Raw genomic sequence first — 144,179 nt, 5'->3', positions numbered from 1 at the left:
GGTGTCATGACGTTGCCCTCTTTGGGTAAAGCAAGCCCGTCCCCCCTCTCCCTGCCTCCCCCTTTCCTCCTTCAACTAGGCTGCTGTGGTCGGAGAGAGTGTAACGGCTTCTGTGGACGAAGGAGAGGACCAAAGAGCAGCGTGTTCATCATGTTTAATAAAGACGGTAAACGTGAACAAAATACAAAACAACAAATGTGAAAAAAAACTGAAACAGTTCTGTCTGGTGCAGACACACAAAGACAGAAAACAACCACCCACAAAACCCAACAGAAAAACAGGCTACCTAAATATGGTTCCCAATCAGAGACAATGACTAACACCTGCCTCTGATTGAGAACCATATCAGGCCAAACATAGAAACGGGAAAACTAGACACACAACATAGAATGCCCACTCAGCTCACGTCCTGACCAACACTAAAACAAAGAAAACACAAAAGAACTCTGGTCAGAACGTGACAGAGAGGTCGTAAATTCCTGAGGAGAAGAGCCTGCCACATGTCCACACAGTATAGAGATAGAGTGAAGTTTCATAGAGAACAAAGGAATTTCTTCCACCTCACAGAACTCGAGGTCCGAACAAATTCCATGTTCCCGGAAAAAGTATAAAAGATCGGTGAAGAATGCAGCTACGAACTGGTCCATTTCTTACAACTTGGGGAAGCTCATGGGAGACGGTGTGGCCACATTACCATAACGCTGTTTATATAATAGCCTCAGATATGAGGTTTACATCTAATTGTTGTATAAGAGGAATGAGTCAGTATGATACTGTTTAAACAATTTTACAATGTGATTTTGGACTGTTTAATGAAGGAAAACTTAGAAAGGGAATTGGAGTTAACTAAATCATCGGACCGCCCCTGAGCCCAGTTAGGGTCAGGCGTCCTGGGACAGCCCTTTTCTACAATTCCGAATAAAACTCAACTTTGAGAAATTTTCACCAGAACATGTTTTTCTCCATTAGGAGAGGACGAAGGTTGTAGACCATTACTGAATCTTTTAACCATACCACGTGGTTAAAGTCTAAAGACTATCGATACCGTCAGAATAAGAACAAGTCTTTGATGCTAATTACTAGTCTGCAGCTAGGAATTTGGTATCATTGAACGCGAAGAACGACAACCGCCGAAACATTCATTCTATAACAAGTGAATGAATGTCACTCTGAACTATCCCCTCTAACCAAGAGGGAGAGAGAGAGAGAGCGAGAGGACGAAACTCTGCAACAGAAACTAACTTTTCAACAGCAATCAAGACGACACACTGAGCGTAAATATATATATATATTGATTGCAATTGTTCCTGAATGAGTGAGCGTTCATGTGCAAAGGATTAGCATTTCAATTGTTATAATTATCAACTTTGCAGTGTCTCATCTCAGTTGCCCCCCACTTCCCCTTTTGTCTTACAAGCCGCGATGCCGGTTTAGCCCACTAGGGCACATTCCCCTATCATTTTCCTAGTTTATTTGTTTATGCATTTCTGTGAAATACTTAGTTAGTAATAAATAAATTATTTAAAGACAATTGATGTATGGATGACTCATAGTGAAGACTGGGTTTGGAATGAGACTAACGTGAGGTAAAGTAAATCATCAGATATGAAAATATCTGAAAGGTTATATTAGGAAATTATAACCTTGTAATCTGAATATTTTTCCTTGGTGCCCCAACTTCCTAGTTAATTACAGTTACATGATTAATCAGTTGATCGCGTAATACTAATTACAGAGAATCTTTGATAAACACTTTCAGTCTTCAATTTAATGATATTAAAGACACGACATCGCATTGTCACTTTATCCATATCTACATGTACATACTACCTCAATCAGCCCGACTAACCGGTGTCTGTATGTAGCCTCGCTACTTTTGTAGCCTCGCTGCTGTATATAGCCTCACTACTGTATATAGCCTTGCGACTGTTATTCTTCACTGTCTTTTTACTGTTGTTTTAATTTCTTTACCTACCTATTGTTCACCTAATAGCCTTTTTGCACTATTGGTTAAAGCCAGTAAGTAAGCATTTCACTTTAAGTTCTACACCTGTTGTATTCGACACACGTGACAAATAAACTTTGATTTGATTTGATATGAAATACTAGTGATAGTGTGATCAATGTGTAATAACTACGTTAAAAAATTAATGAACGTGTTATATTATTAGGTCACATGTAGGGGGGTCCTGATTGGTCAACAAGCTTATTTGACACGTCAAACAGTGTTATTTGACACGTATCTTTTTTTAAACGCAAAGACCCAAACGGCACTCCATATGGCTTAAGTCGGTACAGCTGATCTGCCAACTTCGGTCTGTAGCATCAGAAGAGTTTTGGCTACGTACTAATATGACCCCTCTGTGCAAAAGTGAGATTCTCATGAACATGTACGTGTCAGTTGTTTTGCTCCCACATGCCTCCCAAGACTCCCCTTGTACCAGTTGAAAAAATGTACGCGTCTATGGAGACTGTTTAATGCCTAAAAAGGGGTTAAATACATCTCAGAAAAACAAACAAATGTTTCCTAATCTTTCTTATGTCTCTCAGATATAGGAGAGACACTTCAGAACAAATTCCCTTTAATATATGAGCCTCGAAATTGAGTTCAGGTACACCCTGTTTCCATTGATCATCCTTGATTGGAGTCCACCTAGGGTAAATTGAATTGGGTTTGGACATGATTTGGAAAGATACACACCTGTCTATATATGGTCCCAGAGTTGACAGTGCATGTCAGAGCAAAAACCAAGCCATAAGGTCGAAGGAATTGTCCGTAGAGCTTAGAGAGAGGGTTGTGTCCAGGCACAGATCTGGGGAAGGGTACCAAAACATTTCTGCAGCATTGAAGGTCCCCAAGAACACAGTGGCCTCTATCATTCTTAAATGGAAGAAGTTTGGAACCACCAAGACTCTTCCTAGAGCTGGCCGCCAGGCCAAACTGAGCAATCGAGGGAGAAGGACCTTGGTCAGGGAGGTGACAAAGAACCCAATGGTCACTCTAACAGAGCTCTATAGTTCTGAGCACTCCACCAATCAGGCCTTTACGATGGAGTGACCAGACCGAAACCACTCCTCAGTAAAAGGCACATGACAAGAGTCACATATGGCAGAAACCTGGCACCATCCCTATGGTGAAGCATGGTGGTGGCAGCATCATGTGTGAGGATGTTTTTCAGCAGCAGGGACTGGGAGACTTGTCAGGATTGAGGGAAAGATTAATGGAGACAAGTACAGAGAGATCCTTGAAGAACAACTATTCTAGCTCAGGACCTAAGATTGCTGCGATGGTACACCTTCCAACAGGACAACAACCCTAAGCACATCGCCAAGACAACGCAGGAGTGGCTTCGGGACAAGTCTCTGAATGTCTTTGAGTTGCCCAGCCAGAGCCCGGACTTGAACGCAATCGAACATCTCTGGAGAAACCTGAATAGCTGTCTAGCAACGCTCCCCATCCAGCCTGACAGAGTTTGAGAGGATCAGCAGAGAAGAATGGGAGAAACACAGAAATACAGGTGTGCCAAGCTTGTAGCGTCATAGAGAATGTAATCGCTGCCAAAGGTGCTTCAACAAAGTAAGTAAAGAGGTCTGAATACTTATGTAAATGTTCGTTTTTATTTTATTTTAATAAATTAGCCCCCCCCAAAAATGTATTTGTCATTATGGGTATTGTGTGTAGTTTGATGAGGGATTTTTTTGTGTTGTGTGTTGTGTGATACCTACACTCTTACTTTCTATCTTTATTTCTCTACCTCTTCCATGAGCCATGGACAAGTCTCTCTCTCTCTCTCTCTCTCTCTCTCTCTCTCTCTCTCTCTCTCTCTCTCTCTGACCATGCTTGGGATGATGCCTTGTAATGCTTTGTAACTCAAGCGTTATGAATGTGAATACATTCATTTCACAAAGTAATTAAAAACGTATTCAGGATCGGTGGGTCCCCTGCGGGACGTTGAGCTAAGGTAGGCTAATGCGATTAGCATGAGGTTGTAAGTAACACGAACATTTCCAAGGACATAGACATATCTGATATTGGCAGAAAGTTTAAATTCTTGTAAATCTAACTGCACTGTCCAATGTACAGTAGTTATTACAGTGAATACTATGCTATTCTTTGAGGAGAGTGCACAGTTTTGAACATGAGAAATGAGTAATAAACCAATTGGGCAGTCTTGATACAAAATTTGGAACCGAAATACAATGATTCATTGGATCAGTCTATAGCACACTGCTGCCATCTAGTGGACAAAATCTAAATTGCAGCTGGGCTGGGCTACAGGAAGTTAGATTTGGGTATGACATTTTATCAATATGCATGTGTGTGTCAGCGTATGTAGTGTGTGTGTGTGTGTGTGTTGGAGTGTCAGTGTATGTGTGAGTGTGTAGGTATAGTTTAGTGAGTGTACATAGAGCAGGTGCAAGAGAGTGCAAATACATCAAGATACAAAAATATATAATAAAAGGAGGTCAATGTAAATAGTCTGGGAGACATTTGATTACCTGTTCTGCCGTCTTATGGCTTGGAGGTAAAAGCTGTTCTCGAGCCTTTTTGTCCCATGTTCGATGCATTCGTAACTCTTGCTGTGCAGAGCAGAGAGAACAGTCTTGGGTGACTGGAGTCTTTAGGGCCTTCCTCTGACACCTCCTGTTATAGAGGTCGTGGATGGCAGGGAGTTTGGCCCCAGGGATGAACTGGGCCGTACGCACTACCCTCTGTAGTGCCTTGCGGTCGGAGGCCAAGCAGTTGTCATACCAGGCGGTGCTGCAACCTGTCAAGATATTCTCAATGGTGTAGCTGTAGAACTTTTTGAGGATCTGAGGACACATGCCAAACCCCACCTCAAAAAAAAATTGTAACAACGGATGGCAGAGATACCATGAAGAGACAATTGGTAGTGAATTATAAAACAAAATCATCAGAATATTACCAGAATTACACAGCTTCTCTGGTCTAAATGGTATGTTGGTGGAGGAAGGAGTTTGATATCTAAAAAAAGCAAGTCTGAGGAGTCACTCTGTGTAACCCTTCGTGAAGTTACAAAAACCACAAATCATTTGACTCGGTTCTCAATTGGAAAATGCGACCTGACTATAGACCTCGCTGTAGGCCTATTGACGTCAATAATGTTTCCATGTATACAGAGAAACCTGACCGGCAAATATGGATAACCAAATCAACACAGGTTACAACCTTTGCTAATTTGCTAAAACTGACACAGATCATTTGGCGTCTGGCCCTCTTTTTCATGTTTTTACAAAAACAAGTCCCATGTGTCACAAATTTCTGAATCCTATTAGAGATTTTAATTAAATGTTTGTGCTAATAGATATATAACACTGATAGAAAAAAAACATGGCAAAGTTGTCACACAGCCAGCTATGTTCCAGGAATACATTTAAAACCATTAAGACGTGTTACCCCTTCTTCCTCTTCCTGGAAGGAAATGTGAAAAATAATTCCACGGGCTCATCTGCCTCAATGTCCCTGTGGTGTCCCTGTGGTGTCCCTGTGGTGTCCCTGTGGTGTCCCCGTGGTGTCCCTGTGGTAACACGATTGTTATTGCTGTCACGTGAACGTCAATGTCTTTTTCTTTTGTTCTTCTCTTGTTTTCCCGTTACTTTCCCATCCTCTGTCAATGTCCATCATAGCTTTTGGAAAACAGTAATTGAGCCCTTTGGTCATTTTTTCACAACACTCTTTCCCTGAGGGCACTAAGGTAACACGCTGAGAAATGGAAATCCCTGGTAAACATATCCGACCCCTGTCCCTCATCTCTCTGCTCATCCTTGAAATACAATACTTAGATTCCTTGTCTGTGTCATACATAAAGAACCACTTTCCACCCCCATCTCCCAGAGATGTATCCCCCATTAATGTGGTTTGTGCTGCTAAATAATTGAGTGGAGAGGATGAGTGAAATGTGTTGGGTTAAAAATACCAACTTAAGAGAAGCCTATGCAGCCATAACTGAAAAAGGCACTGGTAATGCAGCCCCATGTTAATGCTTCCCCATATTAATGTAGCCCCACGGTAATGCAGCCCCATGGTAACACAAAATCAGCCTCACAGGAAATCAGTCTCCATTTTGGGATCAATAGATAGAATATTATTGGTTACCGAGACCAATAGGAAAACAGAATAGCTTAGTGCTTTAAGACCATTCAAGTGTTTCCGAGTGTATTCTGGAACGTCCGGTCACACTTTACATTACGCTTATTCATATACCTGTGTGGTAATTCACTATGGTAACAGAAGTGTGGACACATTCCAATTGCCCACCACGCCAACAGATCCATAGAAGACGCCATCCCTATTCACACGGCCATAACACACCTGAATAACACCTACAGTGTGTCAGAATACTGGTTGATCGGCTAGGAAAAGCCGACTGACATTTACTCCTGAGATGCTGACCTGTTGCACCCCTCTACAAGCACTGTGATTATAATTATTTGACCCTGCTGGTCATCTATGAACGTTTAAACATCTTAGCCATGTACTGTTATAATTTCCACCCGGCACAGCCAGAATAGGACTGGCCACCCCTCAGAGCCTGGTTCCTCTCTAGGTTTCTTCCTAGGTTCTGGCCTTTCTAGGGAGTTTTTCCTAGCCACCATGCTTCTACACCTGCATTGCTTGCTGTTTGTGGTTTTAGGCTGGGTTTCTGTATTGCACTTTGTGACATCGGCTGATGTCAAAAGGGCTTTATAAATTAATCTGATTGATTGATTGATTGTTCAGCATTCAACACCATTGTTCCCTCCAAGCCCGACACCAAGCTCAGAGCCCTGGGTCTGGACAAGACCCTCTGCAACTGGACTTCCTGATGGGCAGAACACAGGCTGTCAGGATTGGCAATCGTGTTACCACAGGGACACCACAGGGACATTGAGGCAGATGAGCCCGTGGAATTGTTTTTCACATTTCCTTCCAGGAAGAGGAAGAAGGTTTAATGGTTTTAAATGTATTCCTGGAACATAGCTGGCTGTGTGACAACTTTGCCATGACTCAGCCAGGGGTCTGTCCTCAGCCCTCTGCAGTACTCCCTGTTCACCCACAACTGCATGGTTTTGCTGGACACCAACTCCATCATCAAGCTTGCTAATGACACCATGGTTGTACAGCAACCTTCATTTAACTAGGCAAGTCAGTTAAGAACAAATTCTTATTTTCAATTACGGCCAAGGAACAGCTAAGCTATTCTGTTTTCCTATTGCCTGTTCAGGGGCAGAACGACAGATTTGTACCTTGTCAGCTCAGGGGTTTGAACTTGCAACCTTCCGGTTACTAGTCCAACGCTCTAACCACTAGGCTACCCTGCCGCCCCCTACAACAACAAGTCACCCTGTAAGGGCGGCAGGTAGCCTCGTAGTTAGAGCGTTGGGCCAGTAACCGAAAGGTTGTCGGTTCGACTATGGGAGCTGACAAGGTGAAAAACATAAATAATAATCTGTCGTCGTGCCCTTGAGCAAGGCACTTAACCATAATTGCTCCAGGGGCGCTGTACAATGGCGACCCTGGCCGTGACCCCACTCCCTGCGGGTTACTCAGTGGGAGTTGGTATATATAAAAAATATAAATAACATTTCCATTACACAAGTGTGTAACAGGACAAATATAAGCACCCACACAAAAACAAATCCCAAAGTGAACAGGCATTGTGGTGCCAGGACAACAACCTCCCCCTCAATGTCAGCAAAACAAAAGAGTTTATTGTTGATTTCAGGAAGCAAAGGATGGAACATGCCCTGATCCACATCAATGGGATTGCAGTAAAGAGAGTCAGCAGTTTTAAGTTATTCTGAGTCTACATCAAGGAGGACTTGACATGGAAAAGCAACACCACCACTCTTGTCAAGAGGGCACCACAGCCTCTCAACATCTTAAGCCTATAGGGAGGAGGTCAGAGACCTTGCACTATAGTGCCAGGAAAACAACCTCTCCCTCAACGTGAGCAATACAAAGGAGATGAATGTGAACTAAAGGAAAAGGAAGGCCAAACACACTCCCATTCACATCGACAGGGCTGTAGTGGAGCGGATCGAGAGTTTCAGGTTCCCTGGTGTCCAAATCACAAACAAACTATCATGGTCCAAACACACTCCCATTCACATCGACAGGGCTGTAGTGGAGCGGATCGAGAGTTTCAGGTTCCCTGGTGTCCAAATCACAAACAAACTATCATGGTCCAAACACACTCCCATTCACATCGACAGGGCTGTAGTGGAGCGGATCGAGAGTTTCAGGTTCCCTGGTGTCCAAATCACAAACAAACTATCATGGTCCAAACACACTCTCATTCACATCGACAGGGCTGTAGTGGAGCGGATCGAGAGTTTCAGGTTCCCTGGTGTCCAAATCACAAACAAACTATCATGGTCCAAACACACTCCCATTCACATTGACAGGGCTGTAGTGGAGCGGATCGAGAGTTTCAGGTTCCCTGGTGTCCAAATCACAAACAAACTATCATGGTCCAAATACACTCCCATTCACATCGACAAGGCTGTAGTGGAGCGGATCGAGAGTTTCAGGTTCCCTGGTGTCCAAATCACAAACAAACTATCATGGTCCAAACACACTCCCATTCACATCGACAGGGCTGTAGTGGAGCGGATCGAGAGTTTCAGGTTCCCTGGTGTCCAAATCACAAACAAACTATCATGGTCCAAACACACTCCCATTCACATCGACAGGGCTGTAGTGGAGCGGATCGAGAGTTTCACAAACAAACTATCATGGTCCAAACACACCAAACACACCATTACCATATGGTATCTGCTCGGCATCTGACAGTAAGGTGCTACAGAGGGTAGTGCGTACAGCCCAATACATCACCGGGGCCAAGCTTCCTGCCATCCAGGACCTATATACTAGACATGTCAGAGGAAGGCCTCAAAATATGTCAAAGACTCCAGTCACCCACGTAATAGACTGTTCTCTCTGCTACTGCATGGCAAGCGGTACCGAGTCTAGGTCCAAAAGGCTCCTTAACAGCTTCTACCCCCAAGCAATAAGACTGCAGAACAATTAATCAAATGGACACCGGAATATCTATGTATAGTCACTTTACCCCTACCTACATGTACAAATTACCTCGACTAACCTGAACCACCGCACATTGACTTGGTACCGGTACCCCTTGTAATATAGCCTAATTACTGTTATTTATTGTGTTCATAATTTTGTAAAATATTATTTATTAAATATTTTCTTAACAATATTTTCTTGAAACTGAGTTGTTGGTTAAGGGATTGTAAGGAAACATGTCACTGTTGTATTCGGCATGCCACCCCGGGTCCTCTCCAAATACTACCACTGTACCATCAAGAGCGTCATGACCGGTTGCATCACAGCCTGGTACGGGAATTTCTCCGTTCACCACCGCAGGACGTGCTCCAACCCATCCAGGACATCTACTGAGCCATTTACTTATCTTTTATAGTTTCTTATTGTTGTTGTATTGTCGAGAAGGAACCTGAAAGTAAGCATTTCATTGGACGGTGTATACCATGTGTATCCCGTACATACGACTAATGAAACGTCAAAGTGTCACGTAATGTTCTCCTGTTGCGCATGCAGTGAGAAACATAGCCAATGCACTCCATCAATCTGATGCATCAAAATGGCAACCTCAGGAAAGTACAAGTGGGCACATCATCACAGCATATACCAGGGTCTGAAAGGACAAGAAACATTCTGAAAGGAAGAAGAATGTTTAGATAAATTTTGAAATCGAGGCAAAATGCTCTTAATCTTCAGATAACCATTAGAGTTTGAGATATTCCTGCTTACAAGCTAAAATTTAAGCAGGAAGCTCCAGTGACCTGGTCTATAAAAAAGTGGTCAGACGAAGCAGATGCTAAACTACACTACCATTTTTCTAGCACAGACTGGAATATGTTCTGGGATTCTTCCGATGGTGTTGAGGAGTACACCACATCAGTCAATACCTTTATCAATAAGTGCATCGAGAATATCATCCCCACAGTGACTGTACGTACATACCCTAACCAGAAGCCATGGATCACAGGCAATATTACACAGAGCTAAAGGGTAGAGCTGCAGCTTTCAAGGAGCAGGACTCTAATCCGGAAGCTCATAAGAAATCCCACTAGGCCCTCCAACAAACCATCAAACATTGACTACAGCTCAGCGTTCACACCACAGTGCCCTCAAAGCTAATCACTGAGCTAAGGACCCTGGGACTAAACACATCCCTCTGCAGCTGGATCCTAGACTTCCTGACGGGCCGCCCCCAGGTGGTAAGGGTAGGTAACAACACATCCACCATGCTGATCCTCGAAACGGGGGCCCATCAGGTGCATGTGCTGAGTACCCTCCTATATTTCCTAACCCTATACTCACATTAAGTATCTCCAATCCAAAATCTAGAATCGGCTTCCTATATCGCAACAAAGCATCCTTCTGTCATGCTGCCAAACATACCCTCGTAAAACTGACCATCCTACCGATCCTCGACTTCGGTGATGTCATCTATAAAATAGCCTCCAACACTCTACTCGACAAACTGGCCATCCGTTTTGTCACCAAAGCCCCATACACTACCCACCAATACGACCTGTACGCTCTCGTTGGTTGGCCCTCGCTTCATACTCGTCGCCAAACCCAAAGCCAATTCCTTCTTTGGTCGTCTTTCCTTCCAGTTCTCTGCTGCCAATGACTGGAACGAACTGCAAAAATCTCTGAAGCTGGAGACTCATATCTCCCTCACTAGCTTTAAGCACCAGCTGTCAGAGCAGCTCACAGATCACTGCACCTGTATATAGCTCATCTATAAACAGCCCATCTATCTACCTACCTCATCCCCATACTGTACTTCTTTATTTATCTTGCTCCTTTGCACCCCAGTATCTCTACCTGCACATTCCTCTTCTGCACATCTACCATTCCAGTGTTTAATTGCTATATTGTAATTACTTCGCCACCATGGCCTATTTATTTCCTTAACTTACCTCATTTGCACTCACTGTACATAGTCTTTTTGTTTTCTTTTTGCTACTGTATTATTGACTGTATGTTTTGTTCATTCCATGTGTAACTCTGTGTTGTTGTATGTGTCGAATTGCTATGCTTTATCTTGGCCAGGTCGCAGTTGCAAATGAGAAGCTGTTCTCAACTAGCCTAACTGGTTAAATAAAAGTGAAACACAATCACCGGAGCCATCCAGGACCTCTAGGTCCAAGAGGCTTCTAAACAGCTTCCACCCCCAAGCCATAAGACTCCTGAAGAGCTAATCAAATGGCTACCTAGACTATTTGTACCCCGTCCCCCCATAGCTGCTGCTAATCTCTGTTATTATCTATGCATATCACTTTAATAACCCTACCTGCATGTACATAATTACCTGAATTACATCGACACCGGTGTATCCGCACATTGACACATTGACTCAGTACCGGTACCCCCTGTATATAGCCTCCACATTGACTCAGTACCGGTACCCCCTGTATATAGCCTCCACATTGACTCTGTACCAGTACCCCCTGTATATAGCCTCCACATTGACTCTGTACCATAACACCCTGTATATAGCCTCCACATTGACTCTGTACCATAACACCCTGTATATAGCCTCCACATTGACTCTGTACCAGTACCCCCTGTATATAGCCTCCACATTGACTCTGTACCGGTACCCCCTGTATATAGCCTCCACATTGACTCTGTACCATAACACCCTGTATATAGCCTCCACATTGACTCTGTACCGGTACCCCCTGTATATAGCCTCCACATTGACTCTGTACCAGTACCCCCTGTATATAGCCTCCACATTGACTCTGTACCGGTACCCCCTGTATATAGCCTCCACATTGACTCTGTACCGGTACCCCCTGTATATAGCCTCCACATTGACTCTGTACCGGTACCCCCTGTATATAGCCTCCACATTGACTCTGTACCAAAACACCCTGTATATAGCCTCCACATTGACTCTGTACCAGTACCCCCTGTATATAGCCTCCACATTGACTCTGTACCATAACACCCTGTATATAGCCTCCACATTGACTCTGTACCATAACACCCTGTATATAGCCTCCACATTGACTCTGTACCAGTACCCCCTGTATATAGCCTCCACATTGACTCTGTACCGGTACCCCCTGTATATAGCCTCCACATTGACTCTGTACCGGTACCCCGTATATAGCCTCCACATTGACTCTGTACCGGTACCCCCTGTATATAGCCTCCACATTGACTCTGTACCGGTACTCCCTGTATATAACCTCCACATTGACTCTGTACCAGTACCCCCTGTATATAGCCTCCACATTGACTCTGTACCGGTACCCCCTGTATATAGCCTCCACATTGACTCTGTACCGGTACCCCCTGTATATAGCCTCCACATTGACTCTGTACCGGTACCCCCTGTATATAGCCTCCACATTGACTCTGTACCAGTACCCCATGTATATAGCCTCCACATTGACTCTGTACCATAACACCCTGTATATAGCCTCCACATTGACTCTGTACCATAACACCCTGTATATAGCCTCCACATTGACTCTGTACCATAACACCCTGTATATAGCCTCCACATTGACTCTGTACCGGTACCCCCTGTATATAGCCTCCACATTGACTCTGTACCGGTACCCCCTGTATATAGCCTCCACATTGACTCTGTACCGGTACCCCCTGTATGTAGCCTCCACATTGACTCTGTACCGGTACCCCCTGTATATAGCCTCCACATTGACTCTGTACCGGTACCCCCTGTATATAGCCTCCACATTGACTCTGTACCATAACACCCTGTATATAGCCTCCACATTGACTCTGTACCATAACACCCTGTATATAGCTTCCACATTGACTCTGTACCATAACACCCTTTATATAGCCTCGACATTGACTCTGTACCATAACACCCTGTATATAGCCTCCACATTGACTCTGTACCAGTACCCCCTGTATATAGCCTCCACATTGACTCTGTACCGGTACCCCCTGTATATAACCTCCACATTGACTCTGTACCAGTACCCCCTGTATATAGCCTCCACATTGACTCTGTACCGGTACCCCCTGTATATAGCCTCCACATTGACTCTGTACCATAACACCCTGTATATAGCCTCCACATTGACTCTGTACCAGTCCCCCCTGTATATAGCCTCCACATTGACTCTGTACCATAACACCCTGTATATAGCCTCCACATTGACTCTGTACCAGTACCCCCTGTATATAGCCTCCACATTGACTCTGTACCGGTACCCCGTATATAGCCTCCACATTGACTCTGTACCGGTACCCCCTGTATATAGCCTCCACATTGACTCTGTACCGTAATACCCTGTATATAGCCTCCACATTGACTCTGTACCAGGACTCCCTGTATATAGCCTCCACATTGACTCTGTACCGTAATACCCTGTATATAGCCTCCACATTGGCTCTGTACCGGTACCCCCTGTATATAGTCTCCACATTGACTCTGTACCGGTACCCCCTGTATATAGCCTCCACATTGACTCTGTACCAGTACCCCCTGTATATAGCCTCCACATTGACTCTGTACCGTAATACCCTGTATATAGCCTCCACATTGACTCTGTACCAGTACCCCCTGTATATAGCCTCCACATTGACTCTGTACCGTAATACCCTGTATATAGCCTCCACATTGACTCTGTACCGTAATACCCTGTATATAGCCTCCACATTGACGCTTTGTTATCTCTTACTTTTTTCTTTGGGTATTTTCTTAAAACTGCATTGTTGGTTAAGGGCTTGTAACTAATCATTTCACTGTAAGGTCTACAGCTGTTGTGTTCGGGGCATGTGACAAATACAATTTGATTTGATTTTAAAAATACCCAACCGAGACCAAACCAAGGCCCAGAAAACCTCTTATCACTATGAAAATAAGGTCTAGCATAATTTAGCTGCATTAATGCTGTTGTTCCATTAATGAATGAATTCTCTGTGTGATGTCTGGCTAAAAAATACACTATACCTCCTGGGAAATAAGAACCTTATTTAAAGCAATAGTCACACCTTGCAACCTGCCTGCGGATACGCACTGTGTAGTTTTGTCCTGTTTGCTGAAATATTATGTTTGTCACAAGGAAGAATGATCATTTCCAAAGGGACACAATTGGTAGAATCATCACAGACAAGTTTGCTGATTGGTAGAATCATCACTGACACGATTGCTGATTGTTAGAATCATCACAGACACGATTGCTGATTGTTAGAATCATCACAGACAAGTTTGCTAATTGGTAGAATCATCAAAGACACATTTGCTGATTGCTAGAATCATCACAGACAAGTTTTCTGATTGGTAGAATCATCACAAGTTTGCTTTGTTTTGATTTCCCCACCCTCCATTGATTTAGGGAACATATTTATTTTGTGCAAACTAATTTAACTCAAATGAACGACTATGGGATATAAACAGTCTGTTGTGCTTGCAGGTCATTTAGCAACGCTTGTAGCAGCAGCTGACAGTCAGCACTTTACAGCAGTCAGCACCAGCACCATGTCCTAACACCAGCTTCTCTACTCACAGCCAGTGACCCCTTCTCTAGTCCCATACCGCATCTTAATTGAGTGGAAAATGATCATCTGTAGTCAAAAAAGTGGCTAAAAAAGAAGCCAAAGCTGTGGATCTGTGAAATCATTTTTTTGGTCTGATTAAATCCTCCTATCTTGGTCCACCATCCACCCCTGCCAAAATAGAATGTGCAGAGCAAGGGTGAACAGGACCAGTAATTAGACAGACCCTGAGTCGAATGGAACCTGGGGCTACCCCATGGCAACTTAACCAGGAGCTACATTAAAACACCAATGCAATTACCTACCCGGCACAGTTTCCTAGCTTTTTAATAAATTCAATGTAGCTCTTTTTAATAATGAAGAGGTATTCTCCAGTGACATATATCTGACTCGTTAGGCTTCTGTAGTCAGGTAAAGGTCAACTTCAGTGAAACTTGGTCTGCCAATGAAATGAAGTTTAAAATGTGTATCAAAACCTCTGCAGGAGTTACCGATGTAGGCATACTTTCGTCAGTACTTGACGATGAAGTCAGAATCTAGACAGTTGTTATTAATTCATTGTCAATGATATTTCTGGTTACATTTGATTGCTCTATTATCTATCTATCGATTATCTGACTTAGCTATTTATCCACATTGTGCAAGACACAAAGACACAAACACATTACTTAAATGTGGTTATGTTCACAAGACACATTGGATACAGAATTAAACCGATGCAGCCCATATGCCTCGGGAGCCATGAGTCATGGTTCACCACGAGCATTGCGCTACGTCATTATGTTATCATGACTCAAACCAATATCCGGATCCTACCAAATTGACAGTGAAGATGTCAGTAATCTCAATGCTCATGTGGCTTGATGTGAAATTAACCTTAATGTAAGGATATCAAAACATTGTTTCAGGACTTAATGCCACTGTATTACATTAAGAGAAATGTAATTGTGATATTGGCGTAGCAATCAGTCCAAACTGCCAAGTTTATCAGCTCCTGATTCAAGCCAAGGATGCCTCCTGCATCGTAGAATTATACAAATGTGTTTAATTGTCACTCTAAAATGATAAAATAATACAAAATATATGTACTTTTTTAATATAACTTCTTACCTATTTTTTCTCCCAAATTCTGTGATATACAGTCATGTCCCATCGCTGCAACTCCCGTACTGACTCGGTAGAGGCGAAGGTCGTGAGCCATGCGTCTTCCAAAACACAAAGCTGTCAAGCCGCTCTGCTTCTTGACACAGTGCCCGCTTAACCCGGAAGCCAGTCGCACCAATGTGTCGGAGGAAACACTGTACACCTGGGGACTCTGTCAGCCACAAGCTAGTGCGCAATAGGACAAGGACATCCCGGCCAGCCAAACCCACCCCCCTAACCCAGACGACGCAGGGCCAATTGTGCGCCGCCTCATGGGTCTACCGGGATCGAACCAGGTTCTGTTGTGACGCCTCAAGCACTGTGATCCAGTGCCTTAGATCGCCACAAATTACTTTTTAAAACAAATAATGGACCACTCAAAACCATCATGGTCAAACATGGCACAGGCGTCATCAAAAACACATGACATCATCTCAACACCTTTATGTATAAACAAAACAACATACAGTGTATAAAAGGGCAATTAGGCACTTAACTAGAAACGTAGACGATTGTGTCAGAAGACGTCAGAAGATTGCATTTCATTCACCATTACATCAAGACGGGATCTTGGGGTTAATTTGAAGAGATTAACTCCAAGCTAGTCCTGAGAAACAGAGAGACAGGAGTATATGTCAGGTCAGATCAGGATTCCTCTTTAATCTATGCCCTGTGTCTCTGCTCACCCTCAGGTTAAGTGTTTCAGAGGTTAAGCCCTTGACACACTTTTAGAAGTCCAGCCAGTGCTATACACTAATTATGCCCAGGATATGGGATGTAATGTGAAGTCTGAATTACTCAACATCTCAGTGCTATACACTAATTATGCCCAGGATATGGGATGTAATGTGAAGTCTGAATTACTCAACATCTCAGTGCTATACACTAATTATGCCCAGGATATGGGATGTAATGTGAAGTCTGAATTACTCAACATCTCAGAGCTATACAGTAATTATGCCCAGGATATAAGATGTAATGTGAAGTCTGAATTACCCAACATCTCAGAGCTATACAGTAATTATGCCCAGGATATGGGATGTAATGTGAAGTCTGAATTACCCAACATCTCACCCACAACACACAATTCTGCTACAGCCCGAGTGCATTCGAACTTCCAATTTCTCACAAAAAGGTTGGCATTGTTTTGTGGAGCAAGAGCTAAGCTAACACACACCATGTCCATACAGATCATTCATCAGCGCTGGGACGGAAGAACGAATTGTGTCATTGAGCGATTGTTGTGCTTCAGCTGGGCTGACCATTGGACTGCAGTCAGGCAAGAATAATGAAGAAGGAGTAGAAATCCAAACTTACTTCGCTCAGCACTTTACTCACACACTTACTCCCAAATGCAAATAGAGATCCTCGTTCTCCAGGTCGCCCAATGATTTACTAATTTCTGATGTGTCATTAAGATATGCAACGTGTGTACTGCAAACTAAACAGAGGTGGGTTCGTTGATGGATGCACTGGGTTATGTCGAGCATCAGTTGCCCTGTTCTAGCGTTTTGTTGTATTTAATAACATTGAAGTGCAGTTGGGCGTGATTTATGATGCTGAGAAATAAAATGCAGGTCTTGCTGGTCTGCGTGGCTCCGTAACAGGATAAACAGTAGTGGGCGGTGATGTCTCTGGTAAAGATCACAGGAGGGATGGCCTTGTGATCTGGAGGTGACAGCTCAAGGACTGTCTGACCATGTTGAGTTCTCCAGAGCATGACATTAACCCCTGCTGCTGTTACCTGTTCTGCTGCTGCTTCCTCTGCTGCTTCCACTGCAGCTGCTACCCCTGATGCTGCTACCACTGCTGCTGTTACCCCTGATGCTGCTACCACTGCTGCTGTTACCTGGTTTGCTGCTGCTACCTGTGCTGCTACCCCTGCAGCTGATACCCCTGATGCTGCTACCCCTGCTGCTGCTACCTCTGCTGCTAAATGTTCTGCTGCCGCTTCCTCTGCTGCTGCTACCCCTGCTGCTGCTACCCCTGCTGCTACCTCTGCTGCTACCTGTGCTGCTACCCCTGCTGCTGCTACCCCTGCTGCTGCTACCCCTGCTGCTGCTACCTCTGCTGCTAGCGCTGCTGCTGCTACCCCTGCTGCTGCTACCCCTGCTGCTGCTACCTCTGCTGCTACCCCTGCTGCTAGCGCTGCTGCTGCTACCCCTGCTGCTATCTCTGCTGCTACCTGTGCTGCTACCCCTGCTGCTGCTACCCCTGCTGCTACCCCTGCTGCTAGCGCTGCTGCTGCTACCCCTGCTGCTACCTCTGCTGCTACCTGTGCTGCTACCCCTGCTGCTGTTACCCCAGATGCTGCTACCCCTGCTGCTAGCGCTGCTGCTGCTACCCCTGCTGCTATCTCTGCTGCTACCTGTGCTGCTACCCCTGCTGCTGCTACCCCTGCTGCTACCCCTGCTGCTAGCGCTGCTGCTGCTACCCCTGCTGCTACCTCTGCTGCTACCTGTGCTGCTACCCCTGCTGCTGCTACCCCTGATGCTGCTACCCTTGCTGCTTTCACTGCTCCTGATACCCCTGCTGCTACCCCTGCTGCTGCTACCTCTGCTGCTATCTCTGCTGCTACCTGTGCTGCTACCCCTGCTGCTGCTACCCCTGCTGCTACCCCTGCTGCTAGCGCTGCTGCTGCTACCCCTGCTGCTACCTCTGCTGCTAAATGTTCTGCTGCCGCTTCCTCTGCTGCTGCTACCCCTGATGCTGCTACCCTTGCTGCTTTCACTGCTCCTGATACCCCTGCTGCTACCCCTGCTGCTGCTACCCCTGCTGCTGCTACCCCTGCTGCTGCTACCTCTGCTGCTAGCGCTGCTGCTGCTACCCCTGCTGCTGCTACCCCTGCTGCTGCTACCTCTGCTGCTACCCCTGCTGCTATCTCTGCTGCTACCTGTGCTGCTACCCCTGCTGCTGCTACCCCTGCTGCTACCCCTGCTGCTAGCGCTGCTGCTGCTACCCCTGCTGCTACCTCTGCTGCTACCTGTGCTGCTACCCCTGCTGCTGCTACCCCTGATGCTGCTACCCTTGCTGCTTTCACTGCTCCTGATACCCCTGCTGCTACCCCTGCTGCTGCTACCTCTGCTGCTGCTACCTCTGCTGCTACCTCTGCTGCTACCTGTGCTGATACCCCTGCTGCTGCTACCTCTGCTGCTACCCCTGCTGCTGCTACATCTGCTGCTGCTTGTGCTGCTACCTCTGCTTCTAACTCTGCTGCTAATTGTGCTGCTACCCCTGCAGCTGCTACCTCTGCTGCTCCCTGTGCTGCTACCCCTGCTGATGCTACATCTGCTGCTACCTCTGCTGCTACCCCTGCTGCTTCTACCTCTGCTGCTGCTACTTCTGCTGCTGCTACCTCTGCTGCAACCCCTGCTGCTGCTTGTGCTGCTACCTCTGCTGCTACCTGTGCTGCTACCCCTGCTGCTGCTACCTCTACTGCTACCTGCTGCTGCTTCCCCTGCTGCTGCTACCTCTGCAGCTACCTGTGCTGCTACCCCTGCTGCTGCTACCTCTGCTGCTACCTGTGCTGCTACCCCTGCTGCTGCTACCTCTGCTGCTGATTGTGCTGCTACCCCTGCTGCTGCTACCCCTGCTGCTGCTACCCCTGCTGCTTCCACTGCTGCTGCTACCCCTGCTGCTGCTACCTCTGCTGCTACCTGTGCTGCTACAACTGCTCCTGATACCCCTGCTCCTGATACCCCTGCTGCTACCTCTGCCGCTGCTACCTCTGCCGCTGCTACCTCTGCTGCTACCCGTGCTGCTACCCGTGCTGCTGCTACCACTGCTGATGCTACACCTGCTTCTGCTACCTGTGCTGCTACCCCTGCTGCTGCTACCTCTGCTGCTGCTTGTGCTGCTACCTCTGCTGCTGCTACCCCTGCTGCTACCCCTGCTGCTGCTATCCCTGCTGCTTCCACTGCTGCTGCTACCTGTGCTGCTACCCTTGCTGCTGCTACCCCTGCTGCTGCTACCCCTGATACCCCTGCTGCTACCCCTGCTGCTGCTACCTCTGCTGGTGCTTCCTTTGCTGCTACCCCTGCTGCTGCTACCCCTGCTGCTGCTACCCCTGCTGCTGCTACCCCTGCTGCTTCCACTGCTGCTGATACCCCTGCTGCTACCCCTGCTGCTACTTCCCCTGCTGCTGCTACCTCTGCTGCTGCTACCCCTGCTGCTGCTACCCCTGCTGCTTCCACTGCTGCTGCTACCTCTGCTGCTGCTTCCACTGCTGCTGCTATCCCTGCTGCTGCTGCCCCTGCTGCTGCTACCTCTGCTGCATCCTCTGCTGCTACCCCTGCCTGCTGCTACCTCTGCTGCTTCCTCTGCTGCTTCCACTGCTGCTTTCACTGCTGCTGATACCCCTGCCGCTACCCCTGCTGCTGCTACCTCTGCTGCTTCCACTGCTGCTGCTACCCGTGCTGCTGCTTCTTCTGCTTCTTCCACTGCTGCTGATACCACTGATGCTACCCCTGCTGCTACCTGTGCTGCTGCTACCCCTGCTGCTGCTTCCCTTGCAGCTTCCACTGCTGCTGCTACCCCTGCCTGCTTCTACCTCTGCTGCTACCTGTGCTGTTGCTACCCCTGCTGCTGCTGCCCCTGCTGCTTCCACTGCTCCTGCTACCCCTGCCTGCTGCTACCCCTGCTGCTGCTTCCCCTGCTGCTTCCACTGCTACTGCTACCCATGCTGCTGCTACCCATGCTGCTGCTTCCACTGCTGCTGCTGCTACCCCTGCTGATGCTTCCTCTGCTGCTGCCCCTGCTGCTGCTACCCCTGCTGCTGCTTCCTCTGCTGCTACCCCTGCTGCTACCATTGCTGCTGCTTCCTCTGCTGCTGCTTCCTCTGCTGCTACCCCTGCTGCTGCTACCCCTGCTGCTGCTACCCCTGCTGCTTCCACTGCTGCTGATACCCCTGCTGCTACCCCTGCTGCTACTTCCCCTGCTGCTGCTACCTCTGCTGCTGCTACCCCTGCTGCTGCTACCCCTGCTGCTTCCACTGCTGCTGCTACCTCTGCTGCTGCTTCCACTGCTGCTGCTATCCCTGCTGCTGCTGCCCCTGCTGCTGCTACCTCTGCTGCTTCCTCTGCTGCTACCCCTGCCTGCTGCTACCTCTGCTGCTTCCTCTGCTGCTTCCACTGCTGTTGCTACCTCTGCTGCTGCTTCTTCTGCTGCTTCCACTGCTGCTGATACCCCTGCCGCTACCCCTGCTGCTGCTACCTCTGCTGCTACCTGTGCTGCTGCTACCCCTGCTGCTGCTTCCCCTGCAGCTTCCACTGCTGCTGCTACCCCTGCCTGCTTCTACCTCTGCTGCTACCTGTGCTGTTGCTACCCCTGCTGCTGCTTCCCCTGCTGCTTCCACTGCTGCTGCTACCCATGCTGCTGCTACCCATGCTGCTGCTTCCACTGCTGCTGCTGCTACCCCTGCTGATGCTTCCTCTGCTGCTGCCCCTGCTGCTGCTACCCCTGCTGCTGCTTCCTCTGCTGCTACCTCTGCTGCTGCTACCCCAGCTGCTGCTTCCTCTGCTGCTTCCACTGCTGCTGCTACCGCTGCTTCTGCTACCTCTGCTGCTGCTTCCACTGCTGCTGCTACCTCTGCTGCTTCTACCTCTGCTGCTGCGACCTCTGCTGCTGCTACCTCTGCTACTACCTCTGCTGTTGCTTCCTCTGCTACTACCTGTGCTGCTACTTCCTCTACAACTTATACCTCCACTGCTGATACCTGTGCTGCTACCTGTGCTGCTGCTACCTCTGCTGTTGCTACCTCTGATGCTAACTCTACTGCAGCTACCTCTACTGCTACCTGTGCTGCTGCTACCTCTGCTGCTGCTACCTCTGCTGCTGCTACCTCTGCTGCTGCTACCTCTGCTGCTGCTACCTCTACTGCTGCTACCTCTACTGCTGCTACCTCTACTGCTGCAACCTCTACTGCTGCAACCTCTACTGCTGCAACCTCTACTGCTGCAACCTCTACTGCTGATACCCCAGCTGCTACCCTACTGTTGCTACCTCTGCTGCTACTACCTCTGCTGCTGCTACCTCTACTGCTGCTACCTCTACTTCTGATACCCCAGCTGCTACCCCGCTGTTTCTACCTCTGCTGCTACTACCTCTGCTGCTGCTTCCTCTGCTACTGCATGTGCTGCTACTTCCTCTACAACTGATACCTCCACTGCTGATACCTGTGCTGCTACCTGTGCTGCTGCTACCTCTGCTGTTGCTACCTCTGCTGCTGCTTCTTCTGCTGCTTCCACTGCTGCTGATACCCCTGCCGCTACCCCTGCTGCTGCTACCTCTGCTGCTTCCACTACTGCTGCTACCCCTGCTGCTGCTTCTTCTGCTGCTCCCACTGCTGCTGATACCCCTGCTGCTACCCCTGCTGCTACCTGTGCTGCTGCTACCCCTGCTGCTGCTTCCCCTGCTGCTTCCACTGCTGCTGCTACCCCTGCCTGCTGCTATCCCTGCTGCTGCTTCCTCTGCTTCTCCCACTGCTACTGCTACCCCTGCCTGCTGCTACCTCTGCTGCTACCTGTGCTGCTGCTACCCCTGCTGCTGCTTCCCCTGCTGCTTCCACTGCTGCTGCTACCCCTGCCTGCTGCTATCCCTGCTGCTGCTTCCTCTGCTGCTCCAACTGCTGCTGCTACCCATGCTGCTGCTTCTCTGCTGCTTCCACTGCTGCTGCTACCCCTGCTGATGCTTCCTCTGCTGCTGCCCCTGCTGCTGCTACCCCTGCTGCTGCTTCCTCTGCTGCTACCATTGCTGCTGCTTCCTCTGCTGCTGCTTCCTCTGCTGCTACCCCTGCTGCTGCTACCCCTGCTTCTGCAACCTCTGTTGCTTCCTCTGCTGCTGGTACCCCAGCTGCTGCATCCTCTGCTGCTTCCACTGCTGCTGCTACCGCTGCTTCTGCTACCTCTGCTGCTGCTTCCACTGCTGCTGCTACCTCTGCTGCTTCTACCTCTGCTGCTGCTACCTCTGCTACTACCTCTGCTGTTGCTTCCTCTGCTACTACCTGTGCTGCTACTTCCTCTACAACTTATACCTCCACTGCTGATACCTGTGCTGCTACCTGTGCTGCTGCTACCTCTGCTGTTGCTACCTCTGATGCTACCTCTACTGCAGCTACCTCTACTGCTACCTCTGCTGCTGCTACCTCTGCTGCTGCTACCTCTGCTGCTGCTACCTCTACTGCTGCTACCTCTACTGCTGCAACCTCTACTGCTGCAACCTCTACTGCTGCAACCTCTACTGCTGATACCCCAGCTGCTACCCTGCTGTTGCTACCTCTGCTGCTACTACCTCTGCTGCTGCTACCTCAACTGCTGCTACCTCTACTGCTGATACCCCAGCTGCTACCCCGCTGTTTCTACCTCTGCTGCTACTACCTCTGCTGCTGCTACCTCTGCTACTACATGTGCTGCTACTTCCTCTACAACTGATACCTCCACTGCTGATACCTGTGCTGCTACCTGTGCTGCTGCTACCTCTGCTGTTGCTACCTCTGCTGCTGCTTCTTCTGCTGCTTCCACTGCTGCTGATACCCCTGCCGCTACCCCTGCTGCTGCTACCTCTGCTGCTTCCACTACTGCTGCTACCCCTGCTGCTGCTTCTTCTGCTGCTCCCACTGCTGCTGATACCCCTGCTGCTACCCATGCTGCTACCTGTGCTGCTGCTACCCCTGCTGCTGCTTCCCCTGCTGCTTCCACTACTGCTGCTACCCCTGCCTGCTGCTATCCCTGCTGCTGCTTCCTCTGCTGCTCCCACTGCTGCTGCTACCCCTGCCTGCTGCTACCTCTGCTGCTACCTGTGCTGCTGCTACCCCTGCTGCTGCTTCCCCTGCTGCTTCCACTGCTGCTGCTACCCCTGCCTGCTGCTATCCCTGCTGCTGCTTCCTCTGCTGCTCCAACTGCTGCAGCTACACGTGCTGCTACTTCTGTGCTGCTTCCACTGCTGCTGCTACCCCTGCTGATGCTTCCTCTGCTGCTGCCCCTGCTGCTGCTACCCCTGCTGCTGCTTCCTCTGCTGCTACCATTGCTGCTGCTTCCTCTGCTGCTGCTTCCTCTGCTGCTACCCCTGCTGCTGCTACCCCTGCTTCTGCAACCTCTGTTGCTTCCTCTGCTGCTGCTACCCCAGCTGCTGCTTCCTCTGCTGCTTCCACTGCTGCTGCTACCTCTGCTGCTTCTACCTCTGCTGCTGCGACCTCTGCTGCTGCTACCTCTGCTACTACCTCTGCTGTTGCTTCCTCTGCTACTACCTGTGCTGCTACTTCCTCTACAACTTATACCTCCACTGCTGATACCTGTGCTGCTACCTGTGCTGCTGCTACCTCTGCTGTTGCTACCTCTGCTGCTACCTCTACTGCTGCTACCTGTGCTGCTGATACCTCTGCTGTTGCTACCTCTGCTGCTACCTGTGCTGCTGCTACCTCTGCTGCTGCAACCTCTGCTGCTGCTACCTCTGCTGCGGCTACCTCTGCTGCTGCTAACTCTACTGCTGCAACCTCTACTGCTGCAAGCTCTACTGCTGATACCCCAGCTGCTACCCTGCTGTTGCTACCTCTGCTGCTACTACCTCTGCTGCTGCTACCTCTACTGCTGCTACCTCTACTGCTGATACCCCAGCTGCTACCCTGCTGTTTCTACCTCTGCTGCTACTACCTCTGCTGCTGCTACCTGTGCTTCTACCTGTGCTACCCTGCTACCTGTGCTGCTGCTACTTGTGCTGCTGTTGCAGTAAACTTGAAATGGTGGCTCTGCAATGTGAGTTTATTATTCACGAGACGTGAAAAGGATCGGGTTTAGAAGAGTAAAGGGCCATGGAACTGTGCGTGTGTGTGCGTGTGTGTGTGTGCTTGAGTGCGTGCGTGCGTGCGTGTGCGTTTGCGTGTGCGTGCGTGTGCGTGTGTGCGTGCGTGTGTGTGTGTGCGTGAGTGCGTGCGTGCGTGCGTGCGTGTGTGTATGTGTGTGTGCGTGTGTGTGTGTGCGTGCGTGCGTGTGTGTGCGTGTGTGTGTGTGCCGGTCTGTGCATTTCTAAGAATGTATCCACTAATGCCATGTAGCAGTCTTCAAAGAGGATTTGAGACAAAGCCCAAGTTTGCCAGTGTGAGGAATGACTTGATAAACTCCCCCAACATCACCCCTGTAGGTTCCCTAAACACTCAATGACAATAACAATCGACCTGAGGTTTGATTCTGGGAGCCGATTGCAGGTTCGGCTCTATAGATCTGGTGGCAAATAGCTTTTAAATGTTTTGCACAATGGCACAAAATAAAGAGGATTGTTGTCCTTAATCCACTGTAGGCCATTTAATTAAGAGCGTGTGCTACGTGACTCACAATGGACTGCAGGTGTCAATGTCACAATGACAAAGAGAGAGTGAGAGAGAGGGAGGAAGAGAGGAGTAGGGGAAAGAGAAAGAGTGAGAGGATAGAAATGCGGACCTATGCTGAGTCCTTTGATTCATTTTCGGGTTGCTTGTGCTGAATCTGCAGGGGTTAAAATCAGAGTGGTGGAGGATAGAAACCTCAGCTCCTGCTGAAACAAGAATGAAGCAAAGGGATATTTACATGCAATAGCACCACTGACCCATACTTGGAGCCAAACCATTCATAATTAAGTCACTGAGCTTAACGATGCAATGGCAGCTGTGACAGGTAGCGTATATTACTGTTTGATTCTGTTTCACCTAAAACCACATGGACGTCTGTCACCACAACCACACATACACACTGAAGTCATGACTAATGTGGTGATATACTTAGATCCAAACAAGTTTTCAAAACCACATACCCACGTAGGAACAGGGATTTAGCAGCATCGGCAGAATTACAATCCTTTATACTTGAGGAGAGGGAGGAGAGGTGGTAGGGGTTAAACTCTCCATTTGATCAGTGAACAACATTTACATTTCGAGCAGATACTTCCGAATTAGCCCGAAGGGGATATTTCCTCTATTCTGATCCAGCCTCACCCTCTAGGCTCTTGCTACATACGACAACCAATCACCTTCGAGCTCTCCGCACGGAACATCTGCTGCACGGATACGGCACGGCAACGATAGAAACCACAGGAAGCCGGTAAAACAGGACCTCATCGGAATAATATTAATTAAACCCCAGAACTAATTGTGTGTTACTTTTGCTGTCAACCAATTATGTTTTACATTCTTCAGGGAACACCGATCCTCTGCTCACTGTGAAATTCCAGCTGTCATCGAATTTAAATAAGCATGTATTTAATTAACACACTGGAGCGTGAACTAGTATTTATTTTATATAGACAGACAGCAGTGCATCAGACTATTCTGGAGTTGTCTCATGAGTTGATGACAAAATGATCCAGATTCCTTAATGATGCTATATCCAAAATGATGCTACTAGCATCCCTGCTTTGATAGTGGGCCGAGTAAAGTGAAATCAACCGCTAATAGTCAAGGCTAGTCCTCATAGATTCACTTTAAAAGGTTCAACGCAGCTTTTTTTAAAATCAAATCAACTTTTATTTATCACGTGCGTCGAACACAATTGAAGGAAAATACCCCCCCCAAAAAAAGTTTTTTAAATAACAAATATTTCAAGAGCAGCAGTAAAATAACAATAGCGATATAGGGGGTACCGGTACAGAGTCTATGTGCGGGGGCACCGGTTAGTCGAGGTAATTGAGGTAATATGGACATGTAGGTAGAATTATTAAAGTGACTATGCATAGATAATAACAGAGAGTAGCCGCGGTGTAAAAGAGGTGGGGGGGGGCAATACAAATAGTCTGGGTAGCCATTTGATTAGATTTTCAGGAGTCTTATGGCTTGGGGGTAGAATCTATTTAGAATCCTCTTGGACCTAGAATTGGCGCCACACTTGCCGTGTGGTAGCAGAAAGAACAGTCCATGACTGGAGTGGCTGGTGTCTTTGACAATTTGTAGGGCCTTCAACTGACACGGCCTGGTATAGAGGTCCTGGATGGCAGGACGCTTGGACCCGGTGATGCACTGGGCCATACGCACTAACCTCTGTAGTGCCTTGCGGTCGGAGGACGAGCAGTTACCATACCAGGCAGTGATGCAACCTGTCAGGAAGCTCTCGTTGGTGCAGCTGTATAATTATCCTTTTGAGGATCTGAGGACCCATGACAAATCTTTTCAGTGTCCTGAAAGGGAATAGGTTTTGTCGTGCCCTCTACTCTATTGTCTTGGTGTGTTGGAACATGTTAGTTGTTGGTGATGTGGACGGCAAGGAACTTGCAGGTCTCAACCTGCTCCACGACAGCCATGTCGATGAGAATAGGCATGTGCTCGGTCCTCCTTTTCCTGTAGTCCACAATCATCTCCTTTGTCTTGATCACGTTGCGGGAGAGGTTGTTGTCCTTGCACCACCCGAGCCAGGTCTCTGACCTCCTCCCGATATGCTGTCTCATTGTTGTCGGTGATCAGGTCTAACACTATTGTGTCATCGGCAAACTTAATGATGGTGTTGTAGTTGTGCCTGCCCATGCAGTCAATAGTGAACAGGGAGTACAGGAGGGGTCTGAGCACGCACACCTGAGGGGCCCCCGTGTTGAGAATCAGCATAGCGGATGTGTTGTTACCTAACCTTATCACCCGGGGCAGCCCATCAGGAAGTTTAGCATCCAGTTGCAGAGGGAGGTGTTTAGTCCCAGGGTCCTTTGCTTGGTGATGAGCTTTGAGGGAACTAGGGTGTTGAACGCTGAGCTGTAGTCAATGAATAACATTCCCACACAGGTGTTCCTTTTGTGCAGGTGGGAAAGGGCAGTGTGGAGTGCAAGAGACATTGCATCATCTGTGGACCTGTTGGAGCGGTATGCAAATTGGAGTGGGTCTAGGGTTCTTGGGATAAGGCCGTTGATGTGAGCCATGACCAGCCTTTCAAAGCATTTCATGGCTACAGACGTGAGTGCTACGGGTCAGTAGACATTTAGACACGTTACCTTACTGTTCTTGGTCACAGGGGCTATGGTGGTCCGCTTGAAACGTGTTGGTATTGCAGACAGGAAGAGGTTTAAAATGTCAGTGAAGACACTTGCCAGTTGGTCAGTGCATGCTCAGAGTACATGTCCTGGTAATCTGTCTGTCCCTGCAGCCTTGTAAATGTTGACGTGTTTAAAGGTCTACCCACACCGGCTGCGGAGAGCGTGATCACACAGTCATCCGGAACAGCTGGTGCTCTCATGCACGTTTCAGTGGTACTTGCCTCAATGCGAGCATAGAAGTTATTTAGCTCGTCTGGTAGGCTCGTGTCACTGGGCAGCTCTCGGCAGTGCTTCCCTTTGTAATCTATAACAGTTTGCAAGCCCTGCCACATCCGACGAGCATCGGAGCAGGCATAGTACGAGTCGATCTTAGTCCTTTTGAAGCTTTGCCTGTTTGATGGTTCGTCGGAAGGCATAGCGGGATTTCTTATAAGCTTCCGGGTTAGGGTCCCACTCCTCGAAATTGGCAGCTCTACCCTTTATCTCAGTGCTGATGTCGCCTGTAATCCATGGCTTCTAGATAGGGTACGTACGGTCACTGTGGGGACAACGTCATCGATGCACTTATTGATGAATCCATTGAGTAACAATGAAATACCTTACTGTGATTATTTTTAATTAAAATTGTTTAAAAATGAACAAAAATAGCACTAAACAAAGAGCAATTTCTCAAGGAATAATTTTGCTAGGACTCTCTTGGATTGGGGAGGAGAAAACTGAAAGGAAATTAAAACTGAAAACTAGCTGTTATTGGCAGAGATGTTTGGAACTTTCCTTCTTATTGGTCAAATAACTAATTTACAGTCTGAAATGCATTTTCAAAATGCTCTCTAAAACTAAAAGGAAATGTTCATGAGTTTCACAATTTCACAGTATTATTCCCACCTAATAGAGTGAAAAAATATAAAACACAGGCAAATCACATTTTTGACTGTACTAGGCCTTTAAGTTATACATCCAAGTTGCCCACATCTTAGATGATACAACCACCCGGTATGAAATATTGATGTGGGTTTACGTTTCGCCTTCATCGTTGTCTGTTTATCTTCTGTATTTGTCTCATGTTGTTCTTGTTCTGCTGGTTTTGACAGCCCAACAGAGATCATCCATCTTCCAGATTTACCTCCGACCCTAATATCAACGAAGCAGTTCAATGCCATAACTCCACTGGGGACAAATACCTTTTGGGAAGAGGGCGGGTGTGGGTGTGTATTAGTGACAGAGCGAATGGATTCAAACTGCATCAGCTGTGCCGGGGGCTGGACACTTCCGCTGGGTCAGCATAAAAACTGCACATAACGCTGCCAATTGATTTATACATGATATCAGGTGGAGAGACCCATCTCCCTACAGCCTTGATGCTTCTTCCCTGCCTGTCTGCTTTCTTCCCTGGCTCTCTCTCTTCTTGTGCACTGTCACACATAATGAACCCTGGGCTGGAGACAGTGAAAAGAGAGCGACAGCCACAAACAGCAGCAGCAGCAGCAGTAGGAACAGAAACCGTACAGAACCCCAGCAACACACCACACCACACTCCTCAATGAAAAATGTTGCATATTTTAGCATAGTTCTCCATCCACAGTGTCCCAAAAGTCCCAATGTTTGACACAGCAAAAGAGCTGTGCCAGTATATTCCTATTCTATTACAACCTACCACACTATCTCATAGGGGCCACACTCAGGTAATGTCACAAATGTGTCCCTGCTAATGAGTCCCCATAGGTAGATGGCGATGGCACTGCTCAGAGTGATCAGGTGTCCGAAGCAGGACACACCAGAGCTGAGAATGGCTAACGATGCTAAAACTATTTTTATGAATGGATGCGTAACCTTCCCCTGCCCTTACCGGACCAACTACTACTCTTCATCTATGTCCTTACTGGTTGCCACGGTTGTTCACCTCTATAATTCCATAATGGGTACATGTGCATTGTGCCATAAGGCACATGAGGTTGGTGGCACCTCATTTGGGGAGGATGCGTGCGTGGTAATGGCTGGAGTGGAATCAGTGGAATGGTATCAAATACATGGTTTGATGCCATTCCATTAGCTCCGATCCACACATTATTATGAGCCGTCCTCCAATCAGCAGTATCTACTGCTGTAAAGGTATGATTGAATTGTTCTCGTTGTTTCATCTTTGGACCCAAAACAAAGCATGAGCACCTTCAGATGGTTTATCTCTCAATGTGTAGAGAAAATTGGAAATCAATTTAAAATCAGGAAGTGCCTACAGTCAACTCAGAGCTGTAAAGTCAGTATTGACAACAGTATGCAATCGTTGGGGAATAGATATTTCTCTCTCTACACTCTTACTTTCTATCTTTATTTCTCTACCTCTTCCATGAGCCATGGACAAGTCTCTCTCTCTCTCTCTCTCTCTCTCTCTCTCTCTCTCTCTCTCTCTCTCTCTCTCTCTCTCTCTCTCTCTCTCTCTCTCTCTCTCTCTCTCTCTCTCTCTCTCTCTCTCTTCTCTCTCTCTCTCTCTCTCTCTCTCTCTCTCTCTCTCTCTCTCTCTCTCTCTCTCTCTCTCTCTCTCTCTCTCTCTCTCTCTCTCTCTCTCTCTCTCTCTCTCTCTCTCTCTCTCTCTCTCTCTCTCTCTCTCTCTCTCTCTCTCTCTCTCTCTCTCTCTCTCTCTCTCTCTCTCTCTCTCTCTCTCTCTCTCTCTCTCTCTCTCTCTCTCTCTCTCTCTCTCTCTCTCTCTCTCTCTCTCTCTCTCCTCTCTCTCTCTCTCTCTCTCTCTCTCTCTCTCTCTCTCTCTCTCTCTCTCTCTCTCTCTCTCTCTCTCTCTCTCTCTCTCTCTCTCTCTCTCTCTCTCTCTCTCTCTCTCTCTCTCTCTCTGTAAGGACAGTTCTAGTGGCCAGACTGCCTGTACAATAAAACAAAATAATAAGTTTTACAATCTAATCAACAAGTCTGGTGATTCACAGGCAGCATTCGGCAGAATGATAAAACAAAATAGATTCCCCCTGGAGTTTAGGCCCCACAGGAAAGAAGGGCTGCCCTACGCATTGCCAGTCTAAAACTGAAATACCTAACAAGATAGTATATACTTATATACGCAGTCATAAGTGGTGATTCAATTTGCCAAGCTCACATTCTATGAAAATGAAGCACGCTCGAAACCTTATGTCCAAGAACCATGTTTTCAGGCTTACTCACTGTTTAATAATAGTCATTTTTAATTTCACATGTAACCAGCTCAGTTGGTCTTAGCTTTGCAAGATACCTCAACCAAAGCCTGTGAGTAAGGTGTGGGAACAGATTGTTGTTAGACCCACTAGAGCGCCACTCACTGATATTCATAGTAAACACACCAAACACTGCTCAATTTTATGCACTGGAGAGGTCGAGAGGAGAACTCCCTATAAAAAACGGTGCCATTTTCAGATTAGGATGCCTGAGGGCCTGAAAGTGGAAGACTGAGGCAGTCCCCTCCTCCCCTTTCCTTCCACCAGCATCCTTCCTTTCTCCCTTCAAGCGAGCAAGCTCAAGATGTATTTTAAGAGCCTCATTTTGATGGCAAGAGCTATCGTGTCAAACTGAGGAGCTACCGCGTCACACTGAAATATAGAAAGAAATCTTTAAAACTGGAGTCATTACTCCATGCACGTGATAAGCATGTAATTTTGAGTGACACAGGCTAATTAGCCACGTCCCTTCTCGTCAGTGGCGCTCCATGAAAAGCCTGTAATGGTTGGAGAGCGACTTGTCTTGGCCTCAGATCCTGTCATAAACTGAGCCTAGGATGGGGAATTAAGAGGAAGTGGGCCTCTTAATCATTTGTGTCGCTTTGGCCGTCTTAAGTTTCAACAGCCTTATGTAGCAGAACCAGCACCGTGGATCACTGGTTTCTTGACCTTCACTCTCTTTGTCTGTCTCACTTCATGGAAATTGGGCACGGAGTTTGACCGGAGTCGTCACTTTGTCTGTCTGCCCGAGGACACGGAAAGTTTTCCTTTCACAACGCGAGTTCCCGCCAACAAAAGAGCAGAGACTCAATTGTCTCTGGATGACAAGGTTCAAAATGAAGAAACAATAAAGCACTGACTATGCACTAAATATGCCTGATGTACATGGCGACAAAAAAGTCTTTAGGGTTAGTGAGATCGACTCACGGTGACACATTTTTTTGCTAATGGATTAGTCACGGAGCCTTAGAATCCCTTGAGGAAAATAACAGCATCGGTGGTGCCCAAAACTTTTTACACCAACAATGTTTAATGTCCGCTATGAACTGATGTTATTGTTTTCACTCTCTATTGCTCTGTATGTATTGCAGGCTTTCTGGCACAGCTTTTGGAAGCATATATATTTTGTTTGAGCCTTTGTAAAGACGTCCTTTCATATTTTTTGCCTGCTGCCACATATTTTATTTCTTCTTGACAGTTTCCAAGGCTTTTATCCCTGCTTTGATATTTTATTATTTGACTCCTCTATCACTTCTTTGAATGATTTTGCTTATCTGTCAGTTTGTTGCTTATACTTTCCAGCCATACAGTAATTTGTTTCATGGAGGCAGTATGAATTAAATAAGGGCTATTATTTCTTTCATTTTGATAAGAAACTCAAATGAAGTCAGAATGCAATTTGTTGTAGAAACTCAATTTACTATAACCGCAGTACTGTAGTGCAGTGTACATCATTGTGCTCTCAATGAAAGTAGAAATCTCACCAATGTGTTCCTGTATTCACATGGTTGTGTTAAAGGAAACATGGTCCGGCTTCTCAATGGCATCTTAATGCTGCAATTAGATTCAACAGCTGCAGAAGTGTCTGTGATGCATATCCTCCTAAGAGGAAAAGGACCAGACAGTAGCACATGATGTAGCTACATACACACATCTCTGGCACTGTCAAATCTTTAAACAAATATGTTATTTCATGATCTGTGGGTTTGTTCAAACAACAGGATGGGTGTAGAGCTTTCACTTTTTAATTACATCAGTGACTATCTCATGTACAGTTGACGTCGGAAGTTTACATGCACTTAGGTAGGAGCCAATAAAACTATACAAATTTCTAGCTAACAACCTATAGTTTTGGCAAGTCGGTTAGGTCATCTACTTTGCGCATGACACAAGTCATTTTTCCAACAATTGTTTACAGACAGATTACTTCACTTATAATTCACTGTATCACAATTCCAGTGGGTCAGAAGTTTACATACACTAAGTTGACTGTGCCTTTAAAAAGCTTGGAAAATGATTTCATGGCTTTAGAAGCTTCTGATAGGCTAATTGACATCATTTTATTCAATTGAAGGTGTACCTTTAGATGTATTTCAAGGCCTACCTTCAAACTCAGTGCCTCTTTGCTTGACATCATGGGAAACTCAAAAGAAATCAGCCAAGACCTCAGAAAATTGTCTCCTAGAGATGAACGTACTTTGGTGTGAAAAGTGTAAATCAATCCCAGAACAACAGCAAAGGACCTTGTGAAGATGCTGGAGGAAACAGGTACAAAAGTATCTATAGCCACAGTAAAACTACTATATCGACATAACCTGAAAGGCCGCTCAGCAAGGAAGAAGCCACTGCTCCAAAACCGCCATAGAAAAAGCCAGACTAGGGTTTGCAACTGCACATGGAGACAAAGATCGAACTTTTTGGAGAAATGTCCTCTGGTCTGATGAAACAAAAATACAACTGTTTGTCCATAATGACCATCGTTATGTTTGGAGGAAAAAGGGGGAGGCTTGCAAGCCGAAGAACACCATCCCAACCGTGAAGCACGGGGGTTGCAGCATCATGTTGTGGGGGAGCTTTGCTGCAGGAGGGACTGGTGCACTTCACAAAATAGATGGCATCATGAGGAGGGAAAATGATGTGGATGTATTAAAGCAACATCTCAAGACATCAGTCAGGAAATAAAAGCTTGGTTGCAAATGTGTCTTCCAAATGGACAATGACCACAAGCATACTTTCAAAGTTGCTTAAGGACAACAAAGTCAAGGTATTGGAGTGGCCATCACAAAGCCCTGATCTCAATCCTATAGAAAATTTGTGGGCAGAACTGAAAAAGCTTCTGCGAGCAAGAAGGCCTAAAAACCTGACTCAGTTACACCAGCTCTGTCAGGAGGAATGGGCCAAAATTCACCCAACATTTTGGGAAGCTTGTGGAAGGCTACCCGAAAGGTTTACGCTCCTTAAACAATTTAAAGGCAATGCTAACAAATACTAATTGAGTATATGTAAACTTCTGACCCACTGGGAATGTGATGAAGAAATAAAAGCTTAAATAATTCATTCCCTCTACTATTATTCAGACATTTCACATTCTTAAAATTAAGTGGTGATCCTAACTGAACTAGGACAGGGAATTTTTACTAGGATTAAATATCAGGAATTGTGAAATACTGATTTTAAATGTATTTGGATAAGGTGTATGTAAACTGTAAATTAAGTAAGAATGTGTGGAAGAATATGGTCTCTTTCACATTATAACAGCCCCCCCCCCCCCCCCCCTCTTTGTGGAGACATACACGATGTGTCAGACTCAGAAATCTGCCTGCAGTTCCTACAGCATTTCAGCACCCTCACTCCCTCTGTCACACACACACAGACAGACAGACAGACAGACAGACAGACAGACAGACAGACAGACAGACAGACAGACAGACAGACAGACAGACAGACAGACAGACAGACAGACAGACAGACAGACAGACAGACAGACAGACAGACAGACAGACTGACAGACAGTACCCTGGAACTCCATGTTCACATAATGGAGTCACTGAACTATCATCCATCGAACAACAGCGCAATTAATTACAGCCGCCGCAATGCAACATTTAAATGAAATACATTTCCCATAGAATGATCAAGTGGGATATGAAGTGCAGAGAAGAGTGCTCACATTCAGTAAGGGGAAGAAGTTGATGTTTTAAGTAATTACCCCAAACATGAACTGTATCACATTCACACACAGTGAAATGAAGCGACTGTGTGACACGCAGCTTTGCTACCAATCAACACTGTTCATTGTACCTAGGTAACCCATAATGAGGTATCGAACAATTAAACATGTATCTTTAATTCCTTTCCATAGAGATGAATTCATAATAACCATCTCTACCCAGTGGGATGAGTACAAATTGAACTACACTTCTTTAAGGTATATATCTTTCTCTTCTTCTTCTTCTTCTTCTTCTTCTCAAAGGTCTCAGCACTCGGGATTGACGCACATACACATTTATAATGCATAGCTCTGTTCAAATACAAATCATTTGTTACATATATATCCCTGGGTATATGTGTTTGTATTAGTCTTTCCCTCACTCGTGATGAGTGTTGTTTTCAGAGAAATTACAAGGTGTTTTCATGTATTTTCTGGTCTTTGTTCAACCCGTCTCTTTCACTGTCAATATACACATGTGACATGGAGAGATCAGACAGGTGAACTATAGGTTAGGTAATCAAAGTCAAAATAACTCAAACTTAGAAACTGTGTACTGTTCTCACTTGAGAATTGGGCAGGTTAAAATGGGAACATGTTATTCTTAGAACACTGAAGACTGACTAATTAAACCCAAAGGACAATGTTCTCTAAAACCTCATGGATCTGGATTCAAACGCTCACAGTGAAGTGTGTCCTCTAGGACTACTGGCAAACACTCCCTCAAATGTGACATTTATCCAGAAATAAACACTTTAAGTGCACCAAGTCAATCATCACTAGCATCCTGTAGGTCAAACTACACTTATTTTACAAACCACACTTATTTTACAAACCACACTTATTTTACAAACTATAGTTATTTTACAAACTATAGTTATTTTACAAACTATAGTTATTTTACAAACTATAGTTATTTTACAAACCACACATATTTTACAAACCACACTTTGTTTTCAAACTACACTTCGTTTTCAAACTACACTTCGTTTTCAAACTACACTTACCTTTTCCCCCGTTACATTCAATAAAAACGTAGAGGCACCTATTAAAACATGCAATTATCAAACATCAACATGCTAGCGTGAGTGTTCTTACCATAGTTTTACTTGTCATGTTTTTGTCTTGAAGCCGCAGGAAACCAGGAAGCGGGTGTTTCTTCCAGCCTGCGGTGTTCTTGGCGGCTGGCGTCCCGTGGGGGCCCTGCATGTGTTTGTAGCGATTTGAGACGGTCACACAGGGAGGCTCCCCAGGGACCAACCGGAGCTGGCAGCGGGGAACATTCACACAGAACCTGGCTTCTTCTGTGGAAGAACGAGGTAGGCTACAGTGCTGTTACCGTGCAACAGGGAAGTCCCCTGGAAACACAGTCCCTATTGTACATCCTTGATTCCTCGCGTCGTCTTTCCTTGCCTTCATCTCAAAACGCCTTGGAGAAAACGGATCAAGAAGTTGGACATTACATATTCTTATGATGCCATTCCCTTTGTCTGTAGTGTCTGTGTTTTGAGTATGGTTGCTTCAAAACACTTCAATGGACTCATATGGATTGGGCGGATTCATTTATTGAACTATAGCGAGATGGAAATAACCAACTAAATTCAAAACTGCACAAAAGTTAATGCAAATGTGAATGTCATAGGGTAAAAAAAAAATTATGCCAAAACGGAGTCAATGAATCAGCCCTAAGCAATAAGCAGTCCCATAACCAGGGACTGACTGGCCATCTGGCATTTCGTGAAAATGCCAGATGGGCTGGTCCATTTTTAGCCTAGTGGGCCTGTCCAACTTGTTAGTTATTTTGTGCAAAATTATAATTATCTGGCTAATAATGGGGCCTCAAGGGGGAAAAAAAATGGGCAGGTGTGTTAAAAATTCGAGGGCCGATTTCAAATCCCAGTCCGCCCCTTCCCACAACTCTAAACTGTAATCCTTGGTATTAGATGGCAGAGATTGAATCCTAAAAGTGTGAAAACAAGAGAATTGGGGTCACAGTCTTCTGATGCTTTACCAGTTACAGCACCAGTTATTTATGTAATACAATCAATTATGATTTATTATAAACCACTGCATCACACTTTGAAAAGGAGACATACTGTATTTGTGATAACTGTACTGGTACGGAACCAGAGAGATCTCTACTGATTTAACCCTAATCCCTTTTATATTCCTTGGGTTTTTGCAGTTTCGGGAACCATAAATGTAAAATATGAAGCAAGTTAAGGTCTTGATTAAATGTAAGTCTTCGCACACCTGTAATGTCAGAAGAAACCATTGGGGATATTGTTGTCCCTTTCTCTTATAAAGCTCAGTAATTTGTGAGCAGGAAGATAAAAGTTTTGATGTAGTTTTTCCAACTGATTTGCCAAGAAGCTCAACCAGACATTATTCATTTTACATCACAGATCTGTTGTCCTTCTCAGCAACGGTGCACTCTTCAACTTCAAGGTACAACATTAATGGATGTGAAAGTAAACATACATTTTTAAAGAAAATAGTTTACTTTCACATTAACATTTTTTTAAGGGTCTGACCTTATCAGTAAGCACAGAACACAACCACGGCGCTACAAGTTATTCATCAGAACACTGTTATTTTCCTATGGTGAAATTAGGGACATGAATAACAGGATAGAGGTAGTAATGAACTTACATAGAATTAGGGTTTGTTTCTCATTATATATGAATGTTCCCAGTCCACAGTGTTCCCTGGTCATTTAACAGGGCATGTGTCATAAATGTTATCCACCTGGCAATATATGGTGTATATCACCTAAGTTACTTATCATAGATAAGGCTTGGAGTTGTTTCCTTGAAGCAGCCACTAACATACTGTACCAACTCCATTTCCTCAGTGTCATACCACCTCCATTACTATACATGTCTTCACTCTTACAGACAGTTGCACTACTGCATCTTGTGGTGAAGAGCATTGGTTGGCAGCCAGAAAGCCCCAAGTAGTTCATGAACAGTGATGAGCTGCTGATTCTCCGAGCAGAGCAGACAACGAGTCAGCCCCTGAGGCTATACTCTATGCAAACAAACCACTGACAAGGCCGCTCCACCAGGTGCCACAGGGGATTCCCCCCCCAGCTACAACAGCAGGAACCCTCGTAGTGTTGCTCTTACCTGCGACTTCAAAAATACGTTCAGACAGATACGCCTGAGTCTACCCCTTACAAAATGACTTCCCTACAGGCCTGTCACTGTAGGCTACAACATGGTGGAAAAACAGAGAATTGTGGAGGGAAATAGGACATTGAGAGACATCTGATTTGTTTGTTTTGCACCAACCTTCAAGAATTGGAGAGAGAGAGAGGAGAGATAATTCTAAATGATGTGTGCTGCCGCCTGACGCTGCCTGCGCTAGTCTGTCTGTCATTGATAAAGTTTGGACTTGAGACATTCAAAATGTAACACACGCATGTTGACTCCTATCGGGGATAACTGTCTGATCTGGATTTGCCGGTTGGAGTCACATGAAAACAAATCGGATTGCCTTGGGGAAATGTAAAATGGTCCGTTCTCTCTGGCACCTTCTTTTGTCGACGTTAGATTCAGAGGACGTCCTAATCCGTCTCTGGGAAATGGTTTCAACACCAGCGTGTTGGATTTACATATTCACCAAATATGACAATGCCATGCTAGATGAAACATTCACAATGACAGCTTGTGAGAGAAGGTAGAGTAGGGTTCAGTGATTATGATAACAAATATGATTTGTGGAATGTGTACAAACTTGATGGAGACTGGGGTAAAAATTATTATTCCAGTATTTGTCTGCGATTGTCACCAATGTGACACAGACAAAGAGAATCAAATAATATTGATATGGAACTCAGATTTTATCCAAGGCATTATGTGAATGCTTTGAATGAACATCAGATGACGTTGAATGGACTCCCTTTCTTCTTGTTTTGTCTGAACGGACATGGGGCTCTCGTGTTGTATGCGCCAACAGTGACTCAGAGAGGACTCTTGGATTGATACAGCTGAATAGCGTGGGTGTGAGGAGGACTCAGAAACTCTGGCCTTTTCAGTAAATTGGAGTGAATTACTCTAATAAACGCCTTTCATCCCTCAATGTCGCTGGTTTTTAGATTGCCCAATGCACTTTGGCCCATACTCATGGGCTTGTGTTTGATCTGAAGATGAAATCCAAGCCAAAAATGTGTTGAATAGGCAATCATCTAATTCAAGCACATAAATCTAGCAGTGACAATGAAATGCTGGTTGCATGGACAGCTATTCCATGCAGTTTGGACTTGCACTGAACGAGTTCTTATGTTAAATATGTTGTATTCCTAATGCCATAATAACGCTCTGATATACTTTAGACTAAAATGCCCATCCAATATATTGCAATAATAAAAATGCCACAGTATTCAAGTAAAACATGACGGCTACATTTTATTTTCATATCAGGGCTTACTAAGATATGTACAATGTGAACCTGCATCCAAGTTTGAAATGGGGGGAAAAGGGAAATACATTGTAAAATCATATTCTTCCTCTTCTGAGGTTCAACGATAAAGGGAAAGATAAATCCTACAGGAATACACGTGGAAGAAGTAAAAACAGACACTGGTGTTAATTTTCTCTCTGGAGTCTCAAGTCTCGGCTTTCAAGCCGTATCCAATACCACTCCACTTTGAAATCGCTCACTCAAGTCATATCCAATACCAAGCAAATTCACGATGATGCTTTGAATGAAACCTGAGTTCCATGTCTATATTATTCCATTCCTTCTGTCTACATCATATTGGTGACAATCACAGTCAAATAATGATAATTTTACTCCATGTCTCCATCAAGTTTGTATACAGTCCACAAATCATTGAACCTTACTCTACATTTCCTCACAAGCTATCATTGTGAGTGTGTCATTGAGAACGGCGTGTGTCCTATTTGATGAATATGTCAATACAACACAGGTGTATGCATAGATAATGTCAACGTTGTTTTCCCAAGGGATAATGTAATTGCCATCTTTCACCCATTCTGATTGGTTTCACAGCTAACCCTTTCCAGATGTCACTTACATGTGAAGCCAGAGGAGGAGATATTATACGCTAATAGACCTACGTGTTATTTGTCAAAAGCCTAGGACAAAGATAATTGTCGTGATTCTCCGCCCAGATGTGGAATAGATTTACATTCTGAACCAGGAAGTGAGATAGGAGGGACAGTATATGCAAGGGATTTTTATTTTATTTTTTATTTTACCTTTATTTAACTAGGCAAGTCAGTTAAGAACAAATTCTTATTTTCAATGACGGCCTAGGAACAGTGGGTTAACTGCCTGTTCAGGGGCAGAACTAAAGATTTGTACCTTGTCAGCTTGATGAAGCCATTTACTAATGTCATATAGTAAAGAAGTGTGATTAGTTTCCAAGGTAACATCACCAGTTCCACTTAACAATGCATTCCAGGTTTACTTTAAAATGAGTCAAATTTACCAGTTCAGGATTCACACAGGTGGTTAAAGTCATCCTGTTCTCTGTTCTGGCCAGGTGGTTACAGTCATCCTGTTCTGGCCAGGTAGTTACAGTCATCCTGTTCTCTGTTCTGGCCAGGTAGTTACAGTCATCCTGTTCTGGCCAGGTAGTTACAGTCATCCTGTTCTGGCCAGGTGGTTACAGTCATCCTGTTCTGGCCAGGTAGTTACAGTCATCCTGTTCTGGCCAGGTAGTTACAGTCATCCTGTTCTGGCCAGGTGGTTACAGTCATCCTGTTCTGGCCAGATGGTTACAGTCATCCTGTTCTGGTCAGGTGGTTACAGTCATCCTGTTCTGGCCAGGTGTTTACAGTCATCCTGTTCTGCCCAGGTGGTTACAGTCATCCTGTTCTGCCCAGGTGGTTACAGTCATCCTGTTCTGGTCAAGGGGTTCCTTGGAAAGAGTCTTCAGCTCCGTTCAGATTTTTTTCTCATCCAAGTGAAGTGTCCCTGAAATTGGATTTGTAGAAAAAAAGTAAAAACATGTAAATGTATCATTCTTGTGACCAATAGTTTACCCGGTTAAGCAAAATTGTGCCAGCTAGAGTTTCAATATTGCATTTGTAAACCCTCGCAGTCCCCACTAAACACATAGTGCAAACATAATTTTAAAACTTTTAACCTCAGTTTGATGACAGCAATATCATTCAACATATTCGGATGATGACAGAGAAGCCGTGAAGTTTAAAATTGAATGGAAAAACTAGGATTTTAGATCACCAGATAACTGTAAGTGCAAATGTAAAGGGTTTCCATTCCCCTTTAAGGGGAGAAAACTCTGATTGTATAATGATATTTTACAGCAGAGTCAAGACTCTAACCAAGCATAAACAATGCCGTTGTTGCGTGAGGAAAAGGTACTCCGATCGGTCAGGCACCGCTCTGCTTCAGTGAGCACCGGTCTTGACTTTCAGATATTTGCAGTGAGACAAATACCAGAAAAGTCAGTGGGATCTCTGACAAAAGTGGAAAAGTGGAAGAAGAAGAAGAAAATAAGCAAGTTTGACATGCTGGGTACAGACAGCGGAAGGTAAGCGAAGGCATAAGGTCTAGAACAAGAAATCAAACAATTCTAACTTAATCTTCTTTGTTCATAAGGACTGTGTTCGTTCCAAGTCTTCCCACTCTGCTCCCTCCTCACTTATATTTGGAATAGAGACAAGTCTCAGCTCCCACCTCACTTATCTCTGGGATAGAGACAGGTCTCATCTCCCTCTCCCTGCATCAGCCCCTTAAGTGAAGGGATAAGTGATACCTCCACCAGGAAAGCTCCCTACTACTAGTATACAATGTATTCCGAACATATTCAGACCCCTTCACTCTTTCCACATTTTGTTACGTTACAGCCTCATTCTAAAATCTATTAAATAGTTTCCCCCCCCTCATTAATCTACACACAATAACCCATAATGACAAAAGCAAAAACTGTTTTTTTTTGTTGCAAAAGTAAAAAAATAAATAACAGACATACCTTATTTACATAAGTATTCAGACCCTTTGCTACAAGTCTCGGGAATTGGGTTCAGGTACATCCTGCTCTGTCATTATGGGGTATTGTGTGTAGATTGATGTGAAAAATATATAATTTAATCCATTTTAGAATAAGGCTGTAATGGAAAAAAATGTGGAAAAGGAGAAGGGGTCTGAATACTTTATATGTACTGTCAAATCTGGCCTCATCCCCACAGGCACCCTGATACACCCCTCTGCTGTCACTCGTGCATATTAATTCCTATACTACTACCTAGCGTTCTCATAGAAACTATCTGGTTTGAAACATTCTAATGGTGTGTACTGTAGAAGTGGGTTATTTGTGGTTTCTCCAACGCCTGCTCATTTCCATAGTCCCGATACGTACCCTCACTCAGCTGTGCAGAGAAAGAATAGAATCTCACCTCACAAGGATAGATTATGACTATAGACAAATTGTGCTCGCTCCACAGAGTGATTCTTTGGCTCGGATAGCAAACATTTCTTCAAATCTGAAGCATGTTGGGAATAAAATCCTGTTTCACTCCATGCCTCTTCTGTGGCTCCATGTATCTGTTACTGCTGTTTATTTGTTTTGAAATGTAGGTAAATCCAACCATTCACAATCATCTTGCTTCCAGGCTCAGCCCAATCAATCACTGTCTTCTCTTCCCTTTCTCTTCTTATTAACTTTTTCCCTCTCTCATATATTCACACAAGTGGAAGCTCCTCAAAGGAGGAAGGGGAGGACCATACTCCTCAGTGAATTTCTTTTCGTAATTTTTTTAAAGGTGAAACATTAAAAAAGTGACCCTTTTTATAATTAAACTATACTAAATATATTCACGTGTCAGCAAAAAATAGATTAAAACACACTGTTTTACAACGAAGGTCTACAGTAGCCTCAACAACACTCTGTAGGGTAGCACCATGGTGTAGCCGGAGGACAGCTAGTTTCCATTCTCCTCTGGGTACATTGACCTCAATACAACACCTAGAGTCTTGTCCTGGCTGGGTTAGAGTCTTGTCCTGGCTGGGTTAGAGTCTTATCCAGGATGGGCGAGTCTTGTCCAGGCTGGGTTAGAGTCTTGTCCTGGCTGGGTTAGAGTCTTGTCCAGTCTGGGTTAGAGTCTTGTCCAGTCTGGGTTAGAGTCTTGTCCTGGCTGGGTTAGAGTCTTATCCAGGATGGGCGAGTCTTGTCCAGGCTGGGTTAGAGTATTGTCCTGGCTGGGTTAGAGTCTTGTCCTGGCTGGGTTAGAGTCTTGTCCTGGCTGGGTTAGAGTCTTGTCCAGTCATGGTTAGAGTCTTGTCCAGTCTGGGTTAGAGTCTTGTCCTGGCTGGGTTAGAGTCTTGTCCTGGCTGGGTTAGAGTCTTATCCAGGATGGGCGAGTCTTGTCCAGGCTGGGTTAGAGTATTGTCCTGGCTGGGTTAGAGTCTTGTCCTGGCTGGGTTAGAGTCTTGTCCTGGCTGGGTTAGAGTCTTGTCCAGTCTGGGTTAGAGTCTTGTCCAGTCATGGTTAGAGTCTTGTCCAGTCTGGGTTAGAGTCTTGTCCTGGTTGGGTTAGAGTCTTGTCCAGTCTGGGTTAGAGTCTTATCCAGGATGGGCAAGTCTTGTCCAGGCTGGGTTAGAGTATTGTCCAGGCTGGGTTAGAGTATTGTCCTGGCTGGGTTAGAGTCTTGGCTGGGTTAGAGTCTTGTCCTGGCTGGGTTAGAGTCCTGGCTGGGTTAGAGTCTTGGCTGTGTTAGAGTCTTGGAGCTGTGTAGAGGAAAGCATTGTTATTTTGGCTTCTTTCTTTTTACAGTACACCCAAAAAAGGAATGGAGGCAATTAACGTCTTATCCATGCAACTGTAGCTACTGCAGGCCTAAGAAGTCTCATGACATTATCATGAAAGTCCTCTTTGTGTTATCAGACGGATAGACCATATGTTTGATATCAATTAATGATTAATGACAGGTAATGGTTAATGACAACGGAGAAAGCAACAAGTGATTGTATCTTATTGATTCGGATGAATACATCAACTAAATGTCTTCGGGATGGAATGTGGGTAGATATTCTCAATGAAGAGAGGGATGGAAAATGAAAGGATTGGGTTATTTCCATTAATTCTACAGCCTATTGAAAGAGAATGCTATTGCAAGCTGGATAGAAACCAGGCTTAAGACCAAAAGAAAATTCTCCAAGTCTAATACTGTATTTGGTCCGAAACTGCTGAATAGGAGAGCGATTCATTTGTGAGGACTTACGTCCACCACAGCCACATCTCCTATATACACCCCCCCCCCCCTCCCTCGCTTTCCAATTTTATGATTTTCAAAACTGTCAGCAGTTTCCTTTATGTACGCCTAACGTGAATGAAGACATTAATGCCCTTTCAAAAGCGGACTTTCATTCCAAAGGGACTGTCACTGCTTAAATGGCTTGTTAGGCGCCAGGGGTATTTCTCACAGGATAACTACCATCGCCCACCAGCCTGGGCTTGGCTGAGAGCATCAGTGAGATTTATAACAGCCCACACTTGTCCATGGTGCTTGTAATAAAGTCACAGATAATGCCCATAACACCGATTGGGTACTTTGTAACCAAGGAAACAGCAAAGGGACATTCATTTGTTGAGGAATAGTTCCAGATAATGCTCGACCAAAACAAGATAAGAAAAAATAAACATGCTCAAATTGAAGTATGGACTGTGCACCTCAATTTAACTCTTCAAACCTCTATTTAACTCTATAATGTACCTCTATTTAACTCTATACCTCGACCTAACTCTGTTTACCTCTAAAACTCTATTTAGTATGCACCTCTATCCTTTGTTTCAGTGGACCCGGCCATAACGTTGTGTCATTCGATGTAGAGCATCATAAAATTGGTGTGGAATTTGGAAACATATTTATTGACCAACTTTTCAAGACATTCTATTTGTTTCAAGGGCCTTACCCTCTTAAGATGCATACAGCTGTGTGAACGTTTCAGGACGTTGAGGCCACGCTCTCTTAGTTTTAACAAATAAAGGTCCGGTACCATTCCTTCAAATGTATTCATAACGGGGAAAAAAAAGAACTATTGCTCTTTAGAAGCATGTGATTGGTTCTGATTGGACACTGTCCGTTAATGCCAGATCACGGTTCGTGGTGGTAAACACCCCACTTATCATCTCATCTCCTCCATAATATAACATGATGAATGAGAACATTTAAAACATCCCTTTTGGAAATTAAGTTCCATCACAGTGTAGTTATTCATGCAAAATCAACTCATCCAGTGTTCTGTGAAGTGTTATTTTTGTTGACGTACAGGACATACATTTCACAGTGGCTAAATAATTCCTCTGTGTACTTTAGTCCTGCACCAACGCAAGACATTTTTATATCAATATCAAATCATTTATTGGTGCCTTTCTGTGACTGTTTTCAATTAAAAATGTCAAAAATATATATAAATAGCTTTTTAGCAAAGGGCAATTTCTCAAGAAAGAATTTAGCTAGGACTGTCTGGGAACGGTCTGAGTGGGAAGGGGGAAACTGAAAATGTGCTGTTATTGGCAAAGATGTTTGAAACTCTTTTTCATTGGTCGATTAACTCATTTATTGCATGGTGATGGGAAGTCACCATGGAAGGCCATAACTCAATCCCACCGAAACACGCTGATATTCCATGCTGTCTTTCAGCTCTTACACTGAAAGTGCATTATAATAATTTTCCCAATTGATTGGGCCTTTAATTAACCACCAAGCGCCAAAGATTAGAAAAACAAAATGGTGAGAAGACAAAGAAGAGAAAGAAAGAGGGAAGGATGAAGAAGAGGCTTGGGAGATTGAGAGTTTTAAAGAAAGGAATCCTGAGTGAAGATCAGCCAGTGATTCTTTGAAGGGCGAGCGAAGGGCGGCGAGGCGAGCTGAGCGCCAGCGGTGAGGGCGATCCTCAAACAAACGCCTCGCCGGTGGAGAGATTAAGCCTTGGGATTTGTGAGTGGAGCGGGATTGAACTCTGCAGTCCCCGCTGAAAGTACAGCTGCTGCACCTTTCTCCAGAGCCCGGTTGCTTTAGATGGGGCCTCTCTGCCATTTGTTACAGAGTTATTGTGAAGCAACTTGCAGATCCCTGTTGGGTTGCAAATGTTTTGCATTTCATGTCTGGTTGGCTTCTGTTAAAAGAGTCTGTCTCACTTGTCCATAAGCTTGTAGGGGATCAGGTTTCCTCAGTAATAAAATGGAAACACACATAGGCACTCACACAATAACAACAGCCATCTTCAAATCTATTAATACGACTCTCCATGACCTGTGAACAGTGGGAGCACAATCTAAAATGCACACAAACACCTCTCCACGCACAGATCATGCAGGTTTCACAGACTTCTAGGCAGGATATACACCTTCACACCTCATAATAATAACATTCTGGAATGGCTGGAATGGAGTGCATGGAATGTTATCAAACACATGGAAACCATGGAAACTATGTTCTTGATACCATTCCATTTATTCCTTTTCATCCATTAAATATGAACTAATTTATATAACCCCAGGCTACAATATTCTGCCCATATGAAGGAATGTATATGCAATATTTGTAGCCATACATGATTTAAGACTCACAAACACAATCAGGCAATATTTAACATTCGCAACATTGTTTCATGTTCTTTAACACCCGTCTCATAAACACAATGATGCAATAGTGTTCAGCTGGCTTCACAGCTTCCCCAGCGCTTCACAGCTTCCCCAGGGATTCACAGCTTCCCCAGCGCTTCACAACTTCCCCACCTGGCGTCACAGCTTCCCCAGCGCTTCACAGCTTCCCCAGGGATTCACAACTTCCCCACCTGGCTTCACAGCTTCCATAGGGTTTCACAGCTTCTCTAGCTGGCTTCACAGCTTCCCCAGCGCTTCACAACTTCCCCAGCGCTCCACAGCTTCCCCAGCGCTTCACAAATTCCCGGGGAAACTTGACTTATTGTAGCCTCACGTGGATGATAGAGTAGCAGAGGAAGGAAGCTTCTGCTGTAGTGTTCTCTGTAAAATAGTATTGGTTGTGGTGGTGCATCGATTACTATGAGCCGTCCTCCCCTCAGAAGCCTCCACTGCTGTAAACTCTCTTTGTTTTCTACCACTGAAGGGGATGCAGTACAGGACAATGTTGAAGGGAACATTGAACGAACAAGCCAATGGGAGACTAACAAAACCATGGATCCTGAGTGCTGGCTCTGTGTGGTGATGTCGAACGTCGGCCCTCGACAGGAGAGGGAAATGATGTGTTGTTGTCCGTTGGGACAACTCCTCCTGGACCCCCCAGAAGTTTGCAGCTGGGATATGAAGTGTACATATACCACAGGTTGTTAGGAAAATATGAAATGTGTAATGTAACTGAGAACAGTGACAGCGCAGCGCTACGCGGATGGAGTGAAACATGTGTACATGTACTGTACCAGTACATATAGTATGCACTATGGCACTTCCATACACAAAGAGCTGCAAACAGACATGCTCACTTGCAAGAACTCGGGAGTCGAAAAACACACTTTAAATGTAATCTATAATAAAAAAAATACGTTTGAAATGCCAAACAAACTGGGAGAAAAAAAAAACTGAAACAGCAAACAGGTTGCAAACACAAAGAGAAGTTAACTGGCACTCATCCTAAAAACACATTTGTGTCCTTTGATCATGACGTTGTTTTTCCATCTTCTGTTATGATATATTTGGGGATGAAAAGAGCCAAGATCAAGTCAGCAGAAACCTGAGGCGTTCTCTCATCTCCATCTCTAAGTGCTCCAACGCAGTAAATTAGGAGACATTTTCAGACCCTTGGCATTACATTAGACCAAGGCTGGGAGAGAGAGAGAGTCCTATCGATTTGACCTGCGTGGGCCTAACAAGGATGAACCATTAGTTCGCTTCTCTGATGCTGCTGCCTGTAGATTTGTTTGTGTAAATTATGTCCCAAGTTGATTGCACGTGGGCAAAGAGACACGGGATAGCAGATACATCAGCAAGATGTCAGGGACATAATAACCCATCCTTGGGCATTCACTTGGTTGTTTTAGTTGGTTGTTTCCACATGCACCATATTATTGGCTGTATTTTGGACTATTTCTGGGTACGCACGTATGTAATATTCATACATCTATATATACCCATTGTCCTATAGGAAAAGATCCCATTGAAACACACCTGCCTCATTAAATGAGTCTGCTTGACCAGCTTCAGAAGATATTTCTATTGATACACTATAACAATTCAAGTTATCACTATCATTAAATTCTACTGGTGAAGTCGTACGATAGGCCGGCTGGCTCTGTAGACTAGCCTCATTGGAGAATAAAAATCTACTGGTTCCTTCTCACTGGTTCTGAGTTGAGATTCTGACTAATGTATTCACATCATTTGACTTTTGTTGATACATCAGGTATGCTTGACATTCGCTTCTCACCCGGGCAGAAACCCAACATAAAGAATTTCTAGCTTCTGTTTTTATCAGCAGGCAGCCAGGTACTTGGTTTTATGCGCTCATGCTGGGGTAATAACACTAGAGGGGATAAAGCCGGTTGATGTGCGCCATGCCAATATCTTGTCAAGCTGACATCATACTGTACATGTTCTTTAAATCAGTGGCCATAGAGAAGGCTATAACCACTGGTACTAAAGAAGGCTATAACCACTGGTACTAGAGAAGGCTATAACCACTGGTAATAGAGAAGGCTATAACCACTGGTAATAGAGAAGGCTATAACCACTGGTCATAGAGAACGCTATAACCACTGGTAATAGAGAAGGCTATAACCACTGGTAATAAAGAAGGCTATAACCACTGGTCATAGAGAACGCTATAATAATTTGTCTAATACATAGAGAAGGATGTAACCAGCGGTCATAGAGAATGCTATAACCACTGGTCATAGAGAATGCTACAACCAGTGGCCATAGAGAAGGCTATAACCAGTGGTATCGTACACAGAGTAGGCTATAAACAGTGGTATCATACACCGAGTAGGCTATAACCAGATGTATAATACACAGAGTAGGCTAAAACCAGTGGTATCAAACACAGAGTAGGCTATAACCAGTGGTCACAGAGTAGGCTATTACCAGTGGTATCATACACAGAGTAGGCTATAACCAATAGTATCATACACAGAGTAGGCTAAAACCAGTGGTATCATACACAGAGTAGGCTATAACCAGTGGTCACAGAGTAGTCTATAACCAGAGGTATCATACACAGAGTAGGCTATAACCAATGGTATCATACACAGAGTAGGCTATAACCAGTGGTATCATACACAGAGTAGGCTATAACCAGTGGTATCATACACAGAGTAGGCTATAACCAGAGGTCACAGAGTAGTCTATAACCAGAGGTATCATACACAGAGTAGGCTATAACCAGTGGTCACAGAGTAGTCTATAACCAGAGGTATCATACACAGAGTAGTCTATAACCAGAGGTATCATACATAGAGAAGGCTATAACCAGTGGTATCATACACAGAGTAGGCTATAACCAATGGTATCATACACAGAGTAGGCTAAAACCAGTGGTATCATACACAGAGTAGGCTATAACCAGTGGTCACAGAGTAGTCTATAACCAGAGGTATCATACATAGAGAAGACTATAACCAGTGGTATCATACACAGAGTAGGCTATAACCAGAGGTATCATACACAGAGTAGGCTATAACCAGTGGTATCATACACAGAGTAGGCTATAACCAGATGTATAATACACAGAGTAGGCTATTACCAGTTGTCATACAGAAGACTATAACCAGTGGTCACAAAGAAGGCTGTACTCACCAAAAATGGTCAAAACAATACATAAGGAATAGTGTGCAGTGATGTTTTGAAAAATACTTGCAAATAAGAAGATATTGCCCAGAAACAGAAAGCCTGAACAGCTTTCTGGAGGGGTAAAGAGGTTTAAAAGATGGGTCTGGGGCAGTAGAGAGGTACAAGAGATGAGTCTGGGGTAGTAGAGATGTGTAAGAGATGGGTCTGGGGCAGTGGAGAGGTATACAAGATGGGTCTGGGGTAGTAGAGAGGTGTAAGAGTTGGGTCTGAGGCAGTGGAGAGGTATAAGAGATCGGTCTGGGGCAGTGGAGAGGTGTAAGAGTTGGGTCTGGGGCAGTAGAGAGGTGTAAGAGATGGGTCTGAGGTAGTAGAGAGGTATAAGAGGTGGGTCTGGGCAGTAGAGAGGTATAAGAGGTGGGTCTGGGGTAGTAGAGAGGTATAAGAGATGGTCTGGGAAGTAGAGAGGTAAACGAGATGGTTCTGGGGTAGTAGAGAGGTAAAAGAGATGGGTCTGGGGTAGTAGAGAGGTAAAAGAGATGGGTCTGGGGTTGTAGAGGTAAAAGAGATGGGTCTGGGAAGTAGAGAGGTGTAAGAGATTGGTCTGGGGCAGTAGAGAGGTGTAAGATATGGGTCTGGGGTAGTAGAGAGGTGTAAGAAATGGGTCTGGGGCAGTAGAGAGGTGTAAGAGATGGGTCGGGGGTAGTAGAGAGGTGTAAGAGATGGGTCTGGGGTAGTAGAGAGATGTAAGAAATGGGTCTGGGGCAGTGGAGAGATGTAAGAGAGAGGTCTGGGGTGGTAGAGAGGTGTAAGAGATGGGTCTGGGGTAGTAGAGAGGTGTAAGAGATCGGTCTGGGGTAGTAGAGAGGTGTAAGAGATGGGTCTGGGGCAGTAGAGCGGTGTAAGAGATGGGTCTGGGGCAGAAGAGAGGTATAAGAGATGGGTCTGGGGTAGTAGAGAGGTGTAAGAGATGGGTCTGGGGTAGTGGAGAGGTGTAAGAGATGGGTCTGGGGTAGTAGAGAGGTGTAAGGTGGGTCTGGGGTAGTAGAGAGGTGTAAGAGATGGGTCTGGGGTAGTAGAGAGGTGTAAGAGATGGGTCTGGGGTAGTAGAGAGGTTTAAGAGATGGGTTTGGGGTAGTAGAGAGGTGTAAGAGATGGGTCTGGGGTAGTAGAGAGGTATAAGAGATGGGTCTGGTGTAGTAGAGAGGTGTAAGAGATGGGTCTGGGATAGTATAGAGGTGTAAGAGATGGGTCTGGGGTAGTAGAGAGGTAAAAGAGATGGGTCTGGGGTAGTAGAGAGGTAAAAGAGATGGGTCTGGGGTAGTATAGAGGTATAAGAGATGGGTCTGGGGTAGTAGAGAGGTGTAAGAGATGGGTCTGGGGTAGTATAGAGGTGTAAGAGATGGGTCTGGGGTAGTAGAGAGGTGTAAGAGATGGGTCTGGGAAGTAGAGAGGTGTAAGAGATGGGTCTGGGGCGGTAGAGAGGTATAAGAGATGGGTCTGGGGAAGTAGAGAGGTGTAAGAGATAGGTCTGGGGCGGTAGAGAGGTATAAGAGATGGGTCTGGGGAAGTAGAGAGGTGTAAGAGATGGGTCTGGGGCGGTAGAGAGGTATAAGAGATGGGTCTGGGGCAGGGCTGCAGAAGAAGACACCCGATGAGAGATGAAGATTTCAGCAGTAGGTGGATAGATAGTACCAGCGGGTCTCGGTGTGGGCCTCAGGTGGCTGGTTCTGTTTTGTTCTCATTATCTTCCTCACTCTGACTAAACACACGTTGCCATCCGATCGAAAAGGTCAATACTCAGTCCCTGGTGACAATGACATGACTGTTTGGAGTTTGATTTTATTGTTAACTTTGGAAAACTACAGTGTAGTTCAGGAGAAATTGGTACCATACTGTATGTTTCTTAAACCTAAAAGCGCCAACATATTTTCTATCTTTAAAGTACCAACTGGAGTATTCATTTGAACACCAAATTGGCAATAGTTTCAAAGAGATACTGAATGTCAGGCAGTAAAACGTTCAATTGTATTAAGATTTTGTACCGTAAGTAACTGATATTAAATCCCTAACCTAAGATGGCCGATATGTCGAATATGTCCAATAGGGGTGCCGGTGCCATAGGACTTTTAGCTCTAACTCTGGAATGCTATGGGCTATCAACTCAGCTCATGTGCATCTGAGAGATGATACTCTAAACTTGGTAGAAAAATACTGACTGGAAGCATTTTAGTTTTTTTTTAGTTGTAGTTGCCCAGGGGCCAAATCTGGTTAGGCCCTTATTCTGAGTTGAATTTCAAATCGCTATATATATATATATGTATATATATATATGTATATATATTTTTTTTTTCTCTGAAATGTTCAGAAATGTTAGTAGATCACCTTTTTTTGTGTGTGCTTTTCCCCAATCTGATCATTGCACGGGGTCCTTTAATTACATACACTTACTTCTTTAATTTAAGAGACAAATTATCATGTTTTGATGCAAAATGCTCTCTCTCTCAGATGAAAACGTAACACTTTTAGGTTCTACTCAGTCAAATGTGTCAACTAATTAGAACTGTACATTTGATAAATGCACGACATCAATATTAAAAATATAAACAGTATATGAAAAATGAATTCATTTTTTAATACACTAATATAAGATTTGTATGTAAAATATACAGCATACGAACATTCCATGGCAGATAAACAATTGATATACAGTTGAAATTGGAAGCCAAATACATTTAAACTCAGTTTTTCAATATTCCTGACATTTAATCCTGGTAAAAATTCCCTGTCTTAGGTCAGTTAAGATCACCACTTAATTTTAAGAATATGAAATGTCAGAATAATAGTAGAGAGAATCATTTATTTCAGCTTTCATTGCTTTCATCACATTCCCAGTAGGTCAGAAGTTTACATACACTCAATTAGTATTTGGTATCAATAAATAAATTGTTAACTTGGGTCAAACATTTGGGCTAGGCTTCCACAAGCTTTCCACAATAAGTTGGGTGAATTTTGGCTCATTCCTCCTGACAGAGCTGGTGTAACTGAGTAAAATTTGTAAACCTTCTTGATCGCACACTCTTTTTAAGTTCTGCCCACAAATCTTCTATGGGATTGAGGTCAGGGCTTTGTAATGTTCACTCCAAATACCTTTACTTTGTTGTCCTTAAGCCATTTTGCTACAACTTTCGAAGTATGCTTGGAGTCATTTTCAATTTGGAAGACCCATTTGCGACCAAGTTCCTGACTGATGTCTTGAGATGTTGCTTCAATATATCCACATAATTTTCCTACCTCATGATGCTATCTATTTTGTGAAGTGTACCAGTCCCTCCTGCAGCAAAGCACCCCACAACATGATGCTGCCACCCCCGTGCTTCACAGTTGGGATGGTGTTTTTCGGCTTGCAAGCATCCCCCTTTTTCCTCCAAACATAAAGATGGTACTTATGGCCAAACAGTTCTATTTTTGTTTAATCGGACCAGAGGACATTTTTCCAAAAAGTACGATCTTTGTCCCCATGTGCAGTTGCAAACCGTAGTCTGGCTTTTTTATGGCGGTTTTGGAGCAGTGGCTTCTTCCTTCCTGAGTGCCTTTCAGGTTATGTCGATATAGGACTCATTTTACTGTGGATGTAGATACTTTTTTCCTCCAGCATCTTCACAAGGTCCTTTGCTGTTGTTCTGGGAGTGATTTGCACTTTTCGCACCAAAGTACGTTCATCTCTATGAGACACAACATGTCTCCATCCTGAGCGGTATAACGACTGTGTGGTCCCATGGTGTTTATACTTGCGTACTATTGTTTGTACAGATGAACGTGGTACCTTCAGGCTTTCAGAAATTCCCCCCAAAATTCTGAGGTCGTGGCTGATTTCTTTCCAATTGACTCAAATGTTGTCAATTAGCCTATCAGAAGCTTCTATAGCCATGACATAATTTTCTGGAATTTTAAAGGCACAGTCAACTTAGTGTATGTAAACTTCTGACTCACTGTAATTGTGATACAGTAAATTATAAGTGAAATAATCTGTCTGTAAAGATTTGTTGTAAAAATGACTTGTGTCATGCACAAAGCAGATGTCCTAACCGACTTGCCAAAACTATAGTTTGTTTACAAGAAATTTGTGGAGAGGTTGAAAAACAAGTTTTAATGACTAAGTGTATGTAAACTTCCGACTTCAACTGTATAGCGTTTTGCAAAAAAACTAATTGTATTACACATCTAAAATATATTAATAAAAAAGTTTAACAGTATATTATATATACCAAGGCCATAAATTGATATTTTTTTTTGAAAAAACACAAATGTGAAAAATACGTGTTTAGTGTTTTGGAAATCAACTCTTCATCTGTCTTTTCAGGCCACATCTACATATGTTCCACATTTGCTGCTTTTATCACAAAATGCACATATGAGTCACATTTTTCAGTTAAGTCAGCTCACTAGTATACAAAAGACATCTTATTTTTTCATTCACGTTTCAGAAAGATAAAAAAAAAAAATGATTTCGTAACGATGACGTTTTTGACTACTTGACCACTGTTGGTGCTTTAAACCCTAATAACTATTGCAGCTAATTAGTAAAGAAGGTGCAAGTGGTTTTGAATGAGCTTGAATTCCACAAATGAAATAAATTAAGAGTAAAACATGAACCCATGGAGAATAGCTAGGTGGGGTCATGTCACTAGTTTAACATTTAATGGCTGTGAACATCAATTGCACAACCCTAAAAACAGTAAGACTGTGAGTAACACAATATTGGCTGAGATTGTGAATTTAATTATGCATTTCTTCTTCATTATGTTCTTTGGGAACACAAATAAAGCCATTACAGACACTGCATCAGATGGTTGTCTTAGGCCTTTGCTGGCCAATTTCTAAAGCAGTTGGCATGCATCAGCTTTATAACAATGCGGCTTGGCACCAGAAAACTAATTGCAACTATTTCAGAGCAGGGAAAACAAGCCACTCGTGATTTGAGTTTCATTTTGATTTCAAAACTAAGCATCTGGAGGAGATGTTTTGAAAAGATGCAAAACAAATGGACTATAAGAGTTCCAACATTTGAACAACCTTTTCCAAGAAAGAGACAGAAAGAGTGAGGGAGAGAGAGTGTGAGAGAGTGTGAGAGAGTGAGAGAGAGTGAGAGTGTGAGAGTGTGTGTGAGAGCGTGAGAGAGTGTGAGAGAGAGAGAGAGAGATTGTGAGAGAGATAGAGAGAGAGAGAGAGAAAGAGAGAGAGAGAGAGAGAGAGAGATAAAAAAAAAGGCCTGGACTCCCTCCTGAATATGATAGTCACCTGCCTTTGGGCTTGTAAAAGTTTAATAAGCACAGTTATGGGATTGACATGTTTTTGGATAGCAGTGAACTGCCGATGACTTTGCTTCTTTGCATCATTAAGATGTAGCAGACTAGCTCCCTCCTCCCCTGATACCGTCACCAGCAATACTAATACAACCTGAAGTGATATAACTGAAGTGATGTCATCCCACCTAGCCCTGCCAAATTCCCTCAAATTACTTCTTAATGCTGGAACACCCTCCTTAAAACACGTTGTCTTGATCACTCAAGAAGATTATCAGGGAAGGTGATTGGCATGAAAGGAGAGCAAAGTCAACAGATAGAGTTTAAGGAAGAGGAAGCTGGCTGGGGTTCTGACAGACGGCCATCTGGAAGTCTGTCCCAAAAATATTTGCCACTTTTAATAAAAGAACAAAAGTCAAAAAAGTACAAAGTGGAGCTGGGCCCTGGCACACGATCTCACCCGCTTCCCCTTGTCACCTTGTGAGGATGCTCACGTAGCACGTTTCAAATTCGTTTAATAAAAAACAGCCAGGCTCCGGCTCCGAAAGTACCTTCCATTTCTTTCCCTGCTGTGATAACAAAAAGGCATTTTTTTTCCCCTCCAATTGAGAATATTCTGATTGCCTGGCCATTTTTTCCCTCTTCTCTCATCTAGTTATCAGTTAAAACCAATCAAACCAGGGCCTGATTAAGAGTTATAATTAGAAAGTGCGAAATAACACATCTGCTTGGAGTGGGACTAACTGCAGAAGGAGAGGGAGGAAGATGTCATCTGTGAATGACATCCATGTAATCTACCCATGTTGAAAGACTATCATTGAGAATCATTATACAAATAACGTCCACTATCCCTGAAATCCGTTAATTTCTCGATACAAAGAAAGTTATGTAAAGTTCTGTAATTTCATATTCCAGACCACATGACCATGACAGAAGGCAAACCTTAAAGGCCCAGGATGTTAATGATTTAGAGTGGATGTTGCAATGAGATGTGGCCCTCAAATCCCTGGAGGCCACCTGAACTGCAGTGAACGTCCCTTAACACCGCAGCATTAAGAACAAGTCACACCTCCAGATGTATGTAAATGTTCCCTAGGAAAGCGAGGGACATCCGGTGGCTGGGCAAACTGCCCAGTGAAATGGGCTGAACCTTCTGGTACTTAACCATGATGGATGGGCAGAGCTGAAGCTATCATAATGGCACTGCAGTGGACTGAACTGCCCACTTCCTCCTCCTCCCTGTCCAGAGAGCATGCTTAGACATCATGATACTTTAGACACCGGGCTAACACTGCTGCCCCCACACACTGCTAAGGCACCAGCTCCACTTCCAGTAAGCAGCTGATGGATTGAGACAAACATGTTATTTATAGAGTAAGCCAAGGCCTTGGGAGGTTGTTTCTGCACCCGGCTGGCCCACACATACATTTTCAGAGGGAGGGATGGAGTCAGGGCTCTGGGACTTCTGAATGCTTGCATTTCCCACTGAGACGCCAGTCTTCCGAGGTAAAGGTCGAAACCCATTGGTTTCTGTCACATGAAACAAAAAGTTATCTCAAAAACGACAGTATTGGGCGAGACATATTGTTACGAAGCAAGAACACTTACTATTTCACCTGTTTCAATTGAAATACTGTAACGCTCGCTCAAACTAAAATGGTGCCGACAGACATGGCCAACTCGCTTCTAGTCCTTAGGAGATTTTGCAGTATTTAGTTTTTTTAATGTTTTATTTCTTACATTGTTAGCCCAGAAAATCTTAAGTGTTATTACATACAGCCGGGAAGAACTATTGGAAATCAGAACGGCGTCAACTCACCAGCACTATGACCAGGAATTTTCACCTGACCTATAATTCCTCACAATCAAATGCCGAACGTTATCTCCCAACAGAATTCTCTTGGGTTATTGTCACCCTCTCAAGCCAATACCACAACGGCCTTCAAGAAACTTCACTGGACTTAATGTAAACTCGGAACCATATATCCTGATGCTGCATTTGTTGTAGCTGAGGATTTTGACAAAGGAAATTTGAGAAAATGGCTACCAAAATTCTATCAGCATTTTGGCTGTAGCACTTGTGCTGTAAAGACAATGAACCATTGTTACTCTAACTTCTGCTATGCATACAAGGCCCTCCCCCGCCCTCCTTTCAGCAAATCTGACCACGACTCCATTTTGCTCCTCCAATCCTATCGGCAGAAACTCAAACAGGAAGTACCTGTGCTAAGGATATTCGATGCTGGTCTGACCAATCAGAATCCATGCTTCAAGATTGTTTTGATCACCCAGACCGGGAAACCTCAGAGAATAATATCGACATATACCCTGATTCGGGAAGTGAATTTATAGGGAAGTGTATAGGAAATGTTGTACACACTGTGACTATTAAAACCTACCCTAACCAGAAACCGTGGATAGATGGCAGCATCCTCGCAAAATTGAAAACTTGTAAAACTGCATTTAACCATGGCAAGGCAACTAGGAATATGGCAGAATATAGCAGAGTAGTCATTCCCTCCGCAAAGCAATCAAACAAGCAAAATGGCAGTATAGAGACAAAGTAGAGTCGCAATTCAACGGCTCAGACACAAGACGTATATAGCAGGGTCTACAGACAATCACAGACTACAAAAGGAAAACCAGCAACGCCGCTTCCAGACAAACTAAACACCTTCTTTGCCCACATTGAGGATAATACAGTGTCACCGACGCAGCCTGCTACCAAAGACTGTGGGCTCTCCTTCTGACGTGAGTAAGACATTTAAACGCGTTAACTCTCGCAAAGCTGCTGGCCCTGACAAAATCCCTAGCCGCATCATTAGAGCATGCGCAGACCAGCTGTGTCACGATCTGACCTTAGTCCCTTTGTTTTGTCTTTTGTTTTAGTATGGTCAGGGCGTGAGTTGGGTGGGTTGTCTATGTTAGTTTGTCTATGATTTTCTATTTCTGTGTTTGGCCTGGTTATGGTTCTCAATCAGAGGCAGCTGTCAATCGTTGTCCCTGATTGAGAACCATTTTTAGGTAGCCTGTTTTCCATTGTGTTTTGTGGGTGGTTATTTTCTGTTTAGTGTTGTGTTGCACCTTACAGGACTGTTCGTTGGTTGTTTATTGTTTTGTTGTCAGGGTTCATTAAAATATGTAAAATATGAACACTTACCATGCTGCACCTTGGTCCTCCTCTCCTTCCCCAGACGACAAGTGTTTACGGACATATTCAATACACACCTCTAACTCAATCATCCAGTTTGCAGACGACACAACAGTAGTATGGTTGATTACAAACAACGACGAGACAGCCTACAGGGAGGAGGTGAGAGCCAGGTAAAGTGTGGTGTCAGGTAAATAACCTCTCACTCAAGGTCAACAAAACAAAGGAGATGATTGTAGACTTCAGGAAACAGCAGAGGGAGCACCCCCCCTATCCAAATTGACGGGACAGCAATGGAGGTGGCCTTTTAAAACCTCTTAAGTTCCTCGGCGTACATATCACTGACAAACTGAAATCATCCACCCATGGACAGTATGGTGAAAAAGGCACAACAGCGCCATTTCAAACTCAGGAGGCTGCAGAAATGTGTCTTGTCACCTAAAACCCTCAAACTTTTACAGATGCACAATTGAGAGCATCACCGCCTGGTATTGCAACTGCACCGCAGGGCTCTCCAGAGGGTGGTGCGGTCTGCACAACTCATCACAGGGGGCAAACGACCTGCCCTCCAGGACACCTACAACACCCGATGTCACAGGAAGGCCAAAAAGATTATCTAGGACAACAAGCACCCGAGCCACTGCCTGTTTACCCCGCTATCATCCAGAAGGCAAGGTCTGTACAGGTGCATCAAAGCTGGGACTGAGAGACCGACTCAAGCCCATCAGACTGTTAAAACCTCTCTAGGGTATGTGGGACGGTAGCATTCCACCTGACCAAGATCTAGTGAAATTGCAGAGCGCCAAATTCAACAACAGAAATACTGTTTATAAAAATTCAGAAAACATACAAGTGTTATACATATGTTTAAAGATGAACTTCTTTTGAATCCACCCACAATGTCAGATTTCAAAAAGGCTTTACGGCGAAAGTATACCATGCAATTATTTGAGAACATCACCCAGCAGACAAATCATTACAAACAGTAACCAGCCAAGTAGAAGAGTTACACAAGTCAGAAATAGAGATAAATTAATCACTTACCTTTGATGATCTTCATATGGTTGCACTCAGAATACATGCATTTACTCAATAAATGTTTGTTTTGTTCGATAAAGTCTCTCTTTATATCCAAAAACCTCAGTTTTGTTTGCGCGTTTTCTTCAGTAATCCACAGGCCCAAACGCAGTCACAACAGGCAGACAAAAAAATCAAAATTGTATCTGTAAAGTTCATAGAAACATGTCAAACGATGTTTATATTCAATCCTCAGGTTGTTTTTAGCCTAAATAATCAATAATATTTAAACCGGACAATAACATCGTCAATATAAAAGGTAAACAAGAAAGGTGCGCTCTCGGGATAACGCATGAAAAAGTTCTGTGACACCTTTGGGTCCAGTCAATCAGACTGGTCTCACTCCCTCATTTTTCAGAATACAAGCCTGAAACAATTTCTAAAGACTGTTGACATCTAGTGGAAGGCATAGGAACTCCAATTTGAGTCCTAAGTCAATGGATACTGTAAAGACATTAAATAGAAAACTACAAAAATAAACTAAATCCTACTTCCTGGATGGATTGTTTTCAGGTTTTCGGCTGCCAATTCAGTTCTGTTATACTCATAGACATTATTTTAACCGTTTTGGAAACTTTAGAGTGTTTTCTATCCAACTGTACTAGTTATATGCATATCCTATCTTCTGTGCTTGAGTAGCAGGCAGTTTACTTTGGGCATGCTTTTCATACGGAGGTGAAAATAGTGCCCCCTACCCTAGAGAAGTTAAACAGCCATCACTAGCACAGAGCGGCTGCTGCCACATACAGGCTTGAAATCATTGGCCACTAATAGAACACTAGTCACTTTAATAATAATGCCACATTAATAATGTTGACATATCTTGCGTTAGCTCTTATTTATATACTGTATTCTATACTATCTATTGCATCTTAGCCTATGCCGCTCTGACATTGCTCATCCATATGTTAATATTTATATATATATTTATATTGTATTCCTTTACATAGATTTGTGTGTATTAGGTATTTGTTGTGGAATTGTTAGATGTTACTTGCTAGATATTAATGCACTGTCGGAACTAGAAGCAGAAGTATTTCGCTATACTCGCAATAACATCTGCTCACCATGTGTATGTGACCAATACAATTTGATTTGATAACTGAAGTGCTTATATCAAAAAGCACCGTCTTAGTCCTCTGTCTGACTGTCGAGGAAGATTTGCATGACAGTCAAAGTATCATTACTAATTAAAATTACAGACGTCTCAGTGGTAGACTCCAGAAGCTATTATTATTTGATGTTTGTTTTAAAAGCAGCTTCTGTTTCAAACATCGTTTGCTCATCTGCGACCTCTATACCGAAGGGACTTGTTAAATATTCTGAGTGTATAATCCCTGTACCGCTCTGTAAACTAATGCTTCGAGTTAATACAAGCACAATCATTTTTGTTCCAATGCAATGTTCTTTTTGACGCTGCTAATTCAAGTGTGATCGTTATTCTGTTTGGAGTGGGAGGGGGGGGCATCAAAAAGTTTCTGATTGAAGAACTCGAATGAGAGATGCATTTTGATTGGCTTGAAATATTCAACAAACTTTGAGGGGGAAATGCATGCTAGTCATCTGTCATTCTTCCCTTTTAAATGTCGTATTACTAGTACTTGAAACATTTTGCAAATCTTTACTATCTTCAGTAAGAAATGAAACATCAGTGTCTCTCTGCCAAAGACAGTGTTGTGTTTGTCGCCTTCTCCACAGTCCACAGTGACATTCAGAAGCTCTCTCAGTTTATGTGGGGATTACTGAATTGACACAGGGCCAAAAGAGCAGAGATATTAAAGAAGTTGCAAGTCAGGCCTGGTTGACAGTGGACAGACAGTTTATTACCTTAGTGTAAGAAGCATCTGCCGATGGATCAACGACTTGGTCGGGAACTTCACGTCTGTTGGTGTAGCTTTGCGATTTGCAGCTCAATTCTGTATTCGATCATTCCTATGTTATATCACGTTCTGGTTAGGTGTTGGTCCTAGTTATAGTTGTTATAGATCATAGTTGTGTCTCACATTATTTCTAGATTACTTTTTCTTCAATAGATCAAAAGTATTGCCATTGACGGGTAGCCATCTTCTTTATAAACGTGCTGAAAATTGACAAGTAATAATTAACTTTCAGATATCAGCGTCCGTGTGCGTCATTTTGTTTTATTCTAGTACAAAACCTGACATTACCATAACATTCAATGTCCATATTATTATAATTTTTTTTATGTATCACCCACAAAACCTGATCCACCTACCTCTGTAGAATTTAGAATGTGCTTCAACCTCACTCTCTGAGTCACACATTTGATTACATCTGAAATTGCATTATTTTTGCCAATGCATCCAATTTCAGCTGCGTTATGTTTCAAGTGAGGAGGAAAATCTCCAGTTCAGCTCAAATCTCCTCGCTGCACTAACCTTTTGTTTTGAATAATTTCTGCACCAGAGAAGGTATGTTAAATAGCCTCCTCTCATAAACAGCTTAATGCAGACGGTGTGACTTTGTAAACCATTCTACTGAAAATCCGTGTTGCCGGGGGTGACTGAAGGAAAAGGAGCGTGCGTAAGACCTTCCCAGAATGCTTTGTTTTTAAACAATAGCATCCCTAGCAGACAGGGGATAGCAACATGCTCCTGGGGGCTCCAGGTATATTAAAAGTTTGACCAGGTTCTCTAATAAAAACCTTTGGCTCCAACACCGCAATTAGAGGAAGGGTAAAAGTATTGATTTAATTCGTTGCTTTGTCCTTCTCTCCACCTGTTGCACGCCAGGGATCCATACCCAATACCAGAAGCACAGCGAGACTCAGATAGTGTCTATTTCTTATTTATTTTTTTATTTACCTTTCAAAGTAATTTTACCCACCTAGGCTGAGCCTCGACAGGTCTCCCTATATCTGGAATGATTATCCAGCCCCACAGGAAAAGGAAATATTTGGCCTTTGACTTTTCAATGAATGTGTTATTATGCTTTGCAATGTACAGTGCAATATGAAAGTATTCAGACCCCTTGACTTTTTCCACAGTTTGATACTTTACAGCCTTGTTCTAAAATGTATTTTTTTAAAAACTAAAGAATCTTCATCAATCTACACACGATACAACAAAACTGAAATATCACATTCACATAATTATTCAGACCCTTTACTCAGTACTTTGTTGAAGCACATTTGGCAGCGATTACAGCCTTGAGTATTCTTGGCCATGAAACTACAAGCTTGGCACATCTGTATTTGGTGAGTTTCTCCCATTCTTCTCTGCAGACCCTCTCAAGCTCTTGTCAGGTTGGTTGGGTAGCGTTGCTACACAGCTTTTTTCAGGTGTCTACAGAGATGTTCGATCGGGTTCAAGTCCTGGCTCTGGCAGGGCCACTAAAGGACATTCCGAGACTTGTCCCGAAGCCACTCCTGCATTGTCTTGGATGTTCACTATCTCTCTCCCAGTCCCTGCCTCTGAAAAAATCCCCGCAGCATCATGCTGCCACCACCATGCTTCACCATAGAGATGGTGCCAGGTTTCCTCCAGATGTGATACTTGGCATTCAGGCCAAAGAGTTCGATTTTAGTTTCATCAGACCAGAGCATCTTGTTTCTCATGGTCTCAGAGTCCTTCAGGTGCCTTTTAGCAAACTCCTATTGGGCTGTTGAGCCTTTTACTGAGGAATGGCTTCAGTCGGGGCACTCTACCATAACGGCCTGATTGGTGGAGTGCTGCAGAGATGGTTGTCCTTCTGGAAGGTTCTTCCATCTCTACAGAGGAACTCTAGAGTTATGTGAGAGTGACCATCGAGTTCATGGTCATCTTCCTGACCAAGGCCCTTCTCCCACTATTGCTCAGTTTGGCCAGGTGGCCAGCTCTAAGAAGAGTATTGGTGGTTCCAAACTTCTTCCTTAGACAGGTACACTGTATGTGCCTTTCCAAATTATGGCCAATCAATTGAAAATTAACACAGGTGGGCTCCAATCAAGTTGAAGAAACATCTCAATGATGATCAAATGGAAACAGGATGCACCTTATCTCAATTTCGAGTATCATAGCAAAGTGTCTGAATACTTCTGTAAATAAGGTATTTCTATTTTCGATTTGTCATTATGGGGTATTGTGATGTCGTTATGGGGTATTGTGATGTCTTTATGGGGTATTGTGATGTCGTTATGGGGTATTGTGTGTAGATTGATGAGGAACATTTTTTGTTTTACACATTTTAGAATATGGCTGTAACGTAACAAAATGTGAAAAAAGTCAAGGGGTCTGAATACTTTCCGACTGCACTGCATGTTGCCTACTTCAATCATTTGTTATATGTAGGCAGAGGTCTCTGTATGTCTCTATATATTGACTTGCTGGCATCATCAAGGCCTATTGTAAAGTTTACTTCATTTGCATCAAAGTGGCCTAAGGTAAAGTAAAACATGTTTACATGCTTAGTAAAGTTTATAGCAATGTTCACTCTGAGACTAAGATGCATCGCTGAGCTCACAGTCATTCTGGCTTTCCCCAGTGTTAAAAATAGGTCGACACCATCCCTCTAAGCACCTAGCGTTGAAATGTACGTCAATATCACAAATAATCTTTTTTTTTCCACATTTTATTGATGAAGGAATAAATGGAACGACATTAAGCAGTATTTCATCCCAGTAGACCTTGACATCACACTTTTACACATGAAGGCTCTTCACCACGGTGCCAGGCTAAGTCATACGCGGGTTTGACGGAAATGCTAATAAATTGTAGAATGAATTAGCTTGCTGCTGGTCCCGTAAGTGGTCTCGTTGGACTCTTTGAGCCAAAATGGGGGAGTAGTGGGAGTTTGGAATTATATGAATCCGTACAGAAACATGGAAAGTTAAAGCACTTTGCAGTTAAATAGTTGAAATAAATTCAAGATATAAAATATCTACACTGTGAAATACTAAGTTGCTCTTATACCTGCGTTATCACAATGTTATTGAATTGCTACCCTTGTGTATGGAAAACCTTGTCCAAAGGATAAAACAGTTAAAGTTGTCTCAATCAGTACACTAAACAATCAGCTGGAAAAACCAATTGCATATAACTATGAGGGTAAAATATGAAAGGTACCACAGTGCAAGAGTGTCTGCCGAGCAACCAAACAATCGTAAGGCAGTCTCAGACCAGCTGTGCTTGACAACAACAGCTGCTTGTGACAGGTTGTGAATGGCTGGCGTACGGTTTCAAGTTCAAGTTTCAAGTTTGCCCCCGCCATGCATTTTGATTAACTTTAAATATGCGATCCGGCTCGCGCCAAAATCATTATGACAACCCTGCCGTTGTCCTCATGAAAGAGTAAATCGACTAATTTCATCCGATCCCTTGACTTTAACTCACACTGACAGAAATCTTCTCATGTACACAAATTTATAAAACCCGCAGCTGCCTTCTGATGTTCATCTCTCCCTGCTTTGCCATTACACACCGAGGTCCCTGAAATACACAGATGAAAATGCTGTAATCTGGAGACACTTAAAAAGATACGGGCTTCTAAAACATGATCTGAGGAGATTCCAGGATGCATAATTGAACAGTTTGAGCCCAGCTTGATAGCTGGAAATCCTCTCCATTAATCAACTCCCACAGAGCGCTGGTGGCTCCAGGAGGAGGCTTTAGCTGGTGCATTATGGGACGCCGATGAATAGAGATGGATGGCGATGGATGCCTCGAAAGCTCATATGGCTCACTCAGAAATGTAGATTTCTTGCCAGGGAAGACTACCACTGATCTGTCCCTCAAGGTACCTAAATCTGTCCCCAACTTATATTAATTGTGGTACAGTTAGCTGCCAAAATAATGGAAACACTTGTAAATGAAGAATACAAAGTATATTGAAAGCAGGAGCTTCCACCCAGGTGTGGTTCCTGAGTTAATTAAGCAATTAACATCCCATCATGCTTACGACCCTGCTATACTACAGCCATCGGGCATCCGGCATTGCCATCAGCCATCAGCCATTGAGGGAATGCTTATTTTGAAATCAATGAAAGCTGTTATACTGTCCGTGTTGCGCTCGGACACATTCGAGCGCAACATGTTGATGCACACTCTAATGTTGATGCACACTCTAATGTTGATGCACACTCTAATGTTGATGCACACTCTAATGTTGATGCACACGTTCATTCTAACTTTTGAAATTAAATAATGAGAAAAAAAGTTGCTTTTGGTTACATATAGTCTCAACTATACACCACTGGTTATTTAACTAAGATTTATGAAGTCAAGATGCTACTAGCTAACATAAACTCTAGTTAGCTAGCATTGACTATGTTCACAATGTACACTAAAGCAACTTGCGTAATTAGATGAATAAATGTGTACAACCACTAGCAAGATTTGAATTGGTATGCCTACTTGTGAAAGACTGTACCTATGCTATTGAACTGACGCATGATGGATGAATATGGTGCAGTACAGTAGGGTAAAATAGAACAAAGACCATCTTCCCCTCTGTCCCCTTCCACTCTCAAAACAATGCGCAGGTAGAATGTCACATTGACGCGACACCGATGGCAAATCAACGTAACTTGTATAGTGAAGCTGAAGTGTTAGGGTCATGTAGAAAAATGCTGGGAAGGCCAGTATTTTGGCTACCATGGCTATGCCCCCATAGGATGACAGTGTCCCCATCCAGAGGGCACGAGTGGTCACTGAATGGTTTGATGGGCATGAAAATGATGTAAACCATATACCATGGCCATCACAGCCACCAGATCTCAAAGCAAATGTGGAAGAATTCATTGAATCTTTCCGATAGAGTTCCAGACACTGAAATCTATGCCAAGGTGCGTTGAAGCTGCACACCAATCAAATGTCTGGCTCAGCGTTCTATTAACGCAATTTATGTTGGTGTTTCCTTTTATTTTGGATACCTAGTCAGTTGCTTCATGCTTGCTTCATGCAACTTCATGCATTCAACCGAAATGTGTCTTCCGCATTTAACCCAACCCCTCCGAAGCACTGGTTTGTAATGCTTTCTCGTAGTATCTCCTCTGGTCATTCAGGCACACCGAGATCTTGTGCCGAGGTTTAGGATCTTAGACCTGCTGTGCATAAAAATAACTTGTTACCGACCAGAACAATTTGTTGGATCCTACAGGAAGTGATGACGTGTTGCTCCAGCAATAGATCTAGGAATATCGAAGGAGCGGCGGCCAACTGTCCAGCCGGCATTGACATTACACCCAATCAACCAGAGAGTGAAAAGTAAAAGGCTTTCCAAACCGAACAAGCAACGAGACTTTTGTAATGAGTTTGAGACACTGTACTGTGAATGTATCTCCTGGACGCTAGTTGTTTGCCAACTCGGAGCTAATTAAACTAGCCCGTCTGCTGTTACAACACTCTGGCCTGCCAGGAAATCAGCAAAGGGCCTTTATTTTAAGATATGGCTCGATCTACAGGCTGCTTGATACCATAACTCTGTCTTTTCTCTTATACATTTTCCTTCCTCTCTCGCCTCCTTACTCAAACAGCTTGTTGTGCTTCGTTTGGCCGAGTCAAGCCAACAGTGTGTGCTAGTTGGCTGGTTGAAGTCAGTCAGTGGCTCTGACAGACGTTATGAAAGCCTGGATGCCTGTTGCCAAGTGTTAATGGAGGTCAAGAAAGAAACAAACACCAGTAAACACATTCATAAACAAGAGGGGAATGGCGGCACTGAGGGGAAAACCAACATGGGGCTACCGCTAGCCAAGTGGTGCAACACAGCTGACCCTCTAACCATGTAGATCGGGCTGATAATATTGAATGAAATGGAGTAAATGGAATGGTATCAAACACATGGAATACCAGGTGTTTGATGTGTTTGATTCCCTTCAATTTATTCCGTTCCAGTCATTACTATGAGCCAGTCCTCCACATTTAAAGTGCCACCAGCCACCACTGGTGTAGCTAGGTATAGAGGGAGAGTGGGGGTTCATTATCGGAATCTCAGGGCTAACAAACCTGGCAGAAGCCCATGGCATTTGTCCAAACCCAGAGTCTACACTGAGATAAACAACCAATTATGGGATTGTTTATACAGAACCATGGAAATGATCAAAAACAAGTGCTTTATCTGATTTGATGGTACTGTATCAGAATAGGACTAGTGGACAACAGATTCCTGAATCTTGGATCAGTATTGATATATGTCTATCTGTGTAACATATGTCCTTATTGTTTGTTTAGAACAGTTGTGGCCAAGAATATGGATGCTACAGTATCTATAACAAAATATAAGCAATTCTACACTCAACCTCAACACAACACACGTTCAATTCTGTACACCAAAGCCTGTTGCTTATTGACCTGACTGTGTATCTAGATTGAATATATGTGATTTGTGTAATCTGATAATCAGGTATACGTGCCTTCTCTGCTCACTGGCGAAGTACACAGGCCCGTAAGGGTGAGAAATGTGAGCAGAACAGAGTGCAGAAAGCTGTTGCTATGGAAGCAGAGCTGTGTCTGCTGTATCCACCTCATTTTCGAAAGCTTTTAAAACAAGGAAGCCAAACGTGTAAACTATGGATACAAATTCATATGCGTGTTGCGCGCCACTAGTTTCTGTTAGCTGATATATCATGACAAAATGCACCATATTACTGTCCTGCTAATGTGCATGGATCATGCAGGCTAAACTGCCGAGGAAAAACCCTAGAACAGATTCTAATAGTTGCCCAATCAGGATGCAATTATTTCTAAACAAATCTGCATTCAAATTGCCAGGCTTTTGAGTGCTTATTCAAATGACATAGGTTAGTCACTGTAGTTTACAGCCTAGACTAGAGTTTTGTACTCACTTAACAATAATAACATCATTCTATACATTGTGTTTTTGTAGCATAGGTAGGATACATTTATTGTACCTAAAAAACTTAAACAATAGGGTATCTTTTCAAGCTGCATATTCCAGGACTGGGAGGGAGAGCACTCAGCGCAGCCTCGGGAGAGCTGATAGTGTAGACTACAATTTCGTTATGTGATAAAACTGTTTTTTTTCTTTCGCGCCTGCAAGTAAATTAAATAATATTGACTCACCCTACTTGTAGGCTAGTTGAAAGCCAATGCCATCCTCCTGTCTTTCATGTTGACTAAAGGGTCTATGGCTCTGTCATACAGTGACACTTGTAGATCAGAATCGCCGTCATAATCCTTGGCCTGTACAGAGAATTAAGTCAAAATCACAAGTTTAAATCCCCATCTCCTGCATGGTTTAGGAAAGGGACAATTTAAAAAGCTAGCTACTGAAGAACATCAACATAAGCAGACCAGAAACAGACACGTTTTTCTGAATGTTGTGTTTTGCTTTGGAAGTGATTTGATTGGTGTGAAGCCAAATCCAAACTGGCTTCCCTTGGGGGGCGTTTTTCTGCACCGAAACAACACGCAATTGAGCTCAGCTCAACGCTGCTCAATCAATCAATCAAATGCTGCTGCTGCAACATGTTATACTCTATTTTTCCAAACAGCATCAGATACATGGGCTACACCAGGGGAGGCTCTTTAGAGCCTCTTTAGAGGCTCTTTAGAGGAGAAAGGGGAGGACCATCCAAAAATGTACATTGTAAAACGTTTAAAAAGTTTTCCTCTTTAGATGAAACTATACTAAATATTATCACGTCACCAAATAACAGAGTAAAACACACTATTTTGCAAAGAAGGTCTACAGTAGCCTCAACAGCACTCTAGGGTAGCACCACGGTGTAGTCGGAAGACGGCTAGCTTCTGTTCTCCTCTTGCTACGTTGACTTCAATACAAAACCTAGGAGGCTCATGGTTCTCACCTCCTTCCATGGACTTACAAAGTAATTATGACAAATTCCAGAGGATGTCCTCCAGTCAATTAGAGCTCTTGCAGCATGAACTGAAATGTTATCCATTCAATCAAAGGATCAGAGAATGAATCTAGTACTGCAAGCATAAACTACAGCTAACTACAGTACATAAAATGTGGTGAGTTGTTGACTCAAAGAGAGAGAAGACTATAGTTGAACAGTTTGAACAAATTAAAATAAGGGAGATGCAAGACAAAAATAGAGAGAGAGAGAAAGTTCTAAATTTTTTCAATTTCAGTTTCACTCACTTAGCTAGCAAATGCTGCTAGCTAGTTTAGCCAACTGAAACACCCTGCTCAATCAGAGGGATGCTATGCTAGCTAGCTGGCTATGACTTTCCAGCACAACACTGGAACTCTTCCAAGTCAAGGTAAGGTTTTGGTATTACTAATGCATTGTCACTGGGCCCCTCCGGTGTAACTGCTTACGGACTGTACACTAATATTACTGCATGATTGTAGCGGGTTTACAAATGCATTAGCAGTGGTGGAAAAAGTACCCAATTGTCATACTTGAGCAAAAGTAAAGATACCTTCATAGAAAATGACTCAAGTAAAAGTAAAATTCACCCAGTAAAATATGACTTGAGTAAAAGTCTAAAAGTATTTGCTTTTAAATATACTTAAGTATCAAAAGTATATATAATTGCAAAAATATACTTAAGTATCAAAAGTAAAAGTATAAATAATTTCAAATTCCTTATATTAAGCAAAACAGACGGCATGCTATTCTTGATTTGTTTCTTTACGGATAGCCAGGGGAGCACTCCAACACTTAGACATAATTTAAAAAATGTATGTTCTGCTAAGCATTACGACTACTTTTGGGTGTCAGGGAAAATGGATGGTGTAAGAAGTACATCATTTTCTTTATGAATGTAGGGAAGTAAAAAGTAAAAATTGTCAAAAATATAAATAGTAAAGTGAAGTACAGATTCCCCCAAAAAATGACTTATTTTTACTTAAGTACTCTAAACTATTGTGCATTAGTTATTTTAGCTATACTAACTATGACGTTACTTCAGCTAATATGATGACAATGATGTAGGCTGTTTGTAGAGGTTTGGCTTGGAAAGTTTTTTTTTTTTGCCTGGTTGTTGTGCATTGAAGTCCACAAGCGAGGGAAGAGAAGGAATACAATGTGGCTGTTATGAGAGTGAACTCTGTTTACACGTGATCAGGGGTGTTTTCATTCTGCAGTTTCTGTTGAAAACGTTGCCTAAATGGAAGCAAACAGAACAAAACGGGGATAAACACACCTGAATTTGTCCAACGATTCTCTCGTTTGCAACTGTTGGACTAATGATTACACCCTATATCAGCTAGATGCAGGCAAGAGTGTACAATGTGGTATTAAATGTCACTGTCTGTCACCTCAAATTTGGCTCTCGACCTACGTTGTAAACTTTCATTCATAGGCAACCTCATGATGGGTATAGGGAAAATTAGACTGTCACGTAGTAGCCTGAACCTACTGCTGTTACATTGAACTGGGTGAACAGACCTCTCAACAATAGACCATTACTCTTCTCATGAAATCCCAGGAAAAGCTATTAGCAACAAAAGCTATAGGACATTTATTTGTATCTTTTTATACTCAGCCTAATAGCCTATTCTGGGGAAAGAAGCAGACTTACTCTTGCTAATTGCTGAATGCAAAACAGGCCTGCAGCATTAGAAAATGCATGTCGGGGGAAGTTGAGGACAAGAAGTGCATTGGTGTGATCACTTTTGGCAGGTGATGATAAGACTGTTGCACTGATGCATTGTAAATAGTTGCACAAGACCCAAAGGAATTGACAAGCATTCGCAAAACTTACAAACCACTTACAAACCACTTGAAGAGCAAGGCAATGACATGCTATAAAAGTTCTGCAGGCTAAACATTGCTTGTAGTTGAATTGCTACATTTAAATATGAGTTTCTATATTATGTTTTAATTAGGCCTATATATACATTGACATATTATTGGCAATTGTCACTATGACAATCAATATTCTGAACCAGTATCTGTGCAGTATCTGTCTCTAGCCTAACGTTATTATCACAACAGAACTAGCCTACTAGTAGGTCTAGCTATTGTTATTATCACAACAGAACTAGCCTACTAGTAGGTCTAGCTATTGTTATTATCACAACAGAACTAGCCTACTAGTAGGTCTAGCTATTGTTATTATCACAACACAACTTCTAGCAGGTCTAGCTAACATTATTTTCACAATATAACTACTAGTAGGTCTAGCCTAACGTTATTATCACAACAGAACTAGCCTACTAGTAGGTCTAGCTATTGTTATTATCACAACAGAAATAGCCTACTAGTAGGTCTAGCTATAGTTATTATCACAACAGAACTAGCCTACTAGTAGGTCTAGCTATTGTTATTATCACAACAGAACTAGCCTACTAGTAGGTCTAGCTATTGTTATTATCACAACAGAACTAGCCTACTAGTAGGTCTAGCTATTGTTATTATCACAACAGAACTAGCCTACTAGTATGTCTAGATAACGTTATTATCACAACATAACTTCTAGCAGGTCTAGCTAACATTTTCACAATATAACTACTAGTAGGTCTAGCTAACGTTATTATCACAACAGAACTAGCCTACTAGTAGGTCTATCTAACGTTATTATCACAACAGAACTAGCCTACTAGTAGGTCTATCTAACGTTATTATCACAACAGAACTAGCCTACTAGTAGATCTATCTAATGTTATTATCACAACAGAACTAGCCTACTAGTAGATCTATCTAACGTTATTATCACAACATAACTAGGCTACTAGTAGGTCTATCTAACGTTATTATCACAACAGAACTAGCCTACTAGTAGATTGAGCTAACATTATTACCACAACAGAACTAGCCTAGTAGTAGGCATATCTCATGTTATTTTCACAATATAACTACTAGTAGGTCTAGCTAACGTTATTATCACAACAGAACTAGCCTACTAGTAGGTATATCTCATGTTACTTTCACAATATAACTACTAGTAGGTCTAGCTAACGTTATTACCACAACAGAACTAGCCTTCTAGTAGGTATTTCTCATGTTATTTTCACAATATAACTACTAGTAGGTCTAGCTAACGTTATTACCACAACAGAACTAGTCTACTAGTAGGTATATCTAACGTTATTATCACAACAGAACTAGCCTACTAGTAGGTCTATCTAACGTTATTATCACAACAGAACTAGCCTACTAGTAGATCTATCTAATGTTATTATCACAACAGAACTAGCCTACTAGTAGATCTATCTAACGTTATTATCACAACAGAACTAGCCTACTAGTAGGTCTATCTAACGTTATTATCACAACAGAACTAGCCTACTAGTAGATTGAGCTAACATTATTACCACAACAGAACTAGCCTAGTAGTAGGCATATCTCATGTTATTTTCACAATATAACTACTAGTAGGTCTAGCTAACGTTATTATCACAACAGAACTAGCCTACTAGTAGGTATATCTCATGTTACTTTCACAATATAACTACTAGTAGGTCTAGCTAACGTTATTACCACAACAGAACTAGCCTACTAGTAGGTATTTCTCATGTTATTTTCACAATATAACTACTAGTAGGTCTAGCTAACGTTATTACCACAACAGAACTAGCCTACTAGTAGGTATATCTCATGCTATTTTCACAATATAACTACTAGTAGGTATATCTAATGTTATTATCACAACAGAACTAGCCTACAAGTAGATCTATCTAACGTTATTACCACAACAGAACTAGCCTACTAGTAGATCGAGCTAACGTTATTACCACAACAGAACTAGCCTACTAGTAGGTATATCTCATGTTATTTTCACAACAGAACTACTGGTAGGTCTAGCTAAGGTTACTATCAAACAGAACTATCCTACTAGTAGATCTAGCTAACGTTATTATCACAACAGAACTAGCCTACTAGTAGGTCGAGCTAACGTTATTACCACAACAGAACTAGCCTAGTAGTAGGTATATCTCGTGTTATTTTCACAACATAACTACTGGTAGGTCTAGCTAACGTTATTATCACAACAGAACGAGCCTACTAGTAGGTCTAACTAACTTTATTAACACAACAGAACTAGCCTATTGGAAGGTCTGGCTAACGTAATTATCACAACAGAAGTAGCCTATTAGTAGGTAAAGCTAACGTTAGCGAACTTAAAATAAATAAATATAAAATTACACTCATACACGTACTCTATTTTAATTGAGTTTTATACACTTAGAAATGTACTCTTTAAAATAATTTACTCTGGCAAGTTTGCCATTTGCACGCTGCAGTGGTGAAGTAAAGCAGAGGTCAAATTTGTTACTTCCATTGTTTGGCTGTGCCCATAGCAACGTTCAAAAATGAGGTGGATAATCATTAGGTAAACCATGTCATTAGTTAGAGCAGAAGAATGGTGAGATATAAAAGGGGGGGTTTGTAATAACAATAATTTGTAATATTTACCTGACGCACAACTGTTCTGGAACAATTAACAAAAAAGGCTCTGGAAATACAATGACAGAAAATGGGTTTTATTTTTGTAGCATGATGAAAACACAGATAGATTAAATACATTTTTGGGGGGGAAAACACAATGGCTTGAATAGTTGGCAATGGTTAACCTTTGTGAAAGTGTTCATCATCATTTCCTTTCCATCAACTAGACCTGATTAATCAAACCATGAGTGGCAAGAAATACATGAGTGATTCTTCACTCTTCACAATCTTGAAGGTCATTTTCCTTTTACAAATACCACCTTGTTTACTCTCTACAGTGGTAATCTGAGTCAGGAGTTCATGCAGAACCAAATAAATAAAAGATATCCCACAATGCATTATACATGATGAGTCACATTGACGGCTTACACGTGACAAAACAAAGGCCCATTATTCAAATGAGCAAACACCAAGATGACTGCCGATATGAAAATAATATCATGCTATAGCAGTGTGTCGTTTCAAACCCCATTAAAAAGTCTAATAAGATTGTTTCCTTCAGTGATGTATGTTGTTAAACTGGAACAGACTATCAATAGGCTACCACCCTACATTTCTGGATGGTTTGGAGTAGTCTATACGATAACAGAGAGGGAGGGTAGATAAATCCTAATGTTTGACAGCAGTGCAGAAAAAGAATCCAGGAGATTCACACAGAAATGGGAGACATCGGAGGCAAGACATGTTACATGCTGAGCAGGAAAACACACACATGCTTGACACACAAACGTGCACACACACAATTGAGGTGAGACCCAGTACAAAACCTTAGTTGTTTCTTTTTCTGAAGGTACAGTATAACCTGTTGAAAGAAAGCGAGACAGAGATAGCGAGAGAGGATAAGAAAGAGAAAGCGAGAAAGAGAATGAGAGAGAGAGAGAGAGAGAAATCCTCTGCATTATCGTTAACAGCAGACTTGTACATTTCCTCAGTGAAAACAATGTACTGAGAAAATGTCAAATTGGCTTTCTACCAAATTACCGTACGACACACCACGTATTCACCCTGCACACCCTAATTGACAAACAAACAAACCAAAGGCAAAGTCTTCTCATGCTTTGTTGGTTTAAAAAAAGCCTTTGACTCAATTTGGCATGAAGGTCTTCTATAGAAATTGATGGAAAGTGGTGTTGGGGGGAAAAACATACGACGTTATAGAATCCATGTGCACAAACAACAAGTATGCAGTTAAAATTGGCAAAAAACACAAATTTTTTTCCACAGGGCTGTGGCTTGAGACAGGGATGCAGCTTAAGCTCCACCCTCTTCAACATGAATTGGCAAGGACACTAGAACAGTCTGCATCACCCGGCCTCACCCTACTAGAATCTGAAGTCAAATGTCTACTGTTTGATGATGATCTGGTGCTTCTGTCCCCAAACAAGGAGGGCCTACAGCAGCACCTAGATCTTCTGCACAGATTCAGCCAGATCTGGGCCTTGACAGTAAATCTCAGGAAGACCAAAATAATGGTGTCTGTTAAAGTTCCAGTCGCCAGGACCACAAATACAAAATTCAATCCAGACAACGTTGCCCTTGAACAAGAAATATATATATACTTACTTAAACATCTGCACCACATGTAACTTCCACAAAGCTGTGAACGAGCTGAGAGACAAGGCAAAAAGGGCCTTCTATGCCATCAAAAGGAACATATAATTCAACATACAGTGATACTTCCTTTAAAAGTTTTGAGCTCATGCTGCGACCATTTGTGGTAGATGGTGGCAGATTGTGGTAAATTGCGTCATTCTGGCAACAATGGCTGACTCTTAAATAACCATAGATTTATGCGGCACCCCGCAAGCTGTGTTGCAGTACGCCGCAACTTTTAAAGGAAGAACCACTGACACTAATTAGGATCTGGCTAAAAATACTTGAATCAGTTATACTGTAGAACACATTGCCCTTTATGGTTGTGAGGTCCGGGGTCCGCTCACAAAATGGGACAAAAAAACAAAATTGAGACTCTGCATGCAGAATTCTGCAAAAACTCAGTGTGCAACGTAAAACACCAAATAATGCATGCAGAGCAGAATTATTCAGATACCCGCTAATGACCTAAATCCTTTAAAGAGACGTTAAATTCTACAACCACCTAAAAGGAAGCGATTCCCAAACCTTCCATAACAAAGCCATCACCTACAGAGAGATGAACCTGGAGAAGAGTCCCCTAAGCAAGCTGGTCCTGGTGCTCTGTTCACAAACACAAACAGACCCCACAGAGCCCCAGGACAGCAACCAAAATTAGACCCAAACAAATAATTTGAAAACAAATAGATAATTACTTAACCCATTTGAAAGAATTAACTAAATTTGACCCTAAACAAAGTGTACACAGAGGCAGAATACCTGACCACTGTGACTGACCCAAACTTAAGGAAAGCTTTGACAGATTCAGTGAACATTGGCTGGCTTTCTCAATAGCAAGGCTTAGGAAGACCAGGCTCTCAAGAGAAAAAAGGCTATGTGCACACTGGCCACATAATTAGGTGCAAACTGAGCTGCACTTCCTAACCTCCAGCCAAATTCATGACCATATTAGAGACACATATATCCCTCAGATTACACAGTTCCAAATAATTCAAAAACAAACCCACTTTTGATAAATTCCCATATCTCCTGGGTGAAATACCACAGTGTGCCATCACAGCAGCAAGATTTGTGACCTGTTGCCACAAGAAAAGGGCAACCAGTGAAGAACAAACACCATTGTAAATACAACATATATTTATGTTTATTTATTTTCCCTTTTGTACTTAATCTATTTGTACATTGTTACAACACTGTATATAGACATAATATGCCATTTGTAATGCCTTTATTCTTTAGGAACTTCTGTGAGTGTAATGTTTACACTAAATTCTGTTCTTTATTTCACTTTTGTTTATTATGTATTTCACTTGATTTGGCAATGTTAACATATGTTTCCCATGCCAATAAGGCCATTGAATAGAATAGAATAGAAAAGAGAGAGAGAGAGAGAGAGACAGAGACAGAGACAGAGACAGAGACAGAGAGAGAGAGAGAGAGAGAGAGAGAGAGAGAGAGAGAGAGATAACCCACCAAGACCACTGGGAGATTCACCTAGAGATCTTCAGGTCCTTGGGTACCTGATACTACCCAATCAAAACCCATCTGTGTCAGTAGGTCGGTTTCCAAACCATTGCGACTTGTTTAATGGAAACGGCAGCTGCAGGAAAAATTGTCTAAAGATCAAATACTTTTTTATCCGTTCAATAGAGGAGCATTTTTATTTTGTCAAACTTTCCTTATTACCACAAATGATGACGGAAACTGTGTCTTTCAAATAGATAATGCAGGGCCGGTGATGTTATCAACGAGGCCACAAAGCCCCGCTCCACATGTCATTCTAAATGAGTAACCGCTTGCCAAATTCATTTATTGAACAATGAAAACTGTGTTTCTTTTCAGGACAAGGATTCCCTTGACTTTCAAGAAGGACTGAATTGCTTTAAATTGCAATTTGAAGTTTCATCATAACACTGTTTCAGGTCATTTAGGCCTGGTACACCATAACATTGTTTCAGGTCATTTAGGCCTGGTACACCATAACACTGACCATGTCAAAAGATAGGAATTATTAAAATATGGCAAATATAAGTATATTCCAATGTATTAATACACCATTTCTAATAGGGTAATAAAAACACTTGTACATTATTTTATTTTTTTAAGGCGTGAAGTCATTACATCCAGCTGTTTTTATTGACACAAGACGGTTGAATGGCAGGCTACTGTCGTATGTAATTTCTATGCGAATCACTGGACAAGTTAATGGAAAAAATCCCTACTGTCATTTCCACCAGAGGCCTAGAGGAAGAACAGATAAAGGGGTGTGACTTTTTTCAACAACAACAACAACAAAAAACTTGTGAGTGTCTTTTTAAAAATTGATTATCTGTCACGCACAAACACACACACACTTTGTTCTCTCCCCCTCTCTAGCACTCGCTCAGTGATTCTAACTGTACATCTCAACTAGAAGGTGAAAGTTAAAAGTCCCTGTAGGAACACGCTCTGAGTTAAGATTTACTGTTGTCTGAGACAAGAGGTATACAGAGCTGTAAATATTGAGTTGAGTTCCTTTACCCACAAACCCTTTCACCCTATACACTAAACACTCACATCTATTTCTGCCCGGGTGGTTTTCTTTTTTGTGATTTGACGTTTTTCACATGACTGACTTGATTGACAGCGAGTAGACTTCCTAGTGTTTGGAAAACCATACCGATCAAATGACCTTTGAAGAATATTTACATCTCTGAAAAATAAATGGTCAGCAAGCCACAGATAGTAGATTTGCACAATACTATGGAACCTGAAGGCCTAATATCATAACATCACTATTTTGAGTGACAAATAACCGAGGCTGCTCATGACCATCAAAATTAATTAATGAGTCCCTGTGGTCATCATTACAAGTACAAGGGACAAGGGGCACCTGTGTCTGTGAGAGAGCATGGAGGGGGTGAGGGAGATTAACTTCCATTGTCAGCAAAAGCCAAGCTTCCTGAGGGCCTGTCCAACATGTTTTATCCACTTTCAATATCGTCGGAGTTCAGTAATTGCGAAAAGACAATGGATCGTTTTGACAGTTCCATTCCAGCCGATCAATAATCATTAATAGCGTGCCAAAGTGACAATCAGGATCTCTACATGTCAATAATAATTTTACTCCACAGAATGAATATCTTTCTCAATTGAAAAATAATTATCTTCTCTTTCTGCTTAGTTGTGACCTTTTGAAAGCCCCCTTTCAATGACCTACTGTATCATATCTGTCTGATAACCTTATGGAACCTTGTGTCTTACAATACTGACTGTTTTTTTCTGGTAGAATATTTGTCAATTCCAGATCAAAAGCTATGAAATATTCATTATCAGTAGTACATTCAATTAAATTGAATGTAATGTGTTTTGATGTGTTTTGACAGTATTTTATTTGGTATTATAGTATGAATATGATTAGATTCAAAACATGTAAGGAGATTTCATCTTGAAGTGGCTTTAATGAAGTGGGGTTTGAAGAGGCTAAGTGTCTAATAGAGAGTTGCCATGGTCGCTGGTTCTGTTGTTTCACAGTTTTTCCTTAATTAGCTAAAAAAAACATTAAGCGTTCTCAGTTAAACCCGTCTCCTCCTCTTTTGATTTGAAATCCAATGAGGCTTGATGAATCAATACCAATGATCTCATTTTGTAATTTTTTACATTTATTATCCGACCATGTGACTTTAGAATTCAGAAGGATTAACATTTTATGTTGATTTAAGGTAGGCCACCACCAAACAGCCATACCTCCTCATTTAGGTTGATACAAGAGGAGGCTGGTGGGAGGAGCTATAGGAGGACGGGCTCATTGAAATGGCTGGAATGGAATCAATGGAACGGAGTCAAACACATCGAACATACGGAAACAGCACGTTTGACATTGTTTCGTTTATAGCAACTATCTCTGACATCACAACATCCCTTTTCGCCCCCAAGGTTGGTGGTGCATATACAAGACGACCAATCAGGTGACAGCAGCAAGGTCAGGAGCAGGTGAACGCAGGAGAAATGAAGAGGACACTAGTAGCCTTTACCTCTAGAGCTGTCAGAAAACCCCAGCGGAGATTCTCTTCTTCATAAGCCTCACAAGATCAAGATATACATTTTCGGCAAAGGACCTTGAGCTGCTGAATTAGGTGTTTTGTCTCAAATGTGCGTTTTCTGAAATTGCAGTCATTTTTATCGTCTAAACACGGCCCTCAAGCCAAAAGAACACTCTCCAAAAAGTGGCCCTGTGGACAGATTGACAAGAAAGACACAGTGATGGGAGAGATCCACTGTACACAGAGATGGCCTGTTATATCGACACTAGCACAGCCCTGATAGGCCGTGGGTCTAATGAAAGAGCGTGTAAAATCAAGAGAGAAACTTGTAACATTAACACTAGCTCAGTCTTGATTGGCTGTGTGTTTAAATGAAATGAATGGATTGGCTGTGTGTTTTTTTATGAATGTAATTAACACGTATTCTTCCGAGGCCAGGCGCATCATACAGCTAAAATAAGACTCATGAGATACCACTGGAGAAGTCCCATCATGACCGCCTGGGCTGGAAAATATGAGGTCAATTACAAGGAACTGTAAGGGGCAGCGGGGTGGAACCGTATGAGAGACTAATGGATATGTCATTGTAGTTAAAGGGGTACTGACTAATGACAGGTAAAGACTGGTTTGAAATTAGAGATAATTCATACAATATGACGGGCCATTTTACCCAAGTCCACAGCACATTCTGGTAGCCTTTATAAAGGAGATCAGGGTATATAAAGCATTATAGATGACATTTTTTTTGTGAGATAAATCCACAAAATATTATGTTTAAGTAAATGAAATGTACTCGTGCTAATTAATGTTTTTTAAATCAAATCAAAAAAAATTGGGTCACATACACAGATTTGCAGATGTTATCGACGGTGCAGACGAAATGCTATGATCCCTTATTGATGTCACTTGTTAAATCCACTTCAATCAGTGTAGATAAAGGGGAGGAGACAGGTTAAATACGATTTTTTAAGCCTTGAGACAATTGAGACATGGATTGTGTATGTGGGCAAGACAAAATATTGAAGTGCTTTTAAACAGGATATGCTAGTAGTTGACAGGCTCACCAGTTTGAGTGTGTCAAGAACTGCAACGCTGCTGGGTTTTTCACGCCCAACAGTTTCCTTTGTGTATCAAGAACGGTGCAACACCCAAAGAACATCAAGCCAACGAAAACGGGTCATTGATGAAAGAGGATAAAGGAGTCTGACACGAATTGTGCAGCGCAACAGACAGGCTAAACTTAGTCAACTGACAGTCCAGTACAACATTTGTGCCCAAAGAACCATAATAGAATGCCTAACTCGTCGTACCGACGACACAAAGGGGATATGGCAGCCAACGACGTTACAGAGTTTCACTTTTTTAGGCTAAAAACAAGAAACTGCGGTCGCAGTGGGCTAAGGAACGAAAACTCTGGACACTGGAGAATTGGAAAAACATTGTCTGGTCTGATGAATCCTGGTTCTTGCTGTTTCACGCTGATGGGAGGACTGAGGTATGGAGAATGCATCCATCATGCCACGTGTCAACATTGCAGGCTGGTGGTGGTGGTGTGATGGTGTGGGGTGTGTTTTCAAGGCACACATTGGGCCCCTTGATAAAAGTGAAGCAAAGTTTGAATGCCACAAGATATCTGAACATCATTGCTGATCAGGTGCATCCCTTCATGGCAGCAGTGTATCCATCTGCAAATGATTTGTTTCTACTGGATAATGCCCCAATGCCGCAAGGCTAGAATTGTCCAGGAATGGTTCCACAAACATGACAGTGAATCCAGCTTACTGCAGTGGCCTGCCAGTCACCAGAGCTCAATCCAATAGAGCATCTGTGGGAAGAGATGGAACAAAATATTTGGAATAGAGATCCACTACCGGCCAGTTTGACACCAAGCATTGGAGTCAACATGGGCCAGCATCCCTGCGGAATGCTTTTCGACATTTTTGTAAAGTCCATACCGGGACTAATTGAGGCTGTTCTGAGGGCAAAGGGAGGTGCAACTCAATGTTAAGAAGGTGTTCCTAATGTTTTGTACACTCAGTGTATAAAGTGGATTAAATAGTTTGTAAATGAACCCGACAGGATGCTCTCAATGTTGCATCTGTAGACGTTTGAGCTATTGAGCCTTCTACACCACTGTGTGAAGGGACCATTTCAGGAACTTGAAGCTTTTGACCATCTCCACTGCGGCCCCTCTCTGTTGTCTCCTGTTGCCCACGATCAGCTCCTTAGTGTTGTTGACGTTGAGGGAGAGGTTATTTCTCTGGCACCACACCTCCTCCCTGTAGGCTGACTCATCATTGTTGGTAATCAGGCCTAGCACTGTGTCATCAGCAAACTTGATGATTGAGTCGGAGATGTGCTTGGCATACAGTCAAGGGTGAACAGGGAGAAAAAAAGAGTGGGCTGAAAATGCACCCTATGGGGGCCCCCATGCTGAGGTGGCGTTGTTGACTACCTTCACCACTTGGGGTCGGCACATCAGGAACTTCAGGGCCCAGTTACACAGGGAGGGGTTCAGACCCAGGGACATGAGCTTAGTGATGAGCTTGGAGGGCACTATGGTGTTGAAGGCTAAGCTGTAGTTGATGGACAGCATTTGTTCATACAATACCAGTCAAAAGTTTGGACACACCTACTCATTCCAGGTTTTTATTTTTTATTTTTTTACTTAAAAAAAAAAAAAAAAAATCTACATTGTAGAAAATAGTGAAGATATCAAAACTATGAAATAACACATATGGAATGATGTAGTAACCAAAAAAGTGTTAAACAAATATACTGTATATTATATTATTAACAAATATATGTTATATTTGAGATTCCTCAAAGTAGTCACCCTTTGCCTTGATGACAACTTTGTATTGGCATTCTCTCAACCAGCTTCACGAGGTAGTCACCTGGAATGTATTTAAATTAACAGGTGTGCCTTGTTAAAAGTTAGTTTGTGTAATTTATTTCCTTCTTAATGCGTTTGAGCCAATCAGTTGTGTTGTGAGAATGTAGGGGTGGTATACAGAAGACAGCCCTTTTGGTAAAAGACCAAGTCCATATTATGGCAAGTACTGCTCAAATGACAGTTCATCGTTACTTTAAGACATGAAGGTCAGTCAATACGGAACATCTCAAGAACTGTGAAAGTTTCTTCAAGTGCAGTCACAAAAACCACCAAGCGCTATGATGAAACTGGCTCTCATAAGGACCGCCACAGGACAGGAAGACCCAGAGTTAACACTGCTGCAAGGGATAGGTTTATTAGCGTTACCAGCCTCATAAATTGCAGCCTAAATAAATGCTTTGCAGAGTTCAAGTAACAGACACATCTCAACATCAGCTGTTCAGAGGAGACTGCGTGAATCAGGGCTTTATGATCAAATTGCTGCAAACAAACCACTACTAAAGTACACCAATAAGAAGAAGAGACTTGCTTGGGCCAAGAAACACGAGCAATGGACATTAGACCGGTGGAAATCTGTCCTTATGTCTGATGAGTCCAAATTTGAGATTTTGGATTCCAACCGCCACATCTTTATGAGACACGGAGTAGGTCATCGGATGATCGCTGCATGTGTGGTTCCCAACGTGAAGCGTGCAGGAGAATGCGTGATGGTGTGGGGGTGCTTTGCTGGTTACACTGTGTAACAACGTTCGTCTGTAGGAGGAGAAGCGGACCAAAAAGCAGCGTGGTGGTTATTCATGTTCTTTAATGGAAAACTGAACGATACATGAAATAACCCAAATCTACAAAACAACAAACGGACCGTGAAAACCTATACAGCCTATCCTGTGACAACAAACACAGTGACAGGAACAATCACCCACAAACACACAGTGACACCCAGGCTACCTAAGTATGATTCTCAATCAGAGACAACTAACGACACCTGCCTCTGATTGAGAACCATACTAGGCCGAAACATAGAAATACCCAAATCATAGAAAAACAAACATAGACTGCCCACCCAACTCACGCCCTGACCATACTAACTACATACAAAACAAAGGAAATAGAGGTCAGAACGTGACAGTACCCCCCCCCCCAAAGGTGCGGACTCCGGCCGCAAAACCTTGACCTATAGGGGAGGGTCTGGGTGGGCGTCTGTCCGCGGTGGCGGCTCTGGCGCGGGACGCGGACCCCACTTCACCATTGTCTTAGTCCGCCTTATTGTCCGCCTCCGTGGCTTTCTCACCATGGCCACCGTTCTCAATGACCCCACTGGACAGAGGGGCTGCTTGGGACAGAGGGGCAGCTCGGGACAGAGGTGAAGCAGCTGCTCGGGACAGAGGGACAACTGCTCGGGACAGAGGAGCAGCTGCTTGGGACAGAGGGGCGGCAGCTGCTCGGGACAGAGGGGCGGCAGCAGCTCGGGACAGAGGGGCGGCAGCTGCTCGGGACAGAGGGGCGGCAGCTGCTCGGGACAGAGGGGCGGCAGCTGCTCGGGACAGAGGGGCGGCAGCAGCTCGGGACAGAGGGGCGGCAGCAGCTCGGGACAGAGGGGCGATAGCAGCTCGGGACAGAGGGGCAGCTGCTCGGGCGGCCCCTGGCTGACTGGCGGCACTGGCGGCCCCTGGCTTACTGGCGGCCCCTGGCTGACTGGTGGCACTGGCGGCCCCTGGCTTACTGGCGGCACTGGCGGCCCCTGGCTTACTGGCGGCACTGGCGGCCCCTGGCTGACTGGCGGCACTGGCGGCCCCTGGCTGACTGGCGGCACTGGCGGCCCCTGGCTGACTGGCGGCACTGGCGGCCCCTGGCTGACTGGCGGCACTGGTGGCCCCTGGCTGACGGGCGGCACTGGCGGCCCCTGGCTGACGGGTGGCACTGGCGGCCCCTGGCAGACGGGCGGCACTGGCGGCTCCTGGCAGACGGGCGGCACTGGCGGCTCCTGGCAGACGGGCGGCACTGGCGGCGCTGGGCAGACGGGCAGCACTGGCGGCGCTGGGCAGACGGGCGGCACTGGCGGCGCTGGGCAGACGGGCGGCACTGGGCAGACGGGCGGCACTGGCGGCGCTGGGCAGACGGGCAGCACTGGCGGCGCTGGAGAGGAGGAAGGCTCTGGAAGCGCCGGACTGAGTAGCTCTCGTAGCGCCGAACAGGCGGGAGACTCCGGCAGCGCTGGACAGGAGGAAGGCTCTGGTAGCGCCGGAGAGGCGGCAGACTCCGGCAGCGCTGGAGAGGAGGGAGCCCCTGTAAGGATGGGCCGGAGAGACAGCCTGGTACGGGGAGCTGTCACCGGAGGGCTGGTGCGTGGAGGTGGTGACGGATAGACCGGGCCGTGCAGGCGCACTGGAGCTCTTGAGCACCGAGCCTGCCCAACCTTACCCGGTTGAATGGTCCCGGTAGCCCTGCCAGTGCGGCGAGGTGGAATAGCCCGCACTGGGCTATGCAGGCGAACCGGGGACACCGTGCGCAAGGCTGGTGCCATGTAAGCCGGCCCAAGGAGACGCACTGGAGACCAGATGCGTAGAGCCGGCCTCATGGCACTTGGCTCGATGCCCACTCTAGCCCGGCCGATATGCGGAGCTGGAATGTACCGCACCGGGCTGTGCACCCGCACTGGGGACACCGTGCGCTCCACAGCATAACACGGTGCCTGCCCGGTCTCTCTAGCCCCCCGGTAACCACAGGAAGTTGGCTCAGGTCTCCTACCTGGCGAAGCCATACTCCCTGTTAGCCCCCCCCCAAGACATTTTTGGGGCTGACTCCCGGGCTTCCTTGCCAACCGTGTTCCCTCATATCGCCGGCTCCTCTCTCCGGCTGCCTCTGCTCTCCTCGCTGCCTCCACCTGTTCCCATGGAAGGCGATCCTTTCCCGCCAGGATCTCCTCCCATGTGTAGCAACCCTTGCCGTCCAACACATCGTCCCAAGTCCATTCCTCCTTGTGCCGCTGTTGCTTCTCCTGCTGCTGCTTTTGCCGTTGCCCGTTACCACGCCGCTTGGTCCTGTTGCGGTGGGTGATTCTGTAACGACGTTCGTCTGTAGGAGGAGAAGCGGACCAAAAAGCAGCGTGGTGGTTATTCATGTTCTTTAATGGAAAACTGAACGATACATGAAATAACCCAAATCTACAAAACAACAAACGGACCGTGAAAACCTATACAGCCTATCCTGTGACAACAAACACAGTGACAGGAACAATCACCCACAAACACACAGTGACACCCAGGCTACCTAAGTATGATTCTCAATCAGAGACAACTAACGACACCTGCCTCTGATTGAGAACCATACTAGGCCGAAACATAGAAATACCCAAATCATAGAAAAACAAACATAGACTGCCCACCCAACTCACGCCCTGACCATACTAACTACATACAAAACAAAGGAAATAGAGGTCAGAACGTGACACACTGGCTGTGATTTATTTCGAATTCAAGGCACACTTAACCAGCATGGCTACCACAGCATTCTGCAGCGATACGCCATCCCATCTGGTTTGCGCTTAGTGGGACTATAATTTGTTTTTCAACAGGACAATAACCCAACTCACCTCCAAGCTGTGTAAGGGCTATTTGACCAAGAATAAGTGTGATGGAGTGCTGTATCAGATGACTTGGCCTCCACAATCTCCCGACCTCAACCCAATTGATATGGTATGGGATGAGTTGGACTGCAGAGTGAAGGAAAAGCTGCCAACAAATGCTCAGCATATGTGGGAACTCCTTCAAGACTGTTGGAAAAGCATTCCAGGTGAAGCTGGTAGAGCAAATACCAAGAGTGTGCAAAGCTGTCATCAAGGCTACTTTGAAGTATCTAAAATGTATTTTGATTTGTTTAACACTTTTTTGATTACTCCATGATTCCATATTGGTTATTTAATATGTTTTATGTCTTGACTATTATTCTACCATGTGGAAAAATCCTTGAATGAGTAGGTGTGTCCAAACTTTTGACTGGTAATATGTGTATATCTCTTGCTCAAGTGAGATAGGGCAGTTTGCAATACAATGCCGATGGCGTTGTCCATGGACCTGTTGGGGCGATGTGCGAATTGTAGTGGGTCTAGGGTGTCGGGTACGGTGGAGGTGATACGGTCCTTAATGTGTATTGATCATCAAGAAAAGTTTCCTTTCTGAGAACTATTGACTTCCAAAGACCAAAGTGTGGAAGACTATTTCCAATGATAGCTCTAATTAGATCCATGTTATCTAATTGGCTTTCCAGTTAAAGGTCGAACTCCGATAACAAGGAAATATTCAGAAAGATATTAAATCCACTATTTGTACCGACTGACAAATGCCTCTCGCATATGTGCAGATCTTTGTTTGGGTCTCCCTGTGTAACACGCTGTCACCTTCTTCTACACGTGGCCACAGCCGTATTGCTTAGAAATGACTGTTTCCTGCAAAGTGGTTGGGAAATGCCAGATGTCCAGCAGCTAAAATGGCGAGGAAACTTCTAACTTGGTGCAGAAAATATTCTCTGGTTTTTGGAGTTCCAACTGCAACTAGAAACAAGAGTTTTTAAGACACCGGACCCTTCCAAATCGTGAAAGAAGAAGGAAATATCCCCAAGTAAAGGTTGGTTGGATGTTGTTCTACTGTTGCACTGTATTGTCTATAAGAACAAGACAAAATCATAAAGTAAAGATTGGTTGAATGTCGTTGTACTGTTGTACTGTATTATCAATCTGCTTGAACTCAGAAGCAAGCTGAAGATTTAGATTTGCCTCTGAGTTTGGAGCCTGCTTGGCTATTTCCAAGGCCTGCTTATACATTTTTGGCGGTTTTCTCATGTGGACTGCTTTACTTTTGATGATTACAGGTAAAATCAAACCTTATTTCAATTCTAAACAGGTACAAAACTAACTTCTCATAAACACAGGATGGATTCAGATGAAAGGTTGCAATTCAATAATAATGATTACAGTCAAAAGTGATGCCTGTATTTATTGTATTCCAGAGTAGAAAATCATCTCAAACTGAGATTAATATTTCTCATGCCGGTTATTTTTCTCATTGACACTCAGAAACGTTCATTCAAACCTAAAAAGTGAGTTCAAACTTTGGGCCATCTTCCATCCGAATTTTTATTTTCTTTTACATTCAGGCATTCTTGCTGGCCGCACAGCCCTAAACAGCCTCTCTACCTTGTCCCTAATGAAAATGAAACATTTGTCCTCAGGCAGCTCTGAGGCCGCCCGTTAGCTTTAGCTAAAGACTGAACACCCCGTGATAGATAGGTAGGAAGGTGGGAGCTAACTTTAGCCCTTAATGGGTTGAAATATGCTAGCGCTGCTGCTTTCTCATGGCGGGGCCAAATTATCTCCCTCATGGCGATTTATCAAACACATTCAGAGCGCTGGTTGTCAGGGATAAATTGGCTCCTGCCTTGTAATGCCCTTGATAGATATTCTTCTAATGTTTCTTGATTATCCTCGTTTTATATGGGCTGTCGCCTTAAATCAAAATGACTATCGCAAAACATTACAATATTGGTATTTATAGCTTACCCTATCTCACGTACATTATATTATGTCATCAAATCATATTAGAGTGATCATTATTATTTTTAGAAACCATTTTATGGTGATTTTAGGGGTGACAACAGTATCTTTATTCCAATTTGAACTCTAACCCCTCATACGGACATCTTCTGGTAAGACCAAATAGTCATCAGCCACGCAAATGAGAGAACATTTTAAAATCCAACTGAGGAACAAATCCATGGAAACATTTTAATTTCTGGATTATTGAGCAGAAGTTGAGCTTGCCGTAGACTGGACGATTAATGGTTGTCTCGTTACGCAAGACCCAAATATTTTTTTGACCCCTTGACCTTTGGTTGAGGTCTACAGAATGCTTTTTGACTAGCCTAATCAAACATGATTAACCCTCCCAGCACTGTCTATCACCTTTCTAGTGTCAAATATTCATAATGCACTTGGTTTTTATAAATGTCAGGTTCCCATAAACATTGAGTGTAACAAAACATCAGGACCATGTCCTCTTTCCATGACATAGACTGACCAGGTGAATCCAGGTTGAAAGCTATGATCCTTTATTTATGTACCTTGTTAAATCCACTTCAATCAGTGTAGATGAAGGGGAGGTGAAAGGTTAAAAAATGATTTTTTAAGCCTTGAGACAATGGATTGTGTAGGTGTGCCATTCAGAGGGTGAATGGGCAAGACAACATTTTTCAAAGTGCCTTTGAACTGGGTATTGTAGTAGATGCCAGGTGCACCGTTTTGAGTGTGTCAAGAACTGCAACGGTGCTGGGTTTTTTCACGTTCAACAGTTTCCTGTGTGTATCAAGAATGGTCCACCAGCCAAAGGACATCCAGCCATTTTGACAAAACTGTGGGAATCATTGGAGTCAACATGGGCCAGCATCCCTGTGGAATGTTTTTGACACCTTGTAGAGTCCATTGAGGATGTTCTGAGGGTAAAAGGAGGTGTAACTCAATATTAGGAAGGTATTATTAATGTTTGTGCACTCAGTGTACATAATTGACCGTAGCTGTCAGTTAGGAACTGCCATTATGGTTGGTAGTAGCCTCATAAAAGCAACAGGAAAGTAATGCTCCCTCTATCTTTATAAAGTAAAGAAAGGTGGCGGTCAATGGAATCACCTTTATTTATACATAATGCAATGTCTTCCAAAAACCACATTTATTATCTAATTCCATACTCATCCTTTCTGCTCCAAGGAATTACTAATGTTAATAATATTGTATTATTTTCTCATATTTTCTCGCTGTTTGTTCTCTGTATATTTTCCTATTTAAAGTAGGCAATCTTATTTTGACAGCTATTTCTATGTAAAGTGAGTTAGCCGGGACCGGTGACTGGCATGGCTCCAGTTTTTTTGCTATGTGCTGAGGTAAGCTTTTCTCTTCCAGAACAGTCCGAGACATACTTCCAATGGATTAGCCTAGCCCCTTATTCCTATACCTTCTCCAGATTGAAATATTGTAAATAAGGAAGAAATGTCATTTTAATGCAGGGGATCACTCTTCATTTTACTTATTTTTTTCTTCTTAATATAATTCCTGGTTTTTAAGTATTCAATTCCACAAAGAAAAATGAAATTGCTCTCTCTCTCCCTCTCTCCTTTCCCCTCTCCCTCTCCCTCTCCCTCTCCCTCTCTCTCTCTCTCTCTCTCTCTCTCTCTCTCTCTCTCTCCCTCCCTCTCCCTCTCCCTCTCTCTCTCTCTCTCTCTCTCTCTCTCTCTCTCTCTCTCTCTCTCTCTCTCTCTCTCTCTCTCTCTCTCATATATCCTGGTTATTTGTGGCTGTATTATCCCAAATGCTTAAGATGCATTACTTTTCGAAACAAAACCCTTCTGAACATCAATTAACGCAGCACAGCCCACAGTCTGAATCTATCAGCACAGGAGACATAAGGCAATGGAAATTATAGGATTTTCCATTCTATGTTTCTAGCCTCAATGTAATAGGAAGAGACAGGTTGATGATGCTTGTGTAGCTTGTGTTATCATGATGGGATCTGTTTTTGTTTCAAATGGTTTAGATTGTTCCCCGTTGCCTAAACCTCAACCACCTTCATATCTCAACCATCTTCATATCTCAACCATCTTCATATCTCAACCATCTTCATATCTCAACCATCTTCATATCTCAACCATCTTCATATCTCAACCATCTTCATATCTCAACCATCTTCATATCTCAACCATCTTCATATCTCAACCATCTTCATATCTCAACCATCTTCATATCTCAACCATCTTCATATCTCAACCATCTTTATATCTCAACCATCTTCATATCTCAACCATCTTCATATCTCAACCACCTTCATATCTCAACCATCTTCATATCTCAACCATCTTCATATCTCAACCATCTTCATATCTCAACCATCTTCATATCTCAACCATCTTCATATCTCAACCATCTTCATATCTCAACCTATGCACTGATCATTCTCCACCCTTCTTCTCATATGGCCTCATGGTGAAATCCCTGAGTGGTTTCCTTCTTCTTTGGCAACTGAATTATGAACGACGCCTGTATCTTTGTAGTGGCTGGGTGTATTAATACAACAACCAAGTGTAATTATCAGTAGGTTTCTTTCTGTGTGAAGCATTGGAAAACCTCCATGGTCTTTGTGGTTGAATCTGTGTTTGAAATTCCCTGCTCGACTGAGGGACCTTACAGCTATCTTCATGTGTGGTGTACAGAGATGAGGTAGTCATTAAAAAATCATGTTAAACACTAGTATTGCACACAGAGCGAGTCCAATGAAGTCGCTATGTGACTTGTTAAGTACATTTTTACTCCTGAACTTATTTAGAAATTATTTAAATCATTTCCGCTTAAATGTTATATTAATTTGGAAAATTTTTGAAAAACGTAATTCCCCTTCTGACCTTATGAGTTATTGTGTGTAGGCCAGTGACAAAAACATCTAAAGGTGATCTATTTTAAATTCAGGCTGTAACTCAACAAAATGTGCAAAAAGTCAAAGGGTGTGAATACTTTCTGAAGGCACTGTATGTTGTGCCTACATTTTTATTCCACTTTGTCACATACTAGTACTGAAATGAATGACTGATGATTGGAAAAGATACATTGAGCATAAGAGGATTGTGGGGACTGTTTGATTGAACTTCAGTGCAGCTTTTGACATTATCGATATCCTCATACAAAATTTGGAACATAAGTTAAATGGTTCATTGGATCAGCCTAAAACTTTGCGCATACACTGCTGACATCTAGTGGCCAAAATCTAAATTGCACCTGTGCTGGAATAATAAATCATGGCCTTTCTCTTGCATTTCAAAGATGATGGTACAAATTTTTTTTTTTAAATGTAGATTTTTTCTTTGTATTATCTTTTACCAGATCTATTGTGTTATTTTCCTACATTTCTTTCACATTTCCACAAACTTCAAAGTGTTTCCTTTCCAATGGTACCAATAAATGCATATCCTTGCTTCAGTGCCTGAGCTACAGGCAGTTAGATTTGGGTACGTTATTTTAGACAAACATTTATAAAAATGTTCCGATACTTAAAATGTTAACAAAGCTAATCTGAAAACAAGGCTACCTAAATTCTATCAGCATATTGATTGCAGTACTCGAGTGAGTAACACACTCGACCACTGATACTCTAACTTCCGTGATGCATACAAGGCCCTCCCTTTGCCCTCCTTTTGGCAAATCTGACCATGACTCCATCTTGCTGCTCCCGTCCTATAGGCAGAAACTAAAACAGGAAGTGCTCCCAGATAAATTAAACAAATAAAAATGTGCGTGCTTTGAGGACAATACAGTGGAAAGTTTTAAGTTCCTCGGTGTACATATCACCTACAAACTGAAATGGTCCATGCACACAGACAGTGTGGTGAAGAAGGGCATCTTCAACAGCGCATCTTCAACCTCAGGAGGCTGAAGCAAATGTGGCTTGTCACCGAAAATCCTCACTAACTTTTACAGGTGCACAATTGAGAGCATTCTGAAGGGCTGTATCACTGCCCGGTACTGCAACTGCACCGCCCATAATCGCAGGGCTCTCCAGAGGGTGGTGCGGTCTGCACAACGCATCACCGGGGGCAAACTACCTGCCCTCCAGGACACCTACCACACATGATGTCACAGGAAGGCAAAAAAGATCATCAAGGACAATAACCACCCGAGCCACTACCTGTTCACCCGGCTTCCTTCCTGAAGGCGAGGTCAGTCCAGGTGCATCAGTGCTGGGACTGAGAGATTGAAAAACAGCTTCTATCTTAAAGCTAGGGGGCAGAATATAAGACATGCATATTATTCATAGATTTGCATAGAAAACATTCTGAAGTTTCTAAAACTGTTTGAATCATGTCTGTGAGTATAACATAACTTATGTAGCAGGCAAAACCCCAAGGACTAACTGTTCAGAATTTTTATTTTTTTCCCCCTCTCTGTTCACTATATATTTATATTGTCTTTGTCTTTTTCAGTTCTTACCGCTTCCACACGATGTCGCCAGTCTTTGGAATATGGTTGAGGTTATTCCTTTGTGCTATGAAGAAGTATGCCAACTCGGAACTGGGGACACTTTTGTGAGTTGCGCAAACATAAAAAGCAGTGCTGGTTTCTTTTTGTTCTTGTATTGAATACAGATTGCCGCGTCTACAATTTGATCGATTATTAACGTTTAAAAATACCTAACGTTGAATTACAAAAGTAGTTTGAAATATTTTGGCAAAGTTTATAGGCAACTTTTGAAATATTTTGTAGTGACGTTGGGTTTTTGTAAGCAGTTTTATCTGGATCAAACGTGCTTTATAAATGGATATTTTTGATAGATATGGATGGAATCAATCGAAAAAAAGGACCAATTGTGATGTTTATGGGACATATTGGAGTGCCAACAAAAGAAGCTCGTCAAAGGTAAGGCATGTTTTATATTTTATTTCAGCGTTTTGTGTAGCGCCTGCTATGCTAGCTGCTTTGTTTACTCCTAGTGCAGATGTTTCAGGCTAACAGATAATAGCTTCTTATTCTTTCACCGAAAAGCATTTTTAAAATCTGACATGTTGGCTGGATTCACAACGAGGGTAGCTTTAATTGAGTATCTTACATGTGTGATTTAATGAAAGTTTTAATTTTATAGCATTTTATTTGAACCTGGCAATTGGCCAGTTGAGACGCTGGCGTCTCCCCTATCCATAAGAGGGCCAACAGATTGTTAAACAGCCACAACTAGCACATAGAGGTGGCTGCCTACCTACATATATCATATCCTTGATATCATTGGCCACTTTAATAAACGGAACAATAGTTGCTTTAATAATGCCACTTTAAGAAAGTTTACATATCTCACATTACTCATCTCATAAGTTTATACTGTATACTGTATACTTCACTATCTATTATTTACTATCTTTTGCATGGTAGCCGCTCTGTCACTGCTCATCTATATATTTTATACTTATATATTCTCATCCCATTCCTTTACCAGATTGTGTGTATTAGGTTTTGTTATGGAATTTGTTAGATGTTAGGTTTTGTTGTGGAATTGTTAGATATTATTTTCTGACTTAAATGCTAGTTTTGAGGTGTTTGCTTATGTGTGTATGTAGTGCGAGCTACTATTTTCTCCTTCATAGTCAGGTTGATCTAATTTCCTTCCTTGGCTGCCCTTTGGGAAGCCAAAGATTAGATCCATCTGTGAACATTGAACACATTAAGTGGTGAGAAACAGATGGGAATTATTCTCAAGTTCAAAAAGCCTGCTAGAGTGGAGAGGAAAGTCAAAACAAGAAACGAGAAAAAAAAGATAGTCCGGAAACTATCAGCTAAGATCATGTGATCTCCACACCTTCAATTTCATCAAGACCCATTCCTATTCCCCTGACACAAACAAGAAACGGAGTCTTTCCTATTAGATCAGGAGGTTAAAATGAAATTTAGCAGCACTAATAACCGCATGAGGTTTCTTCAGTGTCTGACTGTCTATCAATTATTCAGGGTTGAAAAATAGTGCATTAAATGAATTCCAGGGATACAGTATGTACTGTACTGTATAATGCATCTTGAGAAATATAAGATATCTGAATAGGCCTAGACCTGGAAACATATCACTCGTGATCCAGCTTCTGTAGATGCTCTACATTCTGTAGATGCTCTACATCTAAAGATGATTGGTATAATTTCAACTATTTACTAAGCCTAACCCTTACTCTAACCCTAACTATAACCTTAGCCAGCAGCTGCTTATCAACCGATAGTTTGTTTATAGTATGACCATTTGTCAAGCATCTACAGATAGACTATCCAAATAAATGATATTCAGTGATTCCTTAAAGGGAGTTTTAACTAGTTAACAACTAATGACCATTTATCAAACGTGTTCATCAAGACACCTTGTTTCATCAAGAGGTTTGTCTTCCCTTGATAGCGTGCACAGTTGTCCTTCAGGTCTTGTCATGTGCTCTAGTGTTCATCTTGATCCATAACATTAGGTCTTTGCCCGTATCTGTTTTGTATATGCAGTTTTGTAGTAGCTGGTTTACACAAACAGTCCACAGAAGCAGGAGGATATATTTTATGCTCAAACACAGAAACCCTGTAAAAACACTGCTCACATGCCCTGAACAGGCCCCTACCCCCAGAAAAACACTGCTCACATGCCCTGAACAGGCCCCTACCCCCAGAAAAACACTGCTCACATGCCCTGAACAGGCCCCTACCCCCAGAAAAACACTGCTCAAACGCCCTGAACAGGCCCCTACCCCCAGAAAAACACTGCTCACATGCCCTGAACAGGCCCCTACCCCCAGAAAAACACTGCTCACATGCCCTGAACAGGCCCCTACCCCCATAAAAACACTGAATGCGCCACAGTCATCCTGCAAACCACATCACAATAATAGTCCTTCATTAAAATTTCATAGGGTTTTTCTCAAAGCCTTTTTATTCATTTTCCTATTTATTTTAGGGACCAGTGAAAACATAGCGAACAACGCTGTATTATTCCCCTAACATGCATTCAGTGTGTCGTATCAATAATACATGTGATTCATGTCTATTAATGCATGGAGTTTGGTTGTCCTGAAAGTACTCTGAGTGTTTAAGTTTGGGACATGGATGGGAGTTAAAGGACATAGTGGAGCTGTTATAGAAGCTAGGATATTAAGGACTAGGTGCTGGTCATGGTGTACTAATCCATATAGAGCCTCTCTCCAGCCTCTCTCCAGGCAATCTCCATCCTCTCTCCAGGCAATCTCCATCCTCTCTCCAGCCTCTCTCCAGCCTCTCTCCAGCCTCTCTCCAGCCAAGCTCCAGCCAAGCTCCAGCCTCTCTCCAGGCAATCTCCATCCTCTCTCCAACCTCTCTCCAGCCAATCTACAGCCTCTCTCCAGCCAATCTCCATCCTCTCTCCAGCCTCTCTCCAGTCCTAATGCCCTGATATTGCCCTCTCTGTCCTGGAGGTCACGTAGATGATCAGAGAGACAGGATAAACAGTTTTTCTTCCCAGTCATTTATAATATAGGAAATGTTTCTGAATGTAAAATTAATGAGAGATGCTGAAATAAGGCTATTGCAGGAAGTGAGAGAATAATTATAGCAGGTGTGTGTATACCATGTGGTTGGAGGGAGAGACCTGGAGGGTAGGGGGAAGGAGTGAGAGAGCTCCCCCAGGGTAAGAGCCTGAACATGGTGGGGAAAGCATGCAGGAACCCAGGGGCTGGTCCTCAATTCTCTGCTGCTGAGGAAGCGTTCTGCTGTGATGCTGTTCACGCTCCAATGTTTTATTTATTAGGGTACAGAGCAAATTATGTGTTTAATTCGACAACAACAGCAGAAATCTCAGAGCTCAGATGAAGCCACAGCAAGGGTAACTTTTTGTTTTGAAAATGATGTGGCGGAAAAATATCTCATAGTTATGTATTTTCCTCAATTAGCAGGAAATAGCACGGTGACAATGCCCTGACATAACCTCTGACAGTGAAATGAGAAAATAAAATGACTTTCCAGGAAATACAATGGCCTCAATGTGTCACTCACGGCAATAACCAACACATCGAATTAGATTTGTGTGTGATTTGTGTGTAATTAAATATTAAGATTGAATTTGCATCAGAATTTTTTTCTCCTTTCATAGCAATTATTCACACGGAGAGTAATTCTATTTGAATGTGAATAGAGACCTAATTAAAATATGCAGCATTTATTTTCTACCCTATCAGCTGTTTTATCAACTTCCTGTTTGATTGTGACAGAATATATAATCCACCTCGTGACACAGAGGCATTCTTTTTATTTTTTAGATGAAACACAATAAGTCAATCCATTATCCCACTATCAAACATTATGGAGGGGAAAACCAGATGATCCGAAGAAAGGCACGATTATCCTTCCATTGATCATGTACATATATACGAAGACAAAAGACGCCTGACTGCTACGCCATCTTGGATTTGATAATTGGACCTAGGAGTTAAAAGAAAGAAATCAATTTATAATCAGAGATTTTTCAGACCTCATTCATTGCGTTTCGCAGGTCGTTTAGCGTCATGCAGTGAACCCAAAAAATTGTCAGTTTGTCACATCTAAATCTTTCCTAAGTTTTATACATTACCAACAAGCATCTCTCTCTCTCTCTCTCTCCCTCCCTATCCCTCTCCCCCTCTCCCTCTCCCTCTCCCCCTCTCTCTCCCCCTCTCTCTCCCTCTGATAATACCTTTCCATTCTTTCAAGGTGTTTCATCCCCCCTTCCTTCCTTCCTTCCTTCCTGCCTTCCTTCCTTCCTTCCTTTCTTCCATTCATTTTATCTATTCAAATCAGAGCCATTGTATGATTAAATTAATTCTGCTCCAATCTTCCCCTTGTTCATATTGCAATGCCCATTTAAAGCACGTTTATTCATCTACTAAAATATCCCTTCATGATAATATTCATCTAATTAAAAAAGACAAAGGATGGCCTCTAATTATTGCTTTATGATCAAACAAGACAATTTGACTAAATAGGATATTCTGTTTCAATGGTCCCTTTTCATATGGGAATCATTTTCACTATGGGAGAGAAGAGGAGAAGTTTGATGAATTGATTAATCATCAATGTTCCCTTAATCTATGTATCTCTCTCACACACACACACACACACACACACACACACACACACACACACACACACACACTACACTTTTGAATTGTAATCTTTACACACATGTCAATGTTGATATTTCTCTATAGGACCTGTGGATAATGTGTGGATTGAATGTTACAGCCAGAACTGTACTGAGCAAGAAGCAACAGATATTAGATCTGATGCTCAGTGATGTTCAGTATCCATTTAGGCAAAATCATTTGGACAAAATTGTAAGCCGATTAAGCTTCACTTCAATGATGAATAACTAACAACCCGACGTTGTGAAAATCGAGGTAATCTAACAATAAAACATGAGACAAAAACAAAATCATCATAGTGTGAAACCCAGATTAATAACTCAAACTATAACTTTCCAGTAAAACTCTCCGTAATTAAATGCAACTTAAAATAAATCACAATTTCTTCTCCATTTCCTAAGAAACCACCATTATAGTTTAGGTTATGGGACGAACCAACCGATTTCATTCTCCAGTCACACTAGTGCTTATTTAAAAAGGAAAAGTTTCTTGAGATGAGTCTTGCATCTCTCCCGCTCTCTCTGCTCTCTCTCTGCTCGCTCTGCTGTCTCTCTCATCTCTGCTCTCCCTCTGCTCTCTCATCTCTTTCTCAATCTGCTCTCTACTCTTTATCTCTGCTATCCTTTGTCTGTTCTCTGCTATCTGTTCTCTGCTTTTTCTCATCTCTGCTCGTCTCTGCTCTCTCTCGTCTCTCACTCAATCTGCTCTCTATTCTCTCTCTGCTCTCTCTCGCTCTCTCAGCTATCTCTGTCTGTTCTCTGCTTTCTGTTCTCTGCTTTCTGTTCTCTGTTTTCTCTTCTGTCATTTTCTCTGCTCTCTCTCCACTCTTAGTTCTCTACACTCTTCTATCTACTCTTTGCGTTCTGCTCTCTCTCACTGCTCTCTTTCATGTAGAGATCAACTACAACTGGAGCATATATCAAACAGCGCTATGGTTACGGCATTCTCCCTCAGACTGGTCCCACCCTGAGCAGACAAGCTGCTCCAAGTTGACTGGGTGGGACATAACCATTCATTACTTATAACAACAATCTGCATTGAGATACTTCAATCTTTCTACTGTGGGCTCTATCAGAAATAGCTATAGGAAGCTAATGACAATAAGCTATATGTCACATCTTCTCTGGCTATCTTAAGGCATGGCCAGGATACTGTAAAGCACTTTATGACAACTGATGTAAAATGGGCTTTATAAATCAAATCTGATTGATAGATGAGGTCATCATATTTTCCCAAAGGTTTTTTTACTCAGTAAGTCTGTTGTTTTGGCCAAAACATGAGTCTCAAAACAGTAGAAGACCTCTCCCTCAACATCCATCAGCCCTGATCCCTTAAAGGAATGATATGAAAGTAGACTGCCTCAGAGAATAAATACCTGCTCACTGTGAAGATTAGTTCCAAAGCTCCAGGACTTTTTCCCAAAATCATTACATTCAGAAAGCTCATAATGACTGGGTAAACTCCACCACTCGGGATCTCGTCCTGTGATGCCCGGGATTAGGGAAAAGGTTACTCACTTACTCATTTCAGACATCTTATCGAGGGGGCCTAACTGGATTAAGGAATAGGATGAGGAAGGAGATAGGGAGTGAGAGAGAGAGAAAGAGAGAGAGAGAGAGAGAGAGAGAGAGAGAGAGAGAGAGGAAAGGAGAAAGGGAGAGAGAGAGAGAGAGAGGGGAAAGGAGAGAGGGAGTGACAGAAAGAGAGGGGGGAACAGAGGGAGTTAGTCGGTGAGCCCCTGTGAATCCCCTGAAGAGTAATAAATTGGATGATCTTGTACGAGAGAATGCTAATGGTGACCTAAGGTCAGCAAAGACCCAGGCGCAAACCCGGCCTCTCCTCCGGTTGCACATGATTATTTCTCACCTTGTTATCCATAACACATGGTCAAGGGGTCTGTTAGCAAGGCCTGCGCTCACTCGAATCAATGCAGCGAGATAGTCCAAAAAGAACTGGACAATCACCAACCAGAGACAGGCAGGGCATAGGAGAGAGAAAAGACTGGAGTTGGGGAGTTAGCCCTTTCTCTTTCATTTGATAGCCTGGTGGTTGTGAAATAATTGGCACTAGCTGGGAAGTGAGTATCCATGGTGTGGATAATACTGAATCAGGCAATATCTGTGTAGACTTGCCTTGTTAAATCATTCACACTAGTGGGCTGTATGTGTTAGCATGTGAATGCCTATTCACACCTATAGCTTGTAGAGTTAGGCAGCTTGTAAACTAATGTATATAAGCATTTACTGGATAGAAAAGGCAGGCAGTCCAACGAGTTCTAATGTAGGTGTGACACTTCAAACAGTTAACTGTCTTCTAGACTGATACTACCACCAGTTAACAGTCCTCTAGACTGATACTACCACCAGTTAACAGTCCTCTAGACTGATAATACCACCAGTTAACAGTCCTCTAGACTGATACATATACCAGTTAACTGTCCTCTAGACTGATAATACCACCAGTTAACTGTACTCTAGACTGATGCTACCACCAGCTAACTGTCCTCTAGACTGATACATATACCAGCTAACTGTCCTCTAGACTGATACATATACCAGGTAACTGTCCTCTAGACTGATGCTACCACCAGCTAACTGTCCTCTAGACTGATACATATACCAGCTAACTGTCCTCTAGACTGATACATATACCAGGTAACTGTCCTCTAGACTGATACATATACCAGCTAACTGTCCTCTAGACTGATAATACCACCAGTTAACTGTCCTCTAGACTGATGCTACCACCAGTTAACAGTCCTCTAGACTGATACTACCACCAGTTAACAGTCCTCTAGACTGATACATATACCAGCTAACTGTCCTCTAGACTGATACTACCACCAGTTAATTGTCCTCTAGACTGATACTACCACCAGTTAACAGTCCTCTAGACTGATACTACCACCAGTTAACAGTCCTCTAGACTGATACATATACCAGTTAACTGTCCTCTAGACTGATACTACCACCAGTTAACTGTCCTCTAGACTGATACTACCACCAGTTAACAGTCCTCTAGACTGATACATATACCAGTTAACTGTCCTCTAGACTGATACTACCACCCAGTTAACAGTCCTCTAGACTGATACATATACCAGTTAACTGTCCTCTAGACTGATAATACCACCAGTTAACTGTCCTCTAGACTGATGCTACAACCAGTTAACTGTCCTCTAGACTGATACATATACCAGCTAACTGTCCTCTAGACTGATACTACCACCAGTTAATTGTTCTCTACACTGATACTACCACCAGTTAACTGTCCTCTAGACTGATATTACCACCACACACACGTACTACACAGTAGAATGTCTGACACATATCAACACACTAGGCTCCTCCTACTGAGAATGCCTGACACATTTCAGCACACTAGGCTCCTCCTACTAAGAATGCCTGACACATATCAGCACACTAGGCTCCTCCTACTGAGAATGCCTGACACATATCAGCACACTAGGCTCCTCCTACTGAGAATGCCTGACACATATCAGCACACTAGGCTCCTCCTACTGAGAATGCCTACACATATCAGCACACTAGGCTCCTCCTGCTGATAATGCCTTATCTAATACACATACACGCTGTCAGACACACGTGGGTCTCTAAAGACCACCATCTTCATCGGTAGTGCGCAGCGTATTCTACTAGATGAAAAGTTGAAATTACTGTGACATCCTGCCATTTAAAGCATAATAAAAAATAAAACATTTCACATACTATAGCACATAAAAATGTCTGCATACCCCAAAATTCCTACTATTTAGAATGCAAGTACGGGCATTAGGACACGTCCACTGTCTCCATTGCTATAAGCAGGTGAAAGACTTTCTCAAAGATCACATGCACACACGCATACACACCTCCCATCACTCCTGGGTCTTTTTTTACATCTCATGATAACGAGTGTATAAAAGACTTCGATGGAGCAGCTTTGGAGTGTGGAGAGATTAAATACACGTATCATCAGATGACCTCTGAGAATGTCAATTTTCCCAGCGGGCAACATATGGCTCTTAAGGGGATATTATGGGATTTGGGTAATTTCCGACCTACCCGGGGTCAGACGGACTCATGGATGCCATTTTTACGTCTCCGCGTGCCGTCTGAAGGAAGTTGAAGGTAGTATATCATTAGTTAAGCGCAATTGCTTGAAGTCTATTGGTATTTACTAGCCAGCTCCTCTCAAAAGCAGGGAAATAGACCTAACTACTCCAAACAGTGTGTGGTTGGTCATTTAAGGTCTTACAAAGCTATACATAGTAAATTTAGATTTGATTAATGCGTTAATTTGACTGATAATTGTTTGAAATTTAGATTATATCAACTTCCTCATTATCAACATACTCTGCTCTCTTTTCCTGCGAGAATTGGTGTGGTTTTGTAAGCAAAACTCCCAGGAGACAGCCAGTTGTTGCTTACTCCAGTAGCTAAAGTAGCTAACTTGCTTGCCTATTGGCAAATCGTCATAATAACATTTGATAAATCATGTCATACTTTAAGGTATAATTAAGGTACCAATTTTATTCAGAGCAATATTTACTTGAGCCAGAATTTACTGAGGAGGAACCTGTGCAGTTGGACGCTGATCAAACACTGAGGGAGGCTGAATCAGTGGAGCCGGTAACCAAGCTAGTCTCAGGGGACTGCGGGGCAGGTCAACCCATGGCAACCGACGATGAGTGTTTGTGTTGCACAGAGTGGAACTTATTACTGGCTTGGTTTGGGTGTGCTTGATATCTGTGGCAATAAAGCAGCACACCAAGAGACTGTGTTACAAACCCTGATGACTTTTCTGCACTCATCAATCCTGGTGTCGTAGAGACATTCTTCCATGTCCTAAACATTTTATGGAAGAAGCAGCCCAGACCTGTTGGACTGAAAGGACAACTGTCTATCAAGTAGCAGTCCAGACCTGTTGGACTGAAAGGACAACTGTCTATCAAGTAGCAGTCCAGACCTGTTGGACTGAATGAACAACTGTCTATCAAGTAGCAGCCCAGACCTGTTGGACTGAAAGGACAACTGTCTATCAAGTAGCAGCCCAGACCTGTTGGACTGAAAGGACAACTGTCTATCAAGTAGCAGTCCAGACCTGTTGGACTGAATGAACAACTGTCTATCAAGTAGCAGTCCAGACCTGTTGGACTGAATGAACAACTGTCTATCAAGTAGCAGTCCAGACCTGTTGGACTGAATGGACAACTGTCTATCAAGTAGCAGCCCAGACCTGTTGGACTGAATGAACAACTGTCTATCAAGTGGCAGCCCAGACCTGTTGGACTGAATGAACAACTGTCTATCAAGTAGCAGCCCAGACCTGTTGGACTGAATGGACAACTGTCTATCAAGTAGCAGCCCCGACCTGTTGGACTGAATGGACAACTGTCTATCAAGTAGCAGCCCAGACCTGTTGGACTGAATGAACAACTGTCTATCAAGTAGCAGTCCAGACCTGTTGGACTGAATGAACAACTGTCTATCAAGTAGCAGCCCAGACCTGTTGGACTGAATGGACAACTGTCTATCAAGCAGCAGCCCAGACCTGTTGGACTGAAAGGACAACTGTCTATCAAGTAGCAGTCCAGACCTGTTGGACTGAATAGACAACTGTCTATCAAGTAGCAGCCCAGACCTGTTGGACTGAAAGGACAACTGTCTATCAAGTAGCAGCCCAGACCTGTTGGACTGAATAGACAACTGTTTATCAAGTAGCAGCCCAGACCTGTTGGACTGAATAGACAACTGTCTATCAAGTAGCAGCCCAGACCTGTTGGACTGAATAGACAACTGTCTATCAAGTAGCAGCCCAGACCTGTTGGACTGAATAGACAACTGTTTATCAAGTAGCAGCCCAGACCTGTTGGACTGAATGAACAACTGTCTATCAAGTGGCAGCCCAGACCTGTTGGACTGAATGAACAACTGTCTATCAAGTAGCAGCCCAGACCTGTTGGACTGAATAGACAACTGTTTATCAAGTAGCAGCCCAGACCTGTTGGACTGAATGGACAACTGTCTATCAAGTAGCAGCCCAGACCTGTTGGACTGAATGAACAACTGTCTATCAAGTAGCAGTCCAGACCTGTTGGACTGAATGAACAACTGTCTATCAAGTAGCAGTCCAGACCTGTTGGACTGAATGGACAACTGTCTATCAAGTAGCAGCCCAGACCTGTTGGACTGAAAGGACAACTGTCTATCAAGTAGCAGTCCAGACCTGTTGGACTGAATAGACAACTGTCTATCAAGTAGCAGCCCAGACCTGTTGGACTGAAAGGACAACTGTCTATCAAGTAGCAGCCCAGACCTGTTGGACTGAATAGACAACTGTTTATCAAGTAGCAGCCCAGACCTGTTGGACTGAATAGACAACTGTCTATCAAGTAGCAGCCCAGACCTGTTGGACTGAATAGACAACTGTCTATCAAGTAGCAGCCCAGACCTGTTGGACTGAATGGACAACTGTCTATCAAGTAGCAGCCCAGACCTGTTGGACTGAATAGACAACTGTCTATCAAGTAGCAGCCCAGACCTGTTGGACTGAATGAACAACTGTCTATCGACTAAGTGACATTCTTGTTTGTCTCAGCAAGCAGTATCAAAATATTAAGAAGATAATCTATTGACAACTTTTGTTGTTTTATAACTGAACACTTGATCAAATCAAATAGTTTTTTGCTATTAGATGAATAATATCTAGCTGCTCACGAATAAGAATGCATTTATTTTTATCCAATACAGACTGGTTGCATATCGACTGGTGTTGGAGTGGACACTGCAGGGAGAGCGACTTGGGATGAGGGAACAGAAGAGTCTTGCCTTTGTCTGTTGTTTGTGTCATTCGGCGCAAATACCCCTCGCCGACAGAAGTCTACATGTGACTCAAAGAGGCAGAGTATGTAAAGGGCCTGTTATAGTGACACTCTGATGATTCAGCTTCACAGCCAGACATTGCCGCCGTGCCAATTTTTGTCAAATCATTCCAATAAATGTTGTTTGAAACAATACAACCTATTTTGTTACAATTGCGTCAAATGACTGCAATGAATGCCATTAGAACAGTGCCATCTGTTTTGTTACTATCTACTAGACTTGATTCATTTACATTATGCCACATGAGATAGTGTTGTGTATTAAATACAGCAGTCGGATGGATGTATCAATAACATTTGAATGCTGAAGGTAAATTACTAAAAGCTAGCTAATCATAGTGTGGACCGATGTAATGACCCGACAACTGATGAACTGGCAAGGACACATGTATTATTCACAATACAATACAGATAACTGAATCCTAATGTACAGTACCATTGTATAGACAAGGCATTCACACAACTCACAAGTTGAAATATAGAATAAAATAGACAGTACCAAGTAGGTATGATGGTGCTGTTGTGTACAGTAGTAGCCTACAGTGAATGTTCTTTAACAAAACAAATGCTACAGATAGAGAGTAAAACTGACCAGAGGCTAACGACTGATGTTGCAGTAGAGAGTGTTAGTATTAGGTAGTAGTGCAAGGAGGATACGCAGGGATTTGGGGGTGAGAGAATTGCCACAAGTGTCCTTGAATCCTGATATGTGCTGCAGTTGTCTATCAGTCTATCAGGTGTTTTGTTACTTGTCATGTTTTGTGTTTTTATGTGGACCCCAGGAAGAATAGCTGCTGCTTCTGCAAAAGCTAATGGGGATCCAGATAAACCAATAATGATGACCTCCTTGCTGTGTTTTTTTTTTTTGATGGGGCCATTTTGTCAGTCAGACGACAATATTCTTCCAAAGGATTTGGGCTCCAAGTATTTGCCAAAGCGACTCTGCAGGACACGCTCATTCAGGTCTCTCCTTAATCTTTGAGTGTTGGGCTGATATACTGGCTATGCAATCCACTGTTTTGATTGTTTTGTTAAGACAACGTGGAATCTTGGAGTGTCTGAAATGAAAAATGAGAAGAGGATAAACCAATGAATACAATCTAAACACAAAGACGTTACATTCAGTCACGACTTCCTCCGAAGTCGGCTCCTCTCCTTGCTAGGGCGGCGTTCGGCGGTCGACGTCACCGGCTCTCTAGCCATCGCCGCTCCATGTTCTCATTGTTCCATTTGTTTTGTCTTGTTCCATTACACACCTGGTTTTCATTCCATAATTACTGCATGTATTTAGTCCACTGTTCCCCTCCATATCTTTGTGTGAAATTGTTTATTGTTATGTGGTTATTGTGACGCGCCAGGTTTCCATGTTCCGTGTTTGTGCACGTTGTATGTTCATTTCGCTTCATTAGCTTTGGTGGGTGTATTTTTGCAATGTTGCCTTTTTGCTAGAGGTTTTGACGCAGTTTGCGTCCGTCTGTTTGTTCACTACAGCATAAATAAAGTGTGCGCCTGTTCACAACACTCTGCTCTCCTGCACCTGACTTCGCCACCAGTACACATACCCTTGACACATACACTACTGTTCAAGTGTTTGGGGTCACTTAGAAATGACCTTGTTTTTGAAAGAAAAGCACATTTGTTGTCCATTAAAATAACATCAAATTGATCAGAAATACAGTGTAGACATTGTTAATGTTGTAAATTACTATTGTAGCTGGAAACGGCTGATTGTTTTTGTGGAATATCTACATAGGCGTACAGAGGCCCATTATCAGAAACCATCACTCCTGTGCCCCAATGGCACTTTGTGTTAGCTAATCCAAGTTTATAATTTTAAAAGGCTAATTTATCATTAGAAAACACTTTTGCATTTATGCTAGCACAGCTGAAAACTGATTAAAGAAGTAATACAACTGGCCATCTTTAGAATAGTTGAGTATCTGGAGTATTAGCATTTGTGGATACCATTACAGGCTCAAAATGGAAAGAACCAATTAACTTTCCTCTGAAACTCATCAGTCTATTCTTGTTCTGAGAAATGAAGGCTATTCCATGCGAGAAATTGCCAAGAAACTGAAGATGTCGTACAATGCTGTTTACTACTCCCTTTACAGAACAAACTGTCTCTAACCAGAATAAAAAGAGGAGTGGGAGGCCCCTGTGCACAACTTAGCAAGAGGACAAGTACAGTAGAGTGTCTAGTTTGAGAAACAGACCCCTCACAAGTCCTCAACTCGCAGCTTCATTAAATAGTACCCATAAAACACCAGTCTCAACGTCAACAGTGAAGAGGCAACTCTGGGATGTTGGCCTTCTAGACAAAAATATTGCTTTGGCTGAAAAATGGCAGTCAGACCCCTTTACCTTTTCCACATTTTATTACATTACAGCCTTATTCTAATATATATAAAGGAGTTACCTTCGGTAGAAGTCGTGACAATTCCCTTTGCTATTAGACTCGAAATCGAGCAAAGATGTGTCCTGTTTCCATGGATCATCCTTGAGATGTTCCTACAACTTAATTGGAGTCCACCTGTGGTAAATTCAATTGATTGGACATGATTTGGAAAGGCACACACCTGTCTATATAAGGTACCACAGTTGACAGTGCGAGTCAGAGCAAAAACCAAGCCATGAGGTGGAAGGAATTGTCCGTAGAACTACTATACATCATTGTGTCAATTCACAGATCTGGGGAAGGGTACTAAAACATTATCTGCAACACTGAGGATCCCAAGAACACAGTGGCCTTCATCATTCTTAAATGGAAATAGTTTGGAACCACCAAGACTCTTCCTGGAGCTGGCCACCCGGACAAACTGAGCAATCGGGGGAGAAGAGCCATCTTGGATTTTGCTAAAAGGCTCCAAAAGACTCTCAGACCATGAGAAACAAGATTCTCTGGTCTGATGAAACCAATATTGAACTCTTTGGCTTAAATGCCAAGCGTCATGTCTGGAGGAAACGGTGAAGCATGGTTGTGGTAGCAGAGCCTGAGAGGATCTGCAGAGAAGAATTGGAGAAACTCTCCAAATACTGGTATGCCAAGCTTGTAGCGTCACACCCAAGAAGACTCGAGGCTGTAATCGTGTGTCAAAGGTGCTTCAACAAAGTACTGAGTAAAGGGTCTGAATACTTATGTAAATGTAATATTTCAGTTTAAAAAAATTTATACATTTGTAACATTTCAAAAAACTTGTTTTTGCTTTGCCATTATGGGGTATTGTGATGTCATTATGGGGTATTGTGATGTCATTATGGGGTATTGTGATGTCATTATGGGGTATTGTGATGTCATTATGGGGTATTGTGATGTCATTATGGGGTATTGTGATGTCATTATGGGGTATTGTGTGTAGATTGATGAGGGGAAAACACAATTTAATCCATTTCAGAATAAGCCTGTAATGTGACAAAATGTGGAAAATGTCAAGGGGTCTGAAAACCTTCCGATTGCACTGTAAAATTCAAAATGTTATACTTGTGTATATATACTTGTAAAGAATACTTTGAGTACAAGGTGCTGACCACCCAGCTTTTGAGTAGTTTGAAGGTCCATTTCCCTGCTTTTGAGAAGAGCAAGCTAGTAGATACCCAAAGACGTCCAGCAATTGCACTAACCTACTGTATGCTACCTTCCTTCCTTCAAACTGCAAGCAGAAACATACAAATATTATCTATGAGTTTGTCTGACTGACTAAATCCCGATTATCCCTTTAATGCTATACCACTGGTGTCCGATGGAGAAGGAAGTCACGCATACTGCAGAGAGTGTGTGTGTGTGATAGCATATTAGCTTATAAAGAGTGTGATAGACTCTAGATGGTTGGACACACTTGACTCAACTCCAGATGCACTGCTGAGATAGACCTCAATGAGTATTCAAGTTGCTCAAGACTCCTATAGTCAAGCAGCTAATGACTCCTATATTCAAACTGCTCAAGGCTCCTATATCCATGCTGCTTAAGGATCCTGTATCCATGCTGCTTAACGATTCTATATCAATGCTGCTCAACGCTCCTATATCCACACTGCTTTAGGATCCTATATCCATACTGTTCAATTCTCCTAAACACAAGTTGCTCAAGGCTCCTACTACATCCACGCTGATTAAGGATCATATATCCACGCTGCTTAAGGCTCCTATATCCAAGCCGCTCAAAATTCCTATAATCAAGCTGCTCAAGCCTATTATATCCAAGCTGCTCAAGGCTCCTATATCCAAGCTGCTCAAGGCTCCTATATCCATTCTTCTCGAGGCTCCTATACCTACACTGCTTAAGGCTCCTATATCCAAGCTGTTCAATGCTCCTAAATACAAGCTGCTCATGGCTCCTGTATCCATGCTGCTTAAGGATCCTATATCCATAATGCATACAGTTCCTATATCCATTCTTCTCAAGGCTCCTATATCCACGCTGTTCAATGCTTCTAAATACAAGCTGCTCAAGGTTCCTAAATCCAATCTGCACAAAGCTCCTATATCCACGCTGCTTAATAAGGCTCCTATATCCAAGCTGCTTAAGGCTCCTAAATAAAAGCTGCTCAAGGCTCCTATATCCATGCTGCTTAATAAGGCTCCTATATCCACTCTGCTTAAGACTCCTACATCCACTCTGCTTAAGGCTCCTATATCCACGCTACTTAAGACTCCTACATCCACTCTGCTTGAGACTCCTACATCCACTCTGCTTAAGGCTGCTATATCCACGGTGCTTAAGGCTCCTATATCCACGGTGCTTAAGGCTCCTATATCCACGGTGCTTAAGGCTCCTATATTCACGGTGCTTAAGGCTCCTATATCCACGGTGCTTAAGACTCCTACATCCACGCTGCTTGAGACTCCTACATCCACTCTGCTTAAGGCTGCTATATCCACGGTGCTTCAGGCTCCTATATCCACGGTGCTTAAGACTCCTACATCCACGCTGCTTGAGACTCCTACATCCACTCTGCTTGAGACTCCTATATCCACGGTGCTTAAGGCTCCTATATCCACGGTGCTTAAGACTCCTACATCCACGCTGCTTGAGACTCCTACATCCACTCTGCTTAAGACTCCTCTATCCACAGTGCTTAAGGCTCCTATATCCACGGTGCTTAAGGCTCCTATATCCACTCTGCTTAAGACTCCTCTATCCACGGTGCTTAAGACTCCTCTATCCACTCTGCTTGAGACTCCTACATCCACTCTGCTTAAGGCTGCTATATCCACGGTGCTTAAGGCTCCTATATCCACGGTGCTTAAGGCTCCTACATCCACGCTGCTTGAGACTCCTACATCCACTCTGCTTAAGACTCCTCTATCCACGGTGCTTAAGACTCCTCTATCCACGGTGCTTAAGACTCCTACATCCACGCTACTTAAGACTCCTATATCCACTCTGCTTGAGACTCCTACATCCACTCTGCTTAAGGCTCCTATATCCACGGTGCTTAAGGCTCCTACATCCACGCTACTTGAGACTCCTACATCCACTCTGCTTAAGACTCCTCTATCCACGCTGCTTAAGACTCCTCTATCCACGGTGCTTAAGACTCCTCTATCCACGCTGCTTAAGACTCCTCTATCCACGGTGCTTAAGACTCCTCTATCCACGGTGCTTAAGACTCCTCTATCCACGCTGCTTAAGACTCCTCTATCCACGGTGCTTAAGACTCCTCTATCCACGCTGCTTAAGACTCCTCTATCCACGGTGCTTAAGACTCCTATATCCAAGTTGCTTGTGGCTCCATAAATCTGCTGGGGTTACATCCTCTGCCTCGTCATGTGACCTCCTCACTCCTTGTCATGTGACCTCCTCACACCTCATCCTCACTCCATCTGGGCCTCCATCCCACCCACCTCCACCATTGTATCTCGCTATCCAGCTGCATCTTATTAATGCCCCGCACAAGTCTACCTCTAATGTTATTGCGTACATAACCTTTAGGCCTCTTTCATTCATTATGCCCCCCATGTTCGTTCTCTCTCTCTCTCTCTCTGTCTCTCTCTCGCTCTCTCTTTCTCTCTCTCTCTGTCTCTCTCTCTCTCTCTCTGTCTCTCTCTCTCTGTCTCCCAGTCTCTCTCTTTCTTTCTCTCTCTTTATCTCTCTTAACTGACGCTAGTCAGGTACAGTGGCATTTAAGCGGTGCATTGGATCGTGTCTTCTCATACTTGGGGAAGGAAAGAGGTTTATGGAGGAGGAGGGGTGTTAGTGGGGTGGTTGACTAATGATAATTATGGTGATTTGAGCCTACTCGTGGTACTGATGGTTCTGCTGGAGGTTCGCGTCGTCGCTGTGACTCTGCTTAGTTGCCCAATTTTCATATGCTGCTTAGCAGGGACAGGTACAGGCTTTAATAATGCAAAGTCTACTCATATCACCGGGAATTTTACCCAGAAACTATTGTTATTTCACTGGGAATTGGTGATTGGAAACTTGAGTTTCCCCCTGGTTTGACTCAATGGCCGCGTTACAGACACACAATGTCTAAATACTTCTTTCAACCACATGGATCTTATGATATAGCAATAGAAATTCCTGTCTGTGCTGTTGATGACGTGGCCTTTAACCATTGGTTGATATAATGCAACATCTGCAATGTAGTTGGCCTGATTTCAGCTATATGACTATGCTTTTTATCCAATGTGACTCCACACCTATCCTACATGGACAAAATTATGTGAACGCCTGCTCGTCGAACATCTCATTCGAAAATCATGGACAATAATATGGAGTTGGTCCCCCCTTTTCTGCTATAGCTGCCTCTACTCTGCTGGGAAGGCTTTCCACTAGATGTTGGAACATTGCTGCAGGGACTTGCATCCATTCAGCCACAAAAACTTTAGTGAGTTCGGGCACCGATGTTGGGCAATTAGGCTTGGCTAGCAGTCAAGTTCTCGACAAACCATTTCTATATGGACAACACTTTGTAAACAGGAGCATTGTCATGCTGAAACAGGAAAGGGCATCCACAAACTGTTGCCACAAAGTCGGAAGCACAGAATCATCTAGAATGTCATTGTATACTGTAGCATAACAATTTCCCTTCACTGGAACTAAGGGGCCTAGCCCGAACAATGAAAAACATCCCCAGACCATTATTCCTACTTCAAACTTTAGAGTTCGCACTATGCATTCAGGCAGGTAGTGTTCTCCTGGCATCCGCCAAACTCAGATTCATACGTCGGACTGCCAGAAGGTGAAACTTGATTCATCACTCCAGAGAACGCGTTTCCACTGCTCCAGAGTCCAATGGCGGCGAGCTTTACAACACTCCAGCCAACGCTTGGAATTGCACATGGTGATCTTGTGTGTGGCTGCTCGGCCATGAAAGCCCATTTCCTTAACCTCTCTGGGATATGTGGGACGCTAGCGTCTGGCCAAAAGCCAGGGAAAATGCAGAGCGCCAAATTAAAATAATTACTAAAAAAATCAAACTTTCATGAAATCACACATGCAACATAGCAAATTAAAGCTACACTTGTTGTGAATCCAGTCAACATGTCAGATTTCAAAAAGTTTTTTCAGCGAAAGCAAACAATGCTATTACCTGAGGATAGCACCATAATAAACAAAAGAGAGAAAGCATATTTCAACCCTGCAGGCGCGACACCAAACGCAGAAATACAAATATAATTCATGCCTTACCTTTGACGAGCTTCTTTTGTTGGCACTCCAATATGTCCCATAAACATCACAAATGGTCCTTTTGTTCGATTAATTATGTCGATATATATCCAAAATGTCAATTTATTTGGCGCGTTTGATCCAGAAAAACACTGGTTCCAACTTGAGCAACGTGACTACAAAATATCTCAAAAGTTACCTGTAAACTTTGCCAAAACATTTCAAACTACTTTTGTAATACAACTTTAGGTATTTTTTAACATTAATAATCGATAAAATTGAAGACGGGATGATCTGTGTTCAATACAGGAAGAAAATAAACTGAAGCATGCTTTCTGGTCACGCGCCTCTATCTAACAGTACACTTCAAGTGACCCTCGTTCAAGATGGCCGTACTTCCTCATTACACAAAGGAATAACCTCAACCAATTTCTAAAGACTGTTGACATCCAGTGGAAGTGATAGGAACTGCAAGAAGGTGCCTTAGACATCTGGATTTCCAATGAACCCATTGGATGGTCTGAATCTGAATGGTTTGTCCTCAGGGTTTCGCCTGCTAAATAAGTTATGCTATACTCACAGACATGATTCAAACAGTTTTAGAAACTTCAGAGTGTTTTCTATCCTAATCTACTAACAATGTGCATATCTTATCTTCTGGGGATGAGTATCAGGCAGTTGAATTTGGGCATGCATTTCATCCGGACGTGAAAATACTGCCCCTTGTCACCAAGAAGTTAAGCTCCAAACTAACAGTTATTGTGCTGAAGTTTCTTCCAGAGGCAGTTTGGAACTCGGTATTGAGTGTTGCAACAGAGGACAGACTCTTTTTTATGCACTACACACTACACACTCGGCGGTCCTGTCCTGTGATCTTGTGTGGCCTACCACTTCGTGGCTGAGTCGTTTTTTTTTCTCCTAGATATAGGACAGACACTTCAAAACCTTATTCCTTATGATTTATTTTTCTTTTGCCATTTATGAATGTGTTATCCAATGCATTTCTCTGGGCTATAGAAATAAAGGCCAAATTAAAGATTTCAGGTATTTTTTATCGCTAACTCCTAAAATTCCAAATCGAATAGCAAAACAATCTTAAAACAGTTCCAAATCAAATATCAAAACAATATTAAAACAGTTCCAATCAAATAGCAAAATAATCTTAAAACAGTTCCAATCAAATAGCAAAAGAATCTTAAAACAGTTCCAATCAAATAGCAAAACAATCTTAAAACAGTTCCAATCAAATAGCAAAAGAATCTTAAAACAGTTCCAATCAAATAGCAAAACAATCTTTAAAACAGTTCCAATCAAAGGGCTTAGACCTCTTAATGAAACTCACCACATTAATGACCCCTTTATTCAGACACTCAGACATCATCAAGTCTCCATTCCACACACAGTCAGAGACCGCCACCCATCAGGAACAGCATCAGCTACCAGGTGGATCCACCTAATGATAACACTCCTGCCACCTCCTTTTCTCCACTCTGACATTGGCTTCTCTGGCTTGGAAGGGGCCGGCGGGCGAGTGTTTGATGTGTGTAAAGGTAGTCGTTGGACGACTGCTGACTTTGCCAGGTGCTCCAAACATAGGGGGAGAGAATAAGTGGCAGGAGGGAAGGGAGAGAGAGGCAAGCAGGTAGGCAGAGAGGGAGACAGCAGTGCTGGGTACTGACGAGAGGAGGACAGTTTGCGAACCTCTCCTCTGGAAGGCTTTGTGGAAGTGAGCCAGAGATGGGCCTTCAGTTAGTGTTAATGATGCACCAAGCGCCTGACGTTAAAGGCTACCTGAAATACATCTCTCTCCCTATTTTACAATCGGAGGAGGGAAAGGTCCCGTCTGACATGTCAAACGGGCACTGACAGGTAAAATGTGGCTATTTGTTGTTTCATCTGTACTAATATGGCTTAAATAGTCACTCTTTGCTGGGTTATGAGCTTTTTGCACAGCCGGCAAAATATCACCGAGTACCCCACTGAGTACACCACTTAGTTCTTCCACAGTCTGTCTATGCGACATCTGCCCGTAACCATAACAACGAAATAAACAAACATTATTGAAGTGTGGGAAAATAATCGCTAAAAACACCTTAAGCATGCACAAAAAAAAACATATTTACATGCAACATAAATTATTAATATAAAAAGGGAAACAATGATTTTTATTGTTAAACGCAAACTGATATTGTTAGCTAACTAGCTGGCTAGAGTGGGCGAGTTAGCTGGTGCTGCTGTTGGATGTACTTGCTGACATATCACCATACAGGGTACGTTTTCTACAGTGATTGGTCAACAACGACAGCATCGCTTTATAAATAGAGCAGAATCCTAATTTCTCCGCCTCGTTTGATCGGCTTCCACAGGCACAAGCACCAATGACCTCTCTTCCTGTCTGTCAGCGCCTTAAGAATTCAGATATTATGGGTGGGTATCTCTCAAAACGCAGACAGAAGGCAAACATAGTTTCTCTCTCTAGTGGCATTAATTTGTTTACTAGTAATCAGTATAATCACCAAAACTGTGGTCCTAGGCATCTCTGCAGTGTTTATCAATGCATGTTTGTGTTTGTGTGATGGAGTGGGGTCACGAACCCTCTAGGCGGGTTCTTCTCTGCCATCTCAAAGTAAAACAGTGACTCAAGCAGTGAGCTGCATTAAAGAGACAGTGACAGAGTGAGAGAAAGAGAGAGCGAGAGAGAGTGAGTGTGACTGGAGATAGAAATCGTTTGGTTCTTCATATAATCTAAACTATAATGGTGTTTTAGGAAATTGAAAGGAAATGATGGTGGCAGAACATTTATTTAAATTGTTTTACTGGCAAGTTATGTTTTGGTTTATTAATCTGCGTTTCATACTATGCCTATTTGTTTGCATTTATTAAATGATTAATGGAATAATACATTATGTCGTTAATGTGTTTTTGTCTCATTATGATTTATTGTTAGAACCTCGATTTTCACAATGTCAGGTGAAATTATGCATCGTTGAAGTGAAGCTTAATCGGCTTACAATTTTGTCCAAATGATTTTGCCTAAATGGATACTGAACATCACTGAGCATCAGATCTAATATCTGTTGCTTCTTGCTCAGTACAGTTCTGGCTGTAACATTCAATCCACACATTATCCACAGGTCCTACAGAGAAATATCAGCATTGACATGTGTGTGAAGATTACAAATCAAAAGTGTAGTGTGTGTGTGTGTGTGTGTGTGTGTGTGTGTCATGGATGCATGTGCTTCTGTGTAGCGTTGCTGGTCACGTGGGTGTGATTTACCATTGTGTCTACATATCTCTATAGCCAGCTTGGCTGTCACTTGTGCTGCTGATTTGTGAGAGGCAGAATTGCTCCCAAAGTGCTTCTGCGATCTATACTTCCTCCCTTTTCAGGGGCCTGTATACTCTGGACAAAATATGTCCCAACTGTGCCCTCAAATTTATGGAATGTATAATTCACATCGTTTTAATATAGTTTAAGAGTAATACATGTGGAAACTCTGAGCCAAAAAGTATTTGATGCCGGATAGTAAAATTACTAAGATGTTGGATACTCTTTTTAATCTCCATTAGTTCTGAGATTGCTGACCTCTGACCTCCCACATACATCATTAAAACAAATCCAGTTCTTATCTGTGGCAGACTTCCGTGTCATATGGTAGCTCAGAGCGGTATCTTTCCATAGAAGGAGAAACTTTTACAATAAGACCCGTAATTTGATTAAAACAGAACCATGGGGGTGGGGGGGGATTGGTAAAGATGCACTTGACATCTTGTGAAAATGGCTTCCCTCCCTCCGCCATAGGGGGGTTAGGGTGGCTCATAAAAAATGCATTTGAAGAGGGACAGTCTGCTGATTAGAAGTACTTTTCGCCTCTCAAAAGTGGCGTCCAATTAGCTTTGAGAAACAGCTTCCCCATCGCTGCCGTTTACCCACACCACCAACGGCGCATCGGAGACACCGTGACATGACATAATGAATGCAATCACCAATAATTAGTAGGGGGATGATCAGCCCTCACTTTGAGCCATCATCAAGAGAGGAGAAGGCTGCCGGGTTGCGCTTCTCCTTCCTTCTTAAACACAACCTGCCTACCAGGAGTTTAGAAGTCATACCCCCCAACAAATTTGTAGTCTTCATGTCAGTAAATGATCACATTTTCAGAGCACATATGATGAGGTGATTAAGATACATAAAGAATAGTTTATTACCTGCTGTAAAGTTTGAGACAAATCGTCTGTCTCTCAAAATTAAAAACGTCTTATTTTCTGGTGCAGTATTTCTTTATCGCCAGTCGTGAAACTTCAAATCAAATCAAATCAAATCAAATTGTATTTGTCACATACACATGGTTAGCAGATGTTAATGCGAGTGTAGCGAAATGCTTGTGCTTCTAGTTCCGACAATGCAGTAATAACCAACGAGTAATCTAGCTAACAATTCCAGTCGTGAAACTTGGACCCAGACTCATGTTTATCCAGGGTTTCGGTGTTGACATTGATACCATTGGTCGGTGGTTGATTTCATTTACAAACTCTGAAGACACAGAGAGCGCTCGTTTCACCCAGAGAACTGAACAGCGGGGTGGAGGGGGAGGCCGTGCGGCCGATCGTGCGGCCGGTCAGCTGTAATAGTCATGCAGAGCACCTCTTTGAGAGGGCCTTGATACCCTTCAGAACACCAACTAGTGAATCAAAGATCTAGGTGTCTCCAGTGGAAAGCGGAAGAGAAACGATGCCTGGAACTGAAGTACTACTGGTCAGCTTCCGCTCAGCCCAGTTTAAGCTCTTCTCTGTCCTGGTACCCCTGAAGCAAGTCCCTGCCTATCTTCCCGAAAACGTCTGAGAACCAACCTCTTCAAAGAGCATCTTAAATCTGATATTCCACGGGAAATGAATGCATTAATTGTGAGTCGCTCTGGAGAAGAGCAACTGTTAGGATGTTGTTGTTTTTTTTATTTTGTTTTGTAGACGCTCTGAAGTGTGGTTGGCTGATGATGACAGAGATCAAAGGTGACAGAGATCATTGTTACTTTGTGACAGGTCTGATAGGTCTGATGTGCCAGTCACCATGGCCTGTTGACGGTGACCCGCGTCACCCAAATGAGATAAATAAGCTTTTGTCCAACTCATTGTTCTCTCTTTATTCTCTGTGAAAAACAAAACCCTTACGCCAGAGGACATTAAGTTATTCTCTAAAGTGGTGACAAATTAGGGTCGTTTAAAATTAAAAGTCAGGGGAAGTATTCTCTGGAACTAAAAGATAAGTCAGACTGTTGTGTAATAGTGGCCCTGTCGAAGGCAATTTGTATTAAAAGCTGCTTGTTTATGAATATTGGGGTCTCATACGTAATTTATGCCAGTAGGTGTGCCATCAATTAAATGTGAATTGTGCCGAGGAAAAAAAACACATTTAATTCCACTGAAATGTAGCAGCCCTGTTTCTGCCCTGTTCTACCTAATTCTTGCTAAGCCTCAAGTCTTAAAGCCATGATATGTTAATGTGACACAAGTCAAAGATAACTGGCATGCTTATTAAATACTTAGCAGATAATACAAATCCACATATTTTTCTCTAATGTAATTGAAACACTGAAAAGGGCTTTATATTAATACTGAAATAGGCGGATGTTAAATGAAGAATGTTTCTGTTGGTGGTTTGAGGGAGATAGGGAGGGGGCAATATCTGGAGAAATATTAAATAATTTATGATAATGCTACAATTCACCGCCAGGATTTTCAATTTTTAATCAACAAGTTGTGCCTCAGAAGTTTTAAACCTACAAAAACCTAATGCAATTACAGAATGAAACTTAAAATGTTCTTTAAGGCAGGCTTCTAAAGCGCAGATTAAAAATGTATTGCAAGGATAATGGCCAAGCCGCTCTTATTCTTTCAACCACTTACAATGCAATTAGATTTAAAACCGTGTTTTAATATTCATGTTTTGAAGAGAATCAGAGGGAAAGGAGGTGGTGAATGGGAACCCAGGAATGAGCCAGTGTACTCAGACAATATTAATGTTGCCATGGCAGTCAACGGAGACCTGCATTAAATCATCCGTAAATCATTTCGTTTTCCACCATGTAAGCAACGTTCACACAACGTTGACCAAACCAAGCTGTTCGATTGTCATCAAACATTCATGGGTTTTTCCGGCCCTCCTCTATGTAGTTCAATTGGAGGCAGCAGAGACCTTTGCCACATCAACGCTCACGTTGTGAGGACCAGGATTTTAGCTGGAGGAGGGTTGTCTACCCCTTCCTACTTTCCCACAGAAATCAATTCAACCTGCCAATTCCCATTGATTTGACAAGCCTGTGATCGACCCTGTTAGGGCAGGATTAGAGGTGTTTATCTCTGGGAAACCTCGACAGAACAAGTGATCATTTCTCTCGGCTTCCTGGAATGGCCGTGAAAACCTGTTGTGTCCTGAAAGCTCTGCTCTCAGTGTTGTTAATTGAATCAATCTAAGATGGTGTAGTAAGGGAGAGTGTACATTTACTGTAGAGATGTGTTGCTCATACGAATCAATCCACTTACGATGATATAAATGCATTGCACTTACCGAGGTGTTTGAGGCAGAGGGGCTTGTAGGCATGACCCTGATAGAAAATGACGCATGCCTTCACACAACACATCGGGATGGACTATGTAAGTGTTACGCAATAAGGGCAACACAAGATGCCCTAGAACGTATACAGTACTGTGGATGTAAGCAGTGACCTAGCAACATGTCAACTTTTAATATCAACTTCCAATGTCAAATTAAAGTGAGCCAAATCATAGGGAACTGATAGCGGGGCATATGGTCTAATGGCTGCCAGCTTGCTTCATCTACCTTCACGTCATAATATTGCCTCTATTCTTTAAACAAATCATGAAGGTTGAATGGAGTTTGAACTCAGCTGTAAAACTTTGTATAAATCGACTGAATTCTGCATTGAGCTACTAATTATTGGCGGGAGGTCAGCGCTTGGGAGAAGGTATCACGATGACTGGATTAATGACGGTGCAGTCACGCATGTAGAAGTATAATGCTTTGGGTTCACTGACTGATGAGATCCATTACTCTTCAAATGAAGTTTAATGTTCTTTTGAGCAGCAGGTAATTTCAGCTTGATGTACGTGTGTGTGTGTTTGTGTGTGTGTGTGTGTGTGTGTGTGTGTGTGTGTGTGTGTGTGTGTGTGTGTGTGTGTGTGTATGTGTGTGCACTTGCATGAACATACCTGATTGTGTGTGCATGTGCATTTGAGTGTGTGTGTGTGTGTGTGCACATGATCATTTGAGTGTGTGTGTGTGTGTGTGTGTGTGTGTGTGTGTGTGTGTGTGTTTGTGCTCGTACGCATGTGAGAGTATTTATGAGAAATAATGCCTGTGTGGAATCCCGGCAGCATTTAGACACATTAATGGAACCAGAGACATTGAACCAAAATGTATTATTCAACACTTAAAAGCATGGAGCATCTGCTCACAGCAGTTAAAGCCCTGTCCAACTCCATGGCTCTTTAATATTTCACACAATGAACCTGACTGGGAGGGCGTTCATGTAGAATTTAATTGAGGGCGCAGACAATCGTATAGAGACAGGGACAACCTTGAGAAAAATAGGTACATTTGAGGTCAAAGGTCAACTCCAGGTATTGTGGGTATTGTAATTAGTGTGGCTGGTAAGAGGACAAATGTGACGTAATTGGAAAATTGACATTTTATCTTCTGTATTGATTGAATGGTGTGTCCGTCAAATCAGTGCTCATTCACTCACTCACTCACTCACTCACTCACTCACTCACTCACTCACTCACTCACTCACTCACTCACTCACTCTCACTCCAATCCCAAATAAAAGTAAATGTTGCCATTCAGAATAGGTCTGTTTTATTGGATGACACGGCTGCACACACAGACAGATTAGTGTCAATATAGATCAGATATCTCACAGAATGGGACATTTATTGTGACTATCTTTTATATCCTGTTTGCCAAGAATTAATTTACTTTATGTGTCAGTGGTAGTAGTCACACTGGATAAGTTTTCTTTGCTTGAGAAAATGAACAGAAAAGCAGAAACCAAACCCTTACATTTTGTGGAGTAGGACAATTGAAAACCCACAAGGAATTTTTTTAAATCTTTATTTAACTAGGCAAGTCAGTTAAGAACAAATTCTTATTTTCAATGACGGCCTAGGAACAGTGGGTTAACTGCCTGTTCAGGGGCAGAACGACAGATTTGTTCCTTGAGATTGGAACTTTCAAGCTTCTGGTTACTAGTCCAACACTCTAACCACTAGGCTACCCTGATGCCCCGAATGAGAGACAAGCTTGTGTTTGACTAAGGCAGCTAAGATCATACATTTATTTTATTTTTTTTCTTACCCCCTTTTTCGTGGTATCCAATTGTTAGTGTCTTGTCTCATTGCTACAACTCCCATACGGGCTCAGGAGAGACGAAGGTCGAGAGCCATGCGTCCTCCGAAACACAACCCAACCAAGCCGCACTGCTTCTTAACACAGTGCACATCCAACCCGGAAGCCAGCCACACCGATGTGTCGGAGGAAACACCGTACACCTTGCTGCGAAATGTGCAAATCAATCCCAGAACAACAGCAAAGAACCTTCTGAAGATGCTGGAGGGAACAGGTACAAAACTATCTATATCCACAGGAAAACAAGTCCTATATCGACATAACCTGAAAGGCCGCTCAGCAAGGAAGACGACACTTCTCCAAAACCACCACAAAAAAGCCAGACTACAGTTTGCAACTGCACATGGGGACAAAGATCATACTTTTTGGAGAAATGTCCTCTGGTCTGATTAAACAAAAATAGAACCGTTTGGCCATAATGCCCATCGTTATGTTTGGAGGAAAAAGGGGGAGGCTTGCAAGTCAAAGTACCCCATCCCAACCGTGAAGCACGGGGGTGGCAGCATCATGTTGTGGGTGTGCTTTGCTCCAGGAGGGACTGGTGCACTTCACAAAATAGATTGCATCATGAGGCAGGAGAATTATGTGGATATATTGAAGCAACATCTCAAGACATCAGTTAAAGCTTGGTCGCAAATGGGTCTTCCAAATGGACAATGACCCCAGTCATACTTCCAAAGTTGTGGCAAAATGGCTTAAGGACAACAAAGTCAAGGTATTGGAGTGGCTATCACAAAGCCCAGACCTCAATTCTATAGAAAATGTGTGGGCAGAACTTAAAAAGTGTGCGCGAGCAAGGAGGTATACAAACCTGATTCAGTTACACCAGCTCTGTCAGGAGGAATGGGCCAAAATTCACCCAACTTATTGTGGGAAGCTTGTGGAAGGCTAGCCAAAATGTTTGACGCAAGTTAAACAATTTAAAGGAAATGCAAACAAATACTAATTGAGTGTATGTAAACTTCTGACCCACTGGGAATGTGCTCTCTACTATTATTCTGACATTTCAAATTCTTAAAATAAAGTGGTGATCCTAACTGACCTAAGACAGGGCATTTTTACTAGGATTAAATATCAGGAATTGTGAAACTGTGTATAAACCTATTTGGATAAGGTGTATGTAAACTTCCGACTTCAACTGTATCTAGATAATTCTGTTAGCTAAGTAAATAAGTATACTAAGGTACCAAGCTGCTGGGACAGAACAGACCTGGCTGCATCTTTATTCAGCTCTGAAGTGTAAAGTCAGATGTGTGAAAGTCTTGAGCCCAAAAATGGCAGGAAAGTTTCACGGCCCCTCCCCACCCCCCACACCCAAATACAGAGGCCTTTGAAGCCCCAATGGCTTATCCCTGTCCAAAGGGCATTACAATATAGTATCAAATTATTAAAAATAACCCTACAAGTAATACGTTTTAAAAAAGCTCCTCAAGGACAATCCAGAGACACCATTTGCTGACTTCTACAAAAAGGGGAACATAAGCAAATGAATTTTCCACACAGGCCATCCCCTGGCATGGCACAGTGCTATAAGAGCACACTGCCCCTTTGTCAAGAGAGAAGGGTATTGGCCCAGGGCAAAAACTCTGAATACCAGACATTGAGGAAATTGAAACAACCTCTGTCAACGTGTACAAGTCTGGGACAGTAATGGTGCAGGGCATCCTCATGCAGTTCCAGCAGGATTATTTTGTGATCAAAGAGAGAGCACAGCAGGGAAATCTCTCTCTCCCTCTCTCTCTATCTCTCTCTCTCTCTCTCTCTGTGATGACTCCCCCACCCTGAGTGAGTCTGATCACACCTCTTCAAACTGTCCTGCAGACGAGGATAGTCACCCCCCCCCCCCCCCCCCCCCCCCCCAGCACTGAACACACCCAGGTCCACAACTGCTCCACATCACTGAGAGGGATACATTCACGGAGCTGGAGAGAGACATGGTGGAGCTCAGAGAGCTACTCCACACAATCCAGACAGAACAAGCCAATATTACAGACCACCACATCCACTGAGGACACACAAAAGCCAGAGATTGTGCACCTCATTGACTATAATGGCAAATACATTCAAGAGGATAAACTTTTTCCCAAACACAAAGTGGCTAATCTCTGGTGCCCACACACTAGGCATGCCCTGGAGCTGCTGTCAGAGGACAGACTAGGGTCCCCCAGCCACATCCTCATTCACACAGGCACAAATTACCTGAGGGCTCAGCAGGAAAGGGTCGCCACAGCACTCAAGGGAGTGATTGAAAAAGCTCTGTCCACTTTCCCCAACACACGAGTGGTTATCTCACCCTGCTACCACGAAAATACTTTCACCCTGCCACCATACAAGCATTTCCCGGGACTGCCTCAAAACCACCACTCCACCCTGGACTTGCACAGCCTTTACGACCAGATCCACCCCTGAAGGACGTCACCCTCAACAATAGGCCCAGCGCCTTACACAGGAGCAACAGAGCAGGGACAGGCCATCTGGCTAGAAATTAATAAGGAAATTATCTCAACAGAGAAATGTCTTCATGTGTGCTACCTACATCCCCCCAATAGAATCCCCACACTTTAACGATGACAGCTTCTCCATCCCAGAGGGAGAGATTAACAATTTACAGGCTCAGGGACATGTACTAGTCTGTGGCGACCTAAATAACAGAACTGGACAATAACCTGACACCCTCAGCAGACAGGGGGGCAGACACCTACCTTGAGGTGACAGCGTTCCCTCCTCCATATGGCCCCTAGTCACAACTACGACAACATAACCAACAAAAACGGGTCACAACTCCTGCAGCTCTGACGGACGCTGGGTATGTACATAGTCAATAGTAGGCTTCGAAGGGACTCCTATGGTAAGTACACTTGTATCTCATCTCTTGGCAGCAGTACTGTAGATTGCTTTATCACTGACCTCAACACAGAGTTTCTTAGAGTGTTCAGTCAGTCTACTGACACCCCTATCAGATCACAGCAAAATCACAGTCTACTTGAACAGAGCAATGCTCAATCATGAGGCATCAAAGCCAACGGAACTGAATAATATAGTGTGGAAATTTGTCAAAAAACTATTAGGCAACAACAAATTCAATCCCTTCTAGACATTTTCCTCGACAAAATGTTTCAATGTAATAGTGAAGGTGTAAACTTGGCAGTAGAAAAGCAAAACGGTATATTTGACCTCTCCGCTTCCCTATCAAATCTAAATATGTCAAGCAGATGAAAAATGAAAATGCCTAAGAAAGAAGTAGAGAAAAACTTTCCTACCGAAAATATAGAGAACCAGAAAACCTGAGCCTTCGCTGTCACCATGGTGAATCACTAAGACAATACAGAAGTACACCAAGGAAGAAGAAGGAACAGCAGGTCCGAAATCAGCTCAATGTAAACGAAGAATCCATCGAATTTATTAACCACTTCTGGGAAAAGTGGAAAAGTCTAAACAAACAACAACACGAAGAGTTTATCTATCCAAAATGGAGATGTACGGATGAACCACTTCTCCAATCGTTTTGGCTCTATAACAAAGAACAAACATCAAAAAACATATACTGTACATGTTGAACAGATGTTTATTGTACTCAAAGAAATTACCTCAACCAGTGGTCCCAGTTGAGCTTTATTTATTATCTGTGATTAAATAGGAAACAGCGCATAAGTTGTGCAGGGCTTAATGATGTTGATGGCTGTCGATGATCAAATCTGTAGCATGAAAACAACTGTGTTAGCAGTGAGCTTATGTGACCATTACATCGGTGCATGCTAGCTAACACACTTATATACAGCAATCACATACCAGGGCTCCTGAATGGCGCAGTGGTCTAAGGCACTGCATCTCAGTGCAAGAGGTGCCACTACAGTCCCTGGTTTGATTCCAATCTGTAACACATCCGGCCGTGATTGGGAGTCACATAGGGCGGCGCAACGATTGGCCCAGCGTCGTCCGGGTTTGGCCGGGGTAGGCTGCCATTGTAAATAAGAATTTGTTCTTAACTGACGTGCCTAGTTAAATAAAAATAAAATACCAAAGCACATGGCTGAAAGCCCCTCAATCCTTAACAGGTACCATATGCCCACACATGCATAAATCAGGAATGTACAGAAAACTTGAACACATTGTAAAATGTAAATATAGAATACAGTATTCAGAATATGACCTACGCCTTGCCTCATATATTCATACTAAAGAGACCCGACGTTCGCGGTCTCCCCTTATCTGCAAGAGGGGCCAATAACAACACGCCTTATTGTCATTGGAATAGAGCCAACCAATAAGAGTGCTTGAACATGTTTTAACTGTCTTGTCGAGGGGGGCAGAACAAATCGTGTATGCCCGGGAACAACTCTGATTACACTGACAGTCTACCTTGACTTCGTGGTGGTGACGGTTACCATTCTACCATCTTCAGACTTCCATGTCCTCTCTTCTCTGGATGATGGGTGTTGCATGCTCTCTCTCTCTCTCTCTCTCTCTCATCTGATGGAGGGGATGGTGTAACGCCTGCTCCCGCTCCCCCTGCATGGCCCTCGAAGGCACCAGGCTCCCCAGCATTAAGCAATCCTGCCACTATCAGTACGCACACCTGCCATTCCCCGTCTCGCGCATCAGCGAATCGTTGGACTCACCTGGAGTCAATCGCCTCTGAGTCATTACCTCCCCTCGATCTGTAAGTTCCCCATCTCTGTTCCCAGCTGTTGTATTGATTGTCGAATGTGGTTGTTTTGCCCGTGTGCTGATGCTGTGCCAGTCTTGTTACATGTCTGTTCCTTATTAACTGTTGACTCCCTGTACCTGCTTCTCATCTCCGGCGTCGGTCCTTACACATTTCTGAAGCCACCAAATGAAGCCCCGGGGAGTGCTGGCTTTCCAACTGGTGGCGACGTCGGGTCCAGGGGCCGCCACCGATGAGACCAGGGTTGCCTAAGCCAGCTTGTCGGGCTGTCAAACCCTAGCAGGCTTGAGAGGTTTCTTGCCCCGGTTGGCTCAGAAGGCACCCTGAAGAATTTAGAACAATAGTGTAAGAATTGCTAGTACAGCCAAGTTTGAAGGCTATCAAATGCTTCTCAAAGATGCCCTCAGGTGGTCAAACTAGCACTTACTAGCATTAATGGTAACAATGGCTGACAATTAAATAACGTGCCATAGAATTCTGCGGCAGCCCACAAGATGTGCTGCAGTATGACGCAACTTTTAAAGGAAGAACCACTGTAGGTTACGCTGTTACTCCTCACAGTTCCAGGGAATATTGAAGGGAATATTGAAAACAACCAACATCAGGGCTCTAGACAGCCACAAACCCATGACAATCTGCGTTCCCAGCCCCAATGGCTAACCCTTTCATGGGCTGCGTTCAAGCCCTCAAGAAAACCCTGCTAGCTTGATTTGCAGCTAGCTAGCAACTAGGCTAGTTGCAACGCCAAATAGCTCCTCAGACCCGTCCTTGGTCGGCAGGATCACTGGACAGAGAGTGATTGATGCCGACTGCATCGCGGGATCCAAACTAGAATGTTAGCTAGGTACAAATAACTTTCCCACACACTGTCAAAACAACAAACAACAACGTTTTTCAAAACAACAAATCCGAGCTCTTCCTCGTTCCGCGTTTAACCGGAATTGGGTGAGATGTGCACACTGTCCACAAGATGAGGAAACTGAGCTGCACTTCCTATCCTCCTGCCAATTTTTTTTTACCATATTAGAGACACATATTTCCCTCAGATTACACAGACCTACAAAGAATTCGAAAAACAATCCCAATTTTGAAAAACTCCCATATTTATTGGTTGAAATATCACAGTGAGCAATAACATCAGCAAGATGTGTGACCTTTTGCCATAAGAAAAGACCAACCGGTGAAGAACAAACACCATTGTAAAAACAACCCATATTTATGTTTATTTATTTTCCCTTTTTGTACTTTAACTACTTGCACATCGTTACAAAACAGGTTATAGGCATAATATGACATTTGAAATGTCTTTATTCTTTTGGAACTTTCGTAAGTGTCAATGTTCTATTGTTTATTTCACTTTTGTTTATTATCTATTTTACTTGCTATGGCAATGAATACGTACAGTATGTTTCTCATGCCAATAAAGAACCCTTGAATTGAAATGGAAATTGAGAGCAAGACTGACACTGAGAGAGAATGAGAGAGAGAGAGAAAGAGAGCCCTAATTTGAAGGATAAAGCATGCATGGCCATGGTAAATGAGTTGGGCTGCGACTCCAGAAAGCAGTGATGAGTTTATAATGGCTCTGAATAGTGTACTGCCCAAGCCCGTGGGCCGGATCAGCTGGTCAGGCTCACAAACCCATGTAAGGAGATGGAGATGACAGGCTGGCAGGCTGGCAAGCAGGCAGGCGGACGGATGGCCACGCTATGCCTGGGTGCACAGGGAAACCATGGGCAGACACTTCCCCAAATAGAAATCCTCTGGAAATTAGCGTGGTAGCTATCATTAGTTGTAGTAGCAGTGGTATAACAACTGCTGATGTAAAAACAGCTTTAAAAATACAATTGATTGATTGATGATAATTACCAGAAGTGTTGTACCTGAACCCATCAATAATGTTGGTGAAGAAAAAAAGTATTTCATGTGTTTTAATAGTCTAATTTCTATACACTTACTTTGTTTGTTGTTCAATTACCTGAAAAAACAACAAGCCTTAGGCCAATGTGGATAAAACAACATCATAGGGATTATCTTGCTGTAAATAACCTGCTGCCATTCATTCAGTAGTCAGTGGAGGGTGGAGGGAGAAAACTGCAGGAGCCTTTTCACCATGCAATAACAATGACCTGAGCCCTGAGCCAAGCGTGGCCCAGTTGCCCCATAAGGCCCTATTATAAATCCTCCTCTTTATGTCAGGCAGGGTCTCACACTGACCCCAAAATAGCGGTGCTCGGGTGCAAAAATTCCCCAATTCTCTTTTCCCTCTAAAGTGTGTCTTCTACTGGTGTCAGTTGGGGGGGGGGGGGCGAAGGTCAAGCGTTCTGGAGAGGTCTAACGGGGAAACATTTACCTCAGAGCGACACATGCTTATGGAGCTCGTTAAGATGGACACCTGCGATGCGCCTGGGAAGAATGCCGATGCATTTGAGAAGACCCCCCCTTCCCCCTCCTACGTCTCCCCCCTCCCTCCCTCGACCCTCTCAACCCCCTGTGGAGGAGCCTCTTCGCAACCATGGAGGTGAGGAGAAAGGAAGAGAGAGAGAGAGAGAGAGAGAGAGAGACAGACAGACAGACAGACAGACAGAGAGAGAGACAGACAGACAGACAGACAGACAGACAGACAGACAGACAGACAGACTAAGGAGATTTGGGTGGTGGAATAATATTAGACATTAACCGGAGCACTGTCTTAGAGGACGTCCCTTTGAGAGAGCAAAAGGGATGTAGCCTACACTCCCCCTCTCCCCCTCGACTTCTAGCGGAGATGGGGGTAAGACAGGAAGGGTAAGTAGGGAGGCCTTCTTAGTGCCCGTTCACCACTGGTTAGAGGAATTTAGAACAATAGTGTAAGAAATGCTAATACAGACAATATTGAAGACTATCAAATGCTTCTCAAAGATGCCCTCAGGTGGTCAAACTAGCACTTACTAGCATTAATGGTAACAATGGCTGACAATTAAATAACGTGCCATAGAATTCTGCGGCAGCCCACAAGATGTGCTGCAGTATGACGCAACTTTTAAAGGAAGAACCACTGTAGGTTACGCTGTTACTCCTCGCAGTTCCAGGGAATATTGAAGGGAATATTGAAAACAACAAACATCAGGGCTCTAGACAGCCACAAACCCAGGACAATCTGCGGTCCCAGCCACAATGGCTAACTGTGTCATGGGCTGCGTTCAAGCCCTCAAGAAAACCCTGCAAGCTTGATTTGCAGCTAGCTAGGAGCTATGCTAGTTGCAACGCTAAATAGCTCCTCAGACCCGTCCTTGGTCGGCAGGATCACTGACAGAGAGTGATTGATGTCACCTGCATCGCAGGATCCAAACTAAAATGTTAGCTAGGTTCAGAGAACTTTCCCATGCACTTTCAAAACAACAAACAACAAAGTTTTTCAAAACAACAAAACCGAGCTTCCTCGTTCCGCTTTCAATCGGAAGTGGGTGAGATGTGCACACTGTCCACAAGATGAGGAAACTGAGCTGCACTTCCTATCCTCCTGCCAAATATTTTTACCTTATTAGAGACATATATTTCCCTCAGATTACACAGACCTACAAAGAATGCTCTCTCTCTCTCTCTCTCTCTCTCTCTCTCTCTCTCTCTCTCTCTCTCTCTCTCTCTCTCTCTCTCTCTGGGTTCCTTTCTCCTCACCTCACAGGTTGGAGACATCTCCACGGTTATTCTATGAATAGTTCCCCCTGTCCTATGACCTCCTATGGCCCCCAGCTGTGACCTGGCAGTAGATGTATCATTAATACATGACTGTCTTACCACACCCAGCGAGGTGAAGTTAGATGCAGATTTGGAATAGACAGGCTCAGAATGTAGAAAATAGTCATAAACGCTCTATCTGACTCATATACACACACACAGAGAGAGAGCTAAGAACACATTGTTTGACATGCAGAATATCATACAGATATACACAATATGTGTTCTTCCATTTTTTTATTTTTCCAATTTCATGAAACAGTGGTGAGGTTAACTCTAACGTAACCCAGGCATTATCTCTTTGAAGCTGACATAACGTAACCCAGGCATTATCTCTGTGAAGCTGACATAACGTAACCCAGGCATTATCTCTGCGAAGCTGACATAACGTAACCCAGGCATTATCTCTGTGAAGCTGACATAACGTAACCCAGGCATTAGCTGTGTGAAGCTGACGTAACGTAACCCAGGCATTATCTCTGTGAAGCTGACGTAACGTAACCCAGGCATTAGCTGTGTGAAGCTGACATAACGTAACCCAGGCATTAGCTGTGTGAAGCTGACGCAACGTAACCCAGGCATTATCTCTGTGAAGCTGACATAACGTAACCCAGGCATTAGCTGTGTGAAGCTGACATAACGTAACCCAGGCATTATCTCTGTGAAGCTGACATTAGCTCTGTGAAGCTGACATTAGCTCTGTGAAGTTGACATTAGCTCTGTGAAGCTGATGCAACGTAACCCAGGCATTAGCTCTGTGAAGCTGACATTAGCTCTGTGAAGCTGATGCAACGTAACCCAGGCATTAGCTGTGTGAAGCTGACATAACGTAACCCAGGCATTACCTCTGTGAAGCTGACGCAACTTAACCCAGGCATTAGCTGTGTGAAGCTGACATAACGTAACCCAGGCATTAGCTCTGTGAAGCTGACGCAACGTAACCCAGGCATTAGCTCTGTGAAGCTGACGTAACGTAACCCAGGCATTAGCTCTGTGAAGCTGACGCAACATAACCCAGGCATTAGCTCTGTGAAGCTGACGCAACGTAACCCAGGCATTATCTCTGTGAAGCTGACGTAACGTAACCCAGGCATTAGCTCTGTGAAGCTGACGTAACGTAACCCAGGCATTATCTCTGTGAAGCTGACGCAACGTAACCCAGGCATTAGCTGTGTGAAGCTGACGTAACGTAACCAAGGCATTAGCTCTGTGAAGCTGACATAACGCTTACATTTCCCCATTTCCCTATTTCACTTTACAGACTGACATAAATGAGCCTCCACCTGCCATGAATCCCAGATGAAAGATCTAAGCTGAAAGATCCAACTGGTAATCCGCCATCCAATAATATCTTAAAAGTTCTAGAAAATGGGGAAGTGTGTGGATCAATCGATATGCATAGACAATAGACTTGAACAGAATTCATTGTAGATTTCTGTTTAAGGGCCTCCCGAGTGGGGCAGTGGTCTAAGATACTGCATCTCAGTGCTAGAGACATCACTACAAACCCTGGTTCCATTCCAGGGTGTATCACAGTGGTCTAAGGCACTGCATCTCAGTGCTAGAGGCGTCACTACAGACCCTGGTTCCGTTCCAGGCTGTATCACAGCGGTCTAAGACACTGCATCTCAGTGCTAGAGGCGTCACTACAGATCCTGGTTCCGTTCCAGGCTGTATCACAGTGGTCTAAGACACTGCATCTCTGTGCTAGAGGCGTCACTACAGATCCGGATACAGCTGGCCGAGAACGGGAGACACATGAGGCGGCGCACAATTGGCCCAGCGCCATGGGGGACGGTTTGACCGACTGGGATGTTCCTGTCCCATCGCGCTCTAGCGACTCCTTGTGGCGGCCGGGTGCATGCACGCTGACTTCGGTCGCCAACTGTACAGTGTTTCCTACCTCACGTTGGTGCGGCATGCCTCCGGGTTCAGCAGGCTTGGCGGGTTGTGTTTCGGAGGACGCATGGCTCTCGAACTTCGCCTCTCCCGAGTCCGTAGGGGAGTTGCAGCGATGGGACAAGACTGTAACTACCAATTGGATATCACGAAAAAGGGGTAAAAAAGTATTTAAAATAATACATAATAATCCATTTCTGTTTAAAGGTAAAACATCGAATTGATAAAAGTAAACGTTTGATAAGAAAAGCCAAAACCACGGTCCTTGACATCTTGAAATAATGACTATATGAAACACTGTAGTCAATAAACAATGAAGTCCATATCCACTATGATGACCTTGACATTTCACCTTTGACCCCTGTTACGGTATCTCCTTTGCTGTGGAGCCTGCCCTCCTCATCAATTCCTCCGACACCTCCACACTAGTCATCCCCCACTTATTTTAACATCCAGTAAAAACAATCTGTTTCCCCTGGTCTAATTCATTCCTTATTATGTTAATTCGGTTTCCGCTCAGACGTTGGCTTTGAATAGAGTTTATCTGCCAGTGATTAGCTTCAATCCCAGTCCTCGTCTGTGAGTGGAATACGCTATCAACGCTACAGCAATACAAGGCCTGTCTAAGTAGTATGCATTTGCCATCTACTTATCCCCCTGACAGGTCAACCTCACAGAAAGTGCCTTCAGAAAGTATTCAAACCCCTTGACCCATTCTACATTATGTTGTGTTACAACCTGAATTCAAAATGGATGAAATAGATTGTTGTTTCACCCATCTACATCAATACCCCATAATGACAAAGTGAAAACATGATTTTAGAAATGTTTGCTAATTTATTGAAAATGAAATACAGAAATATCATATTTACATAAGTGTTCACACCCCTTTGCTGTGACACTCCACATTTAGCTCAGGTGCATCCAATGTCCTCTGATCAACCTTGAGATGTCACTACAACTTGATTGGAGTCCACCTGGGGCCAGGCCTGGAATTTCCTGATTTTAGGGGCAAGGCCATTTGTATTTTTATTTTTAAAATATTTGCAAAAATGTCCAAAATAATGTTTTCACTTTGTCATTATGGGGTATTGTGTGTAGATGGGTGAGAGAATAACATCTATGTTTTCCATTTTGAATTCAGGCTGTAACACAAAAAAATAATGGGATAAGTCAAGGGGTATGAATACTTTCTGAAGGAACTGTAAATGAAGCTATTCCTGATACCTTTATGGAGGTGGAGATTGTGAAGTCAGACTTGTTGATGGAACTTGTGAAATTATTCTGACCTCCATCTAGTTGATTCACCATTCAGAATCTGGAGATTTCTAAGTCTGTTGTCACTTACACATGTTTTTTTTTAAAGCATATTTTTCAGACAGTACAGGTATGGACATGGTGCACGTGTTTGTGATGCAACCATGACAACCTGCCTGCCACTCGTGGTTTATCCCTCTGCTCACCTCCATAGTTCGAATCATAGCCTCCAAAGAAAGTGAAAACACCCCCAGTATCAATTATTTAGAAAGAGAAAAAACACGAAAGGAACCCTACAGGTCACACAATGGGCACGCGATCTACCTCCTATTTCACCACATTCCCCCAGACAAGCAGCTCTCCAATGGCTATTCAGATTAGCGACCTTACCTCCCCCTCTCTCTCTTCACTGATGATGTTAAAGTAACGGCTGGCCAGGTGCATGGCTGTGAGTGTTGATCTTATTACCTCACCCCTTGCAGGCCACCCAGATGCCAGGGTCTGTAGTATCTCTCCCATCCTGGCCTGGGGTTAATTAATCTGGCTAACTCATCCGGCTGCCGTGGGCTGTGGGTACACGGAGTGGTGATGACACAGGTGTGAGGTCAGCAGGACCCTGTGTAGGCGGAGCGTGGCTCTGACAACTCAGTGAATGGGAAAACATCGGAGCAGGGCCAAAAGCGTGGGCCACACAGCTGCATGCTGGGATGTTTGAGGGCAGACAGCGTTTAGCCGAACTCCAACGAGGGGGGGGCGTAGTCATGAACAGGGCGGAGGGGTAAAATGTGTCAGCAACCCTTCCATCCCCACCTCCAACTGGGATGTCTGTCCGTCCGTGACAGATTGGTCATCTAGTCAGTGGCAGCTGTGGAAGTTGTCTCTCCTAGCTGGTGGCTCTTAAAGCAAGGTGACCCATGAACAAGACTGGGCTGGCTACAGTCCCAATGCCCCAAACTGTGAATCTAACTGGAAGATTTGTATTGACAGAAATCACTTGGCTGAGCTTGCTGACCGTACTGCATTTATAAGGGTCAGGTCTGTGCACTGTACACTTCCGACGGATATTTATTTTTAGTGTCATAGACTACTCAACTAGAAGTACAATAGACTGAATGTATAAGCACGTCCACCAGAATCCTTCTAAGGCAAAAGGTGCTGATATCCCCAGCCATCTCATTATCACCTCAGCATGAATTTGGATTATGTTCTGAGGGAAAGAGTCAGCCATTATCATAAGCTACGGTAATAGGTCTCTACTGACTTCCCTCCTTCACTCTAGGCACAGAGCCATAACAGCCTCTGTGGCTCCTAAGGGCCCTCTGGGACCCACTAGCGATCATTGAGTCTCTGAGGCGTCAAAGTCCTTTTCCATCTCAAGGGTGCAACTATTGTATTTATCTCGAGCCAGAAGTATTTGGGTAAATGAGTCTCAGTCACTTACTAGGTTTAGTGTTTCACTTTGCATGAAGAAATGACTGACAATGACTCAAGTTGGGTTTCTACTTGAAAGCAGGGGAAGTATTGTATCTGAATATGTAATAAATAACCAAATCATTGATGGATCAATAGAAACTATAAATGCATGTCTCTTGTCTGGCTCTGATTGGTCGTTTCTCACGAACCGTAAACCCGGCATACGTGTCATCACACTCCCTCATCTGATTGGCAGAGTATCTGACTTTGTGGCTGTGGTGACTAGCGACGACCACACAGGAGCAAAGCATGAATTCAAAGCAGGAAGTGTGCCCATCAATATGTGATGTAATTTGTTGGTTCAGCTCAACTGACATTACAAATAATACATTCTATTGCATGTACCACATCAGTTAACACAATTTGAATTAACATTCTACATTACCATGGAAATGATTGCATCACAATACCAGGTGTACTCATGAGTTTACCAGTAAAATTAGCAGGGTTCCACACCTGTTTTCTTCATTATATTTCTGCGTGTGCTTCTGCTGCATTGTAAGGGGCGTTGTCTTGGCAACCGAAGACTATTTAAACAGTTATTTTATTTTAATGATGTTCTTCATCCATAACCGTCGGTTTCACAGATTATTTCTGTATGTAATACAATCTGGAGAATCCTATAGGATCGAGTTGGATTACTTTTGATTTACAAAAGGAAAAAAAGGTAGTCCAATAGGGTTCTGATAGTGACACAAAATCCTACAGGATTGTCTGAATTCTACAGGATTATATTGGAAAAAATCACAATCCTACAGGATTGTCTGAATTCTGCAGGATTCTATTGGAAAAAAATCACCAATCCTACAGGATTGTCTAAATTCTACAGGATCCTATTGGAAAATATCACTAAATCCAACAGGATTGTATGAATTCTACAGGATCCTATTGGAAAATATCACTAAATCCAACAGGATTGTCTGAATTCTACAGGATCCTATTGGAAAAATCACTAAATCCTACAGGATTGTATGAATTCTACAGGATCCTATTGGAAAATATCACTAAATCCAACAGGATTGTCTGAATTCTACAGGATCCTATTGGAAAAATCACTAAATCCTACAGGATTGTATGAATTCTACAGGATCCTATTGGAAAAAATCACTAATCCTACAGGATTGTCTGAATTCTACAGGATTCTACTGGAAAAAATCACTAATCCTACAGGATTGTCTGAATTCTACAGGATTCTATTGGAAAAATCACTGATCCGATAGGATTTTCTGACTAGGGCTTGAATAGGGATTATCATCCTTCCTCCTGTTTGGCTTGCTTTCCTAATGTGACCTTTCAGAGAATTCCCAATTAGCAGAGATAGCCTCAGAGACCATGTTGTTGAAAGGGCACTGAGAGAGGGAGGTGTGCAGCCTGGGGTGGGGGGAGCTGTTAAATCACCTCAATTCCCTCCATCAATGGTAAAGATTGTGGGGCACCGGATGAGTTTGTGAGCTGAAAGGCTGGGGACATAGGCTTGCAGACACAACTACATATCTGGGTCCAGTAGTGAAAAGAGTCCATAGTTCATACACCCAAAAGTGACATATATTTTAATTACCCTCTCAGACCTTGCATTTTCCCTCAGATTAGTAGAGATGAGGGGGAAAGCCCAGGTCTCTGGGTCTACCTGCTTAAATGTTTAGGATGAGAGTGTGAGGGGTTTACCCAGATAACCACACCTTCACACCCCTCACCTCAATAAACACCATCCCTGACAGGGCAAGGTGGGACTCATGGGAGATTAGAAAAACAATCCATTATACTAAATCAAGGTAATGGCTTTATCATCCTCATAAAGTAGGAAAACAATGTTTTTTACTACACACAGACACACAGACACACACACGCACACGCACACGCACACACACACACACACACACACACACACACACACACCCTGATGGCTGAATCAGCATTGTAAAAAAAGAAAAAAAAGGGGAGAAAAAAAAAATGTAATTAACATTTTCAGGGAATTACCTTTCATCTGTGTTTCTTTTGTTCTTCCAACAGCTTATTTACTTTGCTGTCCTCTGTGTTGTTGCAAGAAAGACATGTAAATGGTTCTGAGGTGATTTTAGTTTTTGATGTTCCTCGACAAGAGTGTTAATAACTAGAGACAGACGAGGGAGACTGGGTGTTGGTTTGGGGAAATGCGTAGCTGGGTTTATAATTGGTTAATGAATAGTCAAAATGTGTAATGCTTGCTAGTTTTGTTGTTTCCACCTGGGAAAGAATTGAAAGTTTACTTTATTTGCTAAGTTTAGTTTTGCCGTGGTCTATTAAGCTGATAAATTATGTTGTGTGGATGAATTGAGTTCAGGCAGACAAACACACTGTAGACCACTTTGCTATGGGATGTTGAATATGAAGACACAAGTAGTTGTGTGTTGTAAATATATCCTGCAGACCTATAATGCAACACACACACACACACACACACACACACACACACACACACACACACACACACACACACACACACACACACACTTCCTCCCTCTATCTGATAGCTCAGTCCACTCCAGGTAATGAGACAGAAAGTCAACCCACTCGTTTCTTTGAAGATACCGCAAGTAGTGTCACGTACATTACAGATGTCTTTAGCCTGTCCTCTCTCCGCTCTCCCTCGCTATTGTGGCCAGAGCCGCTCAATTACGCAACACTGTGAAGGACACAAAGGACCGGGTGGGTGTCTGTGGGTGAGGCACATACCACTTATAGCTGCATGGATTGTGTAACATAGACGTGAAACCAGCACATCGCCACCTAGCGCTGATCCCAGAGACCTCATCTGTCTGTGACAGAGATGTTCTAATCACGTCCTCCAGGTCCAAGTATCCTTCACCTTGGAGAGCTACCAGCCTCTGGGCATTACTCTGTGTAAATAGCAGTGTAATTGAACAATGTGTTAAGATAGATGTAATGGGGAGCGAGAACAAACATGTAGTGCTATTTGGAGAGAGATTGAATTGAAACAGAAAGAAATAAAACAGGGGGTGTTGTAATGAGAAAGTGGCAGATTCTGTAAAAAAAAAAATGTGACCAGGAACACTGCTTTCTTGGATTTCGCTGTGAAAATGTTCTACGAATATGAAGCCTGTCTTTTGGATCTGGGAGAGTTTAGATTGAAGCTTTGGAAGACCTTGGTTCAGGGAACGAGCTCATTGGAGTGAAAGCGTGCAAGGTTGACTTAATTGGATATGTTTGTAATATCTGCTGGTATTCAGACACCCACGTCTTTAAAATCCGAAGGCCCCAAAAAGAAACATCACAACTGGTTTTATTTTGGATGGACTATGACATACAGCCGTTGCAAAAACCCCAGCGTAAATGTTATACCTTTTTCAAACAGGCTGACATTCCATTTCATCCCACGGATTTTTGATATCACGCGGGTGAAGGCGTTGAATACACACATTAAGGGAAATCATATGGTGGTAATGTAGTGTTGAACTTGCTCACAGAAATCAGAAATTGACCAATGGGAGAGCCCGATTAGAAATGTAAAAGTCGGTCATGATATAAATTCCCTTCCCGGCTATTTCAAGGTCATGTGAATGTAAATTAGTTACACATTACTATGTAAATAACTTAAGCACCATCAGTCAGGACCATCAGTCATGAACTTTACCTACCTGTCCCATAGTTATTCACTACACAGCCCTGAGATTTACCTACCTGTCCCATAGTTATTCACGACACAGTCCTGAGCTTTACCTACCTGTCCCATAGTTATTCACTACACAGCCCTGAGCTTTATCTACCTGTCCCATAGTCAATAAACAGCCCTGAGCTTTACCTACCTGTCCCATAGTTATTCACGACACAGTCCTGAGCTTTACCTACCTGTCCCATAGTTATTCACTACACAGCCCTGAGCTTTACCTACCGGTCCCATAGTTATTCACAACACAGTCCTGAACCTTATCTACCTGTCCCATAGTCACTACACAGCCCTGAGCTTTACCTACCTGTCCCATAGTTATTCACAACACAGTCCTGAGCTTTACCTACCTGTCCCATAGTTATTCACGACACAGTCCTGAGCTTTACCTACCTCTACCATAGTTATTCACTACACAGCCCTGAACCTTATCTACCAATCCCATAGTTATTCACTACACAGCCCTGACCTTTATCTACCTGTCCCATAGTCACTACACAGCCCTACACACCTCGGAGCGAGGTGTGCGGAGCGCGGTGTGTGGAATGTGGTGTGCGGAGCGCGGTGTGTGGAATGTGGTGTGCGGAGCGCGGTGTGTGGAATGTGGTGTGCGGAGGGCGGTGCGCGGAGCGAGGTGTGCGGAGCGAGGTGTGCAGAGCGAGGTGTGCGGAGCGCGGTGTGTGGAATGTGGTGTGCGGAGCGCGGTGTGTGGAATGTGGTGTGCGGAGTGCGGTGCGCGGAGCGAGGTGTGCGGAGCGAGGTGTGCGGAGCGCGGTGTGTGGAATGTGGTGTGCGGAGTGCGGTGTGTGGAATGTGGTGTGCGGAGTGCGGTGCGCGGAGGGAGGTGTGATGAGCAAGGACTGTGATACCCTGAAACAAAACAAGTGAAGTGTTAAGCCATGCTATTACTTAGCCCCCGTGGCTTAATGTGTGAGAGGTGCACTTACAAGATGTTAATATTAAAAGCGTGATGCATTTGAAAGGGGAGGCCAAATGGGAGTCGGGATGATTAATGGTGTTTTATTTATGGCAGGCTGTGTTTGCCTACGACAGCTGAAATATTGTACTGTATGGATTACAGCACTGACAAAGAAAAGCAGGACAACGGCCATGCATTTACTGTATGTAATGCAGTAGTCACACACACACATACATATATATATATATATATATATATATATATATATATATATATATATATATATATATATATATATATATATATATATATATATATAGTCCCCCATTATATATTTTAGATGCAATGGAGGAGAGAGCTTATTAACAATCCTCTGGTGTGTTGTGGGGAACTAAAGAGTTTTACACAAGGGACTGTCTGACCTGTTTATGTCTGGGGCGATCACTAAAACTTACCTTGAGAGTTTCTGTTTCATTTGTTCCATCATATAAGCCCAGCTGGCTGTGGAAAGTTATTTGTGCTGAATAAGCAAGTCCATGTTCAACATATCTCTGTTTCTGTCACTTTCTCTCTCTTTTCTCTTTGGCTCTCTCCCTCATGCATCCTCCCTCACATTCTCTCCCCACCTCTCATTTCTGTTCTGTCCCTCTATACCTTTTCCTGCCCTCTCTACCCTCCCTCTCTCGCTTTCTGTCTCTCTGTCTCTCTCTCTCTCTTTCTGTCTTCTCTCTTTCTGTCTCTCTCTTTCTGTCTCTCTCTTTCTCTGTCTCTCTCTTTCTCTGTATGTCTCTGTCTTCTCTCTTTCTGTCTCTCTATCTCTGTATGTCTGTAACTCTCTTTCTCTCTCTCAATTAAATTCAATTTAAGGAGCTTTATTGGCATAGGAAACATATGTTTACGTTGCCAAAGCAAATGAAAAAGATAATAAACAAAGGGGAAATGAACAATACAAAATTAACAGTAAACATTACACTCACAAATGTTCCAAAAGAATAAAGACATTTCAAATGTCATGTTATGTCTATATACAGTGTTGTAATAATGTGCAAATAGTTAAAGTACAAAAGATAAAATATACGGTGCCTTGCGAAAGTATTCGGCCCCCTTGAACTTTGCGACCTTTTGCCACATTTCAGGCTCCAAACATAAAGATGTAAAATTGTATTTTTTTGTGAAGAATCAACAACAAGTGGGACACAATCATGAAGTGGAACGACATTTATTGGACATTTCAAACTTTTTTAACAAATCAAAAACTGAAAAATTGGGCGTGCAAAATTATTCAGCCCCTTTACTTTCAGTGCAGCAAACTCTCTCCAGAAGTTCAGTGAGGATCTCTGAATGATCCAATGTTGACCTAAATGACTAATGATGATAAATACAATCCACCTGTGTGTAATCAAGTCTCCGTATAAATGCACCTGCATTGTGATAGTCTCAGAGGTCCGTTAAAAGCGCAGAGAGCATCATGAAGAACGAGGAACACCAGGCAGGTCCGAGATACTGTTGTGAAGAAGTTTAAAGCCGGATTTGGATACAAAAAGATTTCCCAAGCTTTTAACATCCCAAGGAGCACTGTGCAAGCGATAATATTGAAATGGAAGGAGTATCAGACCACTGCAAATCTACCAAGACCTGGCTGGCTGGCAGGTTCTTTCCCCGGTCAGTATTTTTCCTGCGTTGATGCTACTGCTATGTTGTCTCGGTCCATGTTTGTAGTTTTATTAAACGATTCACCTGCTTCTTGACTCTCACCATCACCGTTAGAGAATACTGTTTCCATCAATGTAAGCAGCCTGAAAACAGAGTGTCTCCTTAGACGGTCGCTGAGCAGGGATAACTTCTACGTCAACGCCATGACCAACTGGCGACTGCTATGGAAGAGGTTCTTTGCAGTGCGCGGCCATCACCTAGTGGAGAATATTCTATAACCAGTTGAGTCAGCACAACAGCCCATTCATCAACCCGCGCAGGTCAGTGATGCCCATTTGTCCCTCCCGGATAAATATGAAGGCCCCCCATCTAAATACCGTGGCTTCCTACTTCAGTGCTCCCTCTACTTTGAGCACCTGATGGGAGCCCCCACCACCAAGAGGTCCAAGTTTGCCACGGCTATTTCTCTGGGCAGGTGTTGGAATGGGCCACGGCTGTCTGGATGAAAGGGGAGGAGCTAGATTCATGAGGGGTTCATGGCTCTGTTCAAATGCATCTTCAATCATCCCCAGGAGTGCATAGAGGGAAGTGAGTGCCTACTCCAATTATGGCAGGGTGACCAGACGGCTCACTCACCTTCCGGACAGTAGCAGCATCCAGCGAATGGAACGAGCCAGAGCTTTGTACGCTATTCAGAAAAGGTCCAGACAGAGGTCCAGACAGAACTGGCCTATCGAGACAACCCCTCCTTGGACGCAGTCGTTGTGATGGCCATCCGTCTGGATGGTCTACTTCAGGAGCGTCGGTACTCTCATCGCTCCTCACCCTCCCTCAGTGAACACTCTGGATCAGAGCCTGAACCCATGGAGGTAGGGGTCACACGCCTCCCTGCGGAAGAGCGCTGCAGACGAAGACAGTCTGTAACGTGGTCAAGGAGGGCACCAGCTGCAGCTGTATTGATTGTAGGACTCAACGAGATCACCCCGAAGTACCGGTACCCTCTCCCGTTGGTGCTGGCAGCTATCAAACAGCTCCACAGGGCCAGGTTCTTTACCGAACTGGACCTGCGAAGTGCATACAATCTCACCTGCATCCTAGAGAATGGAAGACTGCGTTTAGCATAATGTCTGGCCAATATGAGTATTTGGTGATGTCATTTTGCATAGCCAATGCTCCGTCAGTGTTCCAGACATTCGTTAACGAAGTGTTCAGGGACATACTCGGACACCAGGTGATCGTGCATATTGATGACATCCTGGTCTACTCGGCTACCCTGGAGGACCACATTACTCACGTTTGCGCAGTCCTGGAACGCCTCCTGGCAAACCACCTGTTTGTCAAGGCTGAGAAATGCCAATTTTGTCAGAAGGCCGTCTCCTTCTTAGGCTACCAAATCAGCCCGCAGGGAGTGAGGATGGACGAGAACAAGGTAGATGCGGTCAGGTCATGGCGAGTCCCAACCACCATGAAGGAGTTACAACGTTTTTGGGGGTTTGCCAACTTCTATCGTTGTTTTATCAGGAACTTCATCTGTTGCCACCCCTCTCACCTCTCTCCTCAAGGGTGGTCCCAGTAGGTTGGTGTGGAGCCCAGCAGCCAATGAGGTCTACTCAAGGGACCTTTCACCTCTGCCCCATTGCTCTAACACCCAGATCCCACGATATCCTTTGTGGTGGAGGTGGACGCTTCAGAGGTGGGCGTGGGGACTGTTCTGTCTCAACGATAGGGTAATCCACAGAAATTGTCTGTGTTTATACTTTATGAAACTGTCCCCTGCAGCGAGGAATTATGACGTCAGTGATTGAGAGCTCCTGGCGGTGAAGTTGGCATTAGAGGAATGGAGACACTGGCTGGAGGGCACCAAGGAACCATTCGCAATCTTCACCGACCATCGGAACCTGGAGAATATACCGACAGCAAGGACACTGAATAAAGGTGGGCCCTCTTCACAAGATTCGACTACACAAAGGTAGAAAAACAAGGGTGATGCCCTGTCCCCTCTCTACGATTTGGGAGAAGGTCCTGTCCAGAATACACATAATTCCATCCTCCCGAGTCGTAGCTCTTTTGGTCTGGGACGTAGATGTGGACATTCGCCTTGTTCTGGAGAGTGAGCCCGCACCCACTAACTGTCCTCCTGAGCACATCTACATTCCCACATGGATAAGGGATCGCCTTTTGACCTAGGCACACACCGCTGTCGCTGGACATCCAGGTATTTCTCGTACTACCCAATCCATCTCTCAGAAGTACTGGTTGTCCACCTTGGCGCAGGACGTCAATCGCTATGTCCACTCCTGTTCCGTATGTGCCCGCAGAAGCTTGGTCATGAACAGCCTCACTTTCTGGTATAGGCCTCTGTCCAACAGGCAGGTGGAGAGGATAAACCAGGAGCTGGGGAGGTTCCTGAGGAGTCACTGTCAGGACCAGCAGGGAGACTGGGCTCGATTCCTTCCATGAGCGGAGTACGCCCAGAAATTGCTACGTCACTCAACTGGGTTGATCCCCCCCCCCCTTCCAGTGTGTTCTGGGTTTTCAGCCAGCCCTGGCTCTGTGGACCCTGGGCCAGTCCGCAGCTCCTGCGGGTGGTGAGTGGTTCAGGCCAGCAGAAGAAGTGTGGAGTGATGCTAATGTGAGACTCCAGGGTGCCATCCACCGTCAAAAGGAGCAGGCAGACCGCCTGCGCATTGCAACCCCCATGTTCCACCCTGGGGATAGTGTATGGCTCTCTACCAGGAACCTCCCACTCCGCCTGCCCTGCAAGAAGCTGAGCCCCCGTTTGTGGGGCTGTTCAAGGTTCTCCGGAGGGTCATCGAGGTGACGTATAGGTTACAGCTTCCCAGTGACTACTGTATCTCACCTTGTTTTCAGGTCTCCCTTCTCAGGTCGGTGGTTCCTGGTCCCCACACTGATGCTGCCACCCACGCCACCCCTCCGTCCCCCCGGGACATCAAGGGGGGGACTGGCCTATGTCGTAGATCTCTACTGGATTCCCAACGTTTTGGGGGTCGGCTCCAAAAACTGGTGGACTGGGAGGGTTATGGCCCAGAGGAGCTTTGTTGGGTTCTGGTGGAGGACTTTCTGGATCTGGATCACATCTGTGATTTCCACCTTCGCCGACTGGTTGGCATCATTTTGCAGCTGGAGCCGCACATCAGAGGGGGGACTGTCATGTCTACTCTCACACCTCCCCTCGCCTGGAATAGACCCCCCTCAGTCAGTATTGTTCCTGTGTTTATGCGCAGATGCTAATGCTGTCATGTTCCATGTCAAATAAAACAAACATTTCACCTGCTTCTCGACTCTCAGCATCTCTATTACACGGATCCGAATTGGTATGTCAAATTTGATGTTCCTTTTGGTGTAGATGGCCCTTCTTGCCTTGTCTCCCAGATCGTTCTTAGCTTTGTAGAAGTTACCTGTGGCTCTGATGTTTAGGCTGAGATACGAATAGTTGTGTGCTCTAGGCAATGGTGTATTGATATAATTTGTATTCTTGGCAGCTGGACCTTTGGAACACTATTGTTTTATTTAGTAGGTCCCAGGTCTGACAGAATCTGTGCAGGAGATCTAGGTGCTGCTGTAGGCCCTCCTTGGTTGGGAACAGATCTAGGTGCTGCTGTAGGCCCGCCTTGGTTGGGAACAGATCTGGGTGCTGCTGTAGGCCCTTCTTGGTTGGGGACAGATCTAGCTGCTGCTGTAGGCCCTCCTTGGTTGGGGACAGATCTAGGTGCTGCTGTTAGCCCTCCTTGGTTGGGGACCGAAGAACCAGATCATCAGCAAACCATAGACATTTGAGTTCAGATTCTAGTCTAGATTCTAAGGTGAGGACAGGTGCTGCAGACTGTTCTAGTGCCCTTACCAATTCATTGAGGGTGGGAATTAATCTGCATCCCTGTCTCATCCCTGGCCCTGTGGAAATAAGTTTGATTTATTTTTTTAAGCCAAGTTTAACCACATGTGGTTGTGTACAAGGATTGTATAATGCCTGTTTTTTTTTTTCCCCCAACACTTGCCATCAATTTGTAAAGCAGCTCCACATGCCAAATTGAGTCAAAAGCTTTTTGGAAATCAACAAAGCATGAGAATTTTCCTTTTGCTTTGATTTGTATGTCAATTAGGGTGTGCAGGGTGAATACGTGGTCTGTCATACGGTAATTTGTTAAACCAATTTACTATTTCCCTACCTGTCTATTTCAATGTAAATTATCACATTGGCATGGGGAACATGTTTGCAAGTGGAATAGAAAATCAGTAAACACTCACAAATTGTTTTAAAGAATAAACATGTCGATTGTTATATTATTGGCAATGTTTGTAAGGACCGACACGGGGTGTCAACATTGAAGGAACAGACATGGAACAAGACAGGTACAGCGTCAGCACACGGTTAACAACGAAGCCGGGGAGAACAGAGCTTGGGAACAGACAGTTATAGGGGAGGTAATGACCCAGAGGTGAATGAGTCCAGGTGAGTCCAAAAAATACGCCGATTCGCGTGACGGGAGGGAAGGCAGGTGTGCGTGATGATGGCGGCAGGAGTGCGTAACGCTGGGGTGCCTGGCACCTTCGAGAGCCAGGGAGGGGGAGCAGGTGTGACAATGTAACACTATGCAAATGGTTGAAGTAACATAAACAGATAAATATAGGTTGCATATACAATGTTGTTCATGCTCCACTGGTTGCCCTTTTGTGGCAACTTCAGTATTTTGCCCAACACATATGGGAGTTTATGAATATTTTTGATTTGAATATGAATATTTTATTTGTTTAAACTATTGTGGGTCTGTCGTGATCTGTGGGAAATATGTGTAATGTGGCCATACATTTGGCAGGAGGTTAGGAAGTGTAGATCATTTTCCACCTCATTTTGTGGGCAGTGTGTACATAGCCTGTCTTCTGTCGAGAGTCAGGTCTTCCTATAGTGGCCCCTCTCAATAGCAAGGCTATGCTCACTGAGTCTGAACATAGTCAATGATTTTATTAATTTGGGGTCAGTCACAGTGGTCAGGTATTCTGCTACTGTGCACACTCTGTTTAGGGCCAGATAACGTTCCAATTTGCTATTTTTTTGGTTGATACTTTCCAATGTGTCAAATAGTTGTCTTTTTGTGCTATCTCATAATTTGGTTGGGTCTAAATGTGTTTCTGTCCTGGGGCTCTGTAGGGTCTGTTTGTGTTCATTAACAGAGCCCAGGAACCTGCTGGCTGAGGGGACTCTTCTTTAGGTTCTCTCTCTCTCTCGCTCTCTCTTTCACTCTGTCTCTCTCCTGTCTCTCTCCTGTCTCTCTCTTTCTTTCTCTCTCTCCCTCTCTATCGCTCATGTCGAGCAGGGCTTGTCTCTGGTTTCTGCTAGCACGTTTGTTTTCCTATTTGAGTAAGGGACAGATTTAGAATGAGTTCACTCAGGTCACTGTTTCTCCTATTCCCCTTGGGAGCATGCTCGTACACTCTCGTCCCATCTCTGAATGCAGTCAAGCTGAAATGGGGATGTGGTTTTGGGTGTTTTAGCAGGCTATATGCCTCCTCTAGGTAGCATATGCTGTGGAGTATGAAATCATTGACACCCTTGATAAAGATGAACAGTAATAACCATAAAATAAATAATTAAAATACGGAGATATATATTCTATTCTAC

The 144,179-nt window shown here is 43.5% G+C and overlaps 1 long non-coding RNA gene across 1 annotated transcript; it reads left to right on the top strand.

Moving 5' to 3' along the window:
• Positions 1-35,569: 35,569 nt before the first annotated feature.
• LOC149973268 (uncharacterized) lies at positions 35,570-95,467 on the top strand. Its single transcript, XR_016490386.1, has 4 exons — positions 35,570-35,880; positions 91,696-91,797; positions 92,044-92,128; positions 94,427-95,467. It is a non-coding gene; the product is annotated as an uncharacterized LOC149973268 (long non-coding RNA).
• Positions 95,468-144,179: the final 48,712 nt, after the last annotated feature.

The sequence above is a fragment of the Oncorhynchus mykiss genome, chromosome 21 (assembly GCF_057628025.1).
Source record: "Oncorhynchus mykiss isolate SJ-2025 chromosome 21, ASM5762802v1, whole genome shotgun sequence".
Taxonomy (NCBI): domain Eukaryota; kingdom Metazoa; phylum Chordata; class Actinopteri; order Salmoniformes; family Salmonidae; genus Oncorhynchus; species Oncorhynchus mykiss.
This window is presented reverse-complemented; position numbering and strand designations above follow the sequence as displayed.